General features: G+C 40.1%; 1 protein-coding gene and 1 pseudogene across 2 annotated transcripts; one reads left to right on the top strand and one right to left on the bottom strand.

The window, feature by feature from the left end:
* Positions 1 to 13675: 13675 nt before the first annotated feature.
* LOC147883869 (Rhomboid-related intramembrane serine protease family protein) lies at positions 13676 to 17366 on the bottom strand. The gene is made up of 7 exons (XM_087398361.1): positions 17040 to 17366; positions 16106 to 16756; positions 15735 to 15921; positions 15096 to 15261; positions 14599 to 14769; positions 14294 to 14448; positions 13676 to 14089 (listed from the first exon to the last, which is right to left on the bottom strand). The coding sequence occupies exons 1-7, from the start codon at positions 17068 to 17070 to the stop codon at positions 13855 to 13857; spliced, it is 1596 nt and encodes a 531-aa protein (XP_087254487.1). The 5' UTR covers positions 17071 to 17366; the 3' UTR covers positions 13676 to 13854.
* A 41390-nt stretch (positions 17367 to 58756) lies between these two features.
* On the top strand, positions 58757 to 122218 carry LOC147883868 (adenylate kinase 1, chloroplastic-like; annotated as a pseudogene). The gene is made up of 4 exons (XR_015543699.1): positions 58757 to 59160; positions 59320 to 59460; positions 121353 to 121734; positions 121972 to 122218. The product of XR_015543699.1 is annotated as an adenylate kinase 1, chloroplastic-like (transcript).
* Positions 122219 to 144179: the final 21961 nt, after the last annotated feature.

The raw sequence follows: 144179 nt of genomic DNA, 5'->3' as shown, positions 1-144179 counted from the left end.
ATCACTGTGTACGCGAGCTCATCATGGATGGAGAGGTCGACTTGGTGTACTGTTCGACTACAGAGAATGCTGCAAACATGTTCACAAAGTCTCTTGGAAGAGACTTGCTGGAGAGGCATCTTCATCGACTTGGCATTGGGCCGAAATAGTAAGTTCACTTGCGGGTGGACATTGAGGGGGGGTGTTAGATATCAATGCTCCACTCTCGTATAACTACACGGGAACCAACTAACTCTACTTGTAAGCCCCCCATATGAGGAGAAGGCATTTGAGTAGCTCGGTTATCTACTTGTGGCCTGATGGCTGGACAGCTTCAGATAGAGTTGGCACACTGCTAACTAGGCTACATGCAAGTGCGAGAAGGCATCCCATGACTGACTGCACTGAGGGTAGACGGAGCATTTCCTGGGGCAGCCCACTCTCGAGTTGCGGGGCCCGTTTGGAGCCCTAGATGATCCCGGATGGCTCTGGGCTGAACGGTTCTAACACCACAATTCTAACGTGTGGTCAGTGGCCTATTTCGAGACCCCGACCTCCAGTCGGCCATTTTGGGATGACTGGGTCGGTCTCCCAATTGGGTCTAACCGACTACAACTGGTGGCTATATAAGAGCAAGCCCGTGAAGCCCATTATCATCACTGGCTACAACAACCCTAATTCCTTAGCATCCAGCCTCCGTTCTCTACTATTTCCAGCACGCCATCGAAGCTTCTCACACAGGAGCACATGGCTGGGAGGCACAGCACCATCTATTGTATCAATTTTACAGTAATCAAAATTTTGATTCTCCATACTATCTGCTTTTCTCTCTTGCATACTAGATCCTATTATCTGTTGACCACAGACGTATTGTTTTCTTACAGAAGATACATCCACAAAGCACACATAGGCAGGGTAGGGTGTGACTGGTGTATTGTGAAATACTATACGGGAAGAATCTTTAGCATAGAATAGCTCATAAACAATCTTAAAAGGACCAAGCCTCATGATATTGCATCCATCTTTACAAGTGAGGGTTAGAGACGCGGCGCTGCATGAGGTTGTTCATCAAGGCAAACAAGAATGCCATGGCAAATGTCAATAGTTGGAGAGCTTGCACATCACCTTCAGCTTCTTCCAGTTCTTGTCACCATGCTATTTCTTCAAGGGGTGTGTGGTCTAGCATCCTTCTTTTGAGCAATGTCCTTGAGGACCTTTCTGATGATCTTTCGAATTGCTGGTGCAGACTTGCTATAACAATACACCTCACCCCCTTGGTGAAGTGAGCTTCACACCCACACCAGCAGCCTTAGTCGAAGGTTTGTATGTGCCGTCAAATTGGAGGATCCAAGATGTCATCACACCAAGACTAAAATCCGGACATCCCAAGTTTCTCGGTAGTCCAAGATAGGTAGAAGGAGAGGGTGGGGAGAATTCAATACTTGAGCAAGACGTTCAGCACCAAATAAACTTACAATCCTTTGTTGATAGTTTATCTTTAGACAAAAAAGAATTACAACTTAAAGCTCAAAATGAGGCACAAAGGGTTGATTAGGTAAAAGGGATTCCTTTGTCAAAACATTACCATAGCCGAGCCCTAGAAACCTTTGTAGTGAGATAGAGAAGAAATCATTCAAGACGAGCTTATCCACAAGAATTAATAAGCAGATGCGCCAAATCTCCCCCCAAGCTTGGGGAACATCCCACCCTTCGAAGAATGTCACCCTTTTAATTACCTCCGATGCAGCAAGTAGCTTAATCACCGCACAATGAGTAGAATTGAAATCAAAGTCCTCCCAGTGTATCACTAGTTCTTCACCTTGAATCATCCATGGTGTATCATCCCACTCGTTGTCTCCTTGAGCAATGCATTGCACAATCAGTTATTGAAGATCGACATGAAGATCAAGAAAGAGATCTCGCTAATTGGTAGCCATAATGAGCGGAGGACCAAGCACCAAATCCTTGAACTCGTCGAGAAGTGACATAAATATCCACCCTCCTCGTGTGGCGTGCGTCCAAGGAGTGAACTTGAAAAAGTTCATAATCTGCGATCTAGTATGAGATATGAATAGAGCACATGAAATGAAGTACTTTTGCTTTTTACAACAAGAGGAAACTCCCTACAGTTAGAGAGTTACAGTTCATGAGATTTCACCATATAGGCAATATCATTACACTTTCATCACTTCCTATTTGCTAGCCCATTGGTAAGTCTTCCTTTTGTGAATGAGAAGAAGATAGAGGGAGGGGGCGCGAGGTCTGTCGCAGATGCACAAGAGCAGTTTTGCATGGCGCCTCACAAAAGATGCGCAGAAGTAGTTTTGCAGGCACGGTTGACCAGAAGATGCATGGCGCCACATAAAAGACAGTGCGGATGCGCGTGCTAGAATCCAGAAGATGCACAGGAGTAGTTTTGCAGGCGCGGTTGACTAGAAGATGCGTGGCGCCACATAGAAGATAGTGCGGATGCACGTGCTGGAATCCAGAAGATGTACAGGAACCGCACCTAGGCTACAGGTGCAAAAACAGAGAGGTTTTGTAGCCGTAGAGACGGAGAACCACGAGTCGAAGACATGTAGATTGGAGGTTCAGAAGCAGAGAAGTTTTGCAGCTGGCATCACACGTAAGATGGCACGTATGCAGATTGGAGGCGCAGAAGCAGAGAACCACACACGAAAGATGCTACAGAACTACACCCAACCATAGGAGTAACGAATTTTATGCCACTAGCCATGGAGACTTCGATCCCAGCAGCCACACCAATTCTATTAACTAGAAAAGAAATCAAGGCATGAGGCTAGATGCTAGGCATAGCGACACTCGAGGGCCATGGACGAAAAGGGAACGTGAGGGGAGAAGCATTAACATGGGTGGGGAAAAGGGATTAAGAGGGGTGGGAATGAAGAGGGGGACTATGGCACAAGGGGGAAGGAAGAGGGGGAAGAGGAGCATATACATGATGGGAGGTGGAATGTAGAGATGGAGACACATGCTTTATTTAAAAAGAAGGATGGGGGGGAAATCAAAGTACTAGCTAGGTGGCTTTACAACAATGAGCATGTTACATCAAGGAATAGCCCCCTCCTTTTATAGCCAAGAGAGAGGGTCTCTCCCAATAAATGCATCCCCCCACATGCATGGTGTGTGTGGAAAAGTCTCCCATGTGGGCAAGGTGGGTACACACTCTCAATTGTGTGCAACAACCCTTTACCTCATTTTTCCACATAAATCAAACCCCATATCCCAAGTCTAAGATACTCCCTTGGTCTCTTCTCAATTTTATAATACATTCAAACATCTAGGAGGACAAGTGGAGGGTTGGCACAAGGAGTCTTGCCAGCTCATCCTACTTTCTACATTATTTGACTTGCATACTTTGACTATCTACACCCCCCCCACATGGGCCTATCCTACATGGAGGGAATAATCCAATATAATACCCATCTCCACCTATTTTATGTTACTTCTCCCATGGTCCTTGGTCCATGTCTCACTAAATCAGGCATGGGACCACCTAGGTGGAGGGGTGACACATGGAGGAACCATGCCACCTTAACATTTTATAATATTACTACCATGGATTATGTACAACACACCTTATGGGTCCTCTTACGTGGAAGGGTGGCACATGGTCATGCCCTGCCACCTCAACCCTGGGCCCTATGCACACCATATTTTATTATACTATTGCCACACATACAAGCACACACACATATTTATGCCTTTTACCTTGGTCAAATTTATCCATAACAACACACATGAAGGTTAGCTCTATGGGAAACAAAATACGCAAGTAGTGTATGTAGAGTGGGATTGACTATTTGCATTGGTGTTGGATAAGATGTATGGTGATTTGCCCTTTCATACCCATGTTGTTCTAATTATTTATGAGAGAATTATAGTTCATTTAGTGTAATAGATAAATGTTGATGACAATGTGCTTTTTTTTTGGGCAAAACTTTGCCAATTAAGCAAATGCTTGGAACCCCCCAAGGAATCTTGGGCAAAATTATAACTTTTAAGGGCCCAAAATGAAAAACTATCGCCAAAATTTGGGAAATTTCAGTTTTCAAGACATTTTATTGCCTAAGACTACAGTGGATTGTACTATACTATTCATCAAGTTATGAAAAATTGTGTTAAGCATCATGGAACCTATATCACACTAGATTGCACTATACTAGGACGAAGTATCTAAAAGATACTATTAAACATCATGACACTCAATTTCTCTTAATCGTGTGGCTGCATTGAAGTAGGAATTGAAATATTGTGATCATCGATATGTGATTTAAACATGTTGCTCAGAGGATCATTGAGCTAGCACTAGAATTGGTTAGTTGTGTGGCTATAGAGATTTCTTGAGCATGACAAAAGGTTTTTTCTATAGATCTTTGTCGTGGTAGTCTTTGCACTGGGTGGTCATCATCCTTTGTTTATGTTAATCATTTAGCATGCCATTGTGACATTCTACAAGGAGATTATATAAACATGTAAGCCAATGAGAAATTTTAGAACAAAAACTTTTAGAGTATTAGAAATTTGGTGATGATTAAGAACAATTCAAGTGTTTTCGAGTGGAGAACACAAAGGTGTGATGTAGACACAACTGGAAGAGCTAGCTACTAGTACATAAATGCTTTTCTGCAAATGAGAAGCTAATAGGATAGATTTCAAGTTATAGAGCTTTGGAAGGTTTTAATGATGTAGAAAATTTATAGTAGAGGAATTTGGGCGAATATAAACATCAAAGGAATGAAAGATTCTCTGTGTAGGGGTTGATTTCTCTCCCTCTAGTACTAACCGTAAATCTTGGCTAGTATATGACTAATCATGAGGATTGTCTGTTTTATTTAGCAAACATTAGGGGCAAGGCCTACGCTTTGATTTCTTAGACCTACAATTAAACAAACAAGTGCATAAGCAACAAAAGGCCAACACGCAAGTGATAGATGAGAACAATATTAGAAACGAACTTCTCTTTGTTGCAATTGGCTTTGAAGCTATTTTCATTTTGTTTGCAATTTATTTTATTTGTAGTGATTTTTCCAAGTATAGGAAAGACTCAATACATTTGCACATAATGAGTTTCAAATTGTTTTATTTTTATTTTTAACGTACAAACATGGAAATAGACTTTGATCAAGGAATGGAAGTTAAAGGAGAAACATCTCATGTGGATCCACAAGATCAGGAATTTGATCAATGAAATAGGTATCGTGCCCCATCGAACATGAATTTCGATCTCTATACACTAGGATTGAAAATCTAAGATGCCTTAGAACAACTTTTGATTCAATAATTGCAAGCTAATGACAGTCAAGAAGAGTTGCATAAAGTCATACCTGAACTTACTGAGACAAGCATGGCCTTATAGCCAATCACATCTCCATGAGTTCTCTAATTATTCTAAAGATGAATAACCCTATGGGTTACCTCCAAATAGAAATGTTTGACATAAAATTTGAACTTATTCCTATGATAAAACCTATAAATAAACCTCCTTATAGACTAATTTCTATAGAAGAGGCTAAGGTGTGAGGACCATTGCATGAATACCTTGAGCTAGATGAGCTTCAACCCAATTTCTCACCTTTTCTTCACCGATGAAACTTTTTGGTCATTTATCAATCATCAAGGTTTAAATAATATCACCATTAAGCACAAATATTCAAAGGAAAGAATTGATGATCTGCTAGATGCACTATATTGAACTATAATCTTTAGTAATATTGATCTCGATTGTGGCTACCATCACATTAGAAGTCGAGTTACGAATGTATATGACTACTTTCAAAAGTAATAGGAGTTTTTAGTAATGCCATTAGCCTAACCAATGCTCTTGCTAAGTTGGTCATGTTGATGATTTACTATGTCCATATAATAGTACATTTTATTGATGACATATTAATTTATAGTAAGAATATTGTTGAACATCAGGAGCGCTCAAGAAAAGTGTTACAACAATTTGAGACAAGCTAGTCTCTTTTGTTAACAAAAAGAAGGTTGCGTTGTCATGGTGCAATTAGCATATATGGGGTTCATTATAACTCATGCATGGGGTTGAAATGGATCCAGGGAAGGTGGATGCCATTTTAGTGTTGCTAATAAGTATGAATGTGATAACTTGCGATCATTCTTAGGTTTTCTCAGTTTTATAAAGGACATATCAAAGTGTATTATAATAATGTCTCACAATTACTTGAGTTAATGGTGGGATAGCATCTAAGCTATGAGTGTATTTTGATATTGCCTTCCCATTTAGGTACCTTATTGGAGCTAAACCTTAAGTAAAGTACCTTATGTTTGGGAAAGGAATCAACAAGAGAGTATAGTGTTAATCGGCCCGACCACCCCAACTGGCCCCAACTGGGTAGGCGTTCCAATAACACAGGTAGGTTTGACCATCAAAGTCACCTGATCACCTTTGATAAGCATTTAATGTCAAGAGGGCGATCGATGTTCAATACCATGGCACCTTTGGTTATTACGGCGTTGCTCACATGGTCATAGCCATTTTAGAATATGGAAGTTACTTCAAACCTCCCAACCATTAGTGAGAAGTAAACTTTATAAGGGGCACCTTGCCCTCTTTGTAAGTTGTTGATTCCAAACATCTGAAATACAAGTGACCTTGCTCAGCCGAACCCACTCGTTGAGTCATAGCACTCCGTTGGGAGCTTTCAGCAAACGATGTATTCTTCAAGTTCTACATTCTAGCTTCCAACCTTGTCTTTGTTAGTTCTTATTGTGTTTCTTTTAGTATTGTATTGAGTGTGATTCAAGCAACCCGATTCAATTCTATGGTATTTAACGCCCAATCCACTTGCTTTGTTTTCTGGTTCCCAACTGTGTTAGTGAAGCATTGTATCGATACAAAAATTTAACGTAGCAGACAAATCTCGTTAACACTTGGGTGGCCCACGATCGTTAACCTTGCCTGTTACGATTTCGAATCCTTGTTGTTATGCTTTCTTGTAGTACATGTTTGTGCAAGAAGCTCGATCTAGAAACTGTGAACTGCATCGCTCTTAGGATTCTGTCGAGTCAGTGGACTTTGAGGAATCTAAGAGCAGTGCTCTCGTAGTTGATGAGCATTTTGACGATGCTAGCTCTCTTCCCCCATGTGTTCCTACAACCACATGAGGTTGTATCCCCATTTGCACCTTCGTACCTTCATCGTTGTCTTTCACCAATTACCCATTTGTGTTCATGCTTGTCGCCCCATCATGATGGTCCCCCAAATTCTCTAACTTTCTCAAAGAGGATGCACACATGATGTTGTTTGAAAGTGCATGGCAGCCCAATGTTCCAGTGGTGCATCAAACGGAACCCATGAAAATGCCGACGTTCCTAGCCTCGCTCTACCATCAAAGCTATGATTTGAGTTGCATAGTACACCATCACCCCGTTCCCAGACTTTGATACCATTCGTGTGGCTTTCTACTTTGCTACCGCATAGGAAAGACATTGGTTCACGTCCTCAAGAAGCTTAGATGCATGGACCAAAGAGATCTCACATTGGACAACCACGTCGGCAAGTTTTGCACCCTCACCAATTGCCTACCACCACAAGAACAACAACCCGCCCTAGAAGTATTGAATTCATACTTCGTGCATGGGCTAGACCAAAAACTAAAACAAGCGGTTGCCTCTTCAGACATGGCATTATTGAACTTCGACCAACTTGTTCACAATGTCCATCATGATGAATGCATGCTGATCCACACAAAGCATGAACCATCAACCCATAGAGCTAACCACAGCTCTGGTACATACTTTGATGATAGTAGCGGAGAAGAGAGAGCCTGTGAATCCCAGTACCGGAGAAGTCACCCCACCCAGAACTACCTCTGGTAGTAGCGAAGAATCTCAGTATTGTTGGAGTCACTTGACTTGGACCCACCTTTAAGGCGCAGTGAAGAGGGTAGCCATTGTTAATGCAATGGCAGTGCCCCTGGTTATTACTGTGATATCCGTATGACCATAGTCATTTTAGGATACGACAGTTAGCTCAAACCCCATGGCACCTAATAATGATCGTTGGTGGGAAGTAGACTTTATAAGAGGCACCTTGCCCCTCTTTGTAAGTTGTTGATTCCAGACTTTTGAAATACAAGTGACCTTGATCAATTAGACCCATCGGTTGAGTCATAGCACTCCGCAGGGAACTTTGAGCGATGTATTCTTCAAGCTCTGCATTCTGGCTTCACTAGAATTGTTGTCTCAGTCGAGCTACCTGATTTGCCTTTGTCTCTATGTAATCAATTTCCTACTTTATATTGTGGTTTGAGTGAAGTGCTAGGAGTTGAGAAGGAGAATTTTGTGAATCCTAGAGGGATCCCACCGAAATGGGAGCATATTTAGACAACAACTACTTTACAAATAAAAACTCTTGTTTCCTATGTGGATTAGCTAGTCGTGCAGTTAAAAAGAGCCCTCAGAAGAAGAGTAAACCCAAAGCCCAATCAGTCCCAACTCCCAAGCCCCCAATGGCCCTACAAAGAAGTGGATCTCAAAAGTTCTACCTATAGTAAAACCCCTAAGGTGCTTATAATGAAAGGGGAACCTCCCCCCAATCCTAATGTAACTCTTGATAAGGGAAAGGAGAAGATCCTCCCGTGCCCACTAAAAACTCTTTTGAAGCCTTGGTAGGTGATGAAACTGAAGAGTAGATTAAAGAAAACTAGGATAACATGGAGGATGTTGTGGTTGAGCCAGGGTGGTCCAAGGATTGGAAGAAGACGTCAATAGGGCTGATGAGATGGCTATAGATTCTATAAATGGTTCAGACTCTGAAGCAGAGCTCCCTAATTCCTCGCCAAGTGAGAAAAGGTTGTTTTGCAAGGAAAAGCCTTCAAAACCATCCTAAACCAGAGGAGATAGTCCAAAGTAGCTAGTCCACAAGTAGACAACCCCAATCCCAAGGCCAAAAAGGGACAAAAAAGAATGGTAAGTAAAATGACCTCCTTCCTTTCTTTCAATGTCACTGGCTTCACTGACCCTGCAAGAAGTAAGGAGTTGGCCCACTGGCTGAAGGCTAACTCCCAGTCCCCTCACTTTTTAGCTCTTCACGAGGTCAAAGTCATAGGTGCTATTTTGGACAATAGAGTCAGATTGGTTGATAGAAGAAGGATCTAGTATTATACTTACCATGACGAAGTCAAGGGGGCATTGCCCTAGGAGTGCTCTCTCACCATAGTGGAACCAATATGCAAGAAACTGTGGATGCTTAAAACAAATGGATCTCTCTGTTCAATGTTGTGTTGCTTGAAAGGGCAAAGATTTTCTATCACATCTATATATGCCCCTAATTGTTGTAGGGATAGAAAGCTTGCTTGGGAATCCATAAATGCAATAAGCGAAAGTGGTTTTGTTTTCGGTGACTTTAACATGATTGAGACAAGCAAGGGCAGATGGTTTGAAAGAGACACATTAAAGGTGCAGAACTAGATGCTTGGAAGATTCTAAAGACCTCTTGTGCTTGGTTGATATAGGTAGAGAGGGGTTTTTCACTTCGTATAACAGTCAAGTTGGGATTAACAGGAGAGAGGTTTGACTCGACAGAATATATCTATCTCAAGACTTGATGGGCAAAGTTTGCTCTTACTTGTCATAGGTCCATTTCACTTACACTTTGTTAGACCACAAACCTGTCTCCCTTTCCTATGACTTTGGTCTTGGTTTAAAGCAGATCCTAACCTTTTTCCAATCAAAAGTATCAGGAAGCTATCAATGGTGCATAGATTGCAAGTTTTGCAGAGGATAGACCTATCGAAAATCTCTTGGCAAGAGGTAGTGGAAAGCTTGCTTGGATAAGATTTTGAAGCAGGCCAGGAAAAACAAAGCTAAAATCAAACCACAAAGGATGGATAAAATCAAGGAATACATCAGTATCTTGAAGAATGATGCCAAACAAGGGAACTCATATACACAAGAAGAGCTTATGAAAGCCAGGAAGGATTTGAGAAGTCAAGATCAAATCAAACTTAATGATGTCAAAGTCTGTCTTAGAGAGTGTTGGGCTGGCAGAACTGATAGACCCACCAAAGAAACATTTAATTAATAAGAAGGAAGATAGTGAATGAGGAGATTCCTCTCTTTAGGTAAGAAGATAAGAATGATGCCAAACAAGGGAGCTCAGATGCACAAGAAGAGCTTATGAAAGCCAGGAAGGATTTGAGAAGTCAAGATCAAATCAAACTTAATGAGGTCAAAGTCTATCTTAGAGAGTGGTGGGTTCGTAGAATTGATAGACCCACCAAAGAAACATTTTTAATTAATAAGAAGGAAGATAGTGAATGAGGAGATTCCTCTCTTGAGGAAAGAAGATAACTCTTTAGCTACCAATGCAGAAGAGAACATTCAATTGATCCATCATCACTTTCAAAATTTACATCTCCGTATCCATTTCTCCTAATGTTGCAATCCAATAGGCTTGGAAAATCTATTAGGAGACCAGAGAACACACAATTCTGAGCTTTGATAATATTTTCCTTGAAAAACCACCTACCTTAGATGAGCTCACACAATTCTGAGCTTTGATAATGTTTTCCTTGAAAAACCACCTGCTTTAGATGAGCTCAAAAGAGCAGTGGATATCATGGTGGCAAATAGTAAAACCCCTAGAGAGGTTGGACTCTGGGTACAGTTCTATGAAAATTTCTGTGAAGCCCTTTCCTACTTTAGGTGTGGATGAAAGCCTTAATGTATCATGTCTTCCAACTCACCTAAACATAGGAATCATAAAACTCATTTTGAAGGAAGGTTCCCAAGGATCAGTCGAGAAATTGGACACCTCTTACCATGCTCAACTATAGCTGTAAGATCCCAAAAGCTCTCTACCTCAAAATACAGAACATAATGGACTCATGGATACTCAAGGAACAGAGGGGGCTTATCAAAGGAGTCTAGACACCCGAAGCAATAATTAATATTTGGGAAGGATGTGAGCTAGCCAAGGAGACCAAGCAAGATATTTGCTTTCACAAACTTGACCCTTTGTTAGACTTCTACTCTCTAATGCCTCTCCTAAAGTATGTGTCAATGGAGAGATTACTCAGCCCTTTGCTTTAAAAAGACCTACAAGGCAAGGGTGCCCTTTAACCCCGATAGTTTTTGCAATTACTGCACATTCTTTGGGATGGCTCATTCACAACCAATTGAAGGCAAGAGCACTCAAAGGAATAGAGCTTCCAACTGGCAAACAATTGGTTTGTCAATAGTTTGCAAATGATACCAATTTCACTCCAAGGAAGCAAAGGGTACAATTTATTGTGCATGGCCTCTGGTTCTATAATCAATCACTAAGACAAGTTATGCAACTTTGAGTGGTGCAAATCAAGAAGTCCTAAGAGATCTTGGATGCCACAAAATCCCCAATGGGGTATAATGTCACTATGAAACAGAGGTGGGAGTGGTTTTTATGCAAATTTAAGAAAAAGCTAGATAAGTGGCAAGGCTACCAATGAATTTTGGCTAGCAAGAGACTGGTGTTAAACCACTGCTTGTACCTTGTAGCTATATTTTTATTACTCTTGCTGGTCCCCTTCAAGGGCAAGGCTAGAAAAAAGTATTAAAATCCGCAGGTCCTTTTTGTGGGGAGGCACATCAAGTAAGATGGTCATTTTGCATTAAACCCAAAGGGGAGGGTGGACTCCAAAGTAAGGGTGTTTACACACTATGGGCGCCCAAGCCCGCCCAAAGTTCATTGAATGCATCTCCACCGTGGGCGAGCAATGGGCGAGCAATCTTGCCCGTCCATGAACCTTGGGCATGCCCATGGTGGGACAAGTGTATAAACACCCTAAGATGGTCATTTTGCATTAAACCCAGAGGAGGAGTGGCCAACATTGAACAAGCTACCAAGGAACTATTTGCTTCACAGATAATCAAGGCTATTTCGAACCCTTTGGAAGACTTAGCTCAACTCAAGCTGAGGAACACTATTAATGAACCTCTCACAGCACCCAAATGGAAGAGATATACCTCTTGTGCTCTCCTAAAACCCTTAGTGCTAAAAGGAGCCCCTTGTGGAAGCCTTTGTGAAAAACTTTTGAAGAAGTCGAGCTACATTATCTTTTTAGCCAAGGGGGCTTCATGGCCTCAAGATTCGAGTTGCATCTCTATCATTTTCAAAGGAAATCCCCTAAGGCCAGTTATCTCTTCAAAAAAGGCCTTCAAAGTTGGGGGCAGATGTAGGACAAGGCTAAAAATGAGATGGAAGAGATGGTAGGAAATTAGACGGGAATTTTCCCTCTGACTCCTCCCACTAATGTTGAAAATGTCTTCACTCACTTTTCGCGAGCTGAGTCTGCCTGTTGTACTCAGCAAAAAGAATACCTTTGGGATGTGTTCTGGGCCCTAGAGTATGTTGAGATGTAAGCAGATTTGATCAGTAAAGGCTGTTCACATTTTTGTACACATTTCCTTCGAGAAGTTTTCGAATTGGTTCCATCATTAAAGCTGTTATCAGTTTTGTATACATTTCCTTCGTGAAGTTGTCGAATTGGTTCCATCATTCGATCGTGAGGAGTTCATTTGCGTTGCATAATTCTATCGTGAAGGACTCGGTCAAGTTAAAGTTGGTAGTCATTTTCTCTCTCTCTCTCTCTCTCTCTCTCTCTCTCTCTCTCGGTTGTAGACTTTCTGAGCGCTTGGCTGGATGCTTGTCCATAGACTTCCGCAGCACTTGGCTGGAGGTAAGACAATCTGCATCAAATACTCATATAGCACGTACAGGATCTACAATAGATACACATCAATGTAAGAGTAGCACCTTAGGACCACACAATGTGTTGAAACCAATCCAACAATGTTGAAGGAGCATCCTACAATTGGACATCTTCAACTAGTACATGCATAATTCAAGAGCGCAATGTAGGCCTAAATTAACGCTATTCCCTTTTCTCACTTAACAAAGAAAAAAGCCTTATGATTAGATGTCATAACTGAACTGTATGCTGCTAGCATAGTACTTTAAATGACACCTGATTAGCACTAAGATTAGTATGGTAGTAATCAGACTTGCTTGCGAGGCTCAAATTTTCCAGCAGACCTAAGAGAACCGAAATCAGATGCAAACATGTTCATTATACATTTCATTTCCTACCATGTGACAATACCTTTTTATATTTCAAACTTAGTCCCGAGTAATTTAGTCCATTCTAAAATGATTTTAGGTCAGCTACCTCAGCTGATTTTTAAAACAAATTACAGCATGTACATATTGAAAATGCATTATTAGGCACCGTTGAAGGAGCTGGATTGTAGAAACCTTCTATTCAGAAATAAGCCGATACCTGTCTTTATATTACAAAAACTCTCTGCTATCATGCCGTACAAGACATTCTATATAACTTTACTTCAGTAAGATTCTAATTCAAAGGCTTTGTAACCTGCCTCATCACAATACTAGGTACTCCAGGCCAACAATTTCAGTACCGCAGATCGCTCTAGCTTTTCTCATGCCATCCTCACTGCCGGAGAGCATTGATAAACAAGAGGACAAGTTGCAGCTGGGACCAAAGATCAGGTGACTTGTTGACACTCATTATGGGCTGGGATCCTAGTTAAAAACCTCTTTTCTCTGATGCCTCTTGTAGCTACAAAATAATCCTGGTAATATGAGGTTTCATATCCAGCATTTATAGTGGATATTAGGGGAACCCCCTACAAGACCTAGGCCTTACAAAAGTCCAAATCAGTTTACAAGTGTTCAAGCCTTGTAGACTTAAATCTCCCTGCCAAAAGCAGAAAAGACAAAGGAAGTGTACAAGAATCTTTCCAGCCTTTGTACAATGCATGGCCCTTTGAGCCAAACTCTAGGTAAAACCAGATGAGATCAAGAGGCAAGAATACTTATCAAAGCAGCTAGGACTCCGCTATAAGAGGGGCAAAGACATTAAAAACGGCCAAACATAAAGCTGTAAAGGCAATGAAGATTAAAGTCGTAGTCAACGGAGTAGGACTTTCATAAATTCCATATAACCCCTCTGCACTCTCCTTGTTCTTAACATGGGTATCATTTGCATCCATTGCAACTTGCACAGAGGGACATGCCAATGCACCGAATACAGCTCCGGGAAAAATGGCTCCAAAGTGGATCCTGCAGAAAGTAATATATCATCAAAATACTCCTGCAGCAAAAGGACAAGCGATAACTACAATTCTGAATCCTTCGAGCATTCTAAATTCCTTCCCACAGATCTACTTAGCTAACACAAATTCTATGACTATTAAAGCATGCATATGATACTTGAGAAAAGTGTGCATCATTGCAGAAAAAACTGAACAATACAAGCTTGCCCACCATTCATCTATTGGAAGTAGACAACTCAGGCCAAAGACGAGCACAGCCATAAGAGCAGTCATTCTTATGCCATACTCAGCAGATGTATCCCCCAGTGCTTTCTTGTTTTGCAGCAAGTACACTATCCAAGAGCTCATAATTGCAAAGAAAGGACCCTACGCATCACATCCAAATATGAAAGAATTAAGAGGCAAAGTGGACAACCTGGGAAGTATGAATTACCGTGGATAAAGAATTCAAAAAGTGCACACAATTCCAACTGCTTGCCAACATAAAGATAAGCAGAAAACAAGATTGACACCAACCGTTCCACCAATGGTTGCAGCCGGTGTGTAGAAAAAGCTGAGGATATTGCCACAGAGCCCACCTAGAAAGTAAATCATACAAAAGGCCAGTGAACCATATACGTTCTCTACTTGAGGCCCAAGAAACAGTAACGCCCAAGAACTCAGGGCAACATGAAGGAATCCAGAGTGCTGCACAGTTCCACAAAATATAATCACGGCATGTTCTCAAACCGAAGAGATTATGACCACACTACCAACAACTCCACCATGGTCTTCAATTCAAAAAGCAAAAGGGAGACAAAATCGACCAAGTGTGGCCCTACTATCTTCCCAAAAGGCAAGTCAATTTTGGAACCACAGTTCACCACCACAATTAGATTACACCATAGACAAGAAAACATATATGGAAACCAGATGGAGGACAATACAGAATGAAAAGACAACCAATGCGATAGATGACTCACAACCACAGCAGTCAAATCACACAAAAGGATGTGAAGGTAACTCAAACTTACAAGAAACATAGGTGTGATCAACCTCCACCATTGACCATCTAAAATGAGCTCGTTGACTTTTGCTCCATAAAGAAGTGGCAGAGTTGAACTGCCCATACCCGCAGTATCAATAGGACTAGCAAGCCCAAATAAATAGACCGCTATATTGATTGCTACCAATACATACCTGTAAAGACATGGTGTTAGACTTTAAAGGAAAGTAGAGCCACACAACAATTCAGCCAGCATTCCGTTTGAAACACAAAAGTATTATGCAGACAGCCTTATGCTCACTATGTGGTGGTGTGACGACGGGATTTAACTTTAGTGAACGCACTTCACACTGAAGGCACTTCACAAGGTGCCCAGAGGCAGCACGAAGATTTATTCTTCTAATGAAAGCACTTGGTTTATACAAGTACTTGCAAAGCAGACTGCCATACATGACAAGCTCACAAGGGTCTGAGTCCAGTCTACTGTTTCCTTCACAAAACACAGCTTTCCCTTTGAATAAACCCATAAGTTGCTTGCTAGAAGCCAATTACATTTCCCTGAGATAAAGGCTGTGCAAACCCTTAACCTTTCAGCTGAGGTGAAAGGAAAAGAGCAAAACTAGGAAAGCCAGAGAGACTTGTCCCAAACTAGTCATATAGCACTTACACCATGTAAGACTCGGAACCGCTGGGATTCGTAGACGCTTCCGTAGGATCAAGTTCTTCATCTCTATCTACAAATTCATGCAGTGATGCCATCTGTAGACTCAGACCAATATCTTTCATCATGTCTTCAAGCTCATTCTCGGACTCTAGTGGATTGATGTTCCCAGAAGACTGCTTGACCTTAGGCCCTGTATTTAAAGAGCAGTTTCAGCATTGGACCAAAGCATCATATCTGTTGGACAAAATTTTGTACTCGAGATGAACATGCACAAACCCAAACACGCTGAACTGCAGACGTCAGCCAAAGATCCATATGCTCGTAGTCAATGCTGGTGGACATTTCCCAGAGCAAGAGCATAAGCAAATGAGTACCTTGACCCAATTTCTCCAAGTACTCTTCAAGACTTCTTAGTTCGCTTCGTTTAGCTGTCTCTTCTTGTGTTGACTCCTTGATAGTACCAGCCTCGGTCTGTGCATTTACTGCTGAGAAGGGTTTACCTTGTAGGGGTTGTTTTTTGTCCGAGACTCCAGAAACTACAGGGTCTGCAGACAATGGAGGAGAAGAGATTTGTTTCGGTTGTACTTTCCCTTGAAGCTTATTGAAGTACGCATCCAAGGCGTTTAATTGTCTGTTTATCCGCTTATTTTCTTGTGGCAAGTTGGTTGAGGGGCTTCGATCATCCCCACTGCAAGAGCTTGATGATTCCACATTTGAAGACTCTTCAAGCCTTTCTCTGAAAACTGCCGATGGAAGTTGAAAACGCTTACTTCTCTTCATGCAGGACTGTTGATAGCTTAGTCCGCGCTTGACAGCGTGGACTAAAATGCATGTTTCTCTTCTATTAAACCAAGTTGGAGTTTGTGCAAGGTTGCCTCCTCTAAATTCACCGTCCAAAAGAGCGCTATGGGCCTTTCTTATATCGGCTTGACGCTTGATGCTGATCCGAGAATGACATGCACACAATGGCGGGCAATTTTGCACGTTCATCCCTTTCGGAGCAGGCAGAAGGCCATGGGGCTCACCTGGCAAGCATAATAGGAGTTAGAAAAGGGGAGCAACATTGGGGGCAGAAATGCGAGTGCGAAAGAATCGAAGAAAGGCCAATGCAGAGAGCGAGGACCCAAAAGCGATAGGACGAAGTAGAGGAGGGAGGAGAGGGAGGGGAGAGAAGAAGTCGATAAGAGATGTGGGAAAAGCAGACAAATATAAACAGATAAATAGCAAGGAGGGGGAGGAGGCAGGGGGGGGGGTGTGTCTGTGTGAGTGAGTGAGTGAGTGAGAGAGAGGGAGAGAGAGCATGCCAACCTGCACACAGAAAGCTAAGCTGGGAGGTCATTAGAAGATAATTGATTGAGGTAAGAGAAGGTACGATGGAGCAGAAGAGAGAAGAGCCTCTTCTAGAGCATGGTGGGCAAGAAGAAGAAGGTCTCAGAAGGAGAGGTGGTGACTATGGAGAAAATACTTTTGCAATTCTGTGTGAGAGAGCTGTGGCTATGGCCAATATCCTTTCACAGTCCATTGCATGCCAGAGAGTGTGTAAAAGCAATAAGAAGGAGGTCTCTGAGAGCTTCCTGTTGCCTTTGGCTATGGCTATGGCGAATATCCCTTTGCAGTCTTTCTTTGAGACCCCTCATTTGGTAACACACCTCAGCTCTTTAGCACACGTGGTCTTCCTAGATTTGCCTCCTTGGACCTCCCTTCGCCTTATCCCTTTCATATTTTCATAGCCTCTCATAATTTGCCACATTGGCACCCCTCATTGCCCTTCATATCTTTCATATCTTCATAGCCTCTCCACATTGGTAACCCCCTCACTTGCCGTTCATATCTTCCCATCTTTGCATTCTATTGGCGCCCCTCATTTCTATCAACCTCTCCCCCTTTTCCTATCACCTTCACCCTCCCCTCCCTTTATATAAAGCTAAGCATATTTGACCTCTCTCCTATTGCATCGCTCCCTCTGGATCCACGATTGCGAACACCAATCGGCAAGATTTCCAAGGCCCCAGGGCTCTTTCCTACTCGTGGATTGGGCACTAAACACGTGAGTTCCAATTTCAATAAGTTGTATACAGATTTAATGGGAGGTTTAGCTACTATGGTAAAAGTCAAACATTTACAAGAAAATAATCTCAAGCATGACAAATTGCATGGTGAGACCCACATGGATTGGGGGCCAACAATTATGTTTAATTGTAACACGTCATATGTAGATTTAATTGAAGGTTTAGCTACTGTGTTAGATGCCAAACATTTACAAGACAATAATCTCAAGCATGACAAAGTGCATGGTGGGACCCACAATCACATTACAAGAGTCTCTCATACCTTTAGGCCCCTTGCAATGGTGTGTCATTATTTAATTCAAGGCAATCAAAGGATTATGACTCACAGAAAAGAACCATGCTAACCAATGGATACAAATAAAATGCATGAACTTTGCAAATGTAGCATTTACATTATGCTCATGTGCTCAAAGTATGTGAATGATTAAGCTATGTAGGGTGAACCACCAACGTGCTTAGAAGTATAATGTGGATACTTCTTAGCTAAAGCCCTTGGATCTTAATTTGCTAATGTCTAAATAAGAACTCTCACCCCTTATTTGGCTCTCACACGATTCCTCCATTGGTTTGGTCATCTATAATTCCCATCTACCTATTCTAAGGGCACTTTATTCCAACAAATTATTCCATCCTTTATTTTTCAATTGCAAAATTCAATTGATTTCTTAGGTATAAAGGTGGAGTTCCCAAGTAACCTAAGGTCGAGGAGATAGCTTTAGAATTTCATGCAAAGAGGGAACTTGAACTCAAGGCAGCCATTACCCATTTATGACATCATACCACACGCTACATGTAGATGATCAAAAAAGTAGAGTAAATTCACTCTCATCTTTACTCCTCCCATCCTACCCACTAAATAATAAATCTTTGAATTGGGGGGGCCTATAATTGTGATACACAAATGAAAATTTTGATTTTTACATGGCATAGATACATACTAGATTTCAATATCAAAATGGATCAAGAGGTAATAACATGCATTGAATTGCCATAACTTTGGTCAGAATGAAAGAGACTAGAAGTTGTATGAGGAAACCAACCAATATGACAAAGGACACTATAAAGGAGACCATAGTTAAAGTCATAGTCATGGCCATTATGCAAACCAAACAACAAACGACTTTAGAGGAAAACTATTATATCATACTTGAATTTTATTGAAGAAGAAGTGGAATATTAGCATGAGCATAGCTAGTAAGAATATTTAGATTGAAAATGCAACTATCATGTACAAAATGAGGACAAGGCATGAAGATCATGATGTGGATACCTTAAATGCAACTCACAAATACCCAAATATATGCAAATGAGAGTAAGAGTGCTTCTTGACACTCCATGCCTCTTTAGGAATACAACCATCCAAACTCTTACTAGGTGATCTATTGATCACATGCACTATAGTCTTCAATGTCTCATCCCAGAAACCACCAGAAAGACTTGCATTGGAAAGCATACATTGCAATCTTTCATGAATGGTGCAGTTCATCTTTTTTGCAATTGGATTTTGCTTTATAGTACGAGGGGACGTGAGCTCCCTCTTGATCCCATGTGTATAATAGAAATGCTGAAAGTCATGAGAGAGATACTCTCCACCATTATTAGTCCGTAGGAATTTAAGCGTTCTATTTGACTGATTTTCAACCAAAGCCAGCCATTTCTAAAACACCTGAAAGTCATGAGAGAGATACTCTCCACCATTGCTAGTCCATAGAAATTTAAGCGTTCTATTTGATTGATTTTCAACCAAATCCAGCCATTTCTAAAATACCTGGAACACATTGCTCTTCTGAGCCATAGCATAAGCCCACACTTTCCTAGCTACATCATCAATGAATGTCACATAATATTCAGCCCCGCCTAATGATCGTGTAGGCATGGGACCACATACATCTGAATGCACCAAATCAATCTTTTCAAGCTCTTTCTTTCCCCTTCTTTTAAGGGATGATTTAGTCTGCTTCCCATAGAGACAATGCTCACAAAATACAGTGTCACAAAAACTCAAATGCGATAGATAACCCAAACGGCATAAGAGTTTCATTCCATTCTGGCTCATGTCCCCTAACCGGCAATGCCACAAAGAAGTAATTGGCTGCTCGGTTATTGCAACAACATGATCAGACACCCCCGATACATGTAAGGAATACAATGTCCCACACTTGGCACCTCTTGCCAAAACCATAGAGCCCTTTTGAATTTTCCAACTTTGAAAGCCAAAGGTGGTCTGAAAACCACCATCATATAGACACCTGCAATGAGACACTTGGTCAGCTTAGGCACATGTCTCACATTTTTCAAAACAAAAGTGGATCCATTTGCAAATGAAAACTTTATGTCACGTGCCCCCACTACATCACAAGCATAGTTATTTCCAAGATGCATACAACCTGTCTTCCCACTGTCATAAATGGAGAACCATTCCCTATGGGGAGTAACATGGAATGAAGCGCCATAATCCAAAATCCAATCCTGGGAATATGCATCATCTGAAGTGGTAAGCAACTCTATAGGTAACTAGACATGAAGAGGATGTCATTGTCACTATCATCAGTGACTACATTGATCTCTTCGACCTTCACTTTTTCTTTGTCCTCCCTTGGACTCTCTTCCTTCTTATGTGCACCCCAATTTGCATTCTTTTTCTTATCCTTTTGCTCTCTTTTCAATTTTTAGCAATCCTTTTTCATGTAGCCCTTCTTACCACAATGGTAACACTCAATGTTCTGTGCCCTAGATTTGCTACGAGACTTCCCTCTTTCTTGGGACTTCCCCTGAACTGTGATCTACCTCTTTACACATTTATTCCGTGCCCTAGATTTGCTATGATACTTCCCCCTAAACTATGATCTACCTCTTTACACATTTAAGGTTGCATCCTGCTTGTTGTCTTCCATAGACTTTTGTCTAATCTCCTTGGCCAATAAGCTACCCACAACATCATCCAACTTCAGTACTCCACCACGTGTAGAGTTACTGACAATTGTATGGAAGGTATTCCATGAGGATAGGAATGAACACGAGAAATATTGCCCTAGTCTCCGCATCAAAATTCAGCTTCTGAGCCTAAAGCTAGCTGAAAATAATATTGAATTCATTCAAGTGAGAAGCAATGGATACCCCTTCATTGGTAGCTCAAACAACCTCTTCATGAGGTAAACTTTATTAGAGGTAGTTTCCTTCTCATAAGTGGCACATAATTTCTTCCACAAATCTTCCGTAGTGTACTATTTTATAACTGTGAAATAAAGTGACTCTACAAGATGAAGTCTAACTCATTCCAATCATCCTTAGACATAGCTCTATAGGTTTAGCTACAATCCTTTCCAAGGGTTTAATACTTTTGAATAAGCACATCCCTTATTTGTTCTTTCCACAGAGAAAAGTTTGTCCCATCAAACTTTTTTTTTTTTTGGGCAGAAAAAGTTTGTGTTATATTAGAATATCATCATCATCAACATAAATATTTACATGTTCTTTGGTAAAGAACAACTAGTCCCCATGGGGAGAGTTTCATCAAAACATTTCTAAGCAATAATCTTGAAGTAAAAAACAGTAGCAGTAGAGTCAAAAGAGGGGGACATAGGAGTCATCAGTGTCATCTGTATTATCATAATTGAAGTAAGCAGAGTAATTGAAACTCTCTGAGTCCCCAAAGCTGTCAGTGTCATCTGTCTGGGCTTCACAAGGTGAGTTTGGTTCCTTCTTGACAGTTGTGGAGGGTACCTGTTTAAGAAACTTAGTGATCTCAACAGGGACTACAAAGGGCGTGGAATTATCAATCCCAAAGCAGCTTTGAGTGTGTTCTTCTAAGTCGACATTGAAGAGGGTAGCCTTTGCTTTGAAACTGTGAATCATTTCTATGATTTTCTTTTGGTCCTTCTTAGCTAGTTAACAAACAGTAAGTCAGCTTGCAAAATAATTTGATTAAACTAAAGATTATTCCTAGTTACCCATATGAACCAAAGTGCAGCTCTCAGGGGTGACCAAGTGTCCTGCTTTGTCCTTGCAGAGTCTCCAAGTAAGATGGCCTTCCAATTCTCTGGCTCACCTATTTTCCAAACCTTTCTAGCCACAGGACAAGCCACAAAAAGATGGAAGATATCTTCATTGGTAGAGGGGCAGTTCATACATTTACCATTACCCTTCCCAATCCTAAGTCCTCTGACATTGGTCAACACAGTTTTATGTAATATGAGCCACATCAGGGTAGATATTTTGTCTGGAATTAAAGGAGAACAAATGGCACAGAACCTGAATTTCCATCTCTTTGGAGTCATGAAATTTCCACTTGTCATTAAGAACCCTGTAGAGATCTCCCATGTCCCTGCTTGGCGTGGGTATAGGGAAGAAAGAGGTACTCTCCACCCAGCTAAACTCTCTACTGTAAACTAGGAAAGATCCACCCTTCCACTGCTGGCTTCCACTCCAAAGCTGTATTCTACCCATAACAAGTGACTGGCTTTGATTACTTAGGCTGAACTCTCTCCTAATCTCTGCCCATGTTTTCCACCTTAGTTCACTTGTGTTCCACAGCTGCCCCCAGCTTTGCAACCCCTTTTTAAAGAGAAGAGCTGCCTTAGCTATTTCTTCATCAGAAAGCACAGCTTATTTGAAAATAACAGAAATCCAAATTGAGTCCAAGGTCATAAAAGCTCCTTTACGTGAAAAGACAATTTGGCTTTTGATCCCTTCAAAAGCTATCCAAAGAGAGACCCAAAGCTGGCTGCCTTTAGGTTTGCAGGGCTCTGGGTTACAAATAGCTTCTGATAGCATGGGGTAGTTTTTCCACTTAAGGACTCCGAGGGGTCTTAGGGAGATGACATTCCTAAGCAGAAGTTGAGCCCAATCTTCAAGAGGGTGTAGGATTGCCTTTAAAATACAAGTTGAGAAGAGTTTCAAAGCAGCTTGTTCTATGTCAATAACTCCTAATCCACCCTCCTGCTTGGGTTTGATACAGAAGTCCCACTTGACCTTGGGTATCTTACCTCCCCACAGAAATATCTGCAAGTTTTTATGAGTCTCTTAATTCTAGCTTTGGAGGGGGACCATGCTGTGAGGTAGAAGATAACAATACGGTATATGCAATGGTTAAGAACAGCTCTTCTTCCTACCAGACTAGCCTGAAATCCTCTCCATTTCTCCATCTTGTTTTGGAATCTATTCATGAACCAATCCCACCTTTGCTTGAGGGAAATATCAAACCCCATGGGGATACCCAGAAGCTTGAAGACTGAGCCATGTTTGATCCTCTGGCATCCCATCTCTTCCAAAACTTGCTGTCCATCCCCTTTGAGGGTTGAATATCTAGTTTTAGAGTGGTTGATTTGACCCAGAGGCTTTGCAAAATATCTCTAAAGACTCCATGGTCACCTTGATATATTGTGACTCATTCTTGAGGGTTAAGTTTGTATCATCAACAAACGGTTGATAGAAAAGATTCTTGGCTTTGTTGATGAAGAAGCCACCCCAAGCAGTCTGCAGCAATTGCAAAGAGTAGAGGGGCAATAGGGCATCCTGTCTTATAGATCTTTTAAGCTCAAAGGGTTGGCTCATGATCCCATTAACTTAAACCTTTGTTGTAGCATTAGTGAGGAGGAGTTTGATAAAAGTGATGAAGAGGGGGCCAAGACCCATATCAGCCAAAGCTTCGATAATGAAATCTCATTCAAGTCTATCATATGCCTTGTCAAAGTCAACCTTAAAGAAGCATATGTCCTATTTTGTTTCTCTGGCATACTCACAACCCTCCCAAATGTTGATGATAGCTTCAAGTAAATGTATGTCCTTTATGAAGCCTTTCTGCTCTAGTAGGATCGACTTCGTGTTTTTAACCCTCAGAGCTAGAGCTTTAGCAAAGATTTTATAGCTACAGTTGAGCATAGTGAGAGGTCTCCAGTTCCTTAGCTCAGACTTATCTCCTTCCTTAGGGATAAGTTTGATAACACCACCATTGATGTGAGTAGGCAGGCATCCACTTTCAACACTTTCCTACCATAAGAGAAGGAGGTATGAGCCAACAGTTGACCAGAATTTTTTGTAGAATTCAATTGGTAGTCCATTCTCTCCCGGTGTTTTACCATCAGCCATCGCCTTGACAACTTCAAAAAGCTCATCTATAGTCAAAGGTTTCTCCAGGTACTTGTTGTCAAAGCTGAGAACAGTGTTTTTTCTAGCTTCCTTGCAAAGTTCCCTGCTTTAGTCACTTCATTGTCTACTTGAATGGTGGAGGACTTTAAATTTTGGAAGTGAAGTTGAATGAGGTCAATGTTCTCCTCATTAGAAAGAGCCAAAGAGTTGTCAGCTTTTCTAAGAAGGGGGACCTCCTCATTGGACCTTTTCCTTCTAATACTTTTGAAGTACTCCTTGGTTGGTATGTCAGCTTTGCAAGCCCACCAATCTCTGAAGTATTTTTTAGAGTCATTTAGAAGAATCTGCTCTTGAATCCTAAACTCATTTCTTTTGAGCACAAAGTCATCCTGGGCCTGAGGGTCCCCCTGTCTAGCTAGGGTCTCCAAAGTAGTAATCATGTTCTGAATGCTGTCTATCCTCTTGGCCCTATCCTTTCTATCTTTTCTGAGGAACCTTTGGGTCTGGTAAACTGCAGCACACCACGATTCACTAGCAGAGGGAGAATTAGTGAAAGCCTTGAGCCAAATAGCTTTAACACCTTCTTGAACACTCCTCAAGTCAAAAAATTTGGGATCAACCTTAGACCATGATGATGTGGTTTTTTGGCCCAAGCCAAAGTTAAACTTGAGAAGGATTGGCTTGTGATCTGAAAGAAAGAAAGAGGAGAAGACCTGAGTCAGCTAGTCTGGCTAACTAGAGCTTGTGAGACATATATCCTATCAAGTCTAGTCTCTCTTCTGTTGTCTCCCACTTAACTGTTTGACCAGGTGAAGGTGTCCTTCATTCCCATGTCCACTAGACTTAGCTCTTCTTTCAAGTCCTCCCAGAGGGTCAGTTCTCTGCCACCACTGATGACTGTTCCTTTACCAATCCATCTGTCATTGGAACTTTCCACCATGTTAAAGTCACCAGCAACAAAGCATTTATTTCCTGCCAGAAGGAGTGACTCCCAGCTAACCATTCTTTCCCAACAAAGCATTTATTTCCTGCCAGAAGGAGTGACTCCCAGCTAACCATTCTTTCATGTGTACTATTGGGAGCATAAAGTGAAACCACTGTGAATGTCTACCCATGTATCATGCATTTAACCATAATCCATATGCTCTGTGTATCCAGTTCCACATCCAAAATACCCTGAGCATAGTTAGAGAGTAATCCAATTGCTACACCACCCTTGCCCTCCTCATGGTCAGTGAACCATTTCCTTCTTTTGTCAATAACAGTTAGTCTCTTCTCCAAAGAGGGTCCAGAAACTTTTACTTCTTCTAGAGTAAGGAAAGTAGGGGAAAGAGCATTAGTTCTCAGCCAATAAGCTAACTCTTCTCCTCTGGCAGGGTTAGTAAGTCCTCTGACATTGAGGGAGAGGATGGCTATTAGTTTACTTGACATTCTTCTTAGTTCCCTTTCTAGCCCTGGGATTGGGGTTGTTTATCTAAGGGGAGGCATTTTTTCCTTGAGAGAGTTTTCTCTTGCTTTGTACCTAGGTAAAAGCCTTACCTTGGTCAGCAGTATTCTTTTCAACCCCCATATCTTGATCACCCTCTAGGTCTTCCTCACTGATTTTTGAAGAGGCCATCTCATCGTCTTTGTTTATATCCTCTTCAAAGTCTCTTGACCAACTAGTTCTATCTGAGAGTCAATGTCCAGGTTTTGATTTTTCTTTATCCACTCCTCAGTTTCACTCTCTGCCAAGGTGTCAAAAGCATTGTTAAGAGCTATGGTGTCATCAATAATCTCTTTGCCTTTATCCTGGGGGAGCAAGGGTTTGACATGGTTTTTCTTCAGAAGAAGGGCTTTTTTAGTAGAAACTAGCTTGGGGATCCCTTTTTTAGCTTGTTTACTACTGGTAGGTGCAGGATCCTTGGGCTTAGATTTGGTCCTCCTCTACGGGCAGTTCTTAACTGCATGATGGTTCTCCCGGGGTTTATTGGAAAACCTGTTGACCATAACCAATGTGTTGGGAAGGTCCTCAGCAATATCTATTTTAATACAAACTTGAGCGTTAGCTCTAGGATTAATGAAGTTTTCCTTCTCAACTCCAACTACCTCACCCAGACCATTGCACAAAGGAGCTAATTGGTTGTAGAGAGAGGGGCAATTCTAGGAGCTCAACCCACACAGGAGTAATAGTGGATCTAGGGAGATTAGGGTTAAAGTTATGCTTCCACTTCTCTAAGTAGAGAGGTTGGTGTCTGATAGTCCAGAGGGTGCAGTTGAGAGCCTTGGAGGCCATGCTGGGAGACTCAAAGAGGAAGACAAAGAACCCCTTCCTTAAAAATATAACATTGGTGACACTAATGCCTTGTCTAACCCAGTTTCCTCTCACCCAATTTTCAATGAAGGCTAGAGGAGGTATAGGCCCTGGGAGGAATCCAATAAATGAGTGGGCACTAAGCCATTCAATGGAATTAGAAAGCAAGTCTTCATTAATGAAGGCAGCAATCTGCTTACCTCTTGGAGATTCTTGGCCCTCACCACAAGTAGCCTCTTCTTCTTCAAAAGGTTTGGCACTATCTTCTGGGGTCTGTGACTCATCCTTTTCCTTCTCGCGGGGTGAAGGGCCTCCTTGTTTCCTTCTTCTCCTCCTTGGGGTTCGTCGCTCCCACTTCGGTGGGCTTTGGCTCTTGGAGTTCCTCTATCTCCTTCTTTACTTCCTTGAGGGCTTCCAAAGGTTCCTCTTTCACCTCCTTTGCTACGCTCGAAGGGCTTTGAACTGCTCTGAGGGTCTCTGATTTCTTGTGGCTTGGGGGCAGAGGCAGAGGTAGAGCATCCTTCTTTGACCTCATCTGTCCTTCTTGAGTTGGCAAAGCAAGTAGTAAGCTCCTTTCTCGATGGGAGGGAAAAGAACCCTCCTCTAGCTTTCTAAGCAGCCACCGAGTAAGATACCGTGGTGCCACCCCTCCCAGCTCTGAAGTATGACGATGCACGTCCATTCTTTCCTACAGTAGAGGCTTTTCACTCAAAGTGTGAGAAATTATGTCTTGGCTGAGGGTCCCTAAGCCCCTTTTCAGGCTTGACTAGCGAAGGTTAGGTGCAAGAGTTCTTTCTCTGGGGAGTTCAGGAAATGCGTCTTCAAAGGTCACATCAGAAGACCATTTTGGATGGGATAGATGATCGTGTCAGGTCAAGACGTCAGTTCTATTTGCTGATACCATGTCATAATCATAGTCATTTCCCAGATCATGTCCTCTATGAGCACGGGGGAATCTAGTGTGAAATCTTTCGTCTTCCTCACCCTCTCCTTCGTCAATTTCCATCATTTTTTTGACATCGAGACACACTCATTTCCCCTCTAGCAGTCTTGCCATCAAACTTTTTAATGCTGAAAAACTCCTTTTCAGACATGGAAGAAGATGCCATGATGCAAATAAAGCAAAATCCTAAATGCTAGTGCCTGTAAGAGAGAAATCACACTAAATACCAAGTGCACCCAAATATGTATGCCACAATGGAAGGTAATATTACCAAATCTCAAAGTCTCAAAGCATTAAAAAAAAGCAACTGACTCATGTGCGCACATATACTATGCTTCTATATTAGCAAATCTCGCCGAAAAGAAAATGTCAACCTACAATGACAAAACAATGGCTAACCCAATGCCAATAAGAGCCAAATGCCTCAAGCATAAACACCATCCATGGGCATAAGAATCAATAATGTCACATCCAAGAGAGCACTCAGCATAGCACTATCAATGTATCAATTGCAATGTGTCAAAGCTGTCCCTCAGCATAAAATAGCATCTGTGTGCTAAACGCCCATCAATAAAGCATCCCACAAGGCAATGTGGGCCTATCAGTGCATCCAACAAGGATCACAATGCATCCAAATGGCTTGTAAAGCATCCTTTGTAACCCAATGCAAACCATGAATGAGTGCACATGGCTCAAATTATAACCAGAGTGATCTGCATAAGGTATGTTTAAAATTATAGCCTCAAGGTAGCAACTACTACTGAAAGTAAAACCTAAGATGCCTCAAAACCACTGCAATCTTTGCATACACAGCATCAATGACATGACTTATGCTTTCTGCGGCTCAAAGAATACTTCAAAAAATCACTCTGGAAGTGAAGTAAACCTAAGTCAAAGCTTGCAATTGACTTGTAAATGAAACCTTAGAAGCTTAATGTTCAATTTAAAAATGCCATGTGTCAAAAAATCAAAGTTTGAACCTTTGAATGGATTTTTAATAGAGAAATAGACGATTCGACGTCTTAGAGAGACAAACATCTCCAAATATCCACAAAATCGTGCAAGAGCTGACAGATAGGGGTTTTTAGGCCTCTGGAATGCAATGGAATAGACGGTTTCACAAACTATGGTCCCAATCATCAGGTCCAACCATCTATTTATAAACACCACTGGAGTGGGAATGATGAGTAGCATAGAAGTTTTAGGACCTTCTAAGTCCACTAGAATTGACAGATATACGAATGGTTGCTTCAAACTTGAGTTCCAACACACTGGCAGAAAAACGTTGAAGCAAAGACAGTGAGTTAGAAATCCAACGAAAGGATCCCAAATTCAAGAATAAATGGGGTTTTGACCTCCCAAAGTGCAATGGACAATGAAAGTAGGCAATGGTTGCCTCTGCAAGTCATTCCAGAGTCTCGGTTGTTGAAAGGAACATGAGAATCATCAAAAAACGTCTTTTTGCTCCAAAACCACTGCAACCTCGCAAAAAACCACTCAGAAGAACCAAAACGACTTTTCCAAAGGTTCCTTATAGGTTTCTACACACCAAGATGCAAGTAAATTCATCCACAGAGCTTCCCACAAAGCTTCTCCTTCCTCCCACAAAGCTGTTGTAGCAAACTTTGAGCTCCAAGCATGCACACGAGCTCAGCTAGACTGCCTAGAAGCATTAGATAGACCACAACTAGGCTTTGATACCAGCTTGAGAGTGCTCTCAATGGAAGTGGAATGGAAGAGGCTGAGAGAGAGAGGGAGAGCCAAAAGAGAGCCACACAAGTTTTGATAGGTGCAAAACACCCTAATCTTCTATGTCATCCATATATATATGTGTTTGAGTATTGTACATAACCGGGGTTAAGGCACAGTGGCCTTTAACCCCCACATTAGTAACCAAACCATCTTCCCTATTTGCCCCATGATCAACTAGAGATTCACTACTTTCACCGTGAGATAGTGAAATGTGCCCCTGGTCATTCAGCTGTGGCTCAAAGGGTGCACTTTGGCCCCTTTCTCGATGCTTCCTTCATATGCAAGCAAATAGGTCACCATGCTTAGTCATGCCTAGAAGACCTTTTGAAGTTAAGTATGGCTGACTTTTATTTACCCTCAGTATACAATGAGTAAGTTTAGCCTTTATAATACTAGGACTCAGTTATAGTTACCATTATTATACCAATGATAAACATTATGGCATCATGACATAATGTTGATGTAGACTACAATTATGAATTGTAGAAGTGGATGGAATTGTCAGCCTCATTAGATATACCCAAACACATGATTTTTTGTATATAGTGGTTTTTAAATAATGGAGGAGGAAGCATTCTATGGACTATGACTCACAATGGAGATACAAGGAGCCCCCAAGTAACCACTGGACATTAGCATGGTTGCTACTAAGTAACCAATGGTGATGCACATAGCACTGAAGCTGAACCTATAGCCATTAAATCTAATCAGTGCAAAATCATGCCTAGGATATTCGTAGAGGACTACATGAAAGGATTCATTAGCCAAATTAATGGAGGGATCTATAGATACATTTATGTAAGGAGGAGAACCATCATGCGTAACTCGCAAGGCCCCTTCCATGAGCATGATATTGGAGGGATTCAATGATCACATCTCCCAAAATCCTATTGGAACTACAACAAATAAACATACCACACAAGAATGAATGAGAGTCTTCCACCACACCACAAAGCTTGCAATGAGCATGAAGACCTAGATATGTGTGTCAACTACACTGAATAACAGATTGGCCCTACTTTGCTATGCCCATCTCTAGAACCCTCAAATTGAGCAACAAAATGAATGAGTAAATAGAGAATTCAAAACACCCCTCTCTCATTGATTCTTTGTGATAGACAGAGTCCATATACTCTACTGAATAGAGTAGAAGGGATTGTAGACTATGCATGATGACCATATTTGGGCTCGATGTAACAATTGGCAACCAACAGTGAAGTAACAAGCTTTGTATTGTTAGTATAGATTGATGTAATATTAAATGTGCTATTGCTTTTGTGAATATTTTGTGACGGGGTTTCCCTACACAAAGTGAAATTCATGAGGAAACAACTTCTCAAAAGCCTTAATCCATTATGAGATACGTGGAACACAAACACTGTGCAATGATCACGTAGCCATGAAAGAGCTTGTTCCTTTAAAAACCTCTTTCATATAGCATTTATCCCTACCACTATTTGTTGCACAGGATGCCTGAGATATGTTATGAGGAGTGTAAAATATGCATGAGGAGGGCTTCAACTCATCTACAAAAATGTGCCTTGTCACCACTTGAGAACCATTCCTACACGATGTGTCCCATATTATTTGTATGGACCTCCCTATAAACCAAATTGAGAGCAATATATTGCATAACAAAAAGTCAAAACAATGACGAGAGGGCCCTGATCTTCATGTAATCACGTTGACTAGTCCATATTCTTTCACTGCTTGAAGTTGTGGAGAATTCATATTACTTTGTAGTTTAAATGATGAAGAAACCATGATCTATTACTAGTGATGCTCAACCTCAGCGTCAGGTGAAACAACTCGACTTCATATACTATACAGTTCATCCCTCCAACATCAAGGATGATTAGCTTTTTCCTCAAATAGCTAAGGGCTCCATGTATGCCCAAGGAGAGCTGGTGAGAAAGATTATGTTGATACCGAGTAAAGAAAGACCCTGGGATCTATGTCTACAACTCCCATTGGAATAAAAGATCGATCACGTAGAAGTAAAGCACGGCACTTTATGTGAAGGCTGACTTGATTGCATGAACATGAAAAGCTTCACAAATGGCCATAGTGATTGTATGGTACTGTTAGCCCTAATGTATGGTACCACCACTCATGGACCATTATCCCTAATGTATGTTACTCCCACTTCCTAGCAAGTTTTAAAGACTGGATGATACTATATATTCTTCTGATTTTTCCACAAAACCTCTGCTCTATAATATGTTATGATTCATAGATAGGTAGTAGAACTAGGCTATGTCATAACCCTCAAACTCTTGGGTAATCTATCTTTTTTTCTTTATAGTGATTACTGTTGGCATTGTCCATACAAGAGACAACACGGATTCAAAAATTAGTCGCACATTGACCCTCTCAGTGTCCCTCGGGTGAGCAAATTTTTTGTTTCTACTTAGTTATGCCTACTCTGGGGACAACATGATCTGGCAGAGGTCGCCACCCGTCCTTTTCTACTCATTTATAAAACGACTTATAGAATAGAAGAATAGTGGAAGGGGACTTACCTGCTATATGCATGGCAACTGTTACCTACATAGATCAATGATTATATGGGGGAATATATTCATTCTTCGAAGAGTATATGTATGAGAATATGTTGGCTGCCTTGTCAACCTAATGAATATACTATCAATAACTGATGTTTGGGAGATATATTACTTAAGACAAGGAGAGAAATTATGTGACTACAAGTATTTCATTGGTCTTTTACATTCATGTGGAGATGTATTGTGTTGCAACAATAAATGAAAAAATGGGTTGAGCAAGTGACGGTCAGTTTTATGATTACTAATATGAAGAAGGACTTGGGACATCATTCATGGTCTCCCCTTACCATAAAAAATGAAATTTAGAAAAGAAAAAAAATGTTCTACTCTAATTTTTAACCATCAATCTCTTTGCGAGAATTGGGTACCTTATAATGGACATAGGAATAGTCTCGCTATAATATGATATCCATATTTGTATAACTCTTTTAAGAATTGGGCACCTTATAATGGACACAGGAATAGTCCCGCTATATTTTGATATCCATATTTGTATAGCTGAGAAGAGTTGAAGGTTATGCAAACTAGAAATCTTAATAGTAAGGGAAAACGATAAGGACCATACATTAGTATCAGTTTTGATTTTTCCAAAAAATAGAGTATACACATGACTTACATTTAAATAAGGAATTGATTCATACCATGCTAGTTTACTGTATATACTATAACATAATGTGGGGTATTGTAGGGACCAAAGCCGGGTTTGTATAAATATGTTTTAAGTTGTGATTTTATATATTCTTATTCTGATTGAATAAGGTCAATTTCCTAGAGGAGTTTTGAAATATTCCTTAAAGAACTCTTGAAAGATTCTCATGGGAAGGAGACATGTTAGCTTGTTAATTTAATTTCATGAAGGGTTTGAGACCCTTTTGAATTTATTTATATTTTAGAATTAGGCCCCTTGCTGATATAGTGCTATCAAATCACATTCTATCATTTTGCTATTTCCATTAACTAAGTATTTTTTAGTATTTAAGTGCCAAAATATGGTATATTGTAAGTTAGGATGAATGACATAGATAACAACTATGTTTCGGCATGGATGCTTATAGTCTCACATTTAAAGCTCCTTGTTCTAACTTGTCCTTCATGTGAATGGATGCAATTGAGTTGGTGCACTTCTCAACCAGATTTGTGGATTAATGTATTTGGCTATTTTTTACTAGTGGAGAGGTTAATATTGGCAATGCAAAATTTTCTTTTTATATTTTATGGTATATGCTGTCCTTTTAAGAACAAATTTATGGCGCCACCCAAAATTTTGGAGGTGAACCATTGTCACATATGGAACTCTCACATAGTTGGGTGGATTTTAAAAAAAGAATGAGAGATCCATTTTTGGTAATTTTGCCTTGGATTTTGATACATATATGTCATTTTCAAGAAGAATGCTCTTCCATTTAATCTTATAATAGAAATTGGATGAACCCAATGAACATCATAGTTTTGGCAAAGCCCATGTACCCTTTTATATCAGCAGATGTTCTTGTATGTTGGTAGAAAAAGCTTGAGTAAATAATACTTGGATATAGTCCTGAAAACATTATGATGTTAATTCTCAAAAATAGGGGTGTATTTTATTATATGATGAAAAATCTTGTAACACTAATAGAAATGGAATGTTTTAGAAAGAAAGGGTGTAAAGATTTGGTTTATTACAGCACAATTTTGGAAACATATAATTATAAGGGCGTATTTGATTTATGCTGACATGGACTTATAAAGATTTTATTTATGTTTGGATGTGATGTGAAAAGAAAGAAGAATAGATGTATAGGATGAACACACACACACACACACACACACTTCATCATTACACCTTGCATGCATCATTGTCTATAGCAATGTACTAAATGCACCCAAGTTCTCATCTCTATAGTGTTGTGTCCACTTGTTGTGCATAGCAGGGAACTACTTCCTTGAGGGATGAGTGATGTACAGAGGGCACCTCTATCTATGTTGGTGCTCTACTGAGCGATACTTTTTCCTTGATGGAGGATTGATGTACTATGAGCATCAGACTACCAACAGCAATAGCTGATGTCTTACCAAGAATAGCGAGACATTGGATAGTTTTTAGGTCTATGTATGGTTTGGATTGGTGTGCTCTTATTGAATGACCAATAAAACTCTCTAAGGTGTTGCATTTTATGCTATTCTACTTGGCACATTTGGCTGGACTGCATCAATTGGACTACTTAAGCTTGATGATGATGCCTCTCTTGTAACTTGAGTAATGTTCTCATATATTTACATTGGAATTAGTGTCATAATGGCTCCGGATATAAGTTTGATATTGCAATTAGTTTCGGCATTGTTTTTTAGTTAAAGGGAAATAGTAATTGGTGATCTTGGTGCCAAAATTTGGAGGTAATTTTGGCTATAACTTGTCCTACTCATAGCAATGTGTTATGTGTGGGGGTTAACGGTCACTATGCCTTTACCCCGGTTATGTACAATACTCAAATACATATATAAATGAATGAAAAAGAAGATTAGGGTGGTTCTGCACCAACCAAAACTTGTGTGGCTCTCTGTTTCTCTCTCTCCCTCTTCTGTTCTTGCTTCCGTTGAGAGCACTCTCAACTGGTATCAGAGCCTGGGTGATCTAGCTGAGTGTGCGTGAATGCTTGAAGCTCAACAGCTCTGTGGGAGGAAGGAGAAGCTCTGTGGGAAGCTTTCTGGGTGACTTTACTTGCATCCGAGTGTGTAGAGACCTTGGTTGGAAAAGTCACTTTGGTTTTGCGAAGTGGTTTTGAGAGCTGTTAAGTGTTTTCAAAGAAAAAGTCATTTTTTGAGCTTTTTCATGTTCTGTTCGATGACAGAGACTCCGTATTGACTTGTAGAGGCAACTATTGCTTACTTTTGGTGTCCACTTCACTTTAGGAGCTTGGAAACACCTTCATTCTTGAATCTAAGATCATTTCATTGGATTTCTGACTCACTGTGTCAGTTTCTGCGTTTTTCTGCCCGGGTGTTGGAACTCAAGTTTGGAGCAACCATTTGCAGATCTGTCAGTTTCGGTGGACTCAGGAGGTCCTAAAACTTCTATGTTGCTCATCATTCGCACTCCGATGGAGTTTACAAATAGCTCTGTTTCCAAAAAACGTTTTTCAGTCCGTGTGTTGGACCCAGTGATTGAGACCACGGTTTTCAAAACCGTCTATCCCATTGCGTTTCAGACGCCCGAAAACCCTACCTGTTAGTTCTTACGTGATTCGGTGGAGGATTTTTAGAGTTATAGATCTCTGTGTATTCAATTTCGTCTCTTTGTTATGCATTTTTCATTCTAAGGTTTTGAAACCTTAGATTTATGCCACATGGCAGTGGATAAGTGTTGACTTCCATTTCTCACTCATCGATTGGGATTTTGGAGTTCCGGTAGAAGAGAGATATTTGCAAATTTTCTTGCTGAGTCCGATTATGCAATGGTGCCCATGTTTTGAGGCATATCAGGTTCCATTTTTAGTAGCCGTCATTACCGTGGGACTATGATTTCTTGAGCATACCTTATGCAGATCACTCTGGTTGCAGTTTGAGCAGTGTGTGCGCTCATTTGTGGTGTGCATTGGGTTGCAGTGGATGATTTATAGGCCATTTGGATGCATTGCGGTCCTCATTGGATGCGCCAATAAGCCCAAATTGCCTTGTGGGATGCTATTTTTATGGACGCTTTGCACATGGATGCTATTTTATGCCGAGGGACAGCTTTGACACATTGCAGGTGATGCACTGATAGTGCTATGCTCTCTTGGATGAGATATTATTAATGCATATGCCAGTGGACAGTGTTTATGCTTGAGTCATTTGGCACTTATTGGCATTTTGGATTGCCATTGCAGTTGGCATTTTCTTTTGGGCCAGATTTGCTCATATGGATGCATAGTATATGCACATGAGTTAGATGCATTGAGACATGAGTTTTGGTGATATTTCACTTTGCACATGGATGCTATTTTATGCCGAGGGACAACTTTGACACATTGCAGGTGATGCACTAATAGTGCTATGCTCTCTTGGATGAGATATTATTAATGCATATGCCAGTGGACAGTGTTTATGCTTGAGTCATTTGGCACTTATTGGCATTTTGGATTGCCATTGCAGTTGGCATTTTCTTTTGGGCCAGATTTGCTCATATGGATGCATAGTATATGCACATGAGTTAGATGCATTGAGACATGAGTTTTGGTGATATTTCACTCTATTGTGGCATACACATTTGGGTGCACCTGGTATTTGGTGTGATTCTCTCTTGTAGGCACTAGGATTTGGGATTTTTGCTTCATTTGCATCATGGCATCCTCTTCCATGTTTGAAAAGGAGTTTTTTAGCATTAAAAAGTTTAATGGGATAAACTTTTCTTTGTGGAAAGAACAAATAAGGGATGTGCTTATTCAAAAGAAGCAGATTAAACCCTTGGTAGGGATTGAAGCTAAGCCTCCAAATATCTCTAAGGATGATTGGAATGAGTTGGATGCATTAGCAAAATCTACTATTAGACTTCATCTTGTAGAGTCAGTTTATTTCACAGTAGTAAATGAGCAGACAACGGAAGATTTGTGGAAGAAACTGTGTGCCACTTATGAAAAGGAAACTGCCTCTAATAAAGTTTACCTCATGAAGAGGTTGTTTGAGCTATAGATAAAGGAAGGGGTCTCCATTGCTTCTCACTTGAATGAATTCAATATTATTTTCAGCCAGCTTCAGGCTCAAAAGATGAATTTTGATGCGGAGACTAAGGCAATATTTCTCTTATGTTCATTGTCATCCTCATGGGATACCTTCCATACAGCTGTCAGTAACTCTGCACTTGGTGGAGTACTGAAATTTGATGATGTTGTGGGTAGCTTGTTGGCCGAGGAGATTAGACCGAAGTCTATCGACAGCAACAAGCAGGATGCAGCCTTAAATGTGCAAAGGGGCAGATCACATTTCAGGGGGAAGTCCCAAGAAAGAGGGAAGTCTCGTAGCAAATCCAGGGCACAAAACATTGAGTGTTACCACTGTGGCAAGAAGGGCCATATGAAAAAGGATTGCTACAAGCTGAAAAGAGAGCAAAAGGATAAGAAAAAGAATGCAAATTGGGGTGCAAATCAAAAGGAAGAGAGTCCAAGGGAGGACAAAGGAAAAGTGAAGATCAAGGAGATCAATGCAGTCACACATGATAGTGACAATGACGTTCTCTTCATGTCTAGTTTATCTGCAGAGTTGCTTACCATCAAGACAGCTTTCTTGCATGGGGATTTGCATGAGGAAATTTACATGGTGTAGCCGGAAGGCTTTGAAGAAAAGGGCAAAGAGCATTTAGTTTGCAAGCTGAAGAAGAGTCTCTATGGTCTTAAGCAAGCGCCTAGAGAATGGTATCAGAAGTTTGATGCTTTCATTTGGTCCCAGGGTTTTAGGAGTGAAATTGATCACTGCCTCTACACTAAAAGGGCTAAGGATAATAGCCTGATAATCTTGGCACTATATGTGGATGATATGCTATTGGCTAGCAAGAATACTTATGAGCTAGATGCATTAAAGGCCAAGTTGCATGAGGCCTTTGATATGAAGGATTTGGGACTTGCAAGTCATATTCTTGGTATGCGCATCACGCATGATCGGAGTAGGAAACTCCTTTGGCTTTCACAAAAAGAGTACATTACAAAAGTATTGCAGCGTTTCAATATGGAGGGGGGGAAGGCAGTGAGTACTCCATTGCCTCCATATGTGAAACTGAGTCATACAGATAGTCCCAAATCAGATGAGGAAAGGGCCATGATGGCCAAGGTTCCTTATGCATCAGCAGTTAGGAGTCTTATGTATGCTATGATAGCTACTAGACCAGACATTGCATTTGCAGTGGGAGTTGTTAGCCGGTATATGGCTAATCCAGGAAAGAGGCATTGGGAGGCACTTAAGTGCATCATGAGGTACATGAAGGGTACCAAGGAGATGTGCATCTGCTTTGGTAGAAGAGACATGTGTGTACTTGGGTACACAGATTCAGACTATGCAGGGCATGTGGATAGTAGGAGATCCACTTTTGGTTATGTGTTCACCTTTGTAGGTGGTGCAGTGTCGTGGATGTCTCACACATAGAAGTGCGTTGCTTTGTCTACAGAGGGTTGCAAGGAGGCTATATGGCTTGATCAGCTAGTGGGAGATTTGGGGATTCATACAGGTATACCGACATTGCATAATGATTCCATGAGTGCTATTCAGCTAGCACGGAATCCGGTCTTTCATGCAAAGACCAAACACATTGAGGTCAGGTACCATTTCATCAGGGAGGTACTTGAGGACAAGCGCATAGAGCTTGTCAAGGTTCATACAAATGATAACCCTGTAGATATGCTGACGAAGAGTCTACCTAGTTAGCGGTTTGAGTATTATCGTGTATTGATGGGCATTGGATAGTTGTGAAGATAGTGGGAGAGAGGGAAGGAGTCTCACTTGCGGCTTTCTCACATACACAATGGGGGAATACACACACAAGTGGAGGCTGAAAACAATTTTCCTCTTCTTAGTTGTGAAAGCCAAAAGAACTCTAGTATAAAGAAATAGAAGAACCCTATATGTGGGTCTCAAACCAAACTCAACTAACTAAGGTGGCATACTAACTGAGCCACGAACTAGTGTAGATAAGGATAGCTATCATCCAGCTATTATTCATGGGTGGTGTACCAACCGCATCTGTAGCTAACAAGTCGGTGACATAAATGCACAATGGTCACCCTGGCATATCGCGAGTGGAGCTCGATATCTCAACACTCCTCCTCGAGCTCAATCCCAATTCCTGCACACCAAGCAGGTCTTTGAACTTGCGCAGCTTCTCTGTGCCCAATGCTTTTGTGAATATGCCAGCTACCTGATCCTTTGTGCTAACATAAACTAGATCAATAAGACCTAGTAAAACCTTCTCCCGCACATAGTGATAATGCACTCAATGTGCTTTGTTCTAGCATGATATACTAGGTTATTTGCCAAGTGTATACTGCTCATGTTGTCACAATAAATGACAACTGGCCCATCTGTAGACTAATGCATATCATAGAGTAGCTTATGCAACCAAGCTACCTCACATGCAACCATTGCTGCACCCCTGTACTCAGCCTCTGTGCTCGACAAGGCAACTGTAGGTTGTTTCTTGCTGCTCCAAGTGACTGCAGCACTCCCAAAAGAGAACACATATCCACTGGTAGATCGTCTATCAGAAATACTACCAGCCCAATCAGCATCAGTGTATCCATGCAACTATATGTAAACCCCAGCCTCATAAAATAGTCCATACTGCAATGTGGACTTCACATACCTGAGTATGCGTCTAGCCGCATCCAAATGCGGTTTCCTTGGAGCTTGCATAAACTGACTTACCAATCCAACAACATAGCTTAAATCTGGCCTGGTAATAGTCATATAAATCAAACTTCCTACTATGTGTCTGTACATAGTAGGGTCTTCCAGAAGCTCACCTACATCTGAGCTTAGCTTCACATTCTGCTCCAAAGGAACTGAAATAGGCTTACAGCCTGTCATCCCATATTTGGACAGCATGTCTAATCCATACTGCCTCTGTAAGAGCTGTATCCCACTTGGTGATCTAATCACCTCAATGCCCAAGAAATAATGCAGCTCTCCCAAATCCTTCATCTCAAACTTTTGCTTCAATAGCATTTTCACATGAAGGATATCTTCATCACTATCACCTGTGATGATCAAATCATCAACATAAATGACAAGCAGCATAATCCCTTTCTCTGTTTTTCTCACATAGAGTGAGAAATCTACCTTGGAAATCTAAAGGCCAATAGTGACAAGATACTGTCCTATCTTGTCAGACCATGCTCTAGGTGCTTGCTTCAAGCCATACAAGGCTTTCTTCAACCTACAAACAAACTCAGGATGAATAGCATGAACATAACCTGCTGGCTTCTCCATAAAGACCTCTTCTTGCAAATCACCATGCAAGAAGGCATTCTTTACATCCATCTGATGTAAAACCATCCCTTTGATGCAGCCATAGCAATGACTGCTCTTACAGTTGCCATCCTTGCAACCGGACTGAATGTTTCTTCATAATCAATGCCATATGTCTATGCATACCCCTTGACAACTAATCTTGCCTTGTATCTATTCACAGAACCATCTGCATTGTGCTTGATTTATAAACCCACTTACAGCCAATTGCATTCTTGTCTTTAGGCAAAGGCACCAATTCCCATGTAGCATTTGCTTCCAAGGCATCCATTTCTTCATCCATGGCTTTCTCCCAGTTTTCATTTCCCATGGCTTGTTCAAAAGAAGTGGGTTCTAGTTCCTGTATCACTTTGACCATATAGGCATAGTGAATGGCTGTAAATCCATCATATTTCAGCCTATCCACAAGATACCTAGCTCTGGTAGACCTGCGCAAAATAGGCTCACTTCTAGGTGCTCTCAAAACATCCCTGGTCTTCCTTACTCCAGGTGTAACAATAGAAGGAATGCCCAACTCATCATCAATGCTCTATTCTGAGCCACTGGATTCACCATCCACATAAGAGTGACCTGCATTCACATCAAACATGGGCTGATCTACCTTCTCTTTTCCTTTTTGTGATACCTGCATACCACTATCGGCATTGCTTTGAGGAGATTCTCCTGATCTCAATCTGCCTATCCATGGCGAAGTATGTGAACCACTGCTAGAGGACACTGCAGGTCCACTGATATTTTGTGATTGCTGCATTGAATTCTGTGCAGCATTACCATTTTGTGCATCTACATCAATCATCACATTTACTGGTTTATACCAGCTGCTCATCTCATCAAAAACATCTCTGCTCACTGTAAACTTACGAGTAGAAGGGTTATAGCATCTATACTCTTTCTGCTACAGAGAATAACCAATAAAGATGCACTTCTCAGCTTTTGGATCCAACTTGGACCTCAACTCATCTGGCACATGAACATAGGCAATGCACCCAAAAATTTTCAAATGAGAAATGTCTGGTTTCCTACCAGTGTACATCTCCTCTGGCGTCATGCCATGTATTGCTGCAGTGGGAGTTCTGTTCATTATGTAAACTGCTGTAGCAACTGCTTCAGCCCAATAATAATCTGGTAGATCTTTTTCATTTAGCATGGCCCGAGATACCTCTCCAATATGCCTGTTTTTCCTTTCTGCAAGACCATTTTGCTGTGGGGTATGACTGCATGAATATTGCTGCTTTATCCCATGCTCCTACAGGAATTGCAAACTCATTTGAGAGGTACTCTCCCCCTCCATCTGACCTTAGGCATTTTATTTGTAGGCCTGTTTCTTTTTCAACCATAGCTTTAAAAGCTTTGAAGTGCCCAAACACTTCACTTTTCTTTTTCATAAAATACACCCAAACTTTTCTGCTGAAGTCATCAATAAAAGTGACAAAATAGTGACAGCCTCCAATAGATGCAGCTTTAGTAGTCTAAACATCAGAGTGGATTAATTCCAATGGCTTTTTACTCTCTTGAACATGCCTAGGAAATGGTTTCCTTGCCTGTTTTCCAAATTGACAGGCTTCACAAACCTTATGCATTTCTGCAACCTTGAATTTAGGCAATCCTGCAACAATATTTTGGGCTTGCATTGATTTAAGTCGCTGTATATTAACATGACCAATGCGTTTATGCCAGATATCAATATCTGCAACTACACCGGTCCCATGTGCAAACATTGTTGCACTCAATTCAGGCATGTCTGCATCCAACGTAAACATCCTGCCCTTCTTCTTTCCTTTTGCTATCAAGCGACCGTTATTTTTCATATCCTCAACAAAGCATCCATGAGGATTAAATCTGACCTGCAAGCCCTGCTCAACCATTTAATCAATAGAGACTAGGTTCTTGGTGATGTTCAGGACATGAAATACATCAGAGAGGTATTTCTTTTTCCCATCCTGCATAGACAAAGGAATTTTACCAATTTGCACAATAGGATGTGCAGTATCATCACCAGTCTCCACAAATCCTAGTTTTTCCATTTTCCTTGCATCCTGCATCCATTCTGCATGACCTGTCATGTGGTTTGACACACCTGAGTCAACATACCACACATCATTTCGTTCTTCTGCACTTGTCACAAAATTGGTCATATGATGCACCATAAATAGATGCTCATTTCTATCATCCCCCTGTCTACTAGAAGATGCATAATTGCCTTGCTGCAATTTTCCATTCATAATGTCATTCTACTTTTTGTAGCAGTCTTTAGCCATATGTCCCATTTTACCACAATAGTAGCATTCAACATTGCTGTTTGCATTTTGGCCTCTCTGCCATCTACCACGGCCTCTTTGGCTCCCCCTGCCTCTAGAGTTACCACGTCCTTCTCCATAGGACTGGTTTTCTTGAGTCTGCTGCATATTTTGATTTCTATCACGGCCTGCAGATCGGCCTCCTCTACCTCTGCCTCTACCTCTTCCAGCATTTGAGTAGAAGACAATTTCTTTTGAAGTTCCTCCTGAAGAAGGTGCACCCCCATTTCTCTGCTCTTCAGAAATTAGAAGAGCAAACAACTCTTCAAAGTCATGAAATTTTTCACGGACGGCAATGGATGTCCGGAACTATGCATAATCCTTTCCTAGACCATTCAAGGTCACAGAAACTAGATCATCATCTTCCACTAGCGACCCAATGGAAGCAAGTGCATCTGCAATTTTCTTCACCTTCATGTGGTAGTCATTTATGCTCAAATTTTCTCTCTGCACATTGTGCAACTCCTGTTTGAGCTGCATTTTCCTGGCTTGTGTATTTGTGCTGTACATTTTTGCCAAAGTATCCCATGCCTCCTTTGGAGTACTTGCATCCTGAATATGCACAATCATAGAATCCGAAATACTGATAGACAGCCAATACATAACTTTTCTGGCTCTCTCATGCCATCCTTTAAATGCCTGCATTTCCTATTGATTGGGAACATTAGGAAGAACTGGTTCTTCTTCATTTCTTGTAATGAACTCCCAATAGCCTTTTCCCATAAGGAAATTCGTCATTCTAAACTTCCATGCCTGGAAGTTGTTCTTGTCAAGCTTTTCTGTGACAATCTGTGAAAGAGAATCAGACGCCATTACAGAACACTGCAAAATATTCTGTCACTGCGAAAAACACAGCTTTTGCCTCACATGGGCAGATCTGCAAAACTGACGAAAGTGGTATTTGACCACACAGTCACTTCCTAGTGATGATTTTGCATCAACAGGCAACAAGCATGATTCTGCAACTTCCAATATCTCTGCACATAGGCATACGATGCAATTTCTGCAGCAACTTTTCACCGACCAGCCGAGCAGTGGTCGCACAGCAAAAACAGGGCCTTTTTCTGAGTGCTTGCGAAGAACTTCTGCCTTCAAAACGGGCACCGAAATGGCCTCGAATCAGAAAAATAAAGTCACAATGGGCTTTGCCCTCTCCCGCAGCATATACTATCCTCTTGCCACACCGCGAAGGGCGTCTCAATCTAAGACAGTGCACTCTTGCACTTCTGGCTGTGCTACCTGCAGAGATTTGCTCCCAAACTCGAAATAGGAAAGCAACACTGGTCCTCTTACCAGGACACTGCGAACTTGGTTTGCTTTCTTGAGCTCCTTACCACGAACAAGGCTCTGATACCATGTGAAGATAGTGGGAGAGAGGGAAGGAGTCTCACTTGCAGCTTTCTCACATACACAATGGGGGAATACACACACAGGTGGAGGCTGAAAACAGTTTTCCTCTTCTTAGTTGTGAAAGCCAAAAGAACTCTAGTACAAAGAAATAGAAGAACCTTATATATGGGTCTCAAACCAAACTCAACTAACTAAGGTGGCATACTAACTGAGCCACGAACTAGTGTAGATAAGGATAGCTGTCATCCAGCTATTATTCATGGTAGGTGTACCAACCGCATCTGTAGCTAACAAGTCGGTGACATAAATGCACAACGGTCACCCTAGCATATCGCGAGTGGAGCTCGATATCTCAACAATAGTATGCTCACTGGTTGTTCTCCCTTAAAGGCACATTGTTCTTTAAGTGGGAGGTTGTGGGGGTTAAAGGTCGCTATGCCTTTACCCCGGTTATGTACAATACTCAAACACATATATAAATGAATAAAAAAGAAGATTAGGGTGGTTCTGCACCCACCAAAACTTGTGTGGCTCTCTGTTTCTCTCTCTCCCTCTTCCGTTCTTGCTTCCGTTGAGAGCACTCTCATTATGCAGTGGGCAAGCGGTGATTTACTACTTTTTTTGGTTGCCACCTTTTATGGTAGATGGGCATATCAACCCGTAGGTTCTTGCTCCTTCCTAATCCAATTCTCCTTCAGCTCTACTACAAGCTTAGTCGACCTCAGTTGCTCTTCAAGTTTATCCTCCGCTTCTCTTTTTTGGTTCTCGATTCTGAGAGCACTCGTTAGTTGGCCAAGGTCTCCCAACCTGGCACACTTGCTCCACAGATACCTTTGCGTGCTAGCAATTCTGAATTCCCTGGACCTTTGCTAAGTCTGCTCCAACTTCCTCCAACACATTTCATCAAATGGCGACATCTCAGGTGAGTATCTCAGAGCCTCCTCTCTCATTTGGTCCTCGGGCTTTGACTTACATGCAAACTTGGAGATATTGTTTTGCTGTTGCACATACATATGTACTCTTTGGCTCTGGTGTAACTGGTTGCATCTCCTGGCAACATCAATTCTCTCTACGGTTTTTTGCACGTCTATTCCTGGGAACTTCCCCATATGCATTTTGGTCTCAAAGGCTCACATGAATTTGGCTTGTGTTCTACCTGGGTTATAGGCAGTTTGCTTGGCTCTAGGTAATGCCTAATTGCACGTGTTATTGATCAGCTTGGTTATGGAAGGACACCCACGATTAGCTGGGAATTGATTACTACTTAGCACACATATTCTACCCTCTTTGCTCTGAGTGGTTGACCACGATAGCATCAATTAATATGTTGGTGGGTTGCATGATTCTTGTGGCAGCTTTCACGTAGGTTTTGCAACTCTTTTACATATGGTCTCGCTCGTCTGCATAGCTCCTTTTGCGCACTCCCTATTAAGATACTTGGTGTTATTCATGTTCTTGACTGAACTTCTCTCTACTAGTATCAACTGAGCATCTCTCTACTAGTATCGACTTATGTTGGGTTCGTTTGCTTCTTGATGTTAAAGTTCATCATACGATGTTTAGCTGTAAAATGCATGCTCTACAATGGTCTTTAACGTTATCAATTGCATTGCCTCTGATGCTATTGTCGTGTTCTCCACTGGAATCTCCTATACACATTGTGATCATGAGTTTCTTCATGTAACATCGGCATATCTGAGTTTTTGCATGTTATATTGGCATATACTTACCATTGATGCACCTTGTGATCATCAGTCTCTTCATGTTATATGGGCTTATTTGAGCTTGGTGTACGTTTGATGCTGACTGTCGCTTGGCGCATATAGTTTTGACTTGATATGATCATGGATGGTAGTCATACTTGCCTCTCGTAATGCTTTATCTTGTTGTGTGGGTCCTATAGCTTTATACTTGCCTCTCGTAATGCTTTAGCTTATTGTGTGGGTCCTATAGCTGCTCTTCATTATGGTTTGGCAACTTGGCTACCTCACTTGCCTTGTCTTCTACATACCTTATACGTTCTGTAGTCTGGGATAATATTGCCTCTATTCTTTCATGACCTCTATGTTAATTCTTGTAAGCATGGAAAGGAAAGAATACAAATAGCTTAAAGAAAATGTACCAATATATTCATAATTGTTACAATAAATATGCAAATATTATTAGGTATATAGGAACATATAATTGTAATTAAACGTATGTAAATAGGGGAGAATTGAATGCTACAATAACTAACCTCATAAGGAAAAATTTACCTAATAAAAAAGTTACAGAACATAAATGAAACAATTAAAGAAATTTTAGCATATTTTGGTTTAATGAGATAACTTATTCCCAAGCAAGAAAGGAGAATGCATGTATATATATAAGAACATTAACATAGAATACCTAAATAAAACTAGTTAAATTACACAATCATAAATAAATAAAGAATTCATAAAAGAGTGTAAGGGTATAGATGCTTTTAAAGAGAAGCCCAAATGAGTTTATATATGTAGCTAGACAAGACATGTAGCTAGAGGTAATGAAGTGGCCAAGACCTTAAGTGGGGAGATTCAGCACTTGTCAAGGTATATCAGGGAACGATGCTACAGGTAGTTAAGGGGTCATACCTTTGAACCAGGATAAGAAGGGCCTTGCAATATTCTTTCTTATGCAAATTTTGAATACTGAGTATGCTAGTAAATCTGACCATGATATTATCTTACCTAGATAAATTCCTTGAATTTATTTTTAGGGCATTAATTGCTACATACCTTCTACTGATCACAAAGCCCCTCCTACCCTTTACAGTTTTATGAGTTACTAATGTTTTTAAATTGATATTGAAGTATGTGCTATAGTAATATGTCTTGTATATGATGACCTAAGGGTTCCTAATACAAAGTTGGATTACCCTCCTAAGAATAGGATTTCACAAGGGTAGTGGATCTTACTTTAAGACACTTATTATTTCTTACACAGTTCATTTCGTTTTATTAGTTCAAAATCTGGATGTTGGTTTGGTTCTTTGTTAAAAGCAATAACAAGCTGGGGTAAATGAGCATTACCTATCTATGCAATTAAAGCTATGTTGTTCTAAGACTTAATTTCTCTTGGATGGTGGCAGGTAAGTTGACCCCGGCCTCGGATCTCGGACTTCCGGAAGGATTCATCAATTAAACTTTGTATGCAAATTTGGTTATCATGGACTAGTATGTTATCCCACATCTGATGTTTTGCATAAATATATCACCTGGTTGAATACCATTTCAATCGAATCTATGGATGTAAAAGTCTGTCTTCTATTCATCCTTCTAAGGTTCAATTTTTGGCATCTTTAGAAATATTTATTAATTTTTGATTCACTTCATCCTAATGATAGAATTAAAAATATGGTTCTATTTTGATGGGAGAATGAAATTTAAACAGACACTCTTATTTCCCAACTAGTCCTTAGTCGGCGGGCTAGTACCGTTAACTCCGCATTATAGGATGATTTGTTGATGGTTAAAAATGCTTTGATCCAGTTGTTGAACTGTTAGGTTTTGTTTGCGTATTCTAAGCATGGATGTTGTGCACTTATTATCTCTTGATATCAATTATGTTTGGGTGTTAACAGAACCAATGGATTCCATCCCTTGTTAAACTTGGATATACTTCTACTTCACCCAATATCCTAGTTCCTCCTTTGGGTACTCAATGCATCCTCTCTTGCTTTAAAAGACCATACTTCCACAAGAAGCTCTTGGAATTTGAAAAGCAAGCTGTGTTTAAGAAGTCCCATTCTGCTTTTACCATTGCCTTAGTGAATGATTGAATTGCACTTCTTGCTCTTTCCAAAAAAGACTAATTGGATTCCCTAGAAGCATTCAACAAACTACTTTCATCCCTTCTTTTGATTGATGGTCAAGACACTTTGGATCTAAACTTTTACTTCTCTATCTTACCTTCGATTGTTAATAAACTCTTCCTTCTCAATGGTATTCCAACTATTCCTCTAGAAATTAAGAGCATTCTGGAAATTGTTAACCCACTATTGGACTTTGACCTCCTTGACCATAGTGAGAAGGAAGCTCTTGCCTCCTTGAATTCTGGGTCCTTTGCTTCCTCTCTTCCCCCTCAAAAAGTCATTTCCATGGCCTTCTCCAGTGCTATCCCCCTCCTCACTCATCATCAACTTGAACTCGATTCCATTAGATTGGAGCATAAAATTTGGGATTTTAAAGTCATCAATCATAGAGCTCCTTTCTCAATCTCTCCTTAGCTCTCTTTTATAGTTTCTTAGTGGATGTGATTGATCATTGCAAAACACTGGTCATCCAATCCAAACATCTATTATTTAATGACTATTTCTTAGTGGATGTGATTGATCATTGCAAAACACTGGTCATCCAATCCAAACATCTATTATCTAATGACTTTTTCTTTGACATCCTGCAAATCAAGCTCTCTGATGTAGGTCCTTCTAAATGTTGAAGCACTGCCCTGATTGCCAGAACTAAGGGCCCCATCAATTAAGACAAACTTCGAGAACCTAAAAAGTTCCTGAAAATTTGATGGAATGTCTATAGACCCTTTCTCAAGTGCCAGTGCAAAAGATGTGACCCCAATTCATCTTGTTCTTCTTCCATTATTTGGCTGGACCATCTCTTATGGTTTGTTTTCCAGAACTTCTCTAGCTTTTTTCCCTTCATGTCTGGGCCTACTCTTGTGTATGCCTTCATTGGCTGAGTTGCCTCTTTCCCCTCGGAGATCAAAACTGCACTCTTACTGTATTTTTGGTTTTATGATTTTATGCTAGAGGTTGCTTGTAACTTGGCTATTTTCACTCCAAATTTGCCACTTCTACCTTGACTCATCAATACTCCAGCAGCCAACACTATTGAAGCTATACTCCTTCCATAAAAAAATAGGGATCTCAACTGACTTACAATGACTCTGTCTACCATGAAGAGTTCCACCAAGAAACCTTCGTGGTTTGGAAGACTTTGGCAAGACCTCTAAAGCATTAGAGTTCAGCAATGATGAGGAGCAGTAAGATTTATCTCTAAAAAAGCTAATGATTTATCTTTGCTCAATAGACATAAAAAGAAATAAAAAAGGTTTATTCATCTTATTTCCGTCAATAAACTTTTTGATTTTATTTCACTGGAATTGGTCTTTATGGAAGTATTTGAGAAATTTGGTATTAAGAAGTTGTGGTCTACTTTTAACATTGGATTTGGATGGAAATTTTTGAAAAACTTGGCAGCCACGTTCTATAAACTATTAGACACCTTTTGTGACTTGTCTATTGATTCCTTGACTTGCATTTGTGCCACATCTAAAAGGTTTCATGTCTTTACTCAAAACTTGGATAACTTTGGTATCCATGTCCTATCTACCGACCCCTTGATCTATAGATACCCTATATGAGAAAAGGTCTTAGTCATATACCCCTTGTGCCTGTTAACGCCTATCCAATTATCAAAGAGCTAAATATAGCATGGACCAAGCTATGTTCCTGGATGGGGGCATTAATGTCTTAACAGAACATGTGGATTGCAGTAAGCTAATTGTCCAAAGAAAATTCAAAACCTTTTTCCCGAATCATAGGTTCAACCAAAAGCCATGGTTTTAAGACAAAAATTTAATGGATGAAGTGGATTATCTTATGCACCATCTGTATATTTCGAGGTTGGATAATTCCTCACAGACCCCAACCTTCATCTGCAAAAAGCTAATGAGAATTGCAGCCAAGCAAAGACTTGATTCATTGGAATTATCACTATCCCAGGTCACAGAAAACGAGGTTGCAAATTCATTATCATATGGGATTGAGCAACCATCTAATCTAACTTTCCCTTATCTCATGGGGACGTATAAGGCACATAAAAAGACATTTAGATGGCTCACTAATGCCCACAACTGTATGTTTACCAATATAAAATGCTAATTGCCCTTGATACTAGAATTCAAGAATATATTCAAAGGGTTCATAAAGATTTGTGGACCTTTACCCGCACTCATACTAATTCATATTGGATTATCCACAACCAATGTGACTTTTTGATAAATCTATCGGAGAGTATATTCTCAATATTTACCTTTGACAACATGTCATGCTATGAAGCCATTCCCCACCAAGGTAGGTATAGCCTCATTGAATTGCTTCAAAATCTTATTAATATCCTCTGTAGTGCATAGAAGTGATATTAGCAGCATAAAGATTGTGGGAAGATATCTACATGAACTGAAGTAGCAAGGATTGATCTTTGATGTCGCAAAATGCTAGGATTCACATAGGTGTCTGAGTTCGTTAGAGGCTTTGGAGTTTTGCAATTGGGCGTTTGTTTGGAAGATACAATTACACCACCACAACACTAGATGTTGCACGTCAAACGGTCCAAGAGAAGAAGCTACACCCACGAAGTCTAATATCAGGGACCTTGGAGAAGGCAGCTCCATCATGGTTGAGGGTGGAATAACACCCCAAGATGGCCAAGAGCTGAGAACCTCCTCGCATACGGAAGCATACGCGATGATATTTTGGCTTGCCAGAAGGAACTCCGCCTTGGAAATATGGGGAGGGCCTCCACACAGAGTTTATTCACGATAGAGCTGTTGGGAACGTCGGTGTCTATTGCCATTTCATTATGACAAGTCTTAAGACAAGCAGTTTTATAGCATCGTTAACCACTGAACCTCATCACGTGAGCATGAGGAAAGTTCCCATGTCACTGCAGGTCGCTCTCTGTGTCCCATTATATAGGAACTATGAATGAAGAGTGGTCATTGTCACCTGTTCCATTTGCCATCATCTACGTATACCATTCAGCATTTTCGTTAGGAGCAGATCATGATTATAGAGCATGGTAATAGTCCACTTTGGTATTCATGTGGATTCTCATATTTCTCAGGCTTGTACGAATTATCTCGGGTAGTGCCATGATGAGAGAGCAAAGTTAGACTGCATGGTGGGATAATGAGCTCCTTTTGCGAATAAGATAGACACTGCATGACTGCGCAAATAGCATATCTCGGACAAGGGCTGATATTATGGATATTCACTCAGTATCTTCACTAGTTTACTTGAGACCGCAATTTTCCATTAGTAAAAATGGAAGCTTGAGGTCTATAACAATAGATATGAGGGTTGACTAAGTGGAAGTGCCAACAATCGGGAGATTCGGGGATAGCCTGCCCTTACTAACCAAGGGGAAGCGATGATGGGCGCATGAGCCAGCGAGCTCACTTCCTTGCATTTAGGATGTACCTCGTTTGTTATATATCTGCTTCGTATACAGAGATAGACCAACCTTTGACATCATTTCTATTTCACCATTATGGATCCTCCCAAGTGATCACAGATTTTAGACTGGGATTATAAATGGGTTTCCATAACGAGCTGTGTACAGAACATATATTCATATTAGACAGGAATTTTGGAACCAAAATTATGAACCTTGGCGCACAGCATTGATAAGCCTAGCCTTTGATAGTTTCTCTTTTATCTCAATACCAATATTGAATTATTGAGATGGAACATTTTCCAACAAGGATGGCCATACGAATTAATGATCAATGAAGATATAATATTTATGCTTTATTTTGCCTAGGTAGTTATTCGTTACTTATTGGAGGAATGTTGAAAAGCTCTTTAAGGGTCCCTTAAAAGAGATTCCTATATAGAAAGGAACTTGATCATTCAATTGAAATAGGTTATTGGAATCACAGACATACACTGATCCAGAAAAGTAGTATTCTAAGGAAGAAACTATAGATCTTGCAAAGTGATATGGACCCTTTATTTTGAATATGATGTCAAGTATTATAATTGTGACTGGCAAAAGATTTTTCACTATCTTTTACAGCAATGTTATGACCATTTATTGACCTTTTTTTCTACCATTTTTTAATGACATATACTAAATATTATTAAAGTTCAAGTGCCATAATGGGAATAAATGCAAATCAAGCTGGGTGATAGGGATGACAACCGTGTGCTGGCATGGAGTCCCACATTTAAGGGTCATTGTTCTAACTTGCCCTTTTTGTGGATGGATGCAGGTGAGTTGGCACACTTCTCAACCAGATTTGCTGATGACGTTTTTTGAAGATGACACTGGCACATTATGTACTACCGACGGAATGGATGGATGCATATATTCATTCTATGATATTAGTTGATATTTTGTTTACAACTTGTGGCTATTACTGAGAATTTTGAGAGTAGATTGTCGTGTGTAGGGGTATACCACAAACATGGAATTTTGAATTAATTCAGTGATCTCTAGCGACTACTATGATTTTGCAAGTTTTTGGATAGAATAGTAATTTTGTATCATACCACCTTCGATTAGAACTAATTGTGTTTTTGGAAAAAAGGATTGCTAATGAATGGATTGGGATACCTTGTAGTCCCCTTCCAACTTGTATGCATTTGCTAATAGTATGGAGTCTTTACTTACATCAATAGCAGTATATTGATTTATAAGGTTCTCTAGCTCAATTTTGTGGGGAACAGTAGGACTTGGGATTTAAGGGACTTTTGAGAATTCCAAGAAAAAGGTGTGATTCCTACAAGTACAAACAGTAGAATTGAAGTTGTTTAATGAAATAATGAGGTGAATGATTCAAAGACATAAAAGGTATACGATTCTAAAGATATGAAAAATGTTAGAATGAGGTATGAAAAAGAGTAGTAGAAATATAGGTTGAAACACACACACACACACACACACACACACACACACACACATGAATACTTTCCTAACTATGAATTATTCTTTTATGTACCCTCGTGAAATCTTTCCTTTACACTTTCTTTTTAACCACCCCACATACCAAGCCCACTAATCGTCCCATACCTCCTCTAATCCCTTCTTCACCCATGCACTCATTTGCTCCTTACTCCACTTGTGACTTAAACTTTACTTGTGGCTAAATTGTGTTTTTTAAAATTATCTAAGAATCCATATGGTTGTCTATATTCCTAGGTAAAGCGATAACAAGCTGGGGAAAGCAGGCATTACCTGTCTACCCAAACGTAACTATGATATTCTAACACCTAGTTTGTTTGGATGGTGGCAGGTAGTGGACCCCAACCTCGGAACCTAGACTGCCTGAGGATTCAGCATCTTTTTTCAATATTATGTTTGTCAAACTCAATATTATTAAAAATTCTTAATTTTGATCGAATTTTTTGCAAACTCTAGTTGCATTTTTCAACTTAGATGTCTTAAATATTTTTTCCTTGTGTTTCTCTTTTTTAAGTTTTTATCCAATTGATGGAATTAATTGTATGGCTTAATTATTGATGGGACTTTTTAATCTACACACACACACACAAGTTTGTGATGACACGTAAAAATTCCATGATCTTATGGCTTGAGATGTGAGCAATCTAGACACAATTGGTCCAAATAAGTTAGTGCCTAGCTTTACCACAACAAAATGTCACCCCTAACATTTAAATATGAACATGATATGTAAGCAATAGAAACCTGGTTGGATGATAAGACCGGGAAAAGTATGGATGCCATTGTTTTTGTTTTTTAAATAAGACTGGGAATGGTCACCATAAGGCATATAAAATGCCCTTGTGGACCTTATAGGGCATTGGTGAATGGGTTAAGTATGGTGGTTGATATTTTAAAAAAAGGGGCATAAGATACAAGTCAAGGAAGTAGGTTATAACACATAATTACATACTCTTGGCATTGAGTAATGGTCATTAGTCCTTGATACAAGCCGAAAGAGTACAACTAAAGCCCATTCACTCCTTTCTAAAATGGAAACTATGATTGATGAAATCATTTCTAATGATGATGTCAATGTTCATCAGCATGAAGAAATGCTTCCTAAAATTAAAAAGGCTCTATCTTCCACATTATACCTGAAGTCACTACAGAGCTTCCATGGTTCAAAAACATTGTTCTTTCCTCATCTGAGCAAGAAAAGTTGGATACTTTCTCCAACCTACTTACTACTTTAGTGGAACAAGAAGCTAAAGATAATCTCACCATGCCGCAATGATCATCCTATATTCCTATCATGCCTACTGCTCTGGAGGTGGAATTTGATGTGTCTTAGGAGACTCATCAAAACAAGATGTGGACGGGCCTTAACACTTTGAATCTATTAGCACCTTTGAGAATAGATATCTTAAAATTTTGGGGTTCACTGTCTAATGTGGATGTGGAAAAATGCAAACAGGCTACTCTCAAAGGAGTCTCATTAACATCTTTAAAAAAGGTGAGCACTCCTTGTACACCAAGACTACCCACAATGGATGCTAGGAAGTGTTCTAACTCCAAAATCCTTTTATTAGTTCATGGAGACTTTAACTCTAGTACAGAAAGGATTGCAAATTACAAATCTCTTTGGTGGAATTAGTTATGACCATTCCTCAGGTGTGCTTGTGTTGTGGACAAATGTGGTGGTTTGCTCATTTGGGCAGATCATGTTATCTGGTATATTGTAAATCACCTGGATTTCTTTTACCCAGATATGAGTTTAGCAACATCTTTTATTGTATTCCTCATATGGTTGAACGGACCTATGAAACCCTTAGTTGAAAGTCTTATCACTTTTATCTTTGTAAGAGAATTTATAATTCAAGGGGTTTTGGAACATGTAGAAAATCCAAAGGCCAAACTTTTTTCTTCAATGGATCTAGTGAGCAAGGACTCACTATGATTGAAAAATTTATCAAATCCCCTTCCTTTTCAAGGGAAAGTGCCAACCTTATGAATCTAAAATGTGGTGGTAGAGGCAATGTAAGGGGCAATTAGGTCCCTTTTCGAAGTGCAGCCAGATTGGGAAGAAGTTTCACAAGAGGGGGACATAATAATGGTGGCCATGGATCTACTTTTCCTTGCCAAGACATTGTTAATGTATCCACCCCACCCTCTAATAATTGGGGATAGTACTCTAGTATGCTCTAGCTCCAATAGGGGCAAAAGGCCTATGACCAACAATAACAATAATATTCATACGTTGGCAAAAAAGCTCAAATAGTCATCGGTGTGACACAGGTTCCAGGTCTTTGATGGAGTTTTTTGGAAGATTGGTTTTGGTTAAAAATTCTCTTAATAAAGAAACCGTTGGCATCTTGCATCTTTATTACTCCTCTCGGGTTTTAGAGAGGGTATCTCTCAGGGATAATTTAGTTTCTTGCTTTAATAAGTTTTATCCCAATTTAACAATATACTTTCCAATCTCATTTTTGGATGGAAGTATGATAAACCAATAAGCTGGATACTTCTTAACTCAAAATAAGTATTTCATAATTTTACATGGGAAAATGAGGAAAATATGTGTAGATGCTCCACTTTTAAAGGATTTAAATTGTTTACTATGGAAGTGGATGGGGAAACATGATCACATGTTTAAACATTAGATATTAAAATCTTTCGAAGCAAAACTATTCGACAAACGCTTTACAAGGGCATAAATCACATCCCTTGTAAACCTTGTCTTTTTACTCCTGCCCTGAAGTCACTAAGTAATTTTTGGATGGATTTATTAGCACAATGCAATTTGGTCAATAAACAATCAGCTATGTCATCTTTCTTAAAGGACTGTGCTGACCAACTTAAAACTTTCAATACTAGAAAATTCAAAAAATATGAATTCTGGTTAGACAACAAGGATGTATTAGATGAAATTGAATTGATAAAATCACATTTGTACATTTCAAGATCAAAAAAATGCTCTAATACTATGGTGTTCAAATGCATTCACTGGATACGTGGTATGGCCAACCTTAGACTTAATGGGCGGGACTTCCACCCATGCATGGAAGGAAATACAGGGATCATCCCAAAACAAGCTGCCTCCAATCTCTTTAAGGATTTAATTCACCTTCTACCAACAAGCGTGACCCCATCTTATGATGATCTACCTTTCTTGTGTTCAATATTTAAGCCACACAAGGGGTCTCATGGATGGATTACTAATACTCATAATCGCATCTATTCCACCCTAGCCAAACTTCTTATGAGAGTATATACACTTGTATTGGAGGTTCTGAGGGAATGGGCATGTAACAAAACCTTGATTGCTAAATCTTTTTTAAAGGTGGATACTTCATTATTATGGATAGTCAACTGTATATTTGAGGTTTCTCTTAATCTATCGATAAAATTCAACTCTATCTTTGCAGATAGAGCTAAATGCTATGAATCTTTACCTCTATGTGGGGAGGATGGTTTGATTACCATACTTGCTAAGGTAGTTACTCTAACCTTTAAGAAAAAATTCGTGCATCCCTTCATCTTAACACATTTTGATGAGTCAAATGGGACATGAGAAAAACCAAAGTGGTCTAAATATTTGATAAATACACAAGGTTCTATTTGACTAGACCAAAATAAAGTAATCTTAACACAAACATGGCTTATTACTCATTGTTTTATAGAATGTGGAGATAGAGTTTGGAAATAGGTTAAAGGGATTCCAATGGATTTCAATGGATTTTTCTTGCTCCCCATTATGGTGCAATTTATATATCTTTTGGTATGCGTCTTCTTTTATTTTAAGGCTCATGAGACTTAGTAGAGTCGACTTGTTACCACTCTTTAAACACATGTTTAGGTACATTGATGACATTCTATGTATTAACAATAATTGTAAAAAAGATTTTCTTCATCCAAATGTTATAAGAGATACAAATAATCCCTTTTGGATTGATCCTCTACCTATCATTGAGATGAAGGAAACCATTCACACAAATCCATTTGTGTTTTGGATAAAGTAATAACTCTATTTACAAATTTTATGAATCTCTCTATTGAAATTATGGGCTCCATGCTGCTGTCTAGCCCGCTTCTCATCGGTCTCCTAGCTACGTTTACTAGTATTGTGGTTGAGCAACAAGATTTTTCCTGTTGAATGCTCGAAATAGTCAGGAAGACTCAAGTTCGAGATTGGCATGCAGCTCCAGATTCAAGGGAAGAGGAACAAAACTAATTCGAGATTCGCACGTAGCTCCAAAGACTTAAGGGATAAGCGAGCGCGCCCCCTCAGGTTTGTGGTCTCTACTCCTTTTACTAGATCACACACGTTGATGGCTGGAGCCCAATCTCCTTGCCTTCACATATAAGTTCGAGTCCATAAAGCTAGAACTCTCTTCTAGCTCCTGCTACAGTCACCGTAGCTCTTTGGCTAGCGAGCAAGCTGCTCTTGCCATAACTCCTACCTCAGCGAGACTAGTGTAAAGATGCTCCCCCACAATCCCTGACTTGCTGTCTATGAGGGCGATATACTTTCAAACCCAAAACGGCAAGGAACTTCGAGCGTCTAAGTCTTGAGAGACTGCATACTGTAGTTGGAAACTTTGGAGAGAGCCTGGTATACCGCAATAGGGATTTACCAGTTGGGTTTCCTTCACTGGCTCCTGATGTTTCTGTGGACGTTGAGAAGGAGCTCCAAAAACTCGGTTACTTCCTTGGTGAAGTAATTCTACCCACGTTCTGAGAACCAACGGATCACTACATGCGCATATTGGCTTCTCTGCCCTGGGATTGCATATTGATTAGTCGTGAAGACGAGCTCTAACGCCTGTAGTAGCTTGTTGTTTCTTTAAGTTCAAAAAATACTACATGATTGTCACTTCTTTGGCTCGCCCCAGGAGAGCACAACACAGGAGGAATTCGTATGCCCCAGGACTAGTAGTCTTAGTTGCTTGGATTTGCAATTCATAGGTAGTAGTCGAATATACCTCCTTCGCATTGATCAACAACAGGCTAGACGTTCACACAGATGGCTTTACGTTGATCAGATGGCTTTACTCACCTTAGAAACACGGAGCGTAGGCTAGCTATGGCTGGATAACGTGGATTTATTAAACTTACTGGTTGCATGCTCTGGCAAAGAGCCATAAGAATATGGGAACTACGCTTCTGGCTTTTCCGAGAGCATATCTAATACCCAGCTTTTGGCACACGCTCATGAGTGCTTATTCACAAACTTTTCTGAGTGAACGCAGAATGAGTGAACTTGGGTTGCGTCGTAACTTCCAGAGGCTTGCATCCTCAACCCTTTGATCTGTAGCCACGGGAGGCTATATGTCTTGAAACTTTGCAATACGTTTTTACTAGCAAAACTCTATGGCAGCATAGAGCGTCTGGCTTATCTTCTGGCTCGGAAAGGCTTACTCCAGAATGGAAACGGAACCCTGGGCCATCACTTAGGCTAGGAGGATAGTAACTGCTGTAGTGAGCTACGTACGCTGCAGAGTTGCGTCCATCTAAAACACGGATTGTAGGGCCTATGTTGTGACGTTGAGAACCTATGTGGTGCGTTGAAGTTTGTTGCATATGCTTTGGAGCTGTATCTCCTGAATTGGAATACTGCATTCACTCTGGTGCTCTTCTGATACAGGACTCACCAATGAACCTATATTGAGTCCTATGTTAAATCCTTTCTGATACAGGACTCACCAATGTACCTATATTGAGTCCTATGTTAAATCCTTTCCAGAGATAGCTTGAATGGTTACCTGCAACGAAGTGGATAGAATGCTTGATGGATCCTTTTATCTTTATTTGTTGGATGGAATGGGAAGCTACTGATTATATATCTCCTAGATGATGTGTTGATGAGAAGATACCATCAATGTGATCGATTTTTTTTTAAAGCTACTCATTCTGGTCAAAAGAGCTCATGAATATATTGCTTTTCCCTAAGGTAACCCCTTTAGATTCCTTAAGGCCCCTCTACACTTGGTTGCTGGAAATGGTTTAAGGGAGTTCCCTTTTTGGAAGCAAGGATCTAACTCCCGGCTTACAACTATTGCTAGCATTAACGAGTTTACCACTTTGGACATAGAGTAGTAAGGCTTCTTTGAGCTCGCTTTGGCTTTTATGACATAGTGTACTGGTGGATGGATGGACATAGCACCCCTAATGGATTAAGAGACTTATGAGGCAAATTCTAGGAATATTTGGTACTGCCTATTCTTATACACTTTGGGGTTTTAATAGGTTGATTAGTGGATACAATAATTTAGTGAAGCACCTTGAAACTTTGGAGAACTTCCTACTTATCGATGGCCTTGGATTATTGAATGGGCAAATTTCCTATATGTTTTGACATACTTTGAAGAATGAAGAGAAGACATTGTTCAACCCTAGGAAGATGGGAAAGACTAGATACATTTACTTGTTGTGCTTATCACTGACCGGTTGGACTTGTCTATTGGTGAAGGGAACTATACCTTTTCAAGATTACTTAAGCAGGCAAATGGAGGAAGATTTCCCTTGAGAACTTTTACATTTGGGAATTTCTTATAGTAAGCTACACTAGGGATGTTCTGGCCCATTTCCTTTATGGTTTGAGATTGCTTTCTTTGGGAGAAAAGGAAATGCCCTCGGAAACTTGATTTCAAATCCCATGTAGGAAGAAAGGTTACATTGGAAAATTCCTTTGCTCTAGGGAGTCTTTTGTCTTTAAGAACAAAGAATAATATATGACTAAAAGAAGATAAGGTGATTTCATTTGAATTCATTCTAAATATCCTCCACATTGGAGTCTGGTATCAGGTACTTGTATGCAAGTTCTATTTTCATTATTTTCCTTAGACTTAGCATTGATTAGGCAGGTAGCATTGTGGAATGAAAAGGAATTCTAGCTTGTGGTTGAGCCACGTGTCTAGGTAATAACCTTGGATTTACAGTAATCCAAGGGGTATTGAATGTGGCAACTGCTTGTGAGAGGGGGCAATGGCCATGGCCGCACTGCCTGCTTGCAATTCTCTTTGAATTCAATCCCTAGCCTACTCCTTCACGGTTACATCTGTGGGATCTTTGTCATAGCCAGCCCTCTGTTGCCCTTTTCCCTTCTCTTTCTCTACACACAATGAGGACCTTGGCGGCAGCCTGCAGCCTTCCCCGCCCCTCCTTCCTTTGCCATAGCCACTCCCCCGCCCTCCAGCCTTCCCTCTCCCCCGATCCTTGGAGCTTCCCTCATGAAAAACCTTCCTCCCTCTCCTGTTGCCCTCAGTGGATCTTCCTCGGTTGCCCTGGCGTCGGTAAAGGCACCTACGCCAGCCGCCTCGCCAAATTTTTGGGCATCGCTCACATCGCCATGGGAGACCTCGTCCACAACGATTTTCTCAACCTTCCTCTTCCGGCAACAAGGCAAACCCCTGCTGCGCGCTCTCATTTCCCCTGCCGTAATGCTGCGCATTTCCGCTTTGAAAAATCACAGCTTTGGGCGGCTGTAGCAGGCATTTAGATGTCCAGGTCTCTGCGGCCTTTTTTTATTTGGATTTTGAGCGGTTTTATACTTCTCTGCAGCTGAAAGAGCTCATGAATGAGGGCAAACTCCTACCGGACGATGTGATTATAGATCTGCTATCGAAACGGTTAGAGAGAGGGTCTGCATCCGGTGAGTCAGGCTTCATTTTGGACGGCTTTCCTCGCACGCGGAGTCAAGAGGTAAGTATTGTTGGCAGCATCGCACATTTTCATTGTAAGCCGTCTGCAGGGTTTTCTGTTGCTTCCACGAACGCTTACAAAATTTTCTAATGCAGGTGTCATGCTATTCACACAAATTTTTCCCAAATTTCAAATGTGAACCTTGTATTGAATTCGAGTCGTGAAGCTATAACACTGGACATATTTGAAGAAAGCTGTGTGTTTTTAGAGGATGAGTTTGGGAATGTTCCTGGATTCATCTAGGTATATTTGAAGAAAGCTGTGTGTCGTTAGCGAACCCCTACAATCTTATTCTTGTTGCCGCCATCGTCATGAAAGAGGAGCCAGGTTATTTTCAGTTTTCCGCTACTATTTCTTCGATACATTGGTCTTCTTGTTATCTGGCATGGAATTTTGGACATAAATCGTCACCAATTGATGCAATTTCTGATCACTGCAAACGTGCACACATTTGCTTGCATTGCTAGATACAGTGTACCACCTCATGACGTCTAGAATTGGGTCCGCGATGTTGGAAATGGAAGCTGGACAGGGGTTCAATGGTTGGTTGTTCAAAATTAGGCATTAGGTCACTCAAAGCAGCTCTATTATTAGTTCCGTTCACCAAGGGACGAATCGACTACACCGATAGTTTTACTTTCGCAATAAAGACAACGTTATACGTAAAGGTCAATCCTTATGAGTCAAAGCAATCAAGGCCTTGTAGTACAGTCCCAAGTGTGAGTAGATAGGGTAGCTTTGCATCGATTTTTCTCATTATACCGAGGTGTTCATTCTAGGAGGGTGGCAGATACAACAGAGGAGGCAGGTGTATTCCAGCTTTCTCTCACGATAGCCGTATAGACAGAGCAGCACCTCAGTTTCCAGGAGTGCATTTGCGTATTCTGGAGTTTTCAGTCATTCAGTTTTGGTTGCCTGGTCTCAGTGGCTTCATCATCACCCCAACAGTCCATGGACTATCACAACAGTTCTATGTGGGTGGTTCTTCTGCAATAGGGAGGGTGCATGCCAGCATTTGGTAGCCAGTGTTATGAGTGTCTCAGTATCCGTTGTTCAGTTGCAGCAGTTGCAGAGGACATGTAGTTTTTACTTCATGAGGCCTATGAGATTGCCATACCACCCACAACAGCATTCATATATCAATAGCTCATAGTGGTATCATGGTGGGATTATTGGACACATCAATTTGGCTTCTAGTCTTCACAACACTACCTGTCCGCAGTTTTACCGCAGAGCAGGGCATTTTTTTCAGGCATCTACAGCAGTACAGTCATACTTTCAGTGCCAAACTATTATTCCCCATTTCTTTGGGAGGACAATCAAGTTTCTCATAGCAGTTAGTGGTCATCATGATCACTTTAGCTTGCAGATTCAGCTTCTACCGCCATCCAGAAGTTAAGCAGGAGCGAATGTCACAGGCACCCTTGCACTAGAGTGCATTGTGACACACATTCAGTCCCAAGATGTTTTGTTGAATGCCGTTGCTCCATTGTGGGCCCATTCCGAGCCCCAAAGGTCACAGGCCATGTCAAAGCCACCTAGCAACAAGAATGCTACGTGCATCAGGGCAAGGCACATGCGGTGGTGACACTTGGCGTCACAGTCATCATTTCGTGGCATCAATTAGCAACAGATTTACATGGTTTTGGGCAATACTCCAAGGCATAAAAGTGTGCATCATGGACAAGACCATCTGAGTCACCTAGGGTCGGCTAAGAGGGCTGATCAGATAGGGTCAAAAGACCCGTCCAACAGGTCGGGCAACCAACTGGTTTGGTCAGTCAAACCGCCTGGCCAGTTGGAAGGGGATGGGCAGAGGAGGAGGTTGTGGCAGCATTTGAGGATGTGAGATTTGAGGTCCTTGTCCTCCATAGCTGCTCCTCCACCATTTGTTTTATTTAAGGGGCTGTTTGCCCCTCAGTCTCCCATTGAGTTTTTACCATTCTTACTTGCAGTTCCAGTTTCCGAGTTTCCAGCTCAGTTTTGTATGCCGATTGGCACCCATGTACAGACAGTAGTTATGGCATTTTCGTGAGCATTTATACATCATGAATAAAGCAGTGTATAGTAGTTAGGAAGATCTCTGGTGTCATTATGCTTGAGTTCTCCATTTGCATTTATCTATTCAGTACACTTTTGCACAGTAAGTCCCCGCATGTTACAGTAATGTTTGGACTTTTTCACATTTTACACCATGGCCAAAGCTCCCCTTTCTAAGGTACTATATGAACTTTGTAAAGATACATCCACTTCATTCACTTTAACAAAGACTAACGTACTACCACATGTCTAAAGGTATTTCCATGTTAGTCATGCATATGTGGACTTCATGTTATGAAATCTTTTAATACCTTATCCGTGAGCCCAAATAGGGACAAGTCACAAGTATGAAGCAGTGTCTACTATGAACTCGCTGGGAGATGTTCATAGACATATGACCATATTAATGTTTCTTATGGGGTGTCCATAAACAGATTGTGATTAAAGCAGCACGACAGTGAAAAGGGAGCCATTTTGGGCTGCATCCTACTCTTTTTGGCTTTCATATTTTCCCATAATGTTGTACAGTTCTCTGTGTCTCCCTTGAAAAGTTATCGTATGCTTCGACAGGCTTGTAAGATTATATACTCAAAACATAGGATGTGATAAAACCTTGTACATTCAAATTTTCAGCTTTTGTAGAAACCTGCCACAGTATAAATGGTCTAGAGTGCTGACCATCATTATGTATGGTAAGTGTAGGATCCTTGGTGATTCTTAACTGATCTAGAGCAGCCCCAACTTGCCACGTGGTAGTCGGATGTCTGCTATGTACTGCATCTATTGTGTAGGTCCTATGGCAACTTTGAGTTGGCTGCCAACCTGCACTGTTGATGAAGACTTGTATTGCTGATATCAGCCACTGTCCATGCTGATGCTAGGTGACCATGACAACTCCACACCAATTCTTTTGGATATTGAAATCCTTCTTAGCTAGTAGTAATAAAAACTGAGATCCCGAGCAACAGTGGATATTAAATATAAGACATACATAGCATGCAGCCAGGCCTGTATAGATGAAGCTTGGCTTATCACCAGGTCCTCCACATCAGTTAATCCTTTGTTGCTTGGGATGGTACCCCTCCCTTCCAAACCGTAGAGAGAAGTTTTAGTGTCAGCCTTTGATTTGGCATCTAGAAGTTTGTGATCAAGAGGGGCACATGCTTGATCATTGCACTCTACATCAATTGGGACTCTCAATGTCGCCCTATGCAAGATCTCTAAAGTACTTTTGACCCCCCTAGAACAAGAACCACTCAAGATGTTGATATGGCATGTTAGCCCTTTTAACACTAATACTTAAATGAAAATTACTATATATTGAATGCAAAGCATTATCAAGATACTTTTACTCCCACAGCTCGACTAACCACAATTCGCAGTGTTTTGGCTTTAGCTTCCCAGGGAAGTTGGCCCGTGTTTCAGATGGATGTAAAATCCGTCTTTCTGAATGGGGATCTCAAGGAGGAGGTATACGTGGAACAACACCACGTGGAACAACCACCAGGTTTTGCGATCCCCGGTTTCAGAAGGTAAAGTCTGTAAACTGAAGAAGGCACTTTACGGGCTGAAACAGGTCCCACAAGCATGGTACTAGTGAATTGATGCCTACTTTCTGCAAAACGGGTTCAGGAGGAGCCCATCTGATGCAAATTTGTATATCTTGAGAATGGCACATACGAAATCAGTTGGAGACCAAATCTTGTGTGGATGTATGCATTATACCTTCCACGTGGCGCATACCAAATTAGTTGGAGACCAAATCTTGCATGGATGTATGTCTAGGGGTAGCCTAAGAGCCTTGCAAAGTTTAATCCTCAACAGATAAGTCCACATGCATATTTCGTTAGTACGTGCGCCATTTTTCATACGCAGTCACTAGTAGGGAGTGCTTGCAAAAATGTACGCATTATACCTTCCACGTGGCACATACCAAATCAGTTGGAGACCAAAATAGAGCCTTTTAAATGTGTAACTTATATGTGTTACCTTAAAACAAAGCCTTGTTTAATTTTGTTTGTTGGTAATTAAGTCCTTATATTAGTATATATATAATTTAAATAGCTCTTGGTTGGTAATGCTTCCTTTTAGACTTATTAATTCATAAATATGTAAACTAATGTTTTCCATCTTATGGTGGATAGTAAGGCAATTGTTTTGGAAGGGTAAGCTTGGGTAATTCTAGCGTTAATGAGGACCATGTGATCTTACCTTTTTTCGGGTTTTCTCTTGTTGTCAATGATGCTCTCCTCCCGTGATCTTCTCTGGAGTCTACGGAATTGGCACGTATCGCATGTATTCCAAGCGCACGTAGTCCTTTGATCCACCACTCCAAGACCATTTCGTGGCTTCTTTTGCGCACTCGGTTCAATTGCTTCGTGATGACGCCTTACTTGGTTCCCAGCTTGTATGAACTTATGGTGACTGTATTGAGCACTACTGATGTCGCTTTAGCATGGTGAGTGGCTTCTTGATGACACGTCTGGGCTAGTATTATTGCATGCTTACCCTCTAGTTCTTTTCCCTTCCTGGCTTGGCTGGTTGGCATTACCACAATCTCTCTTTCTGGCTTCGCTGCATGGTGCTCCTACATTCCTCTTGGCTAGATTTCTCGTTGGCGAGTACCCTCAGATCTGATGTTCCTTTCATGGCTTTGTGCCTCGATTCTGGATGCATATGGTGATGTTTAGTCGCGACCACCATTTTCTTCTCATTACGTTCACGTAGTCATTCTTGGCCTTGTCCCTTATTAGAGTAGAGAGTCTTACATACAAACACCATTGAATGCTAGTTATCACAATTGAAGCTCTATCTCTTTCAACTAACACATGAAATGAAATATATGCAAGAGATAGTCAACACCAAAACCAGCCAAAATACTATTCATACTAGATTGGAATGAGGTGGTGCACCACTATTGTGTTGTAGCTACAATTGAAGGCTTTGGAATAAACATAAAATAAGAGACCAAGGACTCTATATACGAACAAACCCTCCACATGAAATGAAATGTATGCAAAATATTGTCAACACCAAAATGAACCCAAATATTATTCATATTAGATTAGATTGTGGTGGTGGTGGACCTTTAATATGCTTGTGACCAAAATATAATAGTTTGGACTTGACACAAACTCATAGAATAAGAACCCTACAGACCAAGACCTACTACACTACACATTACTGTAAGATTCAGGTTGACCCTCTATCATTGTAACGATGACGGTGAATTTGGGAGAATCCCAATACTTTGGGGCTTTTATTTTCAATCTATTTTTCATTAAATCTTGAGTATCAAAACTCAAAGTTGGTGAAGATTGTACCTTTGGAATCTACTCTTCAAGAGCTCTCTAACGATATGTCACATGAGGGGTTTTTAACAAAAGAGTTAAAGGGTTCATGATGCCCCCATTTTAAGAGGTTTGCAAAATGGGACTTGGGATTTTCCCAAATTTCTTAACACACACACACACACACTCTCTGTTGTCATCCTTAAAAAACCATGTATTCTATTCATCATCTCTAGATCCCTTGATGTATATATATTTTTATTATTCTCTTTATCTATAAATTTACTCTATGTTTAAAACCTCTCTTTATATATTAAAACTTCTCTTTATTTCAATAGTTATGTGTAGATTTTCCATGTTTGCATCAATTTTTTCTAAATAATTGAAATAATTTTTTTCTTTTGCTAATTTCCTTTATTTCCCTCTTATTTCTTTTTCTTTATTTCTAATTAATTAGCTCCACACTTGTTATTTCCTTTTTCTTGTCTTTTCTCATTATTTCTTCTTAGGATGTTCCTCTCTATTGTGGTAATATTTAGTTTTTCAAATTATGTCATTTAATCTGGCCTAAGTGTTTACCCTAGGTTTATGTAATATTGTGTTATTAGCTGTCCTTTAAAATCAGTCGATTTCCTTTCTTTATAGCTTTCATTTTGTTATTATCTCTACTGCATTGTGGGTTTAACTTATCTGGTGTGTTTTCGCTTTATATGCCATATGATGTTTATGTTAATTTTACTAATGATTTTCGTCTTTATATTTTCTTTAAATTAGTATCGTGATTCTTTTCTAATATTTTCTATTAATGGCTATTATTAGTGGCCTCTTTTTTAGTTGTACTTGTTAGACTCTTATTATTAGAACTGATTTCCTATAAGTTTCTTTAATTTTTAAAGTCGTTTCCTTAATTTTTAAAGGCATTTCCTTAATGTTTAAAGTTATTTCTAAATTTCTTGAATATTAATAATGTCTCAGTATTGATTTTATTTTCTAAGTAATGATTTCTAGTGTCACTTGGATATGCAATTAATTATTTTGTGTCATTAGAAGTAACCAAAGGTTACATGTTAATGCAAGATTACATTTGCACATTTTTTTTAGTCCCTTGGATGGATCTCTTATGCATGAGAGTGAGGTATAAACCCTATTTGATTGTTCTCTCGATGTGCTTACACCCTCAAGAGCACACAATGTCGTTTCAAGCCTTCCTTTATTTACACAATATTGTTCTCTCGTTTCAAGCTTGTGATTGTTCTCTCAATGGTGCTTACACCCTCAAGAGCACACAATATCGTTTTAAGCTTTCCTTTATTTACTTCTAATAATTTTATTTGTGAAAATTTCTCGTCTTTTTCTAGTATGATGATACTACATCATTAGGCAAAATTAGTGAATGGTATAACCCTCTCAAGGATGTGCATACACTAATACAGTGAGGTCTACTCATACACACCCATTACTTTGTACACATTTCACCTTTGACTTTTTAATATGGAAGGTAGTTGGGTCTTTGGTAAAATCGATAACAAGTTGGGGTGAGCAAGCATTACCTATCTAGCCACTTGAAACTCTAATGTTCTAACACTTAGTTTATCTTGGATGGTGGCAAGTAAGTTGACCCCAACCTTGGAGCTCGATTTTTCGGAAGGATTCAACACTTAAACTTTGTATTCCAAATCTAGCCATGATGGTCTAGTTTGGTATCCCACATTTGAGGTTTTGCATGAAATAATTCCTTGGTTAAATACTCGTTCAGTCGAATTTATGTTTGTTAAAATATGACTTCTATTGCATCCTTTTTAGGTTCTATTTGGACATCTATAGTAATATATGATTTTTAAATTTTAGCTCACTTTATCCTAATGATGGGATTAACCATATGGTTCTAGTTTGATGGGAGTATTAAATTTGAACACACACACACACACACATAGAGCACTCATAGATCTCCCTTAAATAGGCTCCTCTAGTAACACTATATTAGAGAATTTGGGAATCTCCCAAGTCCCACTTTCAAATAACGGGCTAAGATTTTAGCATGTGGTTGAATCTTAACCCCTTATTTGAAAGTGGTCCTTGGGAGATTCCCTAATATAGCATTAAGGGTGGATTCCACTTTGAACTAAGGAGTAAAGACTTGACCATCTGTCCAAATCCTAGCCATATTAGGAACTCCCAAATTATCTAAAAATTCCCAAATTCTCTCATTTCCTGCAATTGTTCTACAATCCCAAACTTACAAAAAGTGATCCTTGCATAAATAAACTTCTACAGAGTATCATATAATGAAAATTTTAACGTGAGGATCAATATGAGTGTCATTCTATAGCCACCAAATGTTAGTATCGTAGTGATATAAGACAAAAACCAAAGCTCTCCTTCTCACTTAACACAATCAAATGAGCACAGATAGTGATTGACACAATGAATGAATAAACGATTATTTTATTAGAGTTGGACTCTAGCTCACCACTACTGAGTTTGTCACCATACACAAGACTCAAGGCATAGGACTACCAAGTGAGGACAATTGATTTAGCACACATTGTAAAGGACTCAACTAGAAGCTAAAAGCTGACTCTTAGAATATAAATATCCACACTAATGCCACCCATAGCCATGGCATCCTAAAAGAGTCCTCCAAGAATGACCGAATCCCTTTAGTCATGAGATTGCTACATACTCATCGGCCACTCACATGTGATAACATGCACCATGTGTACATGACACCATTTCATGCAGTAGCCAAGTTGCATGGCTAGAATATCCACCAAGATCCAACCAATTGCAAGATTAACTCTTCCCTTGAAGCCTTAGTCCACAATACCTCCTTAAGCTAAGGAGGGGACAAGATAAGAAAAGCTACTAAAAAAATATCCAAACACCATCGAAATTACTACCCACACAGGGCTAGCCAAACATAAAAGAAGACAAAATCAAGAAAAATGGCTAGTCATATAAGATAAGACAAAAAGAAATAGGGCACCCACATAAGGCAAGCCTTGAAGAAAGACCTGAATTTACTCAAAATGCCCAACCATTTACTACATTCTTATAGATAAGCTTTTCAATGTGTCCATTGTTGCCACAATACTCACATGTCAACTTCTCCTTGTTACCTTGTCTATTATCATCTTGTCATCCTACTTCTTCCCTTTACTCATAGCATAAGCAAGATCTCCAGCTTATTTTCGTCCTAAGATTCTATGTTCTCACCTTGGGACAATGTCATTGAAATAAAAAATCTTCAGAAGCAACTTGGAATGTAGTCACCACAATTCAGTGATGGTAGACTTGGCAAAAGGATTGTTTTTGCATCATCATTATGTTTTGCTCCAAGTGCCTACAATCATTTCATAATTGACTGCATGTTCAAGTGTGAGACCAAGCTATCAGTTTATCCCATATGCAAACCAAAGAGTTCTTGTTTCAAGAGTATCTTCAAATTTTCATTTCTTGATCCAACAAAGTTTTTCTTTGCTATAGTTTTGTCATCTCAACATGGTTGTTGAGGGGTAACTCCATCACCCCACTAAGCCACTACCTCCAGGAATAGAATATAGCTTGTAACTGAAAAACGATTATATCTGCTCCAAGAACTCTCTTGGTTTTTGTCTCTACAATGATTCCTGGAGCCGACTGTTATTGAACTATAGTCGATTTTGTCTCTACAATGACTTCTGTAGCCGACTATTATCAGACTGCAGTCTAATTGAGGTAATAGTCTAGTTCAAGCTGAGCTTAGTTCTTGTTCAAAGAAATATCAAGAGGAGAGACTTTTGTGTTCAACTTTCCTGTCCTTTCAATGTCTTGAATTATGTTTGTAGCCCTTCTTTGCATTATCCACTCTGTTTTTCGACTGTGTATTGTTCTCCAAAATTTCATTGCTTCCAGTTAAAGTTAGTCATGTGTTTTGCATTATGAGTTAACCTGAACATTGTAGGAAACTGATGAGGTTCCCCTTTCTTTTTATCTTTGATCTCCTTGATGACTTACTGATATCATCTTCACCGATGTTGAAGTTAACAAACAAATCACCCATAAAGTGATGATGAAGAGGAAACACCTGGCATTTACACATCTAGCATTGAAGATGAGTCCCACTCATAGATGTGGATTATAAAAGACAAAGGATCCCAAAAGTATTGGTCGATGGAGGATCAAGAGTGTGAACATCCTCTCTGACGATCTATTTAATAAATTTTGTTGCAATGAACTTGCACCAGAACCATTTCAAGTCAGATGGCTGACCAAAGTAGGATACAATGTCTTGGAATACTAAGAGGACAAGAGATTTATGTATGTGTAGATGGCTAGAAAGTCCTCAACCTTGCAAATTCAAGGAGTCATGACGACATCATCTCCACCAAGGCAACAAAGCGTGCTTGGATTCTTCTTTTACCTTCTAATAGATATGGTGGTCTTGAATAGAGCATTCATAGAGGGTGTGGAGAATAGTATGCCAACCAAATATGCCATTTTGAAATTTTTGGATGGGTTGAAAGTCGGCCACTTTAGGTCACACACCCATATAGGCATAGACCTCATCTTGAGAGCATGATGGTGGTGCATCAAATCAAATTATCATACCAAGGGGTCATGGATTGGATCTCACCATTCCAGCGATGGGAAGAAGTCAATTCCTTGGCATTGGGATGTTTCTCTTTTTACATTGATTTCAACAACTAAAGGAAATGGATAGAGTATGGAAGTGTTTTTGGTCTATGTCAACACCATTTTAGAACCATCAACCCTGCCAACCCAAAATAGAAAGCATTATTCTAGGAATACTAAGAGATCTTTCTTATGTCTTGCTTTACTCCATCCTTACCCCTAGTTTGTGGCTACAAGATCATAGGAGGATCATAGGATTGAGCCCATTCTAGGAGACTCACCACATAGAAAGAACTCCTATCAGCTCATTCTAGGGGCCTCACCACCCAGCAAGAATCCCTATCAACATAGCAAGGCCATGGAGGAGGAGTTTCAAAACCAATTAGATCGGGGAGCCTTGTCTCAGCCCAAAGGAAACTTGGATTTCTTGATCTACTACAAGAGCCAAATGTTCTCATCAATGGAGATGAACTACTTAACAATCAAATGAGAAGCCCTATGGATGGTGGACGATGTCCAACAAGTTTGGCACTATCTCATAGGAAACCAAATCATCATGCCCTCCACCACCACGGGAGATAGCTCGATAGATGCAGATACGTGAGCGACCTAATGGATGGCCTTGGCTTATTAAGTTTCAGCCATATGGTGAGCTTTGGAAAAGTCATTTTGGTTTTTATGAGTAGTTTTTTTGCAAGCATGGAGTGGTTTAGGAGCAAAAATACGTTTTTTGATGGTTCCTTTCAACACTTGAGAGTCTGGAATGACTTGCAGAGGCAACCATTGCTTGCTTTTGGTGTCCATTGCACTTTGAGAGTTCAAAAACCCCTTCATTCTTGAATTTGGGATCATTTTGTTGGATTTCTGACTCACTATCTCTCCTTCAACGTTTTTCTACTAGTGTGTTAGAACTCAAGTTTGAAGCAACCATTCGCAGATTTGTCAACATTCAGGAGGTCCTAAAACTTTTGTGTTGCTCATCTTTACACTCCAGTGGTATTTACAAATAGATCAGGATGCTAAAATGTTTTCTAATCCGTGTGTTAGACCCGATGATTGGGATCATGGTTTCCAAAACCGTTTGTTCCATTGGGTTTTGGAGGCCCAAAACCCCTACCTATTAGTTCTTGCATGATCCCGTGGTGATTCAAAGGTTTAATTTCAAGTCAAGTGCAAGGGTTTATTGGCTTTTACTCCCTTACTGGACAAGATTTTGGAGTTGTGACAAAAAGGAGAAATGTGTAGATTGCATCACTCAGTCTGGATATGTAGTACATTCCTGCTTTGAGGCATCTCATGATTTATTTTATAGCATCGGTCATTGCTATGAGACTGTGATTTTGACCATACCTTATGCAGATCAATGGTTGCAGTTTGAGCCATGTGCACTCATTCGTGGTTTGCATTAGGTTGTAGTGGATGCTTTATAGGCCATTTTGATGCATTGTGATCCTTATTAGATGCACTGATAGGCCTAGATTTCCTTGTGGGATGATTCGATCCAACTGCAGAAAAAATTATGCCTTCATTTCTTCCAACCAAGTCGTCACAGTGTTGGGTAGGCATTCTTTTTGGACTCTGACCTGGGAAGTGAGTTTGGAGACTTGCTTCTCCTGCATAGTTATGTACTGTGCATATTCCCTCTTGACTTCCTCTAGCTCCAATTGTGTGGCATGGAGCTTTTTTTGCATGTATTCATGTCAGCCTTCTTATCCTCTATTAATTCTTGTACTTGCTGCTTCAGCTGCTGTAGTTGTATTTTCTTCTGTTGATCAATATAGTCCTGTAAAACTATGAGTGCATGTTCTAGCTCCATGCTGGCATGAATTCCTTATGTAGTCGGACTCTTCAGATTCTGTTTTGGGGGTGGTCATGTTGTGGATAGGGGAGAATTCTTCGAAGGAGCTTTTGGAAAGCGTTGTAAGCAGTATGCTGGCAATGTTATCTTCTAGTTTGCTCCAATTCTCTGGCTTTTGAAGCACATATTTTGATCGAGGATTGAACTTGAACTTCTTGGAAGATTTCGGCTCTATAGGTGTGGCTAGCAACTCTTCTCCTACGAGAGGCATATCCCAGAGACGTTCCACCAAGGATTGGCTGTAGACAGCCATAGTGGTTTCCTCCTTGGAGTATTGGGCATCTTCCAATGCTTGTAGCATGTCACTCTTTTCTCTTTTCTCCTCATGCCTTTTCTCATGCTTTTCTTTTGTGCGCTCTTCATTGTAGTGATGGACTACCTTTGGGGCCTTTGTACCCATCTGACTAGCAAATTCAAATAACGCTGCAATGAATGGCCCTATCTTTGAATGAGCATTGGGGGCGCTCAAGTCCTTTCTAGCGATCTCGCTCATTAGGCGGCGTGAATGCAACAGATGTGCCCATGAAATCTTGGTTCCCTTCTCAGCTACACTAAACATAGCATAGGAATCTCTGCTCATAGTATTAGTTTTGATGAGCAACAACATTCTTTCAAGATACCAAACAAATTGCTGTCGTCTTCTCAAATCTAGAACATTATTGATGAAAAAGTAGTTCATCAATAATGTCAGAGTCAACATCTTTTTTGTAAACAACCTCCTTGTTTATGATAGGAAGCTGAAAAACCTATGCTATAATTTTAGGGGAAAGCATGATATTCTCAGCGAGCATACCTCCATTGCATTGGAAAATTTCGTATTATGTCAGAGCATGCAGGGAAGCTTTCCATGACGCCCAGGGCAAGCTAGCACACTACAATAAGCCAATTTTCTTGAGCCATTTTTTATGCTTTGACAAGTCTAATGATACCTTGAAATTTGCGAAGCTTGCTATGAGGATGTGCTTCTTCTATGGTGGAAGTGGTGGTTCGTCATCTGATTCCGTCTCCTCCAGATCTAAGATCTGTACAGCCTTCTCTGTGGCCGAGCTTTGGCGTGGGCTTTTTCGAGCAAGGGTGAGAGATCTCTTAGGAGCCATGGCTATGTCAAGGAGTGCTGCTATGCTTAAGAGTTAGAGGTTTGGCTCTAGCTCTTCGGGTGGGCTAGGAAATGTGAGGTGATGGCCTCTTTTGGGCACCATATGTAGAGGAGGCTCATGGGAAAAGCTTATGTCGATCTGTTGTTGCAATGGACGATCCCTCAATGGCACATGCAATGAACTGGCAGTGGCTTTCGGCGTGTGTGAGGCACTACTTATCATCTTACATTTGGCACTACGGGAGGTATTCTTGATGATGGAGTTTGTTGAGGAGGGGTCGAGGAGAATGGCTATTGTGGGGGTGTGAGCCTCATTCGAGTGAACAGGCTTGTCGACAAGGGCCGGATTCATACAATGTATGTCCTTTGGCTATCCTATCGATATGGAGGATGGATCGTGCATGGGCCAAATTGCCTTCTTGTTGGCAGGGTCGGGGTGCTGTCGGAGACTCTTCTGTTGTTGGAGCAGGGTCGGGCATTGTCGGAGACTCTTCTGTACGTCGGAGCTTTGTTGGATGGTGAAATAATAGTCGGGGATCTGAGGCGCAGTGTTTCCTTTTGCATGAAGCAGTGCAAAAGTGGATGTCGGAGTCAGATGTAAGTCAGAGTGGGGTCGGATGGGATGATTAATGTCGCACGTGTCGGGTGGATTGGAGTCAGAGTCATTCATCCACTCACGGGCGTTGGGGTCGGAGTCAGAATCAAAGTCGGATCTTGCCTCATCGGACTGTTGTCAGATGATGGTCATTGGGGTCTCCAAGATTCATCTCTTCCAAGACATCCTGTCATGGACTTTGGCACTCTTTTGCATATGCTATCCAAATTGAGTTTTAGCTTTGAGGATGGCATGTGCAACTGATTTTTGATTGTCTTCTTGTAGAGTGTCATCTGGGTGGGCATGATTGTCACTTGTGATACTGTGGTTGATAGAATCTACTTTTGATTGTTTTCTGATTGTGTTTTGTTCTACCGTGGTGGAATGTAGGTTGGGTGGTTTTGTTTGTTGATTTGAGCATGTATATTGATCAATGGTTTTTATTACATCAATTTCAAATATGGGAAAGCCAGTAGGATCTCTCCTGAGTAAAATTTCCTCCTCATCTTCTTCAAATTCAGCTATCATGTTGATGCCCTCTGCTTGTAGTGGGTGGCTGGACTTGTTTTGGGAAGCTTCTCTTTGAAGAGAGAGTGCTTTTAAACTTCTTTTTGCCTTTCTTGATCGTAATTCTTTTTGATCCCCAGTCTTGTTTTACTTTGGCAGCTCTCAGCTATGGCCTCCCCAATAACATAGAATAGGCACAATCTCCCTCCATTCTGAGTACTACAAATGTAACTGTGAAGGATAGTCCCATAATGGTAATCTATCAGTAAAATGCAAATTCTGATATAATTGATTCTTATTCTTTTGTTTTTTAGACCTTGACTTTGTGCCAAGTCTTTGTTCTGCTATTTGTGCAGCATCAACCACGTTGTATCATTTACTCCTCCAAGCTAATCTTTGCCAGCTACTACTGCTACCCGTAATTCTTTGTTTAGTCCCTTACAAAAATAATTTCCCAATTTCTCATCAGTGGGTTGTTGATTGTTTGTCAATCTCTTGTTCAGATTTCTGAACATTTGTGCATAGTCTTCAACTAACTAATGTTCAATGCTTCATATTTTGAAGCTTCTTGAGTATACCTTCTGGAGTTTTTTCTTTATGAAGACGGCTTTAAAATGTACTTTTCAATTCATCATAAGATGAAAAATGAGCTATGCCATATTGCATAAGCCAAATCATTGCCTTACTAATTAAAAGTTGTTGCAAACTGCTCTTTTTTGGTAAGGTCCAGGAGTTGTCCGAATCTGCTTGCAACCCACCTTGTTTCAAATTGTCCGACATGACTATCTGGATCTTGTCCTTTCTTGCCGGTGAATTTAGCTAGCTTCACCAAAGGATTATGCATTCTTGGATGTTGTTGTTTTCTTTGAGCTGGAGCTTTTTGTTTCTTTTTTGGAAGTGGAGGTAGTGGATTGAAGTTGGAGCCTAAACAAATAAGCGTGCTGTGAAATTTGTCGCAATACTCCTCTTGATTAATTCTTCAATAGGTGATTGCACCATTTATTTGCTAAGTTCGATTTGAACTTCACTTATTTCTGTGCCATGCACAGAGTTATCAAAAGAACTTATTCCACTCGATGTGTAATCTGGATCATGGAAACATGGCACCTCCTTCACAGAAGCCTCTAGAAATGGCTCAAAATCATTCTACAAATTGCTAGAAAACACAGAGGTCTATAACTTCCACAAAAAAATTGATATCAAAAATCAACGTACATACAAGGATGTGGCTTGAAGTGAGCTTCGTACTGATATAAGTTTCGTTGAAAATAGATAACCGGTTGAAGAGATATGGACATTTTACTGAAAGGGTGTAAAACCTGCCATAGAAATAAACAATCATACACAGAGACTCATAACTTCTTGTCCTGGACCCAATGCAAAAAACTAATTACATGGGAGGGAGACCCTTAAAGAGATCTGTTTGTGTGCTCGCTTTCAGTCTAGCATGGTTTCTTGTGAAGTAGGCGTAGCCAATTCAACAAGGTGACATTTTCTCCTAAAAGTTATCCGGCATGGACCAAGGTACTTACCATGTAAAAGAGAAATAGAGCACTGTAGTCATTGGATACTATTGAGTTGCCTCTAGTGTAGTTTGATAAGGAATCTGCTTGCACTTTTCTCGATCTTGTAGCCTTCAGTACTTGATTGTGCTTGTTGTGCAGTCAGATGACTATCCGCTAGTAATCTGATGACTACATTTTGGCTTGTCTTACTATTGTTGCACACTTGTATGGTCAGAAAGGAGTCAGAGTACAATCCACTTCTTGTTGATTGGCTCACTTCAAGCCACGTATTTGTAGGTATCGCACTCGTCGTAGTGTGTTCACTTGTTCGGAGTGTTCTAGCTGCTATCCAACTAATTGTTGTTGGAGGAAGTCGTTTACATAAGTCTTGAAGGAATTCTGATAGTGGTTCGGCTTCAATTGATTTCTAAATGACTTCACTTGTTGAACGTGGTTGTGTGCCATTTTTGCTTTGCTACTAGAAGTTGTCTGTGCGACAATATGGCATTGTTGATTTGATTTTCTTGGAAGTTGTTGCATCTGCTAGTCTATTTTTGCTGTAGTTGTTGTAGATCATACGGTTTTTACTCTTTTGCAGAATTGCTATGTAGCAGCAACCAACAGTCAGAGTTTGAATGTAGTAGAGGATCACCAATAGTGTTATTGGTGTCTCCAAAAGACTGGAAAACACTCACACATATCCACTCCTGGCAACGAAAATGCCAAGGTCGGACTTAAGTCTAACTAATGTTGGAAAAATGAAAAGATAGCACAAAACATACAAAGAACTAAGACAACTGTTTGTAGAGTAGAAATGTTGCTAATAGTTTGTATTTCAGTAGATCACAATAGCAACCCTAATGCAAGAGATGAAGATCAGCTTATAACATCATCTGACTTTAGTTGGGTAACAGTCAAAAATAGACATAGTTCAAAACATGATGTGGTGGGATAAGGCCACTACTACTGGCTATTAGGGATAGGTATAACTATCTAGTTATAACTATCCCTACAGTTACAAAATTATCCACTACTCACTAATGTAACTTCCCTGTACCAGGGGTCTACTAACCCTCCTTGGTTGAGGTCGACGTGGATGGAGAGGTCACCCTCAACAATTTGCATCATGGCATCCTCTTCCATGTCTGAAAAAAGGTTTTTTAGCATTAAAAAGCTTGATGGGACAAACTTTTCTTGTGGAAAGAACAGATAAGGGATGTGCTTATTCAAAAGAAGGAGATTAGACCCCTGGAAGGGATTGCAGCTATGCCTATAGCTATGTTTGAGGATGATTGGAATGAGTTGGATGCATTAGCAAAGTCTACTATTAGACTTCATTTTACAGAGTCAGTTTCTTTGACAGTAGTAAATGAGAAGAGTACAAAAGATTTGTGAAGAGATTATGTACCACTTATGAGAAGGAAACTTCCTCTAATAAAGTTTACCTCATGAAGAGGTTGTTTGAGCTGTAGATGAAGGAAGGGGCTTGTTGGTCGAGGAGATTAGACATAACTCTATGGATGGCAACAAGCAGGATGCAGCCTTAAATGTGCAAAGGGGAGAATGACAGTTCAAGGGGAAGTCCAAGGAAGAGGGAAGACTTGTAGCAAACCCAAAGCACGAAACATTCAGTGTTACCATTGTGGCAAGAAGGGCCACATGAAAAAGGATTGCTACAAGTCAAAAAGAGAGTAAAAGGATAAGAAAAAGAATGAAAATTAGGGTGCAAATAAGAAGGAAGAGTGTCCAAGGGAGGACAAAGGAAAATTGAAGATCGAGGAGATCACTTTAGTCACTGATGATAATGACAATAACATTCTCTTCATGTCTAGTCTACCTTTACAGAGTTACTTATTACGAGGATTACCAAAAGGCGAGCGACAGAAAGCGAGCGAGTCAAAAAAAGCGAGCAATAAAAAACAATAAAAGATTTATAAATCCCCCATTTGAGTAGAAAAAAATAATAACTTATTCAAAAGTCCATATGTTTCCTCAATGCTAGAAGGTTAAATATGCATATAACTTTCTGAGCCACTAACACTAATTTCACATCATCCATGAGATAGTTTGTATGTTCAATTTCCAATTCATTGTTTGTATTAAAGACAAAACCTACAATAATTGCAATCAAGTTCTCTCTTTCCACTAGAGTAATTGAGATCATCAATGCAACCTTCCACACAGGTGGGGTGTTTCCAAGGACTCCTTGGATGGATTTTAGTCTAGATTCCATGCATATGTAAATGCTTAGCTTTTTTAACTCTGTTCACTCTTGGAATGAAACCCATGTTTCTTTGTTTCTAGAAAAATATCCTTCCCTAATGATTTATTCTTACCTCCCACTAATCTAACCAATGCAACAAATTAACCACAAATTCATATTTTGGTGCATTAAATTTTATGAGAATTACCAAAAAGCGAGCGAGAAAAACCAATCAGAGTCATTACACCGTGCGACAAAACCGAGCAAACCATGTAGTTTAAAGCTTTAATCCTTGTCTATTTATTTTCTAGGTTTAAGCATCTTTCAATCTAGACAATCCCTTGTAACAAATTCTTGAATTAGCTCTTCCTTCAGTGCAATGCCTTTTGTTGTTATCTAACCTAACAACTCGTGTGGGCCAGATTCCTTTGGCTTTCATGCAGTGCGATTCATTAAGGCAAAGTTGATCTTAAGAGACAGGTACTAGCAGTCTTGTGAGCTCCCCCGTCAATAACATCACAATTGATGCAAATGTAAACGATTTGAAAGAAGGCATCACTAGGTGAGGGTTTTCAACGTTGACAAAGTTCTTAGGCTCCTCTGTGAGTGCAATTGTATCTGCTTTTCTATTTGCATGAGCAACTATAAGTCATACTGTCTTGCCTTAAGGTTTTGGTTGCTTTTGGCTCAAAGCTGTCAATGCTCTATATAGCCTCCATTCCTACAACCTACATGCATCTTGCTTCACACTCGTTTGTTCCCAAACAAGAAGCCCATTCCTCCATTCTTTCTTCCTCCAAAACGAAACCAAAACAAGCAAAACCAAAACAAGTGTCGGGCATGAACGAAACCAAATCAAACGTACAAGCAAAACCAAAACAAATGTCGGGCATGAAAGAAACCAAATCAAACGTAGGGCATGACCAAAACCAAAACAAACGTCTGGCATGGAGACCCATCATTAGGTGAGTAACTTCGTCTCGGCGGCAAAACCAAAAAGATGACGCCTGGCATGAATGTAACTTATGGAAGGTAAGCAAAGCTTAATCAAAGAGTAATCACGGCCTAATTCATGACAACGTCTGTGACGCCATTGAAGAAGGCCTAGTGTCTTACCCTGCGATTCCCTGCACCCTCTTCTTTCTTGCAATCCTGCATATCCTGCGAGTGATTCAGATTTCATAGGAATGGAACATAAGTGCGCGTTGGTCCTGTAGAAATTCTTGTTGATCGTTCGTTGTGACTTGTATAAGAGTATTGTATATTTATCAGACTTGTGAAATGAAATACCTCAGTGACCTCACCTTGAAAGTGCAATATTTCACGTTGAAAAGAGCTGAAGACATGGGAAGTACAGAAGCTAGCCAGCTTGATTGAACATCCAAAAATTCTGTCATACCGAATGAGCCATCTCAGATTTCAAAGCATTCCCCAGCTGCACAGTCGTGCATTGATCATTTTTGGTTTGGTCCCCATGAGAATCAAGTCACTGAAAACCACCTCCACGTCCTTCTCGGAGTTGTCTGAGTTTATTCGTGGAAGGAGAACTATCTCTTCCATGATTGCAGCAAGGCTTTGGTCAAAATCAAGCACACTTTTCATTCTCCAAAGGCTTCAACCACACCAATCCATTCTATCACTCTATCACAGCAGTTTGAGGTATGCAGAAGATACACAGAAGATGCGTAGAAGAATACCATCACAGAAGAGCTATGGAGAATCAGTATGATTTCCCGATTCCATCTCCTCCACTTGCACCCACGCTCCCACTGACCCTGCCACCACTCCGTTGGCTGCTTCCCTTCCCTAGGATCTCCATTGGCTACGTCTAACTTGCTTATTCATTTTTGCATCTACTTCTTAGTCGACCCTTTCAACTCCTCCAGATCCTCCCTTTTGCATCCCGTCGTTCGTCACCGGGTAAAGTGCCTCCCGGTGCACCCATATCAGTCTCTGGAACTCCTAGCCAGGTCGTTGTACATCCCTGTAGGACTCCTCTTGCCGACTATCTTGGGCTTCTCCTAGTTCTCCCTTAGGTAAGGCTTTCATGACTTTAGCACCGCATATTAACACGTGGTGCCAAGAGTTGCAAAATTTCCTTTTTCCGGTGATTCAACCCTTAGTTTTCAAAAACAATTTCGCTAGGGGAGGCAATAATTTCACTCCCAGAGCACCGCGTATTAATACGCGATAGTAAACTTTGCAAAGCTAGCTTTTTTTCCACTTGTCTTTGGTAGCAATTTTGCTAGTAGGAGGGAGTGATTTCAATAAGGAAGGACTCCATGGAGCAGAATTCAGCCTTGAAGTGGAGACTAAGGCAATTTTTGCTAGCGATTAAAATGGCTACAAAGGTAATGATTTGCTAGTTGGGACACCACATATTAATATGGTGCTTCATAGCATAGTGATTTGTTGGCTAGAGCAGAGCGTATTAATACGTGGTTCCAAATGTTGTGATAATTGCATATTTTCCCTTTAGGAAGGCAAGATTACATAGGGCATTAAAGGAAGCAATTTGAAGGTTGTAGCATAGCGTATTAATATATTGCTCCAAAGGTTGGACCTCTTGCAAATTCATGATTGCATTATAGTGTTGCGCCCGTGCCTCATCTTGGAGCCATTAGCTATGGCTCAAGCAAATAGGTGAATTTTGGCTTGCCTTTGATGGTGGTTTCTGCTTCTGAAGCACAATTCTGTATTAATACCATGTTGTGGAGATGTGGCTTTTACAAAAGTATTATTGGTGTTTAGGGAACATAGTAAGACATTGCTTGGAGCTACTCTTGCATGCAAGAACACAATGGATTAATACACTACTCCAAACCCATCTCACACAAGTGAGTTTCTAGAAACAAATAGTGATCAGACAAACAACATACTTTCAAACTTCATATAGCATAGTCGAGGTATCACACAAGATAGCATATTTTTATAATTGCTTTCATGATTGTTGCGATAGGAACATGCTTGTAAAATAACTTTCTCTAGTTCTCTCTAGTTCTGAGTGATGGGTTTGTTTTTTAACCATGGATTGTTTTTTGATATCGTTGGGTTTCAATCTTTGAATCATGGTCAAGAAGAGGGTTTTGAAACTTGGCCAAAAGGATAAGCCTCCTCTTTCCACTCTTGCAAGGGCACAAAGGCAAAAAAGAGAGTGCCCCGTGGTCCTTAAAGTGGACAATCTTATGTGATATTGGTCAAACTATGAAGTGCAAATGATAATTTAAAAAAAATTAAAAGTCAAATGCAATGCTTTAGGATGAATACTTGTGATACATATGTTTTGAAGGTAGGAATGGAGCATGATGTGCTTAGGTGTATGGTCTGATATGATTAGAATTCATTGCTTGCACTTTTAAATGTGAGTGTCTCAAAAATATATCAATAATGTTGAACAATCAAATAGTTATCTTAAATGCAGTACTATTTGTACATTCATATCTATTTGTAATGTATATCGTGTGGTGAACTAGCATGCTATGAAGGCCATGAAGAAGCAATGGCAAGGGAAATGGTGAAAAGGGATAAGAATGTTCAAAGGATCAAAGAGAAGAAACAAGTTCATTGCATCTTTATTGATGATGAATGCTCAACAAGTTCGACTTGAGCTAGAGTTTTCACCACTCACTTTTTCTGGCAAGCAATGCAACCTCTCTTGGTTTTCACTGCTGAGTTTTTTGCCTCGCTCGGTTTTCCCCGCTCACTTTATCGATTGCCTCGTCTACAAATAGTAAGAATGGTTCAAGTGTTCTACAAAAGTGTTAGGTACCTCTTAGTGGCTAAAGGGAAGGAGTGATGATATCTCAAGTGCTCTACAAATAGTAAGAATGGTCTTGTATTAAGAGGTGATGATATCTCAAGTGTTCTACAAATAGTAATAATGGTTTTGTATTAGGAGGTGATGATATCTCAAGTGTTCTACAAAACTATTAGATACCTCTTCGTGGTTGAAGGGAAGGGGTTGGAAGTATGGGAAAAATCTCTAGGAACTATAGGATGGTTGCAATTTTGAATGTCATAAATGACACTTGGGTTTTTTTAACATACGGGTGAACTATTTTTAAACATTCACTTCTTTCATGGTTGATAACACTTTTAATAAGAAGAACCATTTTGAATGTCATAAGTGTTGATGCGATCCCATGCTATGAAGTCTACAGACAATTTTTTTTCCCCGCATATGGGTGAAGTGATGTTTACATTACTAAGTTCAACATATCAAGCAATGCATTTGTTTTGATTATTGAAGGAGTTGTGATAATAAGACCCATTTCAAATGCAAAAGAATTGTTGTATCAGTAATGGAATCCGCTTTGGAGTGGAAATTTGCTTTCTTTCAAACCCACATACTATTGTTGCATAATGTGAGTATGGCTCCAATTGGAAGTTAAGGTAGACTATAATTCGCAATGTTGGTATAGTTACAAGGTAGACTATAATTCGCAATGTTGGTATAGTTACACATAGTAACATAAGTTTTATTTTTGAGAATCTTCCCAAATAGTGGTTTGCACAAAGCTATGTTGAGTATCGCGATAAGGAAATTGTGGAAAAGCTCACTCGCTTTTTTGGGCCCGCTCGCTTTTTCTCGCTCGCTCTATTGACTGCCTCACTTATTACCACTTCAGGTGATGCATATTCCAAGGATTGGATGTTGGATTCTAGTGCTTCATTCCATGTTACTCCCCATAGGGAATGGTTCTCCACTTATGAAATTGGAAAGACAGGTTGTGTGCATCTTGGAAATAACTATGCATGTGACATAGTGGGAGTAGGTGATATAAAGTCTTCTTTTGCAAATGAGTCCACTTTTGTTTTTAAAAAAATGTGAGACATGTGCCTAAGTTGACCAAGAGTCTCATTTCAATAGGTCAGTTGATGCTCGTTTTTGGACCATCTTTGGTTTTGGGAGTTTGAAAATTCAGAAGGGCTGTATGCTTTTGGCCAGGGGTGCCAAGTAAGGGACTCTATATCCCTTACATGTATCAGGAGTGCCTAATCATGTTGTTGCAATAATCGAGCAGCCAAGTACTTCTTTGTAGCATTGCTGGTTGGGCCATATGAGCCAAAATGGAATGAAACTCTTATGCTGTTTGGGTTATGTACCGCATTTGAGTTTTTTTTACTTTGAATTTTGTGAGCATTGTCTCTATGGGAAGCAGACTAAATCAGCCCATAAAAGACGGGGAAAGAAAGAGTTTGAAAAGATTGACTAGGTGCATTTGAACATATGTGGTCCCATGCCTACACGGTCACTAGGCGAGGCTGAATACTATGTAACATTCATTGATGATGCAACTAGGAAAGTGTGGGCTGATGCTATGGCTCAAAAGAGTGATGTGCTCCAGATATTTCAAAAATGGCTGGCTTTGGTTGAAAATCAATCAGGTAGAATGCTTAAATGCCTACAGACTGACAATTGTGGAGAGTATCCCTCTAATGACTTTCAAAATTTCTATGATACACGTGGGATTAAGAGGGAGATCACATCCCCTCATACTCCAGAGAAAAATCCAGTTGCAAAAAAGATGAACCTCACCATTCAGGAAAGGTTGCAATGTGTGCTTTCCAATGCAAGTCTTTCTAGTGGTTTTTGGGCTAAGGCAATGAAGACTGCAGTGCATGTGATCACCTAGTAAGAGTTTGGATGGTGGTATTTCTGAAGAGACATGGAGTGGCAAGAAGCCCTCGTACTCTCATTAAATGCATCTTTTTGGGTTATGGTGAAAGTGGAGGGATGGGCTATCATCTTTGGGATCTAGAAGCAAAGAAGATCATACAAATCCATGATGTGGTGTTCAATGAGAAGAAGATGCATAAGACACCCATGAGGCATGTGGAAATGAGGAGAATCACTTTCGAGGATGTGAATCCATCTGCATATGTTGATAGATAGAAAGCTGTCCATGCACTGAGGAAATGGTGCCCTGAGGTACTCCCATAGGTACACAATCAAGGTAAAATGATTGATCCTCAATTGATGAAAATAATGATCCCAATGATGCTGATATGCAGGTGGGACAACAAGCTGAAATGCCCTTGAGAAGATCAGCTAGAGTGTCTAGATCGCCTACGAGATTTGTTCCAAGGGTAATGTGACGCCAAAAATTGATATTTTTAACTTGGCATTGATATTGTTTTTCTCTATGTTTGATAAGGGTTTGAGTATCAAGTGATAGCCTAGCGGCTCTTACTTATTTCTATTTTCTATGATATTGTATGGGATTGAGAGGATGAGTGGAATGGCTCATTGTAAATACCATAGGTATGAATTATAAATACCTTGGTATGGGGTGAGAGTCATTTGTGTATGGGATATTATGGAGTTTTTAGAAAATAGGAAGAGTGAGTCATATAAAGAGGTGGGCTCATGTCCATGTGTTCCAATAATATAAGAGAGGCCACATGCCAAGCGTGTGGAAGGCATGTGGAGGAGTGTGAAGTCAAGAGGAATCCTTCTAGAACTCGTATGTGGAATAAGGAGGATGTGGACATGTGGAAAAGAGAGGGTCCCTATGGGCTCCATGTGAGGAGACTCTTGACTTTCTTAATATTTTAAGAGTCTTGAGCATCTTTTGATGGGACACATGGCAAGAGTAGCCAAAAAGGACATGGATGGTGACATACGTGCTTATGTGATTGATGGGGAAAGGAATCTATAGGCAGCAATTGTAAATGGGTAAAGGAGGGTAACAAAATCTCTATAAAAGGAGTCCTCCTCTGCCTTGTTCATCAGAATCTCTTCCACCATTAGGCCTCATGTTGCTGTAGCTCTAGTCTCCCCAAGCCTCTTCCATGAGCCTTCTCTCCCTCTTGTAGATATTCTCTTATGTAGACTCTTGAGTCATTCTCTCTCTAGTTTATTCTCTCTCTATGAGTAGTCTTGGAGCTTCCGCTCCCTCTTGTATGTATAAAACCTCTTCTTCTCCCTTGTGTTTGTAGTGTTGAAGTGGATTCTCACTCTATTTGTAATGAAGGTCACTTCAGGTTCTCTCTCTCTTGAGTGTCTCTTCCCTTTTCTTTCTTTCAAAGCCTTAAAAGTTCTTTCTATTCGGCTGCTCACTGTGGACACATGGTCCCTCTGTTTCCCGAGCCACCATGCAAACTTCTTCCCCTCTTCTAGACGAAATCTATGAGGGGTGGATCGTTGATGAAGGTGGAGTCTTGAGGGAGCATCCTGCTCAGGCGAAATTAGCCTGGGTGGAGGGTAGTTTTCATGATAGTTTGACCCCCTGTTAGTGTTTTGCTCATAACTTTCTGCTCGATAGTCCGATTGTAATAAAATTTATATCAGCACGAAGCTCTCTTTAAGGCACCTGTCTCTATGTGCTTAGATCTTGAATCAGATACTGCTGCAAAATGTTATGAGTCTCTGTGTTTGATAGTCTGTTTTCATGATAGTTTTTACCCCCTTCCAGTAAACTGTCCATATCTCTTCAACCGTCTGTCTGTTTTCAATGAAACTTATATCAGCGTGAACCCATCTCAAGGCGCATCTCTTTGTGTTCTTGAATCTCTGATATGATTTTTCTATTGAAAGTTATAGGCCTCTGTGTCTAATGATAGTTTGTAGAGTGTTTTGAGCTAAGTATAAGGGTGTCTATGAAGGAGGTGCAATGTTTCCTCAGAATCTACCCATCCGACCCAATCAGCCCCTTCAAACTCATCGATATATATCAGTTCATGTCATGTTGAGCCGCAAGATCTTCTTTCAACAACGTATTGCTCTTCTCTTTGGTGCAAACCGGCTCGCTGAGATTATGGCCTCTGGTGATCCTTTCCTTCTGCCTATGCTTGATTACAACATCACTTGGGATGTTACCATCTTCATTCTTATCTGAGGGAGGAAAGTATGGTGTGGTATCTTGGCATAAAAGTTTCTTTCTAATGTCCCATTCTCAATGATAAATATCTTTGGCAGTCTGTTCAAAAGCAGCAGGAAGTGAAGAGGTGCATGAAGTTTATTACCCCCAACTTCATGTCACAGTAGACTATTTGATGCCTACTATAGGGAGCCTTCTTACTATAGGGAGGCTATGATGTGTGAGGATCAACACAAGTGGGAGTGCTATGCAATCATAGATGAGTTCACTCATGAAGAAGAAGACTTGGGACTTGGTTTCTTTGCCATATGGAAAGAAATCATTGCCATGTAAATGGGTCTACAAGATGAAGGTCATAGGTGATGATGTGCCTATGAATAAGGCCCATTTTATTGCTCAAGCAAGAGAAGTGTGTGGAATTTGATGAGATATTATCTTCGGTTGTGAAGATGACCACACTTAGATGCATACTTGGAATTGTGGCAATAGAAGACATGCACCTTATGGAGATGGATGTCAAGACAACTTTCTTGCATGGGGATCTGCATGAGGAAATTTACATGGTGCAATCGGAAGGCTTTGAAGAAAAGGGCAAAGATGATTTGGTTTGCAAGCTGAAAAAGAGAGTCTATGACCTTAAGCAAGTTCCTAGAGAATGGTATCATAATTTTCATGCTTTCATTCAGTCCCAAGGTTTCAGAAGGAGTGAAGTTAATCATTGCTTCTACATTAAAAGGGCTAAGGATAATAGTTTGATAATCTCGGCACTTCATGTGAATGATATGCTATTGGCTAGCAAGAACACTTATGAGTTGGATGCAGTATAGGCCAAGTTGCATGAGGCCTTTAACAAGAAGGATTTGGGACCTGCAAGTCATATTCTTGGTATGCGCATCACGCGTGACTAGAGTAGGAAACTCGTTTGGATTTCACAAAAGGAGTATGTTACAAAGGTATTGCACTGTTTCAATATGGAGGGGGGAAGGCAATAAGTACTCCATTGACTCCATATGTGAAACTACTTCAGGAAGATAGTCCCAAATCAGATGAGGAGAGGGTCATGATGGCCTGTTCCTTATGCATCAATGGTTGGGAGTCTTATGTATGCTATGATTGAGCTACTAGACTAGACATTGCATTTGTAGTGGGAATTGTTAGCCGGTATATGGCTAATCCAAGAAAGAGGCATTGGGAGGCAGTTAAGTGTATCATGAGGTACATGAAGGGTACCAAGGATATGTGCATTTGCTTTGGCAGAGAAGAGATGCATGTACTTAGGTACTTAGATTTAGACTATGCAGGGAATATGGAGAACAAGAGATCCACTTCTGGTTATGTGTTCAAATATGTAGGTGGTGCAATATTGTGGATGTTTGAAGCATAGAAGTGTGTTGCTTTGTCTAGCACAGAGGCCGAGTATGTTGCAGACATAGAGGGTTGCAAGGAGGCTATATGGCTTGATCAGCTCTAATGGGAGATTTGGGGATTCATACAAGTTTACCGACATTGAATAGTGATTCCATGAGTGCTATTCAACTAGCACGAAATCTGATCTTTCATGCAAAGACCAAACAAATTGAGGTCAAGTACCATTTCATCAGGCAGGTACTTGAGGGCAAGCACATAGAGCATTTCAAGGTTCATACAGATGATAACCCTACAAATATGATGACGAAAAGTCTACCTAGTCAGTGGTTTGAGTATTGTCGTGTATTGATGGGCATTGGATAGTATGCTCACTGGTGGATGTTCTCCCGTAAAGGCACATTGGCCTTTAAGTGGGAGGTTGTGGGAGTTAAAGGACATTGTGCCTTAACCCCGATTATGTACAATACTCAAACACATATATATATATGGATGACATAAAAGATTAGGGTGTTTTGCACCCACCAAAACTTGTGTGGCCCTCTTTCTCTCTCTCTCTCTCTCTCTCTCTCACCCTCTTTTGTTTCACTTTCGTTCAGAGCACTCTCAATTAGGAGGGCATATCTCCTTGCTATCCTATCAAGGTGATTCAAAATCCAAAACTTCTTAGCTCTGCATCCTCTATAACCCTATAGTCTGAGCCACCAATTTACTATTGGAAATCTAGATAATAACCGTGAGTCCTTAAACTATAAATATGGGCACAAAGTAATCAAATCAGCTAGCTCATAAAAGATTGCTCATTGAGAGAACTGGGAATCCTACACATATAATCACATGATCACTGAACTAACCTAATCTATGCCACCTCACCTCAATAGATAGAAAATCATCAACAATTAATAGCTAGAGTACAAAAACATCATCACCTCAAAACAAACGCCTCTCATGTGAGGGTAAGTGCATCAAGTGTACATCAATCATGTGAGGGTAAGTCCATCCATCAAGTGGATGGTGCCTCTCATGTGAGAGTAAGTGAATCAAGTGTAGATGTATGGCTCTAGAATCATGAGTATAAGTGGATCAAGTGTACGTGTATGTCTCCATATCACCTCAATATGTTGAAAAGAATCAACAATTCATGACTAAAGTACAAAAGCATCAACATGTCAAAACAAAGTTCACAGCCTCTCAGATGTGAGTGCAAGTGCATGAACTATATGTGCATGGCTTCTCAAAAATGCATGCATCAATAGAGGTAATCCATTAATGTGGATTGGGACTCTCATGAGGATAGATCCTCATGGAAAAATCCAATCCATAAACAAAATATGCTCACACCTCTCATAGTAAATCCTCATACACTCATAAGCGCGATCTCCACTCAACAACTAGGTAAACTTTTCTCTAACCAATCCAAACCTCCCACTTACTCAGTGGCAATTAGATATATTGACACCCAATAAAATAACTCATAGCACATGTGCCATAGTGCCCAATTAAACATAAATACTTGCATATTACCTGTGTTGGAATCAATACAAGAGCAAATGGACTATGCAAGATCCATAAAATAAGTAACAAAATAAGTGAGCATATGTGCACCTAAACTGTGCTAAATCCCATCTCATGGATCCATAAACTTCCTAGTTCCCTCTAGGCAAACTTGAGGACCTTATGACAAAAGACCACATACAATTATACCCTCCCTATCTACAAAAAAAATCCTAACCCACTCAAGCATTCCTTGACTCATTGGAAAATATATCCCTTTCAAGGGACTTCTAACCATCACTCAAACAAAATCCCAACACCCCCATTAAGCACTCAATGGAAAACTATTCCCATATACATAACAGAATAAAACAAATTCCTTAGTACTCAAACACAATATGTGTACACCATATGTGCCATCACTAATAATCATGGTATATGTATTAACATAATTCAAAATATATATTGATAAAGACACGTGCAGTGCATGTGCTAAATGTAGTTAGCAACCCTTCTTGTGAGTGCAAAACTATGGTAGCCTATTACAGGTGAAACTGGGACTCTTATGGGTTATATAACCACCAAAATATCAAGCATACAGACACCCTAGCCCTCTAAAGAAGTCATTAATCCTCATCTATAACTGACAACTACACTGAAGTGCAAACCACACCAACCACACTAGACATTCACCAATGTTTCACACACTCAATTGAGGTAAATGTAGTCAACCCCTTTAGAAACCCATAAACATAGACACACATCCAAGCTTAAACATATAACCCATCTTTATTAAAACCCAAAATACATACAGGATGATACATTGCTACCATTATCCCATTCACATAAGTCATCTTCAACAATGACAGATAATATTGCAGTGAAATTTGGTCTTACACAAGTAATGACCCTCATCCCTATGCATAAAATATTGCTTATACCCCACAACTATATTCCTATTTTCAAAGTACTCTCTATGCTCCACTTTGACTCTATCTAGGGAATATGTCGACCCATAGTAGAAGATATAGCAAACCCCCAAACAAAATCACACTTACATCCTTACCTATATAGAGCCTATATAAGGAGAAAAGGTAGAAAAACTAGTTGAAAATGGTACTATACACACTGACGTTTTGATATGGCATTGCACAATTATTCTCTAGGGGGTCCTCTCTGGTAAAAGATCTTTCATTCCGTTGGAAAATCCCTTGAATGCTTGTTTCTATAGCTTGATTTTAAGCCTCCAATCTCTGTTCATTTCTTAATGCACATTTTGGTAGTTTTGTGGATTTGAGGGTTGACCAAGTCAACTAAGATTTGGGGCTTCTTATTTTGGTTGCAAGATTTTTCAGTACTAACTTTGCTCGAGTGCTAGAGTTTAGTCATTGGACTTGTGGGAGTCTCATTCACCTACAAACATTCTACTTAGTGTATTGACAATCTTTCCTTCTAGCTTTGTATTCATGAAAAGTTGTTATTGAACATGCCTTCTTCTTGTGGTTCTAGCAACACTTCATGTGTTAGGAAGATAAAGAAGAAGAAAACTCCAAAATACACCAATAGGAAGGTCACTAAACTTCAAGACAAATCCCAAGTGCCTCACTATTATCATTATGCAAAGGACCTTGGCTTTTGAAATTTTATTGCTTTGTAATATGCATCTATATGGTATGGTTCATTTTGAAGAATCATAAAGGGATTAGCTATCTTGATCAAAGTCTACCTGAGGAATATGGCAATATTGTAACTACTCTCACCAATCTACCAAAGATTAGTTTGGTGGAAATAGAGGCATCCCTCTTGGAAGGGGAATGGAAGATTAAATAGAGGAATGAATACAAAGAAAATTATGGGGCATATTTGGTCAAAAGCAACTTCAAGGGATCCACCAGCAAGAGCAAGATGAATTGCAACTTTTGTGGAAAGCTTAGACATTTTGAGAAAGAGTGCTATACAAAGAAGAAATTTTCAGCAAACCTTGTGGAAGAAGTAGAGAAAGAAGAAGAAGAAGAACTAGAGGATGTAAAAGCTCTCACTACTTTCACCACCCAAGTCAATCTTGACAAGGGTGATGACCCATATATCTTTCATTGTCCAATCTCTCATTTGTAGACCAAGATCCATAACCAGAGTGAGTCACAGGTTGGGGTCATGAGTGTTGTTACTAGGTGTGAACAAACCATGAAGCTTCCCATGTACTACTGCTGGGGTGAGGTCATCAATTTGTGGGGGGTATGAAGGACAAATTGATGTAATGGGGTGTACCAAGGGGTACAAGGGTTGTGTGTTGGTTAGTGTGACCAGGTTAGGTGGTAGAAGGTTTTATTAGGGTCAACGTTTGCTTGGGTGTAGTCAATTGCGAAACTATTTTTGGGGCCATTTTGGGGTCGTGATGCGATGCACTTCTGGGTGAATATTTGAATTTTGTGTGGACCCATGCTCTCCCTGAAAATTTTCCCGATGTCATGAATGCGCACTGGCGTTACACAATAACGAGATGCAATCTTATCGTGGTCAATAGCATAGAGCTCAACACATGGCACTATATGCATTTACTCACATGAGCACATAGATTGTTGCTTTGCCATTGGCTTTTGACTACATCACCCAGCCTTTGCCTTCCTATGTTTGCTTGGCAGCTTCGCCATCTGTCACTGTGCAACATAATCTTTTGCTGCACTGACCACTATGTTGGTTCGAGCACAACCACGTTGGCTTGACAATAGTACAAAACTTTTGCCTTGACACCTGCCATTACGCAACTTCGCCATCTATGGCTACGTAACACAATCTTTTGCTGCGCTGACCATCGTGGTTGTTCAAGCATTGATGTTGGCATGGAGAGACCACCATGTTGGCATGAAGACCACTGTGGCAAACCATCGTAGCATGTCAATCTCTAACGGGACTCCTCAAGGTCCATATTCGCAACCATCGCACTAGATGTCGGAGCTATTTTAGTTCTATTTTAGAGATATTCTAGTCGTATTACTCCTTGTGCAACAATTTCTCAACCACCGCACACGTTCTTGGAGCTATTTTAGTTCCAAGGTAAGGAAAATGTAGCATTTACAATTTAGTATAGTTTCCTTACAACCACCATGCTGGTTATTGGAGTTATCATAATTCTAAAGCACCACACTGGTTAGTGGTGCTGGTTATTGGAACCATTTTTACTACAGTAAGAACAGTTTTTTCAACAATTTCTTGTGCAACGATCCCTATGGTTACAGTAAAATGTAAACGAGGGTAGAAATATGCCATTTGTTCTTCATTAGAGCCACTTTCACTACCAAAGTAACAACCAACAATAGTTTTGGCGATAATGGTACTACATTGAAATTGAAACAAAAGAAAGTACGTTAAGAAATTACATCCAAGAGTTTTTGTGATAAAAGTATTACATCAAAATTGAAACAAAATCATTACATCCAAATCAAACATTTAACAAAACAGATTACATACAAAGATGCTAGCACTTTGTTTTTGTGACACTTCTTTAAGCACTTGTCAACACCACCACTGTGGCAGGACTAGGTGTCACTTTTTGCCCTTGTTAGCACTTTCTTACACTTTTGACCTGGTGCCTTCTATGCAGGGGACAATATGAGCACCTCGTAGTGCTCTCATAGGTAGGACTTTCTTACAATTTTGACCTGGAACTCCTCGTATGTAGGGGACAATACGAGCACCTCGTAATTGAAATAACCTTTTTCATAGCAACTTCAGAAGTCAAGGCACTGGAAAAGGGAACTCAACTTAAAGGTGAGCTCAATCGAGCACAACATTTGACAGCTCCGACTGAATGCTAATCTGAACCTATGAATTAGATGGTCCCTCATGCACAGTCATTGTCACTAAAACAAGCTCGGTGGTTGTTTGGGATATACATATAAACTTGTTTGGGATTTACTAAAACAAGCGCAGTGGTTGGTTGGGATTTACTTAAGGTTATATTTTGTGGGGGTTGCAGGTAATCCTAAACCAACAAAAATGCATTTTGTTGCCAGTGCCTACCTCCTCTAGCCTTAATTGGTGTTTGAGCTGACCCAATCATGATTGCATGATGTTCCAACCACCGAGCTAGTTTAGGATAATCACATTAAGTCCAAACCAACCTAGCTCTGGTGTTTGAGCTAAACCAGCCACACGGTTACATGATATTCCAACCACCGGTCTGGTTTAAAACAATCACATAATTGATGTTTGAGCTGACCCAACCACGATTGCATGATGTTCCCCACTGAGTTGGTTTATGACAATCACATTAAGTCCAAGCCAGCCTGGTATGGTGTTTGAATTGAACCAGCCACACGGTTACATGATATTCCAACCATCGGGTTGGTTTAGGACAATCACATAATTGGTGTTTGATCTGACCCAGCCACGATTGCATGATGTTCCAACCATCGAGCTGGTTTAGGACAATCACATTAAGTCCGGTTCTAGTATTTGAGCTGAACTAGCCACACGGTTGCATGATATTCTAACTAGTGGGCTGGTTCACATCAAGTCTAGGTCAGCCTAGTAAACTATCCCAAAGCTCAATCACAAACAGCCACTGGGCTGGTTTAGGCAGCCACTGACCTGCGTTGTATCAAGAAATGAAACAAGTAAACTATCCCAAAGCTCAATCACAAGCAACCACCAGGATGGTTTAGGCAACCACTGACTTGCGTTGTATCAAGCATGTGTATGATGTGCTCGTCAAACATCTTGTATCCCATCTACTTTCTACAGATGTCCTTGTTATTTGTAGAAACTCTCGAGAGATGCACGAAGAGTGGAAGCAATGTCTGATCATCTCGATCTAAGTGGTCTATGGGCTTCAATAGAATGCAAGAAAAGGAGAGACAACCTAAGTGCAGAAGTCATTGCAATAGTGGTGACGTTTTGGCACAAAAATACAAGGTGTTGGTAGGGTTGTCACTCTATGAACTTTAGAGTGCCGGCTAAAGCTTGTGAAGACTCGAGAATGGTATTTACCTAAATGGCCTAATGTTGCTTCCTCAAATGCTACCACCAATCATGACATCACAGCTTGTTTTCCTCGCTCTGATGGCAATGATTGAATGCGTGCATCTGCAATAATTGCTTCCTGCTGTTGCTCTGCAAGGAGTCTTTTGTTCCTTGTGCCCTGACCAAGGTTCGGCTTTTCTATCGTTTGCTTCTCTTGTAAGCCATGGCAAGCTGCATGTTGCCATGGCGACGATCAATGAAAGACGACAATGCCAAACCAAAATAGCGAGAAGCTAGCTGGTGAGGCAAGCAAAGAATAGAAGACAACTTACCCGAAAGAAGACAAGGCAAACCAAAGTCTGCACAAGGTGTGCATGCAGGTTGTAGGGCGTTTGTAGGGTGGAGGTAGGTTGCAGGTACTTAAATATTCCAAGATTTGATGGGCGGGAGGTGTGAAAATTTGAAATTCATGGGAATAGCAAAATTTCAGTCGTCGGTTTTTCCCTCCTCTGACGATACACATCAGCAAAATTGGATATCCCAAATAAGTGCAATGTGGCCTAAAATGCTTGAAAACACAAATAGGCCAAAGGGCACGCTATCGGGTTTGGTGCTATGTATTATTAAATGCAATGACCTTTGGCATGCTTATGAGCCATATAGAAAGCAAGTGCATGGAAAAATAAACAATTCAAAATTGTAAATAGTGTTGGATTTATTAAAATATCTTTTCACATGTACAAATTGCCCTTTTCCAACTCCTTCCATTTTAGGGTGAATCTAGATAGCAATACCAACAACTATTAATGTTTTAAGACCACCATGCACTAGTCCCAATAGTTTGGATTCCAAATTTTAAATCCGTTTTGGTTTTCAACAAATCAAAAAAAAGTTATGGAGTGTGCCCTCAAATGGGTATGCATCACTTTAGCACAACATTGGAGGCCCATTAACCCATACATAATGATCTCATTTAGGTGTGTCCTTAGATTGAGGAGAAGCTCATGTAGTGTACTTTAGAATGATTACTTGGTTGCATGTATGTATAGAACAAAATTTTGATGTTTTTGAATAAATTGCTATATCCTATAGTCTTCAGGATGCATGCTTCACATCATAGCACTTATAATGCTTTAATGGTCTCATTCCAAATCCTTATTCCATAATTTTTTGCTCTCATGTTCAAGTTTGAAATATGTACTACAACTTGAAGACAAAGTTTGCCGAATTCTGTCGAGCAGTGCATAAGTTATGGGTCATGCAAGATACCTATATACAGAAAAGTCCGTGAACCTCACCAAAAATGGCTACACACAAGCAAACAATGACCCATTAGGTGTGATTGAGAGATTCATGGGCTTGATTGAGAGATCAGTGGAGTGATTTGTGGATCTAGAGGTGCTCTCCTTTGGGGCACATGCATTGTATCAGTTGCCCTTATAAGGGCCTCTCTAGTATTGAATAAAAACAACACTATTCAATTCATTGTTGTTGATCCTTCCTTGTTGTTCCTTCAAAAGGTGGCTATTAATTAACTAGACTTCATTTGATGTCGGATTTTGTTGCATCAAATGGTTTTCTTATCGTTGATGTCAAAATCAATCCTTTGATGAATTCCTCAAATGATGGGCTTCGAATCGCATTGATAATATCCAATGTGAATGCAAGTGCTATGCGATGTGGGCATGTGGTATTTGATTTCTCTCATATGATTCTATCATTGCAAACCCTAATTTTGAATGGTTGGTTGCCTTCACACATGGCTTGGTGGTCATGAAAGAGCATGTTGTAGTGACATTCTTACTACCCTTCTAGTGTTTAGCTGGGTTTTGTGTTCATAACTAGTTCAACTTCCACTTCTGTGATTCCTTGCCTCAAGGAATGAGTTAATACATATTCTTTTTAGTAGATTGTAATATAAATAATATAATGGAAAGTGGTCCAAGAGTCCCTGCACATTGTTAAGACAATGTAAACTCTATTCACTATATATATTGGGTATATCGGAGCATTATCCCATTTTGCCCAAAAGATTTATTTAAACAAAAATACTGCATTGCTATAAGCATCAATATGCTTTTTTGGAGTTATACTGGTGCTATTTTCAATGCTTTTTAGAAGCTTATTTTGATGCAAATATAGACACTTATTTTGACATTATGTTTTCAACACTAACCCCTTTTCCTTCAAGTGAAAACAAGATATGTAGCTAAGGTATTTATGGTCATAACACCTTACCTTAAACGAGCCTTAAACATTTTTCTCTTGAAAGCTTTAGTAGATTCTTAGACTTTTCCATTAGAAGACTACCTTATCAACTAGATTCTAGCATTTTTTCCTCATTTCCTCCTCTCCAAGTCTCTCCACTACATTGTCAAAAGTCACCTTTAATGTCCAATTTCCTATGGTAATTACCAAGTTCTCAAAGTCAATGGTTATACTCTTCATAGTGCAAAGGCTTGGTCTTGAGCATCTACAATACACCCTACCCACATCAAGTTGATTGAATTCATTTTCTTAATATGTTTCATAATTGTATTCTGAGCATCCATCTTTATATTCTCTACCTGGAACTCTTTGTGGACTATTGATTTTTTCTCATAAATGAAAAGATTCACTTGAATTAGTCATGCCCTTAATCTCGTACTTGCCTTGCAGTCTATAAGCTAAAGCCTTTCATTTCACAAATGTGGCTTTGTTATCTTTTCGCAAGGCTTATGTTTCTTCTGGAGACAATAGCTTCATGACCTCAACTATGTTATTCATAGGCTATCACAAAGGTGCGACAACTAGTATAAAAGATATATCAAAATCATTGTCCATTTTTGCATCCTAAAATAAACACCATCGAGCTCCCTGATGGTTTTATCAACAATCAACATTGAACTACCTGAGGCCACATACAATGTCCTCACAAAATTTTGGTGCACACAATCCAAATCTCACAATCCAGTGAGACTAGCTCATACAACTTGGATCGTGACTCAACCATACTCAATCCCAACTAGAGCGTCTAGAACTTATTAGTACCTTCACTCTAGAACACTATTCCTACTCCAAGAATGCTCCTTATGATGGTCTCGCAAGCTCACAAGTCTTTATTCATGCTCGATACCATGTATACAATAGATCGCACAAATGCTTTCCACATGCAAAGGTGCACATAGTCTATTTCTTCTTTGCAGAGTGTATATGAATTACATAAGTAGTGAGCACCTTGCAACCTAAAAATCATATCCTTATAACTTTGGAATTATTCCATTACACCTAAGTATGACATCTAACTGCTACATGCAGCTAGTGCCGCTCTTATTTTTTCCTCCAAACCATGGTCCACCATATCTAGGTGTAGTCATGTGATGATCTAATTATGTGTGTCCTTGTCACGTGATAGATGAGTTGACAAATTGTATTGCATACAGTGTAGCAGTTCCACCTTCACAATTCAACATCTAGAACCATAAATGTTGAACCCAAAGCCTTATAGCACACCTCCTTAGAGCAAGGCTATGTCTCCGAGATAAATGTAGGACTCAAATACCCCCTTGCATTCACTAATGATCTAGAATTTGAAGCAGCTACTAATAGTCCTTTCTCCTAACATAGAGGGATTACCAATGACCTCTTGTTAAGACTTAGGGATGGACTTCGAGATGTCTTCTCTAACCTACACGGTTGTTAACACATTGCTAAACAACCTTTGCCTGCCCTTCACCTAACCCACAAGGCTAAAATAGTAAATTGTAGTAGAGCATGGGAACAAACTATCGAACTTTCTATGCTACCATTAGAGAGGCCCTCCCACTATTCACAAGGGTAGCAACACATGAATTTGATGTGCAGACTGAGCTTCATTGAAATTTTAGGCTTCATATGACTCCCATTTAGTATGGGTGCAAAGTAATCTTGAAGATCAAGCCTATCTTCAAGATTTTAGGACAACAGACAATAATAGAGGACTTGTATACATCAATAGGCCCTCCTAATTGAAAAGAATTTGGACCTAGAAGAACCTAGAAGTATAACGAGTAGAAATAGTTGAGGTGTAGTAGTAACTTGTATACATCAATAGGCCCTCCTAATTGAAAAGAATTTGGACTTGTATACATCAATAGGCCCTCCTAATTTTTGGACCAAGAAGGACCTAGAAGTATAACAAGTAGAAATAGTTGAGGTGTAGTAGTAACTCCAGTAGTAGGGTGCTTGCCTACCTGAGTGGTTTCCCTTGTTTGAATCCTATGCAAAGCGCATAGGTCCTGGGCAATGTTACCCTCGATTGGACCATGGGTGGGTGTGTAAAGAAATTTTTTTTAAACATGAGTAGGAATAGTTAATAGAAGTATGTAAAACCAATGGGAGAGTGGGGTTATGGGTATATTAGGAATATATTAAACTTGGAGCCTTGAGCTTCGGCAGAGATGGGACTCTTGAACTTTTGAGGGAGTGGCACTGGAACGTGGGTGTTTAAAAGGTTGCAAAATTTATGGAAACTTAATGGGAAATTTTATGGAGCTTGAGGATGCTTAGCAAATTCAAGGCCTCACCTTCAAATTTGGCAAATTTTATCCTCCACACAAGTTTAAGTAGATGGTTGCAAAAGGCTAGTTATGTGATTTCTTGACATGGAAGTGTTGAGAGTTGTGGTGCCATGAGCACATAGATTAAAGGCAAAAGTATGTGCTAAGGAAAGAATTAAAGTAGCCACCCTAGGATGGTGTGGAGATGTGGATTAAGGATATCCACAAGGAGAGATGTGGATGAGAGGATCCCACATGGTTTGACAATTCTAAAGGCTCTCTCTATATAAGAAGCCTATCATGTATTGTTGAGTACACACATTGCAATAGATTGAGTGTTTTCTACCCTATGTCTCTCTTGTGGTGCTTTGATCCTCCTTGATTCCTCACTTTATCATGGTATCAGAGCATGGTTCTACCTTCCACTGAGGTGCCATCCTTCTTGTGAGAGTGATTGAGAGATTAAGAGATCGAGAGCGACTGAGTGTGTTTTCTCTTCCGTGAGAGAAAAAAAATTCCGTCCATTGGTGAGAGAATTCTGTCCATGAGAGATTTCCATTAATCTCCTTCCATTCAATTCATTGTTGCTTATTCCAAGAGAAAGAGAGAGTTCTTTCTTTCTGTGTGAGAAAGAGATAGGGAGAGAAAGAAAGGTAGTGTTTCTTCGTATTCTCTAAGAGAGACAATATTTTTTAGAGAAAAAGAGAGAGAGAGATACCTTTTGTTCCATCTACAACAAAGAAAGGTTTATGGTAATGGCGACTGCTAGCAAGCACTTAGAGGCTACATCAATGCCAACAACTACAGAGGCGACTACTATCTTCTAAGGCGAGCTCTGGGGCTATAGCTGCTGTGGGAAGGGCGAACTCCATGCAACAGGCTCTCTGCTCTGAGCGCCTTCATACAACGAACCATCTACAGAACTCCGCTCTATCTCACTTATGACCCTATCCTACAAGGCAACACACGACCAGCATGCCAAGCCTGTACAAACGGCCGACCAGTGTATTACGAGAGCATCTTCTCCGCTCCAATGTCTACGATAACTCCTACGACATTGACAAGTCCTACAGCATTGACAAGTCCTACGCCCTATGACTCTCGGCCCTCTCGGCCCAACAGAAAGGAATAGCCGCATCAAACGATAGCTCTGCCTAATGTCCATAGCTCCCTCGACCGTCTCTACAACGGACAACCATGCAGTGCCAAAGCCAACCGAGCCTCACTATGCATGCAACAACAACGCTCCCTATGTCCATCAACGAGCCTACTCCAACCTTGGGCGACCTATAGCTCTAACGACCATGGCAAGCTTCGGATGTGCACACTTTCTGAGCAAAAACCTACAAGCAAAAAAGTCCGAGCGATAATTTTTGACACCAACCATGCTTGTATATTTCTCAAAGGAATGTACAATTCTTTCTTAATTTCTCATTTATGGAACCATATACTTACTTATTTTTCATTATAAACCTCATTTTAGAGAACATCATCTATATATGAACAAATAGTGAACACTTTAGAAACTCCTATAAATACCTCCCTACCATACTCTCTTTTGAGGATTATGGTAATTAAATCAATTTAAAAGAGTTTCCCTAATCTTTAGCAATTCCATATTTGAAGCTCTCATATAACAATGTATACCATATTCCTTGGATGAGATATTGGAAACCTCATGCTTGAGGCCATTATAATCGATCATAAATTAATCTCTAATACATTATAAAATATGGGAAGGCAAGGAATGAATTTTCAAAATATTCCCAATTCTCCAAACCTAAGTACTTTTAAGGAAATGTGGTCTCTATTGAACTCCTTCCTACCATAATATGAATTAGGGAGAAGTTGTAACTCTCATATATATCTTGAAATTTTTACTTTTTATCTTTTATAACTATCAAAAGTATAATTTTAAGCCTACCATTGCATACATCATAAAATTTTGAACATTTTTCCTTTTTACAGCTGCTCAATCTGAGATAAGGGGCAAAAGTTATGACCCCTCCTTTCCTTGCATGTGGCAAAGTTAATGAAGCTGCTCAATCTGAGATAAGGAGCAAAAGTTATGACCCCTCCTTTCCTTGCATGTGGCAAAGTTAATGAAGCTCAAAGAATTTAAGGTCTTACAGTGAAAGCTGGCAACGCATTCAAATCTAGCAGAGCTGCTCAATCTGAGATAAGGAGCAAAAGTTATGACCCCTCCTTTCCTTGCATGTGGCAAAGTTAATGAAGCTGCTCAATCTGAGATAAGGAGCAAAAGTTATGACCCCTCCTTTCCTTGCATGTGGCAAAGTTAATGAAGCTCGAAGAATTTAAAAGTTATGACCCCTCCTTTCCTTGCATGTGGCAAAGTTAATGACGCTCGAAGAATTTAAGGTCTTACAGTGAAAGCTGGCAACGCATTAAAATCTAGCAGAGCCAAACTGTGGAGCCTTCTAGGATTTTTATTGTTTAAAAAAGGGAAAAAGAGAGAAAAAAGGTCGCAACGTGTGGCCAAAGGCTAGGAACTTTGGAGGAATGGGTAATGGTACTTACTACTGGGCAGGAGCTACTGTGGAAGCTCAGGAGGAAATTCAAGACTGTGAGATGCCATGTCTTAAGAGAGCTAGAATGGAACAACTCCTTACCTTCACACAGGGCGCCTCATCTCATGTGTTCTTCGTTCACAATGTTCTCACAATCGTCTTACGTTCTTCTGCTTCGTAGAATGCTCAACATGTGCAGATTCTTTGTCGTGATTGCCAGCTTCCTTGCAGTTGCCACCGTTTATGCTTCTTCTGCTGAACTTCCATCAGGTAAGAATCGATAGCCTTGATCTCAAGCTTCCAACCCGGGAGGAAAGCTAGGGAGCTTGGATAGAGTCCCTGTTTCGTCTGTAAATCACCCCGAGTGAAGACTTTACTCATTTATTTACCTGCTCATTGGCACTTCAAGAGATCGTTTCCTGTTGTCGTTCAGGCATCTCGCCGCTGCAAGGACAGCACGGCATCGATTCACCCAAAAAAGTGAGCGATCTTTCTCCACCTTCGTAGTTCGAAGCAAAGCGATCCCTCTTCTACATTTCTATTTTCTTCCAGGAGGCGATTGGAAACTGACTGTCTCTCAGCTTCTTCTGTGGAGACAGATTCGCAGTGCCGACGAAACTCTCCATATTAAACTAAATCTGCTCTCTAAAGACTACAGTCTTACCGGGGGGTTGCCCCCTGCAAGGACGATCGCACGTCCCCATGGAGTGGCTTACTTATTAGAGCGTTCCCCACCTCCAAGCGCGCATCATCAATCACGGCATGGATGAAGAGAAAAGCAGCTGTTTCGATGCATCGTCGCGCAGGTGACTAGCACATAAACTGTGACTGGCCTTCTTCAACCTGGCATCCGAAACAATTGCCCAAGTGGTCACAAGAGAAGCTTCAAGTTTGTAGAATTTCTCAGGTTTTTCCTAGAACTTTTGAAGTTTTAACGGCAACATATAACTAAAACATGAAAAGTTTTAGGTTGCAATAAATAAATTTACCGGATAGAAGTGAACATTTGCAATTTCATGGTACATAGTTTACTAGTTTTCTGTGAACAGTGGTACTAATAAATTGTTTGTGCTCCTGCTTAAATCTCAATAATAGGGGGCCACATAGTGGCTCAATATATAAATCGATGCTCTCGGTTAATGTTTTTGGCTTTGGATACTTTCGCGATCAAGACAAAAAAGGCCTAAAAGTTAATTAGGCAGAGACTAACTTTTGCCTCGGCTTTAGGGTGGATTTTTGGCATTTATGATCTATGCTAATTTTTACCTACAACTGGGATAAGGATTTGAACGCCCATGTTTCATTTTGGAAGCAAGTCACGTAAGGAATCCACCAATTTGGCAAGTTTTTTTTTGCCCCAAATTTTTATCTATCTTCGTCATAGTTTTGTAGTTGCTCTCCTCCTCAGACCACCTTGTTTTAAATTGTATTGATGCTCTATCCATAATCCTTATTCTCGAAATACAGTTCATATCCCTTAGGGTTGTTCATAGGTGAAGCTACCGTTGCCAAGGCTATGCCCACCCCTTTCTTTATGTGTGTGTGTGTGTTCAAACGAGAAACAAGTAGCACATACACTTCATTTGTTTCAAATTCCATGAGCTCTTTTTCCCATGGTGTCGAGCAACATCATTCGCTTATCCATTACAATTGTTTGCGAGTCATGTTGCCTTGTCCTTGTAGCCATCCTCCTTCTAGAAATTGTTTGTCACAATATATATTGTTGGACTCTTTATTTTCCTCCTTAGCCTTTGGTAGGCTAAACACATCTTCCACCTTCTCATTCATAGTGATCCTTTTGCTCCATATCACCATCATAGCTTCCTACTACTTTCTTCATTATCTACATGTCGAACACCTACAGCCATGATAAGTTCTTAAATTCCATCAATTTTCTTTGCATTAGTCACCAGTTTGTCTTCTTAGTCCAATCGTAGCTTCCTATTACTTTCTTCATTATCTACATGTCGAACACCAACGGCCATGATAAGTTCTTAAATTCCATCAATTATCTTTACATTAGTCACTGATTTGTCTTCTTCGTCCAATCTTGCTCCATTTGTGGGTGAATGACCATTTTAGTAGTGTCCTTAAGTCTTTCTCCATTGATGGATGGATGACCATTTTTAGTAGTGCCTTCCATGGATTTCATCTTTAATTTCTTCGCTATAAATGATGATGCTCCTCTTTGTGACCCCCTTCTCATATGAGGTCTATTGGCCATGTTTGACCCTTGATGTAATGGTCGAGCACTCTTTTGTTGGATATTTGAGAAGGTATGAGATGTAGGATGGCTTTTACATCATTAGAATTGTAATTTGTGATGGCTTTAAAGCTTGGAGTTATGGAAAATAACTCTTCTTGTTAATTATTAGTAGTGGTGATTTGTCTTGTTAATTATTTAGCTTAAGTAGTGGCAATTCGTCCACCATCACTCCATCTTTCCATGCACATGCATATTGATGACCAGTATGCTTTCCATCATGCCAACTCTAGACCTCATTGCCATTCAGGTTGTTATTATCGACCTTTAATTTCTTGCATTTAAGGTGTACATTAAGATTTTCACTAGAAAATTTACAATTGAATTATATTTTTTAATTATGCACCATGGTGTTTTAATTTTTTATCCAACAGTTGGATTAGGCTTCTTTGGATTCTATTTTTGTTGATATTAATGTTGCAGTTTTTGTGTTTATATTCTGTGACTACTTCTTCAATCTCTAAAATTCCTAGATCTATAATGTGGTCTACGACCTCTGAATTCCTTTGGTCTTCAATCTTTTCTTCCTTCTACAATGTTTTTGGCCTACCCTAAAGGGAAGGCTTTAGTAAAGGGATGAGGAAGGGAAAATTCAGGTTTTTTTTTTGAAAATTTTAGAATTTGTGATTGGTGGTGTCAGTGTCTTTTGCTGCAAGAATATCAATTGCAGAGAGAATTCTAGCAATTTAGGGAATGGCTATCGTTAATTTCCCATTTCCAATTTTGACATTGATTTTGCACTCAATTCTGGCAGTTCTTAGTAGATTTGAACGAGTTTTGCTTGAATGCCCTCACCTCTGTCATTGCTGTCCGCCTTAGCACGACTCTCCCTCTACTCCCTGGACCTCCTCCCCTTTCCTCCATCACGGTTTCCCATCCCTTGAATGGCCTTTCGTAGGCATCCAGCTAGGTCAAATGTTCACAAAGCCCACTGGAACTTTTGGACCAAAATTGATGTCGATTCCAATACTGGTTCCCTCTAGTTTTGTTGGCCACCATGGCAAACATCAAGTCTGAAGGTGTTTCACCACGTGCATCTAATATATCTAACGAGAATGCTCAATATGGCATTAGGACTCCATTGCTATTTAGTTGAATTGTCACACCAGCTTGTAGCTCACTGTTCCATGGCACAAGCACATCGACTGTTGATTTTACAAAGAAGTGCAAACTGTTCATGAATCATGAAGCTTTACACAAGGCAAATTACAAGATTGCATCAACTGGCTTCCTCACCACCATTGTCTAGCACAATCACCTGCTTCAACCCACTTCCCCCAAGATGTGTCAGATGGCCTTTCTTTGGACCTTTCCTACACCCCTTCCTTTGAAGAGGCCAAGGCCTCCCATTGAGTCATGCAAACTGGGGTCCAAGCAGCTCGGAGGTTCTTCACGGCAGGTGACCATCTCTGCACAAAGATCCTCCAAGATCCTTCAAAGCCATATTGCTTCACATACACATCGTGTAAGATATGTACTGAGCCTCTGCTATAGATAATGCCATGGTAGCGAGATGGTGGTGAGATTCTTGATAGACCAAGATACACAATGAGTATTTAGCATAAATGTGTATCTTGAAATAGACTTGTGCTAGGGACATCCTCCCCAATCTACATCACAAAATCCCTCAAGCTTGGGTTTTGCAAATGGACTCTCTTTCAAATACGTTAGCCTATGATTGGCTATCCCCTCAGGTATATATAAATTTGCTTCACCCCATTCCATTGGTGGACACATGGCTTTGTTATGAACTAGCTCAACAACCCTATTCCATAGCAAATATCAGGCTATATCAATGTCATCCACCATGAGCTTACCAAACAACCCTATTGCATAGCAAATATCAGGCTATATCAATGTCATCCACCATGAGCTTACCATCGATTATCGGTAAAGTGGAGGATATGAAAATTCTACACTCTATAACTTTAGCATGTTGTGCATGTTCTCAATAGGTGTACTTAGATTATGGCATCCAACATCCCAAATACTCCAACATAGAGTCAATATACCTTATTTGCTTGAGAAATATGTCTTTCTCTATTTGTGATATCTCAGCACCCAAAATATAATACAAGAATCCCAAGTCATGCATTTCAAATTGTCTATGAAGATTGACCTTGACTTCTTGATTAGCTTATTGTTGCTACTTGCTATAATGAGTTCATCCACATAGAGTGCAATGATTGTGAGAGCATCTATATTTCTCTTCACATACACCCCATGATCAAGGTCACTTCTCTTGAAGCCTTCTTGTCTAATTTAAGTGTCGATCTTGCTATACCAAGCCCATGGGGCTTGCTTGAGACCATAGAGTGCCTTCTTTAGCTTGTACACCAAGTGCTCAAATCCTCTTTTCACAAATCCTTCTGGTGCTCCATACACACCTCTTCTTGTAGCTCTCCATTAAGGAACGTAGACTTGACATCCATTTGATGCATGTGTAACCCCATTTTACACAAACAATTATGGATACATCAGGTATTTGCACCATACCTCAATAGTTTTATGTGGGTTTTCATAGATGATTTTAGTATTTTAGGAAAAAGAGTGAGCATTTAGACCAATTGAGGTTGTGTTTTGACAAATGTCAACAAACAACCCAATTAAGTTTAAATCTAGCCATGTGTACGTTTGTTGTGAAATGGGGTAAAGTATTGGGGAATATCATCCGAAGAAGGAATGGCCATTGATTCCCATAAAATTAAAGCTATTCAAAATGCCAAGGCTCACTAGAATATTAAAGACCTACAATGTTTTGTAGGCCAAGTGAAGTGGCACAACTACTTTTGTAATATTCGTCATACATTTGCCAACCACTCACCTGACTAAATAAAATAGAGTTCTAATTTTCTAGGTGACTAAGAAAGAACAAGGATTCTTGCTGTTCAAGAAAACATTAGTGGCATCCTCGATTTTACAACCACTAGATTGGAGCCTAGGTTTTCACATATTTGTGGATGCCTCTGATATAGATATTGGTACATTTCTGATGCAAAAAGGTAAAAGGTTGGTACCAACCAGTGAACTATGCAATTCACATGTTGACCAGGGCAGAACAAAATTATTTTGTAATAGAATGGGTGAGTCTCGGCATTATTTATTCATTGGGGAAGTTCCATCATTATCTATCGGGTAACAAGCTAGTATTTCATGTGGGACATCAAGCTCTACTGATTTTGGTGAATAAGGCACAAATTGATAGGTCAATTGGCCAGATAAAATACTATTGTTGTAGGAATTTGAGTACACAATAGTTGATACACCTAGAAGTCGGCATTTGGTAGTGAATTGTGTAAGTTGATTGAAAGAAAATGAGATTCCTCTTGATGATTTTTTGGACGTAGCCTTATTCAAAATAGAACCAATCCATGGTACATATTAGTACGACAGGATGGTATAATTCTTAATGGATGGTGTGTTTCCAAAGGAGAGTCCTTTGGATTAGAGAAAGTTGATCTCATTAAAGAGCAAGCAATTTCTCACAATTGCAAGGATACTATACTGAAATGATATTAATCAAGTGTGTGACGATGTGTCTTGGATCATGAATAGAATGTTGTATTGACAGAGGCTCATCAAGGTGTATTTGGTAGTCACTTCTAAGGGGAGATTACGAAAAATAAAATCTTTCAGGCTAGCCAACAATGATCAAGGGTGTGCATGATTGGGATGGCCAACCAATAAATGTAGATCAGATGCCACTGAGTCCAAATTTTCCCTTTGATATATTTCAAAAGTGGGGCTTGGATTTCATGGGTCTGTTTGAATTAGTGGCCCAGCATACCAGTATTAAGTATGTTATGATGGCTACAAATTATTGCACTAAGTAGGTTGAGGCTCAAGAGCTACGGGATAATGCCGCATTAAGTACAACAAAGTTCCTATATAAGAATGGCGTCACCCATTTTGGATGCCCCATTCAATTGGTTTTTTATCAGGGAGGGGATTTTCCCAACAAAGCCATTAAGGAGCTTACATATGTGCGCATGGGGATTTATAAAATGTCCACGTTCCGAGCTGCTTTCTAGGGTCGGTGGACACTAGAAAGTAGCAACAAAACCATCAAGCAGATCATGAAGTTGACAGTGTCAGAGAATTGACTAGTTAACAGGCTGGAGGCCATGGTACCAATGGAATTCATCTCTTTAGTTTATGGATCACAATAGAGAAGACAAGTCTAGCTAATCATCCTTTGTGTATTAGAGACTCTCATAGCTCTGGCAATGATGTAGAGTAGAGCACATATTTAGCCACCTTTACCTCATAAAGCTCCTTCTGTAATGCTTCCAATTCCTCTTGCAACGACCTTGAGTGAATCCTCAATCCTTAAATAATCTCCAAAATGACTAACAAGGATCTCTGTTATCTTTCCTTTAATTTTTTGCCACATATCCTTCATATAATATTCAATTGATGTTGCAAGTCCTAAAATTATTGAGAGCTCACAAACCTACCCTCTACTTCAATTGTCTCATCATCAACCATAAATTTTATTTGAGTTTCTACTACTTCTAAAGTAGTCACCCTATCATGTAGCATCACATTTTGAGTATGAGTTCTATATTATGATCCGTGATTTGGTTGAATAGCAAATAAAGTGCACGCTTCATATCATTCAACTAGTTATGCACATCTTGAACCATAGTGCTCTGAGTGATCAACAAGTCTTGCAACCATTGAGTCTTCTCTTCAATGACCTTGTTCTATTTTTGCAAAGCCCATACAGAAGATTGAGCTTCCTCTAACTTCAATTGGGAATCCTTCCTGAAATTGTGAAAGCAAGGAAAATGTAGAATTCACCTGAGAAAGCACCTCAGCAGCTTGTTTCTTGAGTAACCTGAGTAGCTTGTGTAGTACCTTGTACTTACCGCTATGCACACTTTTGTAATTCCACATCATCCAATATCTTAGCATTTGAAGGGGGAATATTAATAAGTTGGTCAAGATCCACAACTGGTTTCTCAAAGGGAGGGTTCAAGCATCCTTCTCAGCTGAAGAAAACTAGGCATCCAAATCCATGGGAGGTTTATTCAGATCCAACCCCCTTATAATGCCAATTGACTCCTGAACAATACCAAAATGCTTGAACCTTAATTTCATTGGTTTTTTGGCACCAAATCTAATTACACTTGGATCTGAAGGGAGAGTAACATCCAACACCTTTAGCAATTTATATGATCCATACTATTCCTCTTGAGTGTAACATACCTTCATAAACTCTAGTCTTTCTTGAAAAGTTAGAGGTCTTTTGAGTGGATCCCTAGGTTGCTCTGCTAAGCTAATAGGGTTTAAGGATTTGTCAAGGGGATTTTCACAATATGCCTAAAGAACACAGCATTTGCAGAATGATGCATTTGACAAAGGCATTTGAGGTGTGGACAATGCATTTGACAAAGGCATTTGAGGTGTGGACAATGTTGAAATCCATTTATGAGGAAAAACATTTGGTGCATGCTTGAATTTGAAGATATAGTTGGGAAATTGAATAAGGTGATGCCTTGCTAGAACATCTCAATAAGATGAAAATACTCAAGGAAAAACTAACTGAAAATTGCTTTGATATGGATGATGCAAAGGTTGTGGAAGGGATTCTACAAAGATTACCCCAATCCTATGAGGCCCTCAGGGTGGCATTGATTTCTACTATCAAGTCAAATCAAGCGATAAGCCTATTGATCCAAGAGGAGGATTGAAGAAAAGGATTGAGAAAAGACCATTTTGAAGGCACATTGGTGGCCAAGATGCGCAATATGCAATTTCAAAGGCAAGAAGCCTTAGAGGAATTCATAACATGGTGAAAGTTCAAAGTCCAAGATTGGAAAGAATAAGAACAATCAAAGCCAACAGAGATATAAATCTTGTTGTTGAGCCATCTACAAAGAGAAAAAATAAATTCTATGAATGTGGCAAGTTGGATCACATTGCTAAAGAATGCCATAGCAAGCCAAAGGCCAAGCTTAGTGATAACAATGGCAAGAAATCATGGAGGGCACATGTAGCATAAATTGAATATGTTATTTATGTTTAGAAAGGGGTGATGCCTCAAGAAAAATTTGTTGTGCAAGTACAAGCATCCTGATTGTCACTGATAGGTCATGCAAAAACCTTAGAATATCAAGGACATCAAAATATGCACAGCATTGAGTGCATCAAATAAAATTGATCACGATGTGTGGATGATGGATTCTGGTAATCACAACACACGTGTTACAGATGTGATTGGTCCAAGACACGTGATCTAGTCAAGGGCACTCTAGATGTTAATCTAGGAGACAATCATTCATTCAAAGGAATTGGTGACATCCTAGTTAAGCCTCCAAATGGGAAGGCAAAGTTCATTTGTGATGTCCTTTATGTGTCATGACTTGCCATGAAACTACTGTTAGTAATACAATGTGCTAAATAGAAGATTTGGGCTTTCTTTGGTTATAAGAAGGTGCTCTTGTTCCTCAAAAAGAGATAATTGGATGTGGATAAAAAGGGCATTTTTTGCAGTTTGGCTATCATAAAACCTAGTCAGAGTGTCTGCATGCTTGCACATATAGATTCTCAGTTAGGTCATTGAAGGTATGGGCACCTTAATTTTTAGATCCGTAAGGTTGCTTGTATGCAAGAACATGTTGAAACGACTTCCCTCAGTCAAAGAGGGTGATTTGTGTGAAGGACACCTTTATGCAAAACAACATAGGGAATATTTTGCCAAGGGTCAAGCCAGAGGAGCCAAGAGACCATTAAAGTTTGTGTATACTGATATTGCATGGTGTATGACCAATATGCCACCACTTGGTGGTAGCAATTTTTTTTGTCATATTTATTAATGACTACACTATAAATTATCTGTTTACACCATGAAGAAAAGAATTCCAAATATGAATATCACAATGAAATATAGATGAGAGTGCTCTCAACAGAAGCAGAATGGAAGAGGGAGATGGAAGAGGGAGAGAGAGAGAAACAGAGAGCCACACAAGTTTTTGGTGGGTGCAGAACACCCTAATCTTCTTTTTCATTCATTTATATATGTGTTTGAGTATTGTACATAACCGGGGTAAAGGCACAGTGACATTTAACCCCCACAACCTCCCACTTAAAGGACAATGTGCCTTTAAGGGAGAACAACCAGTGAGCATACTATCCAATGCCCATCAATACATGACAACTCAAGTACCTCCTTGATGAAATGGGACCTGACCTCAATGTGTTTGCTCTTTGCATGAAAGACCGGATTCTGTGCTAGCTGAATAGCACTCATGGAATCACTATGCAATGTCGGTACTATTAGCCGGAAAAGAAATCAAGACCAGAGGCTAGAGGATAGGTATGGTGACACTCAAGGGCCATAGAGGAAAGGAGAACGTGAGGGCGAAACATTATCATGGGCAGGGAAAAGGGATTAGAAGGGGAGGGAATGAAGAGGGAGACTATGGCACAAGGGGAAAGGGAGAGGGGGAAGAGAAGCATGTACATGATGGGAGGAGTAATGTAAAGATGGGGACATCAAGGGAAGAGGACCATGCTTTATTTGAAAGGAAGGGAAGGGGGAAATCAAAGTACTAGCTAGGTGGCTTTACAAGAATGAGCGTGTCTCATCAAGGAATAGCCCCCTCCTTTTATAGCCAAGAGAGAGGGTCTCTCCCAATAAATGCATCCTCCCACATGCATGCTGTGTGTGAAAGAGTCTCCCATGTGGGCTAGGCGGTTACGCACTCTCAATTGTGTGCGATAATGCTTGGCCACATTTTTCCACATATATCAACTCCCATATCCCAAGTCTATGATACTCCCTTGGTCTCTTCCCAATTTTATAATACGTTCAAACATCTAGGAGGACAAGTGGAGGCTTGGCACAAGGAATCTTGCCACCTCATTCTACTTTCCCCATTATTTAACTTGCACTCTTGGACCTTCTATACCTCCCCCACATGGGCCTATCCTATATGGAGGGAATAACCCAATATAATATCCATCTCCACCTATTTTATATTACTTCTCCCATGGACTTTGAGCCATATCTCACTAAATGCAGGCATGGGACTACCTAGGTGGAGGGGTGGCACATGGAGGAGCCATGCCACCTTACATTTTATAATATTACTACCATGGATTATGTACAAGACACATTATGGGTCCTCTTACGTGGAAGGGTGGCACATGGTCATGCCCTACCCTACCACCTCAACCCTGGGCCCTATGCACTCCATATTTTATTATACTGTTACCACACATGCAAGCACACACTCATATTTATGCCTTTTTACTTTGGTCAAATTTATCCATAATAGTTCCCCCCCCCCAAGCAGGGAATGCACAGCATATCCATGCCTGGGACCATCACGCACAAAGAAGGGCTTGAGATAATGCTTGTTGATCACCTTCTTGCCATATGGTTCATGTAGCTCCAGAACTTGTACAGACCCATTTCTACGTTCCTTGATGACTTTGTATGGACCGGTCCACAGTGGCAGGAACTTCTTATCCATTTGGTGGTCCAATACGTTATTAAAGCATAGCACAACATCCCCCTCAGCAAAGTGTCTTTTCCATCCCTTACGAATCTTAGCATCCAAGTGGGCCTTTTGTCGATTCTTTTGGATCTCTATTTGGTGTAGTGCAAGGCATCAGGTTTCATCTAACTTCTCAATTTGTACCAATCTGGCCTCTACATGTTCATCTTCTGTCATCCTCTGTTTTATGCCAATCTCAAGGCCGGAATCTCTATCTCTAGTGGTAAAACTGCCTTAGTACCATACACCAACTCAAAAGGAGTGTGACCTGTATACGTTTTATGAGTGATGTTATAAGCCCACACGGCTTTATTGACCTTCTGATTCCACTGGCTCCTATTCCTTGTGGCCATTTTTCCCATGGTTTTACAAAGTAGGCCATTGGTCCACTCCGTTTGACCCATGGATGCTGGATAATAGATGCTAGACGTGCGATGATTAATACCCATGTGATCCATGAGCAATTCCAGTGCTTCATTTAAGAATGGACTCCCATGGTAAGATACTATTTCCATGGGTGTCCCAAACCTTGTGCAGATACGTTCAAATATGAAATTTGAAATTGCCTTACCATTTGCAACGGGGAGGGCGATAGCTTCAGCCCACTTAGTGACACACTGAGTAGCTACCAAAAGATACTTCTTTTTGCAGGCAGTCATGGGCAAGGGCCCGACATTTCTATTCCCCACTTCTGAAACGGATGGATGGACATCACTGGGTGATGTTGCCCAGGACGCAAATCCTTCCTACCAAAGAATTGGCATGGTTCACAGGTTTTGCAATACAAAGTGACATCCTTGAACAAGGTCGGCCAATAGTATCTAGCATGTAAAATATTCTTAGCTGTGTTGTCACTGGCATAGTGGCCTCCACAAAATCCATCATGATAATGCTTCAATACCTTAGGCACTTCATCTGCATCAATGGCCTGTCTTAGTACCCCATCCATGCCTTGATAGTACAAGACCCCATCAAAGAGAGTGTAGCGCCTACTATCTCTTTGGATCTTCTTTCTCTCATAGCTAGTACTTTTCGGAGGAAAGGAGAACGCAGTCAGAAACCTATAGATACCACCATACCATGGATCCCCAACTTCTATGGTGGCTACAAGGGTTACATCAAAGCACTCCTCTAAATCAATCAAAGTATTTTTCAAGTTGGAACAACCCCCTTTTACAATTTTGAAAGAAAAATCATGTTCTTGTAGAACTGCCAGCCATTTGGCCAACCGGCCCATGGGATTTGGTGATTGAAGAACTTGATTTATAAGACCATTGCTAGAGATTATAATGAAGGACTTTCTAGCCACATAATGCTTAAATTTCTCAATGCAGAATAGCAAAGACAAGGCATGCTTGTCAGCCTCAAAGTAGCGCCGTTCAGTTTTGAGCAATTGTCGAGAAGCAAATCGAACAAGATACATGAACCGATTCTCCCCTTGCTAGAGAAGAATACCCGCCAGAGTGTGCTCACCAAACCCAGGATTGATATAGAAAGTATTTGACCAATCAGGATTGCGTAGAATGGGTTTTGAAGCCAGAGCATTCTTGATTTGTGCAAACCCATGATCACAATCCTCATCCCAAGAGAAATCAACCCCATCTTTTAATAGCATAGTCATGGGTCATGTTAAAGCAGCATATTAATCAATGAAGCGGCGATAGTATCCTGCTAGATTGACAAATGAGCGTACTTGACATTTGGTTGTTGGCGGGGAGAGCTTGCGGATAGCTTCTACCTTCTCACAGTCTTGATGCCCTCAGATGAGACAATATGTCCCAGTAACCTCCCTTGAGTGGCTCCAATGGTGCATTTCTCAGGGTTGAGACTGCCATTCGCATCATTGATCCTTTGGAAGGCCAACCTAACCTTCATGACGTGCTCCTTACGTGACGAGAATATATAGAAATCATCTAAAAACACCTCCAAGAAATCCCCCAAATAAGGAGCAAACAGCATTTGCAGAAATCTTTGAAAGGTAGCAGGAGCATTGGTGAGGCCAAATGGCATTACTTTGAATGCAAATGTCCCCTAGGGTGTGGCAAATGTGGTTTTAAGCACATCTTCTTCGGCAATTCTGATTTGATAAAACCTGGAGTAACCATCACAGAAAGTATACATCTCATGATCACTTCCCTTCTCAAGAATGAGGTCTTGAAAGGGAAGAGGATGATGGTCCCTCTTGGTGGCTGCATTCAGTTTCTTATAGTCGATGCAGACCTGCCACTTGTTGTTTTTCTTTGGGATGAGTACCACTGGTGAAACCCATTCATTATTGTGAACCGGAACAATAAACCCAACTTCCACAAGCTTTTGCAACTCTAAGTGCAAAGCATTGGTCTATAGGGGCCCTAATCTCTGAAACTTCTGAGCCACTAGCTTAGCATCAGGCTTTAGCTCTATCTTGTGTTCTATGGTAGTCACATGGTGAAGGTGGTGGTAGCTAGTTGCAAAGAGGTCAAGGAAACCTTTGAATATTTCTAGAAACTCATCTTTCTCACTTGGAGTGAGGTCTGGGGAAAGCATAGATTCAAGCTATTGAGGACTAGCTATTACCTTTTCTGCAGGTGGTGGGGTTGGAGACACCCCCATCATGTAAACTTCCTCATCTGAGAACTCCTCCCCCCCGTCTGATCCTTCCATTGATTCAGACACCGAGGATGAGAGAGTATCACTGTCTTGCTCCTCTTCTTCTTCAAGTTTTGTGGCACTTGGTTGCACCGGGATCTTCTCCTTAGAAGCACCAAAAGACATGTGTCATGTCTTCCAATAGCTAACTGCATCACTCTTTCTCAACCATGGTCTCCCAAGTATGGCTGGGTAACTCCTGCTTGTATCTTCGATGTCCACTACATAGAAATTGAGGGTGGTGGTCAACCCATTGACAATGATGGGCAAATCCTCAATGACTCCTAGGGTGGCGAATCATCGACCATCTACTACCTTGATTCGAGTGGAGGAATGCCTTGTGCATTTCAAATTCAATTTCTTCATGATTCAGGGCACCATGATATTACATGCAGCTCCCCCATCAACACACACACTTTTGATATGAAAATTATCTATGATGACATCTACTGTATGTGGGTGCTCATCAATTTCTTCAGAGATATAAGAGACCTCTCGTACCTTTCCCTTTTTCTTGCTCCTCATTGAGACCCCTTGCTACAGCTCATGTCTCACCTTAGGGCTTAATGCTATTAGTTGAGGGAGTGTGATGCTCAAAGAATGATGAGCAAGGTCCTGAATGTGACCGAATAGTCTTCTTGGCCCTGAGCCGATGGGAAAATCCGAGGGTGACCACTTACTCATGCAAGATCTTTTATTCATGGGTCTGCCATCTCAACACTTGAGGGCTCTGAGAAAGACACCTTCTTCCTGGGGCAGCTTGGTCCACGGTTTGGAGAGGGGTCTGAGGTGGTATAACTTCTTTTCCCGAGGTCAAGGATCTCTCCATCAGAATCCTCAGTGCTAGATTCACTTAGAAGATTCACCCTTGGAATATTGGGACATTCCGTGCGATAATGACCCTTCTGGTGGCACTCGTAGCATACAACATTAACACGGTCTCTTGGAGGGCGGTTGGCTTGATTTCTGATGCCCACCATCTCAAGCCGAAGATCATTCAGGGCCTTGGCTAGGTCATTGACTCCGGGTTCCTTAGCAGGAGGGGCCAGGGGAGTAGGAACGAGGGGGGCTCGTGGGCGAGGCTAGGAAAATATTCTAGGTGGAGGTTGAGGATACACTCCTTGTTGAGGGTAAGCATCTAAGGGAGGACCATACATTTGAGGTGGAGGCGGTGGATACATCCCTGATGAGGGGTGGGGGTATGCCCCTGAGTTAGACCCCCCAGGTTGTTGTTGCGAGAATTGAGGGCATTATGGAGGAACAATCGTCTTCTTTGAAGCGGGGCCAGCAGGACTGAACTTTATCAAACTTTTGAGCAATCTCATGTGCTAGCACCATAGTTTTTGGATTCTCCCATTTAAGCTTGAGGTGGAATTTGTCACTTGCTCTTGCTATAAGGTAGCCCAACACATGCCGAGTCATTCCAGCTCGAAATCCGGCACTGTCCTCCTACGTGGTAATTAAACGGTCCAGGAGCATGGCTGCTTGATCCACATATCGACACGCCGTCTCACCTTCTGGTTGCTTCAAGTTTGCCACCTATAGGTACACATTCTCTGGCTCCTCTTCTTTGCTGAAATACTCAATCATCGCTACTGTCAACCTTGGCCAGCTTTGGCGAACGTCTTTGGCCTACTTCTCATACCACACTTGAGCCAAACCCTCTAGACATGTGGGAAGAACCAACATCCATCTGTCTTCAGTAAGAAAGTTGAGAGAAACACAACGGCGCTTGAAGGCCACAAGATACTCGTTTGGATTTTCTTCAACCCATCCACAAAACATGAGAATGTCAGCCGAAAGAGGTAGCTTGAACTGAAAATCAGGTGAAGATACATCCACAAAGCACACATAGGCAGGGTAGGGTGTGACTGGTGTATTGTGAAATACCACACGGGAAGAATTTTCAGCATAGAATAGCTCATAGACAATCTTAAAAGGACCAACCCTCATGATATCGCATCCATCTTTACAAGCGAGGGTTAGAGACATGGCGCTACATGAGGTTGTTCATCAAGGCAAACAAGAATGCCATGACAAATGTCAACAGTTGGAGAGCTTGTACATCACCTTCAGCTTCTTCTAGTTCTTGTAATCGCCATGCTATTTCTTCAAGGGGTGTGCGGTCTGGCATCCTTCTTTTGAGCAATGTCCTTGAGAACCTTTCTGATGATCTTCTGAAGTCAGTAAACTCATATCAAATATACCCAACACTTAGCTTCATGATGACCACAACCTTTGCATTCCTTACAAATGATCACCCTCCTTCGTGGCTTGCAGCTTTGTTGGGGTGGTGCTTCCACTCGCATCATGCGTGATTGAAGTACAAGCTTCACGTGCCAAGAAATCAGCAACTAGATTTTGAGCTCGAGGGATATGCTGGATTTTTATCTCTTCAAATTGGTTGCAAAGTTCCAATGCTTGTTGATGTCGTGGAACCAAGCCTTTGCTCCGCACCTTCCACCTTCCACTAACTTGTTCACACACTAGTTGGGAATCTCCTTGCACCTCAAGTTGCTTGATTGATGTCCTTGTGCCTTTTGTAGCCCAAAAATGAGTGCTGAGTACTTAGCTTGGTTGCTATAACAATACTTCTCACCACCCGGTGAAGTGAGCTTCACACCCATGCCAACAGCCTTGGTCGAAGGTTTGTAAGCTCCATCAAATTGAAGGATCCAAGATGTCATCACACCAAGACTAAAATTTGGACATCCCAAGTTTCTCGGTAGTTCAAGATAGGTAGAAGGAGAGGGTGGGGAGAATTCAATACTTGAGCCAAACGTTCAGCACCAAATAAACTTGCAATCCTTTGTTGATAGTTTATCTTTAGACCAAAAAGATTTACAACTTGAAGCTCAAAATGAGGCACAAAGGGTTGATTAGGTACAAAGGGATTCCTTGGTCGAAACATTACCAACCATAGCGGAGCCCTAGAAACCTTTGTAGTGAGATTGAGAATAAACCATTCAAGACGAGCTTATCCACAGGAATTAACAAGCAGATGTGCCAAATCTCCCCCCAAGCTTGGGGAGCATCCCACCCTTCGAAGAAGGACACCCTTTTAATTACCTCCGAAGCAGCAAGTAGCTCGATCACCGCACAATGAGTAGAATTAAAATCAAAGTTCTCCCAGCGTATCACTAGTGGGGGGGAAAGGCACTACCCTAATTTTCAAAATTTTGGGTTCTTCCTTGCATTCTTTCTTCTTTGTTCTAGCTATCACCTTCTTCACGCCTTCTCTGTTTTTTAGCCTTAAAGCTCTTACATCGTTTCAATGATCTCCTTCTTGTAGATTCATCCTTCTCCCTCCTTCTATGGATCCTTCTTTCGCTTTGTGACCTACCTCCTTGCTATAGCTTCAAGCACCTCCTCTCCATGCTTGGTCTCCTCACTTGAATACTTCATAACTCTCCTTATCCTTTACAACTCGTGCTCTCCTTCCTCTGTTTGACAACTTTAGCTCGTCCACACAACTGGCTCTTGAGAACCATTTCATGATCATGGCTTCCTTCTACCCTCGAAGCTCTTGCGATGCTCTTTTACACATCTCTACCTCAGTTTGCATCCTAACCCAAGTTTTTCAACCCGCATGCTCTTAGGGTAGAGCTCAACTACCACAAAGGGTGTTTTTCACCTTTCCTTTTTGGTGTTGTAGTTGTGTACATAGCTTCTTGAAGTTCCATAGCTTCTTTCTTGACACAAATCCTTTGTTGGAGTTGTTCAGTGCACACAGTTGAAGGTTTCAAACATAGCTTGTATATTGTTGGCACTGCATATCTCTTCTTGAAATATGTTTTCATTTGGCCATGCATTCTTCAATGGAGCTCCTTGTTGGAAGGAGCTCTCATGAAGCTTCTTCCATGCTCGCAAGCTCACCACCACTAGAGCTTCTATGCTTTCTCTTGCTAGCTACTACTCAGAGATCATTTTGCCCAGTTGCCTTTTGTTTGTTTTGGTCATGCATTTGGCTCTAAATATCTCTCTTGTTTCTTGGGTGTTTGCCTTTTGCTTATTTATGTGGATGTTTGAGCTTCTTTTGATTGTTTGCTCATTGTTGAAGCTCTCTTGCTTCATGTTACTTGAGTCCCCTAGCTTAGCTAGCTCTTCTTTTAGAGCTTGTAGCTATCATGGTTCTCCTATGTAGCTCCTTTTTTAGCTTCATTCAAAGACTTGGAGTTGCTATCATCTGATCTCTAAAAAATATTTTTGAGTCACTTGTTTCTACGTAACTTCTTTCCTTTGTTGAGTTCCTTTTCTATGAAGTTTTCTCTAACCACCTTTTAAGGGGCTTCACAGGAGAAATGCCATTTTAAACTCAAAATAACTAGCAACTTTATAGGCTTCTATTTAAGCTCCTATAAGCACCACCCTTAATAGATTTGCAAATTACAACCCTTTCAAAACACAAGAAACCTTTGCATGCAACCTAGGAAAAAATAGAAATATGGAGGAACCTTCACCTAAGAGACACATTCTCACTCAACAAACCTCTACAGACACACTCAACAAGACTCTAATAGCAACCCTGACACAAATTTCAAATATGAGCCAATGGGGAAGAAGTAAACACATTCCATGACACTCAACCGGTCCCAACACAGTGTGGCTTCACAAATTTTGAAAATTTGATGCACCTTGGTGCATAGTCAAAATTTCTGACACACAGTCAAAACCTCACTTACTCTAGCTAGGACCTAGCTACTTTAATGCCATTTTAAAGAGCACACAACTCTAAATGAGAACACATAGTCCAACACTTTGAGCACATAGCAAAGAGAGTATGAGAGAGATCACTTATACACCTTGGCTGTACAAAATTTCACTCTCACATAACTAAAAAGATGAAGATGAAACAATAAATACAGAACCCTGGTGGGGTGCCCTAATTCTATAAGGATTATTCACACATGAAATTAGGATCCCTCTAGATAACTCTATGTTCCTAACCATGTACCCATCTATACATCATATGAACATATATCCAACCATATATGCATAGGTGAGACTAGCCCAACGACCTATATACTTCAACATACCATTGCCCCATTCCTGTTGCTTTTTTGTAAATATGACTAACAAACAGTTGACACATCAGGTTGGGGGATGGACAAGACTCAACATCTAAGAAAAATGTTGAGAAATGTTGCTTTATGCACGTAGTGCCACCAATAAATTTATGCCCACAATATTTGCATTGTACTTGAGAGATGGATTGTGACATTTTTTGTATCTCAGTTTCATATGACCAAATCTTGCCATGCACCATAATTTTAACTTTGCTACAAAATCATATAAGTGAAAATCCTTTGCAACCTCACCATGTTAAGTAAGAGCTTGGGTAAAAAATAATTCTTTTAGAAAAATAGAGGAAAATAATAATTGAATTGTAGAAATTAGGATTTGGTCACATGTGACCAAATCTTGTCATGCACCATGCTTTTAACTTTGCTACACAACCTCACCAATGTTAAGTGAGAACTTCTATAAAAACTAATTCTTTTAAAAGCATAGATGCAAGCAATATTTTCTTAAAAAACATTCATTCACTTACACAATTGAAGTGTGACCTCCTTTTTTTTTTTAAAAAGCAATTGAATTGTGACAATGAACATCTAAAAAATGCAATAAAAATAATCATTCATTCACTTACACAATTGAAGTGTAACAATGAAGATATAAAAAATGCAATAAAAATAATCCTTCACATGATTATCTACATTCATTCACATGCATAATCTTCAAAAGATGCCTCATCTTGTGGAGGCACATCAACTGAAAGTAGATTGGCATTTTCTGTCTTTGCTTTGGCTCTGCAAAACTCTCATGATGGTTGTTTTTGCCACAGTGTTTGCATGGATTGATTTTGAAGCAGTCCTTTGAAAGGTGATTTGTTTTTCCACAATGATTGCAAGGTGTAAACTTGCCCTTCTGGATTTTTACAGCATAAACTATGTCATTGCCTTTCCTGAGCTCCATGTGTCTTTCTTCTTCTTGGAGAGCAGAGATAATACCTTCAAGATTAGGATTAGGAAGATTTTTCAAAGTGGTAACAATATGATCATAATCTTCAGGCATACTCTTAAGTAACACTGCCATAGCCTCATCTGTAGTGATGGGAGAGTTAATAGAAGCAAGTTGAGTCATAAGACTCCGCATGTAATTGACATGTGCTGCCAAAGGAGTGCCACTAACCATCTTCAATTCAAAGAAAGAGATTTTAAGTGATAATTTAGAGATGTGAGAGCTAGCACCAAAAATCATGTCAAGCTTCTGCCAAGCTTCTAAAGGAGACTCTAAGTCAGAGATATGATGAATATAATCATCTCCTAAAGCAAGAGCAATGATACCATATGCTTTCTCCTCTCTAGCGGGATCCCTTGCAGGGAGTGTCGGAGCTGAGGACTCTCCAGCATTGGAGGCTGTAGAAGAAGAGGTTGAAGTCGGTTTGACAAGTCCCCAGAGGTTTTCCCTCATCAATGCAAATTTTACCTTCATCTGCCATGTGTGGAAGCCCTTTCCATTGAACTTATCTATATTCAATATGGTAGCCATGAGAGGGTCTAACCTAGATATTGGGCAGTGTCTTCTCTCTTACAAGGCTAGAAAAACAACTGAAAGGCTTTCAAATATAAGCACTTAATGTAGCAAAGACTAATGACCAAAATTCAATCAATGATGCTTTTTCTTACATGCTTCATAGAGGTGGCTAAAATGAAAGCTTTCCAATCAAAACCAGGTATAGTAACTCAAAGCAAAACTAAAGCCACAGTTGTACTGATGTTATTGAAATCTTCAAAAACTCAGAAATGCTAGAGTAGCATATTATGTAGCATCATCTTCAAAAAACAAACTGTCAAAATCAAAAGACTGAACTTGGAGGGCTTGTGTCTCACTCTTCAGAGCAAAGGAAAAGGGGGTTTATGAGGCAAAAGAGAGCTTATATACCACAGAAGGTCCACTGAGGAGAAAGGGTGCAAAAACACGTCAGGGCGCCATAGCTTGTCTCTCCATTTTCGACTGGTTTTTCTCTGTTTTCAGCTTGAATATGCAGCCATTGCTGCTCAGATTTCAGCACAGGATAGCTCTAGGTATGGACAAGCTCCCTTTGAAAGGAATTAGAGAAGCATGGAGCATGCTGAGAGAAAACGCAGGAAGAAAGGTCGACGAACTGCGTGAAATGGCGACGAAACGAGCCCGTGATTCTTCAATTCCTTTCAGCCAGGGGTTCGTCCCTTCGAGGTGGATCTCGAGCAAGATAGAATAGATGCATCTTGCAAGAGGTGTGAGAACACAATGAAATCTCTATATAGATTGTGAGAGAGAAGACTCTCTTATATAGAAAGGAGGAGAAGGTAATACCTTCCCTACATCAGTGGGAATCAATCCCTACATCAGTGGGATTCCCTTTGTCTTACATCATCACTTAGGTCACACACTAGACACATCATAGCACTTGATGTGCCTTTACAACACACACAAACACACATGTGACTCCCCTAGATGCACACATGCACCATAGAGCAAGCCCTTGATCATACTTACCTCCCTCTCCTGTTGCCCTCAGTGGATCTTCCTCGGTTGCCCTGGCGTCGGTAAAGGCACCTATGCCAGCCGCCTCGCCAAATTTTTGGGCATCGCTCACATCGCCATGGGAAACCTCGTCCGCGACGAGCTCTCTCAACCCTCCTCTTCCGGCAACAAGGCAAACCCTTGCCGCACGCTCTCATTTCCCCTGCCGTAATGCTGCGCATTTCCGCTTTGAAAAATCACAGCTTTGGGCGGCTGTAGCAGGCATTTAGATGCCTAGGTCTCCGCGGCCTTTTTTTCTTTGGATTTTGAGCGGTTTTATACTTCTCTGCAGCTGAAAGAGCTCATGAATGAGGGCAAACTCCTACCGGACGATGTGATTATAGATCTGCTATCGAAACGGTTAGAGAGAGGGTCTGCATCCGGTGAGTCGGGCTTCATTTTGGACGGCTTTTCTCGCACGCGGAGCCAGGCTGTAAGTATTGTTGGCAGCATCGGACATTTTCATTGTAAGCCGTCTGCAGGGTTTTCTGTTGCTTCCACGAACGCTTACAAAATTTTCTAATGCAGGTGTCATGCTATTCACGCAAATTTTTCCCAAATTTCAAATGTGAACCTTGTATTGAATTCGAGTCGTGAAGCTATAACACTGGACATATTTGAAGAAAGCTGTGTGTCGTTAGCGAACCCCTACAATCTTACGCTTGTTGCCGCCATCGTCATGAAAGAGGAGCCAGGTTATTTTCAGTTTTCCGCTACTATTTCTTCGATACATTGGTCTTCTTGTTATCTGGCATGGAATTTTGGACGTAAATCGTCACCAATTGATGCAATTTCTGATCACTGCAAACGTGCGCACATTTGCTTGCATTGCTAGATACAGTGTACCACCTCATGAAGTCTAGAATTGGGTCCGCGATGTTGGAAATGGAAGCTGGACAGGGGATCAATGGTTGGTTGTTCAAAATTAGGCATTAGGTCACTCAAAGCAGCTCTATTATTAGTTCCGTTCACCAAGGGACGAATCGACTACACCGATAGTTTTACTTTCGCAATAAAGACAACGTTATACGTAAAGGTCAATCCTTATGAGTCAAAGCAATCAAGGCCTTGTAGTACAGTCCCAAGTGTGAGTAGATAGGGTAGCTTTGCATCGATTTTTCTCATTATACCGAGGTGTTCATTCTAGGAGGGTGGCAGATACAACAGAGGAGGCAGGTGTATTCCAGCTTTCTCTCACGATAGCCGTATAGACAGAGCAGCACCTCAGTTTCCAGGAGTGCATTTGCGTATTCTGGAGTTTTCAGTCATTCAGTTTTGGTTGCCTGGTCTCAGTGGCTTCATCATCACCCCAACAGTCCATGGACTATCACAACAGTTCTATGTGGGTGGTTCTTCTGCAATAGGGAGGGTGCATGCCAGCATTTGGTAGCCAGTGTTATGAGTGTCTCAGTATCCGTCGTTCAGTTGCAGCAGTTGCAGAGGACATGTAGTTTTTACTTCATGAGGCCTATGAGATTGCCATACCACCCACAACAGCATTCATATATCAATAGCTCATAGTGGTATCATGGTGGGATTATTGGACACATCAATTTGGCTTCTAGTCTTCACAACACTACCTGTCCGCAGTTTTACCGCAGAGCAGGGCATTTTTTTCAGGCATCTACAGCAGTACAGTCATACTTTCAGTGCCAAACTATTATTCCCCATTTCTTTGGGAGGACAATCAAGTTTCTCATAGCAGTTAGTGGTCATCATGATCACTTTAGCTTGCAGATTCAGCTTCTACCGCCATCCAGAAGTTAAGCAGGAGCGAATGTCACAGGCACCCTTGCACTAGAGTGCATTGTGACACACATTCAGTCCCAAGATGTTTTGTTGAATGCCGTTGCTCCATTGTGGGCCCATTCCGAGCCCCAAAGGTCACCGGCCATGTCAAAGCCACCTAGCAACAAGAATGCTACGTGCATCAGGGCAAGGCACATGCGGCGGTGACACTTGGCTTCACAGTCATCATTTCGTGGCATCAATTAGCAACAGATTTACATGGTTTTGGGCAATACTTCAAGGCATAAAAGTGTGCATCATGGACAAGACCATCTGAGTCGCCTAGGGTCGGCTAAGAGGGCTGATCAGATAGGGTCAAAAGACCCGTCCAACAGGTCGGGCAACCAACTGGTTTGGTCAGTCAAACCGCCTGGCCAGTTGGAAGGGGATGGGCAGAGGAGGAGGTTGTGGCAGCATTTGAGGATGTGAGATTTGAGGTCCTTGTCCTCCATAGCTGCTCCTCCACCATTTGTTTTATTTAAGGGGCTGTTTGCCCCTCAGTCTCCCATTCAGTTTTGGCCATTCTTACTTGCAGTTCCAGTTTCCGAGTTTCCAGCTCAGTTTTGTATGCCGATTGGCACCCATGTACAGACAGTAGTTATGGCATTTTCGTGAGTATTTATACATCATGAATAAAGTAGTGTTTAGTAGTTAGGAAGATCTCTGGTGTCATTATGCTTGAGTTCTCCATTTGCATTTATCTATTCAGTACACTTTTGCACAGTAAGTCCCCGCATGTTACAGTAATGTTTGGACTTTTTCACATTTTACACCATGCCCAAAGCTCCCCTTTCTAAGGTACTATGTGAACTTTGTACACATAGGAAGGCCACGTTCATTCCCAAACTATAAGTGGAAAATTGCAGGATTGACCTCCAATACTTGCTTCAAATGATGAACGTTTGGCATGCATGGCCTGGAATACATGCTCCCTAATACATAATCAAGGCCCAAGTGGATACAGATCACATGCATGTAAAGATACATCCACTTCATTCACTTTAACAAAGACTAACGTACTACCACATGTCCAAAGGTATTTCCATGTTAGTCATGCATATGTGGACTTCATGTTATGAAATCTTTTAATACCTTATCCGTGAGCCCAAATAGGGACAAGTCACAAGTATGAAGCAGTGTCTACTATGAACTCGCTGGGAGATGTCTATAGACATATGTCCATATTAATGTTTCTTATGGGGTGTCCATAAAGAGATTGTATTTATATCTAACAAGATTAAAGCAGCATGACAGTGAAAAGGGAACCATTTTGGGCTGCATCCTACTCTTTTTGGCTTTCATATTTTCCCATAATGTTGTACAGCTCTCTGTGTCTCCCTTGAAAAGTTATCGTATGCTTCGACAGGCTTGTAAGATTATATACTCAAAACATAGGATGTGATAAAACCTTGTACATTCAAATTTTCAGCTTTTGTAGAAACCTGCCACAGTATAAATGGTCTAGAGTGCTGACCATCATTATGTATGGTAAGTGTAGGATCCTTGGTGATTCTTAATTGATCTAGAGCAGCCCCAACTTGCCACGTGGTAGTTGGATGTCTGCTATGTACTGCATCTATTGTGTAGGCCCTATGGCAACTTCCAGTTGGCTGCCAACCTGCACTGTTGATGAAGACTTGTATTGCTGATATCAGCCACTGTCCATGCTGATGCTAGGTGACCGTGACAACTCCACACCAATTCTTTTGGATATTGAAATCCTTCTTAGCTAGTAGCAATAAAAACTGAGATCCCGAGCAACAGTGGATGTTAAATATAAGACATACATAGCATGCAGCCAGGCCTGTATATATGAAGCTTGGCTTATCACCAGGTCCTCCACATCAGTTAATCCTTTGTTGCTTGGGATGGTACCCCTCCCTTCCAAACCAATCCATAGTGTAGAGAGAAGTTTTAGTGCCAGCCTTTGATTTGGCATCTAGAAGTTTGTGATCAAGAGGGGCACATGCTTGATCATTGCACTCTACATCAATTGGGGCTCTCGATGTCGCCCTATGTAAGATCTCTAAAGTACTTTTGACCCCCCTAGAACAAGAATCACCCAAGATGTTGATATGGCATGTTAGCCATTTTAACACTAATACTTAAATGAAAATTACTATATACTGAAGCTCTATATCCCAAACTCAAATTGCTACATGCTATATACAAAATACTGTGTGTAAAATACAAAATCATACATTCCTAAACGCAAAGTATCTATGTGCAAAATGCAAAGTGCTATGTTCTATACATCATGCTATATGCAAAATACTAAGTGCAAAATGCAAAATGATATGAACCCAAGGAAGGGCACGTTCCTTGGTCTTATAATTTTTGGAGAGGAAATGTGTCGACTCTCCCCTCACATGAATGTGTGGTTAAGTTTATTTGTTTATGTGTTGGATACAAAGTGCTATGTGCTAAATGCAAAAATGCTAGCTGCTCAATACTATGTGCTATATGCAAAATACTATGTACAAAATACAAAATCATACATTTCTATAAACAAAGTACCATGTGCAAAATGCAAAGTGCTATGTTCTATATCCCAAATTGCTACATGCTATGTGCAAAATACTATGTGCAAAATGCAAAATGATATGAACCCAAGGAAGGGCACGTTCCTTGGTCTTATAATTTTTGGAGAGGAGATGTGCGGACTCTCCCTCTACACGAATGTGTGGTTAAGTGTATTTGTTTATGTGTTGGATACAAAGTGCTATATGCTAAATGCAAAAATGCTAGTCGCTCAATGCTAAGTGCTAATTCTAAATGCAAATGCTATGTACAAAATTCAGAGTGCTATATCTCAAATTCAAATTGCTATCAAATATGTACAAAGTGATAAATGAAAAGTGCTATATCCCAAATTCAAATAGCTACAAAATATATTCCAAAAAATATATGCTAAACATAAACTACTATGTGCAAAAAGAAAGAGCTATTTACCATGTTCTATACTCGAAATGCTATATGCTACATTCAAATTCCTATATGCTATATTCAAATTGGTATCAACATAAACTAAAGATGTTATAAATTTTGAGTGAAAAATATAAAGTGTTAACAACCTTGATATTTTGTTTGTAAATTATTCAAAGTGGTGAATTTCAAGTCATTTTTAATACTCTGATCTACAACAATAAAATAAAGTAGGTGCTTCTACTTTAACATACAATTTACTTTACAAATATGAAAAGTTCACTTATTGAAAGAAGAGAATGTGCTTCCTACATTAGCATAGAAAACAAGAAAAGACGATTACAACCGAGTTTCTCTTCATGGCTAGTCATCAATAAATTTCTAAAAGAATGGAACCAAATTACTTCTCAATATATTTCGAAGATGTGGATTTTGTCGTAGAATAGAATTTAACACAGGTTCTTTTACAAAGTTAAAATGTCACTTGAACACCCTCAGAGGAATCGATAGTTTGTACAAGCATTTTCACTAGAGACCATTGAAAAATAGTGAAAGGCTTCTCGCATGAAGCATCGCCATCAAATGCAGCGAATGAGGGACTTGTATGGGAAGGTAGGACACTAGCTTGAAATTGATCTTAAAAACCTTGTATCAAGCGGGGGTGCAATTTCGACAGTTTTTTATCAACGCTATATTCTGCAATCACACTTTTGCATCCTCCCACAGTACAGAGTGGACAAATGCGAAAGGTTTTCATCATAAACCATCTTTATCTAAGAAGCATTACAAGCATCAACTTGTTAAAAACAACGAAGCAATTCATTGTATTGCAAGATAGGAGATGAATTGCTGTGTTTGTTGAATGCAAGATCGACAGAGGCAGCTATTTTGGGAGAAACGAGTGAATTTTTTAGTTTGCCGATGTTATTTCTGATATTCTTGAAAGACACTCTGCTGACTCACCATTCAATCTTATGAAAATTACACATGAGGACATTTACTTGTCATTACTAGAACAAATCAACATGCTACCTACAACTCATCAATTCAGAAAAAATACATCGCATGAAGTCGGCATAATTGTACTTCATGATTCAACAAGAATTATTGAGCATCAACTCATAACATCTATGGAAGGTCTGTCACAATGTGACAAATTAACACATGAGTATGCATTATTCCCATTCCTCTATCCTTTCGGATATGGTGCTTATGATGGCAAGATGTTCTTCAACGTATATTTAAAAATGAGAATATCAACATTGTTCTCCGTCTTCACTCTTTACAAACCATACTTGTTATTGATGTACCAAATACTTCAATCTATTATAATAGCAAACTCTACTCAAACTACAGTATTACAAAGAGATATTGACCAACAAAGACGACAAGATCCAAGAATATCTGAACAAGAAATAATTAGACGTATTCTTAAGTTTCAGATACCAAGTTCTATTCCTAGATCTCCTTCATGGCACCGTAGAAACTTAAAAGATCTAATGGCAATGATTGACACATGGGGCCTTCCCAATATATTCCTTACACTTACTGTAGATGAGGTATCAACCATGAGATGGTGTGAAATCGATCAAATAGAAACCATTGCTAAACAATTCAATAAAAACTCCACATGGAGAGATTGTCCGGTTGAATGCCCAGTGCTCTTCCATTTTAGATAGCAACAATTCTTAGCAAGATATATTCTATGTGATAAAGAACTACTAGGTAGAGTCAACCATCACATCATAAGATATGAGGTACAAAATTGAGGATCTATGCATGCACACATAATGCCATGGGTAGATGAACAAGACATAGACATCGTATCAAACCAGATAGATGCATATATCCCTTACATAAATGATTTTAATAACTGGCCAAAGAATTCAATTCAAAGAAAGCTTAACTATATGGTAAAGAGAAAACAAATCCAAACATGTAGGCCAACATGCAATCTATTTGACTCAAGCACAAACCACAAATGCAAATGCGAATTTCCATATCCTATACATTTAGAGACTAAACCTACTTTAGATTCTCTCACACAAAGATGGATCTACTTCCATCCATCCCTAGAACATCGTAATGTCGTTCCATACCATGCAGGAATATTACTCTTGTGGCAAGCACATATGAATATTCAAAAAATAACCAACACAGGCCTATCATATTATCTTCTAAGATATGTTATAAAAACCGAACCCATAGGACACATGACTTGAATCCTGGTGATGCGGAACTTCTAGGACTAGATAATCGAGATCCAATTAAATTAAAAATGATATCTGCATACATTCTTTCAAAGCCAACATCTCCAACAGAGGCAGCATTGTCATGCTTACAAATATTTACTATTCAAAGAAGTGAATTTGTGCATTTCCTTGACTCCTCTCCCCCATCTATGCGCCACAAATACCTTCGTGAACATTGTGTTTCTATAATGCATCCTATAGATACATATTGCGGTCGTCCAAGTGTCATGGAGAACTTGACCATCTATGAATTCTGGAAACAATACAATGTCCAAGAGTCAAAGAAAAAAAACAAAGATAACATAACTATCATAGATTCTTTTGGAAATTCTGTACATCCATCAACATGGATTGTACGTTTCACAGATTACCACCCTGCTCATCATTTTGAAGGATTTTTTTACAACCTTCTACTAAAGAACATAAATTTTAGAAATGAGAATAAATTTATTTTTTAAAACAATCATACGAAATCTTAATTCTTAGAATGCCATATCCGAGACCTCGTAAAAACAGAAGAAGACGTCGAATCTTTGATCAATCAATATTGCAAAGTGCACTTGCTAATTGATCAAAATTGCCACCAACTAACAAACATGATACTCCAAAAAAGCCCATTATGTGTTATTCAAAACTCTTTCATGGCTTCAACCAAACTTCATGAAGATACCAATATACATAACATAGCATGCACAAAATTACTTCAAATGATGAACGAGTTCAAGGACTTCGAAAATGCAACTCTTTCTTCTGAACAACAAGAAATTTACAAAAAGATTAATGGATCACCCAAAGGACTTCAAGTCATTTGTGGTACTCCTGGTTTAGGAAAGACATTTATGATCAAGTACATTACTTATAATTATGTAAAACAAGGAAAATCCATTGTTCTAGCAGCAACAACAGGAGCTGCTGCAATGAGACTAAGTCAATTAGCAACTACTATCATCGATTTGCTCTATCAAAGAGACACGATATGTTTCGTGCCTCCTTAGCAATGTCAGACAAACGATACATAGAATTACAAAATGTAGAAACCATAACAATTGATGAGATCTCAATGATGACATGCCAAACATTAAACATAGTAATCAGATAGCTGTGCCCCCCACACTATACATGTGGTTATTTGCTAAATGCAAAGTGCAAAGTGCTATGTGCAAAGATTAAATGCAAATTGTTATGCATAAAATGCAAAGAGTTATTAACCAAATCCAATTTGCTATATGCTAAATTGGAATTTCTAAAAGCAAAGTGCTATGTGTTAAATTTAAATTGGTATATTGCTAAATTCAAATAACTTGTGTTGAATGCAAATTGAAAAATGTTATATGTACAATTCAAATAACTAAATGCTATAAGCAAATCACTTTGTGCTTAAGCCATTCGACTTGCTTCTTTCTATAACATTTACGTAATCAAAAAATCAAAATAAAACATGCTCTTCATGGTCTTAATCATCAATACAACTACCTGCCTGGATCTAGTTTCTTCCTTTGGAGTATGAGAATCCCAAGATTTGATTAGTGCTAATCTTGACTTGATCCCATGCTTATGGGGTTTCATTAAGCCCACTGGGATTCATCTACCATTGGGTTCCCTTTAGAACTTCATGGATATGATTGATTAGCGAAGCATGGAATTGTCTTGGATATGAGCTGAGTCAAGACAGATTTTACCCCTGTGTTTTATATGCAGGTTTCTATGCATCATTCTTTTAAGGTTCTTGTTTGTAGGTTTAAGATGATTCAACAATATGATTGGATAAGAATTGAAAATAAAGGACAATAGGGCCTGTGATTATTCCATATATCCCCTTGAGAATTACTTTAACATTTTATGAGCATTTCTTTAACTCTTTAAATGCCAACCTACGATCTTTTTTGAATACTAGAATGCCAAGATTTAATATTGCTAGTCTGGATAGAGTGACATGGATAACAACTGTGTGTCGGCATTGAAGCATGCAGTCCCACAATGCATTGTATTCATGTTTTAACATGCTGTGCTTGTGGATGGTGGATGTAGGTGAGTTGGCACACCTCTCCTTCGGATTTGCAAGTAGAATCTTGGACATAATATTGTGGAAGAAGACATTGGCAACCTTGAAGGATACGCTTGCGAGACTTATGATGAGAGATATAGTGCTCTCAACCGTGTCATGCACACTTACATAATTATATGCGTTTGAAATTTAAGAATTTGAAAGTGAACTACCTTGCAACTTACTTAATTTAAAAATTCTCTTATGGTTTTCACCATTGGACTAATTGACAGAACGTTATTCTCTTGGATTCACGATTTGAAATGCAGCTAGAGTAATTAAATGGATTTCTCTTTTCTTGAGGATTCTCTCTAAACTTTGCTGTACCCTTTAGCATTAACGTAAATGTGAACATAGTCTTGATGAAGCAATGGCTGCCAAGGGCCTCTCAAAGCGTTCACTAGGAGCATGGATTAGTGGAGATTTAGATTCATTGAAATAATAGGTAACACACACACACACACACACGCACGCACATTCTTGACAATCAAGTTCAAGAATTGATGTACTTTATAAGCCATCTTTTTGCATAGCATTTAAACGAGTCAAAAAGTTGGTGGTTTGTTATGGTCAAAGAATTATTTTCTTTATAGACAGTTTTAATAAAATGTTTTTTTATACATTGCATAAGGTTCTTGGCCGAAAAAAAAATGGGGGCAAAAGCATTAAAGTAACCTCGTAAAATTTATGTCATATGCGCATGACCATTATCTGTGATAAAATCACTCAACCATAAAGGGTTGCTAATTGATCAATAGCATATAATTAACCCTTGCTTATTGGTTTAAAAATAAGAATATATGCACGAGGGTTGTGGATATTTGAAATTAGCAAGTGACCCTTAATTTTACAGGCAAAGGAATATGAAAAGGCAAAGTGGTACCTTATTTCTTGGGTGACCCTTCATTTATATGGATGGCATCTCTATAAATAACACCTAGTCTCCCATACTGAGCATAGTAATTCACTGCATGGAGGAAAAGTCAATTGGCTATAGACTTAGCTCATGGACTTCGTGACCTTCTGCATCGATTGCTCAGTACAAGATCTTTAAAGCTAAGAGAAATACCTTTTTATTTGCTGTGAACAAGGTACACTGACTCATTGTGCTTTGGGAATTGCCATAGAGCCACCACTCAACTATGTTCTTTTATTACCTTCCTTCCAATGCACAAGCTTGGGACACATGGTGCGGTTGATCGCTCTAAACTCTAGCTAATGGTCTCAAGTCGCGGCGTGGTCCTGTGGACACGTTGATGGCGCACACATATGACCTGACATGTGTTGTGGCTATGAGGGTGCATGGTGTAATCTCGATGACCACGATAGACAACAACTAGTTGACACATGGAATATCGCCTACATTCTATAGACTACGTTGTCACGGAGATGGAGGGTGATGCAATATACTCTTTGTGCTGCGTGGCATGCTCAGGTGTTGTAATCCTATTGCCTATGGTCTCGAGACTATGGATGGTCCCATAATAAAATCTTAGGATCTTTTTCAACCACAGGAAGGCCTCATGAGATTGTAGGATTTTTGGCCCCTTTAATGCGACATGAGAGACTTAAGACTTTTTTGGGTCCATCAGGTCCTTTATCCACTCCCTTGAAGCCTTAAATATATTATGGCCTCTAAAGTTTTTTTCAAAATCCTTAGCCAATCCTTTACTTTTTTTTGAAAAAAGAAAAAGAAAAAATCCTTACCAATTGTTTTTAATTATAATCTGGGGTGACCTTTTCTATAGCTATTATTCTTTAATTAATTAAAAATAAAGAGAGTTTTCCTTTTCCCTTAAAAAAGTGTTGGTGGGGGTAGTAGTTTAATGACTTTAAAACCAAGGAAATGGAAATACTTCCTCCCCTTTAATGATGTCATGGAGGTTGCTCACCTTGGTGATTGGCATCCTCACTTACTTTGACTTAGCATTCTCTAATTGGCCATTCGTGTATTTATTTCCATATATGGAGGTAATTTGTGCATGCATCGATTAAGGAATTTTCCATGGATTAATCTTTTACTTTTCTTTAGACATCGAGAACAAGTCCAGCTATGCTATGACACTTGTCTTCCCTTTTGGTTTAAGCTAGATTCTTAACTTAAGTTGGTTGGATGGTGGTAGGTATCAGTGTTGCTAGTTGAAGTTTGGTGCAAATGTTCTTTCATGGAAATTTTCTTTTTCAAATCCTGCACACGCACACGCACACGCACATGTAGACATGCACACGTGCACGCACATGAACACACACACACATACTCTCTTTCTCTCTTTCTATAATCTCTCTCTCTCTCTTTGTATACTCTCTCTCTCTCTCTCTCTCTCTCTCTTTCTCTCCCCTTCCATTTTGTTTGACATACTCATACTTATATGCCAAAATAAAATTCTTCTCCCCAGTAGGATTTACTCAAATTTCCCCTAACAATACTTCTGCTTTGCTTGTAGACCTAATTAATTTTGTGTTGGATTAAATTTCCCTTCTATATTTATTTTCTCTTTAAAATTGGCATATATAATTATATTGGCTCTTTTTTAATGGTTTCTCTCTCTCTCTCTCTCTCTCTCTCTCTCTCTCTCTCTCTCTCTCTCTCAACCATCTTTCCTTTGACTATCTAAACTAACCTTCCCCCTTTTTTTCTACACTTACTACTTGTATAACCCAAAACCCCGTTTCCCCTCCTTTTTTCCCCCTAATTAAAATTTCCCCTTTGTATCTTCTAGCCCCTATCATCTAACCCCATTTCCTAACTATTTCCCCCCCTAACTCTTTAAGTAACCCTTACACTATTTTACATATTTTTCTTTTTCTTTTTATGGCACATATTAAATTTTGTTTAATTAATATTTTTGTTTTGGGTTTTCCCTTGTGCCTTATTTTGGTAATTAAGTAAATTGATTTTTGATTATTTTATTTTATTTTTTGAATATATATATATATATTTGTATTGCACTATTCCCTCCCCCGCTCTCTCCCCAACAACCACCTCTAATTAACTTCAACTCTCACATAATTCCCAAACTTATCCACTCCACCCACTGTTGCCACCCCTTGGCGTTACTCAGTGCCTTGCTACGTGTGTTCTTCTTGTCTCTTCAGATGCTCTTGCCCTGTCCTTCATGGCCTTACCTCTAGATTCTCCCTTTCGTATGGTCTCTCTACTCTCACTAGAGGTTGCAACCCACAAGCCCGTAGTGTTGTGACTCCCTTATAAGAACTTTGTCTCCCGCCTTAGCTCAGCTCCTATTTCTTAGCAATTCCTCTCTTGAGCTGAGAAATCTTCATGAAATTTAGAAAACTGTCCCTTTGCTTCTGGTTCCTGATGAGATACCTCGCTTGGCACAAGCACTCATGTGGCTTCTTACAATCCAAGTTCATCCTGGCTCTTCTTCTTGATTAATTGGGTCAAATTCTCTTTATGGTCACTTGTAAGACACACAGGTGCTTGCCTTCTCCTCTTAATAAAAACTGGCTACAACTCGATGTACAATACCTTCGCCTCTTGATCTTAGTTTTTTTCTTGAATTCTGTTGATTTACGAACATTGGTCATCTTCTTTTAGTGCACTTTTGCTATGCATGTAGGCACTGCTTCTACACAGTCGTTGCTGGCTTGAGATATCATAGCTAGCCCGAGTAATTATTGTTTTCGTACTCACATATTCATTTGCTCTTGACTGTAGTCTCATTGTTAGCTTTGAGCCCATTATACCTTGTGTCCTCCCTCTTTTCTAATCGCGTGAAGGTACATGGTTTTGTGCCTGTCATTGCTCTTAGCTTACATTCATGCCCTTATTTGCTTCTCCAATTTAGGTCTCTTCATGGTCGTTCAGGTCCTCCCTTCATCACCAACGACTTATTCCTCTCTTGCAACCTCACCTGCACTTCAGTATTTGTTGTCTTGCCTCATTTGTTTCTACCACCTCGGTGCTCTTCTTATGCCACAATTTTCTTGGAGTTAGCCTTATCTACTTATCCAATGAATGGCTTCAGTGTAGACAAAATGGTGTCTTTGGCAACCGTAGTTCTCTACATGGTGGGTGTTGACGTCTCGCTTCCACTACCCTTCCTTTTGTCTTGGGTCTAGTAGTCGACTAGCTAACCTGTCACCTTTCTTTGTTCATGCTTAGTCACTTGGTGCATTTATGCTTCTTGGCCACCCGTGCTCTTCTCTCTTGCCAAGTTGTAGTCACTCATTTCACACAACAATCACCTCTTTGTATAGCATCTCTTTGCGACCCTTCTTTGCAGTATCTACTGGCCTTTCTTGGTTAGCCTTATCTACTTGACGTAGCCTTGACCTTTGGACGCTTGATTTCTTCTCCAGGCTCTTGACAAGATTTGGTTGGAGAGCTTGACATACATGAGCAAGCTTGTTTCATAGCATATCATCCGTGACAAAGCCTCCATTATCCTAACCATCATCGACAGTGGTATCAGTGTCAACCTTATCTATTGGCCCTTCTTCCTTTTGTTTACCTCCTTTGCGACTACCCTCACCTCTAGCTCTTTGATTTTAAACTCAAAGTTCAATTCTTGCTATTGGCTAACCTGAATTTCCAATCGGTGTAGTTACCTTTTGAGCACTTTTACCTCCTTGGTTTTTGATGAATGTTAACTTTGAAGTGCACATTAGATGCTCGTCTATATACGACTTCCTTTATATGTCTATTGATGTTTATACGACTTCTTGTTTGTGGAATCTTTATTTTGATTCTTGTTCCAAACCCTTCGCCTCTCTCTCTCTCTCTATGTGTGTGTGTGTGTGTGTGTGTGTGGCTCTCCTCTCTTTTTCCCTCTTGGAAAACCTTACACTTAGGCACACACTCTTTTAACTTGTTTACTCTTAAACCCTTTAAGAAATCTAACATACATACATACATACATACATACATACATACATACATACATACATACATATATATATATATATGTGGTTCTCCTTTCTTTTCCCCTATTGGAAAACCTTACACTTAGGCACACACTCTTTTAACTTGTTTACTCTTAAACCCTTTAAGAAATCTAACTTATACCTTTTTCCTTTATTTATTTTTCTTTTTTTTTACATTAATTACTTATCTAAGTATGTTATGCTTTCTAACATCTAACTCTTACACATTCTTCACCCTCAACCCCTTCTTTTTAGCAATTTGGTTACTTAGCACCTTTTTTACCGCTTGATCTTTAATGAATGCTTTTACACTTGGTTATATATATTTCTATAACTTATATTCAAGTGCTTAATATCATTATTTATTGTATGTTTTCTAGTCTCTTTACATTCCCCCCCATCTTAGATGTTTAATCCCCAAATTTATAGCCTCTTAGCATTACATTTTCTAATATGTGAAGAATTCTCTATTTTTTCCCTTATCCTTAATTAAGTTATGCTCTCTAACTAAGTAACCCTCCTATAATTCTAACCCCTTGAATTTTTAATGCTAATTTACACCTTCTTAAGGTTTGATGATCTCACTTTCCTTGGCCCCTTGTCCACATTTTCCTTGGCCCCTTGTCAACATTTTCTCCTCATTCAACGTATTTATGATTGTTTAGTCTCTAAATCTCCCTTTTATTTATTTCAAAATATTAAGAAAAATTTTAGAATCTTTAAGGTGTGTTCAAGTTCATAGGTAAAGCGATAACAAGCCACGGGATACAAGCATTACCTGTCTTCCCAAATTCAACTGCATTGTTCTAATAGTGGTTGGTTTGGATGATGACAGGTAAGTGGACACTGACCTTGGAGCTTGTACTACTTGATGGATTCGACACTTGTTTACATATTTTTGAAACCCTACTGGGGATTGGCCATTTGATATCAAATTCAATTTGAATGCTTCAAGTGTTTATTCTCCATGTGTGAATTATTTCTATTAATGTCTTTAAGCTATGCTAGGACTGAATCGATTGTATGGTTCATTTATTGATGGGATTATTAAATCTAAACACACATATTGATCTCCCAACTAGCTCTTGTCGGGCTAGTACCATACAATCATTTTTCAGGTTAGTAATGGCTACTCTTTCCTTTGATTTCTAACTTTGTTTCTTGTGCAAAAACACTGGATCCAATTGCTTGCGATCTTGCATTATGCATCTTTTTATGGCATTTACTTGAAAAAACACTTTTAACATTTATAATATATTTCCATTTTGCTACCTTGTACATTTTATTTTGTAGTCTATTAGGTGGAAAGTGAGTTCCACATGGTGAGATTACTCCCCACCATGTGGTCTTACCCTCTAGGTTGGGGGTGGGCCACATACACACACAGACACACACACACACACACACACTCTCTCTCTCTCTCTCTCTCTCTCTCTTTTGGTAGCCACTCAATATGTCACTAAGTGGGCTGAAGCTATCGCCCTCTCTGCTGCAAATGGCAAGGCAGTTTCAAATTTCATATTTGAATGTATCTGCACAAGGTTTGGGACACCCATGGAGATAGTCTCTGACCATGGGAGTCCATTCTTAAATGAAGCAGTGGAGTTACTCATGGATCGCATGGGCATTGATCATCACACTTCTAGCATCTATTATCCAGCCTCCATGGGACAAACAGAGCGGACCAATGGCCTCCTGTGTAAAACCATGGGAAAAATGGCCGCAAGGAACAGGAGCCAATGGGATCAGAAGGTCACAGAAGCCGTGTGGGCTTACAACATCACTCATAAAACTTCTACGGGTCACACTCCTTTTGAGTTGGTGTATAGTACTGAGGCAGTTTTACCACTAGAGATAGAGATTCCAGCCTTGAGATTGGCAGAGGAACAGAGGATGACAGAAGATGAACATGTTGAGGGCAAATTGATACAACTTGAGAAGTTAGATGAGACCTGACGCCTTGCACTACACAAACAGAGATCCAAAAGAATCGACAAAAGGCCCGTTTGGATGCTAAGATTCGCAAGGGATGGGAAAGACACTTTGCTGAGGGGGATGTTGTGCTATGCTTTGATAATAGATTGGACCACCAAATGGATAAGAAGTTTCTGCCACTGTGGGCTGGTCCATACAAAGTCATCAAAGAACGTAGCAATTGGTCTGTACAAGTCCAAGAGCTGCATGAACCATATGGCAAGAAGGTGATCAACAAACGTTACCTCAACCTTTCGTTGTGCGTGATGGGCCCAGGCATGGAAATGGTGTGCATTCCCTGCCTGGGGGGGGGAACTGTTATGGATAAAATTGTCTAAGGAAAAAGGCATTAATATGTATGTGTGTTTGTATATGTGGCAATAGTATAATAAAATATGGTGTGCATAGGGCCCAAGGTTGAGGTGGTTGGGCATGACCATGTGCCACCCTTCCATGTAAGAGGACCCATAAGGTGTGTTGTACATTATCCATGATAGTAATATTATAAAATGCAAGGTGGCATGGCTCCTCCATGTGCCACCCCTCCACCTAGGCTACATTTAGTGAGATATGGCTCAAAGTCCATGGGAGAAGCAATATAAAATAGGTGGAAATGGCTATTATATTGAGTTATTCCCTCCATTTGGGTTAGGCCCATGTGGGGGAGTGCTTATTTATGTTATGTGGGATGTGGAGACTTTGAGATAGAGGTCGACCAACTTTAGTCTCATTGTTGTGAGAGGTCATTGCATTGGCACCCTTCTCTGTGATCCTTAAAAAAATGAGTCCTCTCGGCATTGACTTTTCACAGTCAAAGGAATCTATCAGCTACATGCTTCTCAGCAAGAGTGTCTACCTAGGTTGGTCGGTTGGAGTTCCTTAGTGTAGTTGTCCAAATTCCCCTAGCCTCCAAATATCTCTTACACTACTATGGCTATGTTTCACTAGTATAATAATTACCATCTATTAACATAAAAGATTGGCTACAATCCTCTATCAATTGTGGGAGTTGAGAGATTGTTTGAGATGGCTGCTCATATCTCTTGGCTGCAATAGATGATTCATTTTGTGTATTTGAAAGGATCAGATTTTGGTTTGCCTCTGCTTACTCTTAAATATTCTCCTCCCATTGCGAATGATGAGCTACTTGTTCACATAATTTTCCCTTCTAGACTCAACTATTTTGACATCGTGTGAGCTCCTCTATATGGTCACCTCTATTGCTTGTTTGAGATCTCCTCACGACACTTATGAGTAATTCTCCTCTCACATGAACCGCCTCCTACAAGTAGCTCCTACATGGTTGCTCTTAACTCTTCTCCAAGTCTACCACAACCTCTAATATTCCTCACCTCCATGCTTGAGGTCCTTAGATCTCCAACCTTCTCTTGCTATTTGACCAGGTGGAGAACATACACACATAGGTTGGGTCAGCTAATTTGCTTAGAGTTGGGACTTATTTTAACTAATAGTTAACCTGATAGTGTTGAAGTCTAGATAGCATTCACATGGATTTTGGTGTGGGTTCTTTGACATAACAGAAGCATGCTCTGATGGTGTTGAAGTCTATATAGCCTTCACATGGATTTTGGTGTGGGTTCTTTGACATAACAGAAGCATGGTGGGACAATAAGCCCATGGTGCATTCTATTCCCAACTATTTTTGGCTTGTAGAGTCTTACTTGCTACTATATATGGGAAACAAGTGGTGGACTATTGGCTCATAGAGATAAGTCTTACTAGTATGCATAGATTAGATGAGATGCAAATTGATATGGACACAATATAAACATTTAATCCCCTAAGAATGAAGAAACATAAAAGAGAAGAGACAGGGATTCAAAACCTTTCAAATATTCTATTCCATTTATACTTGTATTTATATCTTGAATTTGATAATAATAGAACCATGAAACTATATACAATTTTTTATATTTTTTCATTAAGGATACAACACCATGTGGCACTAAAATATAGTGGTAAATGGGACTATGTAATGAGTAATTTCAATTGTTGGAATCTCCCTAACCTTGGTCTATTAACCTTGGACCATTACATAAGGGGAGATTAGAGGGAGATTAAGAGAGATTGATATTCAAGACCTTGTATGAAAAATATTATAAATATGTAGTTGTTTGTCTTACTTTTTCCATTTATATATAATGATAAGGGAGCAAATAAAGGGCTTCACAAGATGAGGTGATAAGATACATTCCCTAGAGATTGGGCATTCTTAGATTCTAGTAGAACTTGTTTTGATTTAGTGATGAGAATGGAAATATATCAAGTCATTGCACTTGGAAAAGGGCCTTTAACTTAGGCTGAGGCTTGAATTGAGGCTTGACTTGGTAAGAAGTATGAGGATTGCCTATATAAGCAGGATTGACAAATAATCAATATATGGTCAAATTAATGTATTGCATTGATTGAGAATTTCTCCTTTGAAAACTGATGGTTGATCAGGTAATCAGTTGTTTGGTCCTTTAGTGGACAAGGAGAAATATCTTTTATTTCTTTCTATGTGCAAAGGGACTATGCTTTATAAAGAAGCTTTGGAGAACACACAAAAGAGTCAGGACATCGAGATTGAGGATGGGAAAAATTGAGCCTTTATGAGATTTTCTCATCTAGAAATTTCTTCTTACATTCAATTTACTCATGAAATAAGGTTCAACATCATGATTAGTTGAAAATGTATCAAAGAGCAATAGGGACTTTGATTAATCCATAGACTCCCTTGGGAATTGCCCTAACATTTTATATGCATTTTCATTAACTGTCTAAAATCCAAGCTCTAATTACTTTTGAATATAAAAATTTCAAGATTTGATTATGTTAGTCTAGATAGAGTGACATAGATAACAACTATGTGTTGACATTGAACCCTAGTTACCATAGCTTGAAGGAATTGTTCTAACTTTCATTTGGTTGTGATGGTGCCAGGTGATATGCATACATTGCCATCGGATTTGCATTGAGAAATATTTGGCATGATTTAAAAAAATGGAAATACGATGTTGCCAAATTTGAATAGTATTGTAAAGCAGATTATCTCTGACTATTGTAATTTAGTACATAATTTTTTGTTGGAGACTAGTCAAAATATTGTGGGGGTTAAAGGTCACTGTGCCTTTACCCCGGTTATGTACAATACTCAAACACATATATAAATGAATGAAAAAGAAGATTAGGGTGGTTCTGCACCCACCAAAACTTGTGTAGCTCTCTATCTCTCTATCTCCCTCTTCCGTTCTTGCTTCCATTGAGAGCACTCTCAACTGGTATCAGAGCTCGAGTGATCTAGCTGAGCGTGCGTGAATGCTTAGAAGCTCAGCAGCTCTGTGGGAGGAAGGAGAAGCTCTGTGGGAAGCTTTGTGGGTGACTTTACTTGCATCCGAGTGTGCAGAGACCTTGGAGGAACCTTTGGAAAAGTCACTTTGGCTTTACGAAGTGGTTTTGAGAGCCTGTTAAGTGGTTTGAAAGAAAAAGTCATTTTTTGAGCTTTTCCCTGTTCCGTTTGATGACAGAGACTCTGTATTGACTTGTAGAGGCAACTATTGCTTGCTTTTGGTGTCCACATTACTTCAGGAGCCTGGAAACACCTTCATTCCTGAATCTGGGATCATTTCATTGGAATTCTGAGTCACTGTGTCAATTCCTGCGTTTTTTGCCCGGGTGTTGGAACTCAAGTTTGGAGCAACCATTTGCAGATCTATCAGTTTCGATGGACTCAAGAGGTTCTAAAACTTCTATGTTGCTCATCATTCGCACTCCGGTGGAGTTTACAGATAGCTCTGTTTCCAAAAACATTTTTCAGTCCGTGTGTTGGACCTAGTGATTGAGACCACGGTTTCCAAAACCGTCTGTCCCATTGCGTTTCGGATGCCCAAAAACCCCTACCTGTCAGTTCTTACACGATTCGGTGAAGGATTTTCAGAGTTATAAATCTCTGTGTATTTGATTTCGTCTCTCTGTTATGCATTTTTCATACTAAGGTTTTGAAACCTTAGATTTATGCCACATGGCAGCGGATAAGTGTTGACTCCCATTTCTCACTCATCGGTTGGGATTTTGGAGTTTTGGCAGAAGAGAGATATTTGCAGATTTTCTTGCTGAGTCCGATTATGCAATGGCGCCCATGTTTTGAAGCATCTCAGGTTCTATTTTCAGTAGCGCTCATTACTGTGGGACTATGATTTCTTGAGCATACCTTATGCAGATCACTCTGGTTGCAGTTTGAGCAGTGTGTGCTCATTCGTGGTATGCATTGGGTTGTAGTGGATGATTTATAGGCCATTTGGATGCATTGCGGTCCTTATTGGATGCGCTGATAGGCCCAAATTGCCTTGTGGGATGCTATTTTTATGGACGCTTTGCACATGGATGCTATTTTATGTTGAGGGACAGCTTTGACACATTGTAGGTGATGCACTGATAGTGCTATGCTCTCTTGGATGAGATATTATTGATGCATATGCCAGTGGACAGTGTTTATGCTTGAGTCATTTGGCACTTATTGGCATTTTCTTTTGGGCCAGATTTGCTCATATGGATGCATAGTATATGCACATGAGTCAGAATGCATCTTTTGATGCTTTGAGCTTTGAATTTTGGTGATATTTCACTCTATTGTGGCATACACATTTGGGTGCACCTAGTATTTGGTGTGATTCTCTCTTACAGGGACTAGCATTTGGGATTTTGTTTCATTTGCATCATGGCATCCTCTTCCATGCCTGAAAAGGAGTTTTTCAGCATCAAAAAGTTTGATGGGACAAACTTTTCTTTGTGGAAAGAACAAATAAGGGATGTGCTTATTCAAAAGAAGCAGATTAAACCCTTGGCAGGGATTGAAGCTAAGCCTGCAAATATGTCTGAGGATGATTGGAATGAGTTGGATGCATTAGCAAAGTCTACTATTAGACTTCATCTTGCAGAGTCAGTTTATTTCACAATAGTGAATGAGCAGACTACGGAAGATTTGTGGAAGAAACTGTGTGCCACTTATGAGAAGGAAACTGCCTCTAATAAAGTTTACCTCATGAAGAGGTTGTTTGAGCTGCAGATGAAGGAAGGGGTCTCCATTGCTTCTCATTTGAATGAATTCAATATTATTTTCAGCCAGCTTCAGGCTCAGAAGATGAATTTTGATGCGGAGACTAAGGCAATATTTCTCTTATGTTCATTGCCATCCTCATGGGATACCTTCCGTACAGCTGTTAGTAACTCTGCACCTGGTGGAGTATTGAAATTTGATGATGTTGTGGGTAGCTTGTTGGCCGAGGAGATTAGACGGAAGTCTATGGATGGCAACAAGCAGGATGCAGCCTTAAATGTGTAAAGGGGTAGATCACAGTTCAGGGGGAAGTCCCAAGAAAGAGGGAAGTCACGTAGCAAATCCAGGGCACGGAACATTGAGTGTTACCATTGTGCCAAGAAGGGCCATATGAAAAAGGATTGCTACAAGCTAAAAAGAGAGCAAAGGGATAAGAAAAAGAATGCAAATTGGGGTGCAAATCAAAAGGAAGAGAGTCCAAGGGAGGACAAAGGAAAAGTGAAGATCGAGGAGATCAATGCAGTCACACATGATAGTGACAATGATGTTCTCTTCATGTCTAGTTTATCTGCAGAGTTGCTTACCACTTCAGATGATGCATATTCCCAGGATTGGATTTTGGATTTTGGTGCTTCATTCCATGTTACTCCCCATAGGGAATGGCTCTCCACTTATGATAGTGGAAAGACAGGTTGTGTGCATCTTGGAAATGACTATGCATGTGACATAGTGGGAGCAGGTGACATAAAGTTTTCTTTTGCAAATGGGTCTGCATTTGTTTTGAAACATGTGAGACATGTGCCTAAGCTGACCAAGATTCTTATTTCAGTGGGTCAGCTAGATGATGCTGGTTTTCACACCACTTTTGGCTTTCAGAGTTGGAAAATTCAGAAGGGCTCTATGCTTTTGGCCAGGGGTGCCAAGTGTGGGACTTTGTATCCCTTACATGTAAAACCGAGCAGCCAAGCACTTCTTTGATCATGTTGTTGCAATAACCGAGCAGCCAAGCACTTCTTTGTGGCATTGCAGGTTGGGGCAGCTCTTCGGGTGGGCTAGGAAATGTGAGGTGATGGCCTCTTTTGGGCACCATATGTAGAGGAGGCTCATGGGAAAAGCTTCTGTCGATCTGTTGTTGCAATGGACGATCCCTCAATGGCACATGCAATGAACTGGCAGTGGCTTTCGGCGTGTGTGAGGCACTACTTATCATCTTACGTTTGGCACTACGGGAGGTATTCTTGATGATGGAGTTTGTCGAGGAGGGGTCAGGGAGAATGGCTATTGTGGGGGTGTGAGCCTAATTCGAGTGAACAGGCTTGTCGACAAGGGCCGGATTCATACAGTGTATGTCTTTTGGCTATCCTATCAGTATGGAGGATGGATCGTGCATGGGATAAATTGCCTTGTTGGAGTAGGGTCGGGGTGCTATCAGAGACTCTTCTGTTGTTGGAGCAGGGTCGAGCATTGTCGGATACTCTTTTGTACGTCGGAGCTTTGTTGGATGGTGAAATAATAGTCGGATCTGAGGCGCAGTGTTGCCTTTTGCATGAAGCAGTGCAAAAGTGGATGTCGGAGTCAGATGTGAGTCAGAGTGGGGTCGGATGGGATGATTAATGTCGCACGTGTCGGGCAGATTGGAGTCGGAGTCATTCATCCACTCACGGGCATTGGGGTCGGAGTCGGAGTCAAAGTCGGATCTTGCCTCATCAGACTGTTGTCAGATGATGGTCATTGGGGTCTCCAAGGTTCATCTCTTCCAAGACATCCTGTCACGGACTCTGGCACTCTTTTGCATATGCTATCCAAATTGAGTTTCAGCTTTGAGGATGGCATGTGCAGGTGATTTTTTATTGTCTTCTTGTAGTGTGTCATCTGGGTGGGCATGATTGTCACTTGTGATACTGTGGTTGATAGAATCTGCTTTTGATTGTTTTCTGATTGTGTTTTGTTCTACCATGGTGGGATGTAGGTTGAGTGGTTTTGTTTGTTGATTTGAGCATGTATATTGATCAATGGTTTTTATTACATCAATTTCAAATATGAGAAAGCCAGTAGGATCTCTCCTGAGTAAAATTTCCTCCTCATCTTCTTCAAATTCAGCTATCATGTTGATGCCCTCTGCTTGTAGTGGGTGGCTGGACTTGTTTTGGGAAGCTTCTCTTTGAAGAGAGAGTGCTTTTAAACTTCTTTTTGCCTTTCTTGATCGTAATTCTTTTTTATCCCCAGTCTTGTTTTACTTTGGCAGCTCTCAGCCATGGCCTCCCCAATAACATGGAATAGGCACAATCTCTTTCCTCCATTCTGAGTACTACAAATGTAACTGTGAAGGATAGTCCCATAATGGTAATCTATTAGTAAAATGCAAATTTTGATATAATTGATTCTTATTCTTTTGTTTTTTAGACCTTGAGTTTGTGCCAAGTCTTCGT

This window comes from Dipteris shenzhenensis, chromosome 27 (assembly GCF_047967505.1).
Source record: "Dipteris shenzhenensis isolate YYH24624 ecotype China chromosome 27, Dip_SZ_1.0, whole genome shotgun sequence".
Taxonomy (NCBI): Eukaryota; Viridiplantae; Streptophyta; class Polypodiopsida; order Gleicheniales; family Dipteridaceae; genus Dipteris; species Dipteris shenzhenensis.
This window is presented reverse-complemented; position numbering and strand designations above follow the sequence as displayed.

What these genes read in the sequence shown, in the direction of transcription:
- LOC147883869 (XM_087398361.1), bottom strand. Translation starts at nt 17,070, where the DNA reads ATGACCTCCCAGCTTAGCTTTCTGTGTGCAG. An exon ending in GCTTAGCTTTCTGTGTGCAG is followed by an intron (nt 16,757 to 17,039) that starts GTTGGCATGCTC and finishes TATGCTTGCCAG; the next exon opens with GTGAGCCCCATGGCCTTCTG. An exon ending in CTGCAACCATTGGTGGAACG is followed by an intron (nt 14,449 to 14,598) that starts GTTGGTGTCAAT and finishes TGTGATGCGTAG; the next exon opens with GGTCCTTTCTTTGCAATTAT.